The 144,179-nt window shown below is 46.6% G+C and overlaps 2 protein-coding genes across 2 annotated transcripts; both read right to left on the reverse strand.

Moving 5' to 3' along the window:
* Window positions 1–35,900: 35,900 nt before the first annotated feature.
* On the reverse strand, window positions 35,901–42,494 carry LOC144123907 (E3 ubiquitin-protein ligase SIAH1B-like). The gene is made up of 3 exons (XM_077656620.1): window positions 42,415–42,494; window positions 40,120–40,223; window positions 35,901–36,375 (listed from the first exon to the last, which is right to left on the reverse strand). The coding sequence occupies exons 1-3, from the start codon at window positions 42,492–42,494 to the stop codon at window positions 35,987–35,989; spliced, it is 573 nt and encodes a 190-aa protein (XP_077512746.1). The 3' UTR covers window positions 35,901–35,986.
* A 14,074-nt stretch (window positions 42,495–56,568) lies between these two features.
* LOC144123908 (uncharacterized) lies at window positions 56,569–109,645 on the reverse strand. Its single transcript, XM_077656621.1, has 5 exons — window positions 109,245–109,645; window positions 107,070–107,232; window positions 98,488–98,964; window positions 57,637–57,894; window positions 56,569–57,018 (listed from the first exon to the last, which is right to left on the reverse strand). Exons 1-5 carry the CDS (start codon window positions 109,529–109,531, stop codon window positions 56,569–56,571), a joined length of 1,635 nt encoding a protein of 544 aa, XP_077512747.1. The 5' UTR covers window positions 109,532–109,645.
* Between the last annotated feature and the right edge of the window lie 34,534 nt (window positions 109,646–144,179).

A 144,179-nucleotide genomic window follows, 5' to 3' on the forward strand; every position in this document is an offset into this window, starting at 1 on the left:
TTTGATTGCTTCCAGCTATGTTCAGAAACTTTTTAGGTGGTCATCAAAGTTTGAGTCGAAGACAACGACGTCATCTAAATATACAAGGCACACTCTCCCACTTCAGAGCTGCCAGTACTGTTTCCATTACCTGTCGGAACGTTGCTGGTACAGAACAGAGTCCAAATGGAATCGCCGTGAAATCGAAAAAGCCACCTGGTGCGATGAATGTGGTTTTCTCTTGGTCTCTTTCATTGACTTTGGTTTTTCAGTTCCCGCTCTTGAAGTCCCCCGAAGAGAAGTACTTCCTGTTGCACAGCCGCTCCAGTGTGTAGTCGATGTGGGGGATTGGTCAGACATCCTTCTTAGTTATGCTGTTGAAGGGGCAGTTATCGACGTAGGACCACAGTGTGCCGTCCCTGTTTCTCTCCTAAACAACAAGTGCCGCCCAGCGACTCTTCGACTGCTGGATGACGACGTACCAAATTATTTTTTCCACTTGGTCCGGGCCCGAATGGCTTAGCGCTGTCGCAGCGACACACGGTAGAGGCTTTGGCGGAATGGTCAGGTGTGCTCGTCCGTTACAATGCGATGTTTGGCAATCGGTGTTTGTCTGACCTTTAGAAGGCGACGAGAAGCTCTAACTTTGAAGAATGTTGCGTATTTCATCTTTGATCTTCTGTCTTCAGTGGCAGCAACGGGTTGATGTCGAATGCGGGCAAGTTGTCTTGATTACGCGAAATCCTTTGCTGATCGGATGGAGAGGGCGAAGGCCCCTTGTACGCCGGATAGTTCATCTAAAAAAAGCAATCGTCGAGAATTTGTTGGGGTGTGGGTATTCTTCACTAAAGTTTTCCACCAGTGCCTCAGCTACTCCATTTCGGAAGCCGGTGGTGCTTCTATAGCCATCCCCAGTCCTTGTTCTAAGGGAAGCTGCGTGTTTCCCTCGATGATACCCTTAATGTTCTTGATAATTCTGGCACCCATTGAGACGATGACGCTTGATCGAGGCAGAACACGCACTGCTGCTTCAAACACACTCAAGGTGACGGGATGCTCCGACTTAGTCTTGCTAGGTATACGGCTTCGCACTGAAAACGTGATGGCCTGTAGTTCTGTCTGCATCTTCTGGCCCCGCTCAATTTTTTGTCGTCAATGAACGTTCGAGATAAGGGACCAGAGCAGCTACAACAATCCGGAAACTTGCGGAAGTATTGCACTTAGCCATGATCACTCGAGTTAGGTCTGCTCGCCTTCTCGCTTCACAAAAAAAAGACAAAATCGCGTGCCGCATCTTCCAGTGTCAAAGAAGAAACCGTACCAATTTTCGCGACAGCACGTCCCATCATTCTCACATAGGCCAAGACAGCTTACTTGAGGCGCACGAGATTGCCTTCAGTGTACTTAATAGCACTTTTGCCGTCACGGACGTTAATAATGTCATGAACTATGACGCAAAAAAGATGTTTGACAGATCAAGTGCCACAGATGACCCTACGTAAATGCTTTACAGCTCCAATATGCTAGTGGGTTTGAGAGCGACACAAGCGTGGCACTGCGATAAAATTACAGCAGCGGCGAAAACTTTTCCACAGAAATTTCACAATTGTTTGGAAAGGCATTAACATCATTAGATTCTATGCTGGGCTGGACATTTATTGTCTCTATAAGGCAGCGAAGAGAGCAATAGCAAACATTGCCCTTCTGTCGGCGCTACAAATATAGAGACACAATTATGCGACGCCTTATGGGTGTAAAGCGAAAGCGTTAATGCTAATTTTCTAGTTTCTTGCTTAATTAGCCCCTCTTTTAATTCATGATCATCATCACTAGCCAGAGTACACCCTCTGCAGGGCAAAGATCTCTCCCAAGTCTCTCCAATTAACCCTGTGCTTTGCCGGCAGGCATAAGGGGCCACGACATACACCACAGTACAAAATTCTCTCTTTAACCAAGTCGAACGAACGTCAATAGCCTAGCGCAAACGTGTGGGACTATAGTCGCATTCAGCTCACGAACGAAGCGGCTTTTTCCCTTCAAAGGATCTTTTTCCAGACGGTAGCGTCGGTCACTTCTCATGAGCCAGCTAGCGTCAGAATGCAGGAAGTGGCATGATAATGCAGGGAGGGGACTATCCCCGGCCATGGAGGGAGGGGACTGTCGCCTATCATCTTCCACTTCCTCCATTGCCACGCTAGCAGGGTCATCAGAATCGGCCGATGCCATTGGCTGGACGGAGGTTCTTTGACGTGAAAAATGCGCTTTGTTCTTAAGTTGTATCCGACTACAGCAACCCAATGGCCATGGCTTCAATTTCCAAGTAAATACCGCAGTTATCTGTTCAGCGAAATTGATTTACCTAATCTAATTATGGGTCGTAATGATATTAAGTGAAACTACAACTCATAGTCCCAACTTTATTCGAGTTCTGGCTATTCCAATTCCACAGGGGAAAGTTTGCGTTTCAGCCCTCTGGGCTAATCCTATATTAGTGTGAGAAGATGTGCGGCTTTTCCAGTGAAAGTCCGCTTTAACACTGCCAGGTTTGAAGTCCTGCATTTATATGGCTGAATGTTGTTTCTCTACCGAGATTAGAAGATTAGAAAAAGCAGGACATCTGCATTTTATTTTTGTATCAATCGCCGAGTGCCTGCTGGAGGAAGGGAAAGGACAGAATAGCATACCAAGAGAAAAAAATGAAGTGAGACAGAGAGCTCCGCATTTCGACATCAAATGTCTCAGTCTGAAAAAGTGGCGAAGAAGTGCAATGCTCCCGTTTTGTCAGATTTCCGAAAACATGATCGATGGATCCCCACCATATGGATGCAAAAAAAGAAAGCTGGATGCGGGACCAATCATACCAGGCCCAAGTGCGCAAGTGGTTTTGTATGAATTACCCCTTCTACGTGGAAAGATATGCATTTAACAAGCTGTACGGGAGCGCGAACTTGAATTGTCACTCCAAAGCTCTGCAAATTTACACCTGGGGAAGACTGTAAGTACAGTAAAAATATAAATCAAAGCTTAAGGTTATAACGTAAAGATTTTAAGCCGAAGCCACGAGACTGTGGCACGTGAAGTCTTTGAAGCCGCTTTTATCCGAAAAACGTATCAACAATGCATCGGCGACGTCAGTGTACAGATAAGAAAAAGACGTTTTCTCCTAACAAAAGGTTCTTACGGCTTGTGCCGTCTTCCTTTATGTGGTGCGCCCTTTCCGTTGCCCTAGCCGTTGTCCGTCCTAAATCCTGAGCAAGCTAGCCCCATACAAAACGCTACTAAAATAGTAGCACACATTTCGGAATGCTAAAAGAGTTGTTTATGAACTGCATTGGCCTACCTGGCCATCTGTGCGCTGCAAATAAAAACAATCAAGCGCGTGTAGTGTTTCATCATAAAAGGAGAAATTGAGACTGATGATTACATAGTGTAAAGCTAATCTTATTAGCGACTTTTTTGTGTCCTTGGCTGTGACTCTTTTCAGAGAGCCCCACCTCACGGAAGTTGTTCTCTGCTTTCCATTCTTCGCAGTCACCTAGGCAGCTGTACAAGCGCCTCGTCAGTCCGCGTGCGCAGCATAAACCCTCGCCGTACCGCATTGCCATAGCCGCAGCCGTCGGCGCTGCACTCTTAACCGGCGCCTGCTTCCTGCTTCTGCTCGGTATTTTCCATGGATCGCTCCGTAACGAAACCACGCTCCGCACAAGTCCCGCCTGCGAACAGTTCGCCAAGCTCATGGCGGAGTCCGTCAACGGCTCCTTAAATCCGTGCGCCAACTTCGATGCGTACGTCTGCGCTGGGTGGCGCACCAAGCGCAAGTTCTCGGTGCACGCGGAGCTTGTCGCCAATGCAGTCGACAAAATGACCGAAGTCGTCAGCAGAGACACGAGCCCTCCGACCACCGGCCAGAACATTGTGCAGAAAGCCGGCCTCTTCTACCGCTCCTGTGATATGGTCTGGCGTGGGGAGCGCGATGAGCTCCCTGTGATCCGCGAGTGCTTCCGGCGAGCTGGCATCGTGTGGCCGCGCCTGTCCACGACACCCGATGTTCTGCGGACGCTGCTGAGCCATAACATCGAGTTAGACTGGGCCGTCGTGATTAAAGTTGTCCCACGCCGACACAACATCTGGGTCTTTGTCCCCCTATCTTTTGATCTCGCGGTGGAAGAGCAAGAAAGACTTCGCCGACTGGACAGCAGGCGTACCAGCTTCGAGTTCATAAGGAAAACGTTCTCCGGAGGCAATACAGATAGGGCTGTTACGTTCGAAGAAGTCAGCGAGCTGGAAGAGACTTTTCTCCCTCGGCTTCATGCCGCCCGAAAACGCTTAACAATGCAGGAATTCCCAGACCACAGCCTACAGGAAGAGAAATGGATGGAGTTACTCGCAGAATTCAACGTGACTACCGTGCCAAATTTTCGGACATTTAGATTATATTACGTAATGACATTTATCGAACTTTGGAAGAAATTAGGCGAGAATAAAACACACCTTTTCGTGTCTGGGATGGCAGCAAGGTACGCCAGTGTGTTTGCAAACTACCAGCTCATCTCGAACTACTATGGTACAAGCAATCATGAACTTATTCGATACCATCATGGACGCTTGTGCTACAGACTCGTCTACCAATTCGTCGGAGACTAGCTCTTCGTTCCGTACAATGCGCTGATATTTTACCCTCAAATACGCGAAGATGTGGAACGTGTCGTCCTGTCCATCAGAAAAGAATTCGCTTCTCGGCTGTCTTCGCAGCCACATTACTCTGACGACACTTCCATGAGTGTCCGGTGGAGCTCACTCGACGTTGTGATGGGTGCATTGAACCGATCGATGACTAGGGACGCGAACTTCAACGCTGCAACTAACAACCTCCCCGACATGACTCTCTCGCTTACTAAGAACTGGGAGAAAGCTTGGGGAATCTTTCGGCTCCAGGAGAACGACACCATACCGCGGACGCTGGGTTGGCAAACCCTCAACCAGTTCTCGCCGTATTCTAACTGGCTCCACGACTATGTACTTGCTCCATACGTAATTTCATTTCCGCTGTACGACTTTAGCATTGTTGACGCTGTAAAGTACGGCGCACTTGGAGCTCACGTAGCGAAAGCGTCCGCTGAAATATCTCTCATCCACTACTTCAACATTAACGCGACGACGAACTTGGTACAATCTGCTCACAATTGTGTCACGCCCCCGGAGGGGAGATCATGGCTAGCCAGTCTGTCAGATTTCGCGTCCTTGGACATGTTGGTGGACGCATTCAAGAGCCGCGGCTTTCAGAACAGATTGGCTGACTTCAGCAGCATGACAGAGCTGCAGCTTTTCTTCGTTTCCTGGTGCTACATCAAGTGTCGCGGATTCTCGGAGGTTCTGGGGGACGACTGCAACACTGCTGTGCGGCACGTGGCAGCCTTCAGCTTGGCTTTCTCGTGCACTGTGGGCGAACCGCTCAACCCACGAAATAAGTGCACCATATTTTAGTGCGAAAAGTTTGCGCTTGTTTATGAAATGGCAAAATGATCTGCCGCTAAGACTCAAAAGCACCGCCATTTTTCTTTTCAACGCACTTCTCCGCTTACTTCACTTTATTTTACCTTGAACACATTAAAATAGTTCAACGCAGCGGTCTTATCTAGGGATACACCAAAGGTCTGCAGAATGCCATTCGTCGAGACTTATTCCATGACCTCAGAAAATAAAATCTTTACTCAACCCCATCGTACTGGTGAATAAGCGTGTTCTTGAAATTACGGTGGTTTTATAAAATTTCACCGTATTTGTGATTTTAAATCTGAACTCAGCGCCGCACTGTTAATTTTTTATTTAGATTCCCGCGCAAACCGAACCGCCGCAAAGGCGCGGACGTGAAAAGGATGTTCATCATGTCTGTGCCTTTGCGCCGTTTAGATACTGCTAGACCAACTTGTCCAAGCCCCATTTTGTACACTAGGGGGAATATAAAGTCGATCGGCACCGACTTGAGTGTACAATTACACGGAAAATGTGAGCCCAGTTTGAAGTAGTAAAGTATTCCAGTTCACCTGGTTTCCCGTTTTGTAACGCATTGTTGGTCGTCTTGGACTCCACAGATGTGTCGGCCTACTTCACTTGGTTGTTCCCGATGCCGTTGTAGTTTGGCACAGCTCATTGTCGGTGGTCCTGCGTAATGCAATGAACGCCATCACAAACAGGAGGCAACTCCAGCCGATCCATCACGTAAAAGCGTCATGCTTAGCCTTTATGAAATCTGCTATACTTCTTTAGATTCTATTTTCTGAATAAGACGAGCATGTGCACTACTGGAACGCTCGATGGTAGACAGAAACGAGATTCTATTATATAGAGCATACACAGTAAAGTCTGAGTCACATTGTTCCCTCTAAAAGAGGAATTCTCTATGTTTTGGGGAGACAATGAATATCAGTTATGTTGAGCTGTTTGACCGGAGCAATTAGCTGTTGGCAACATCAGAGGAATCAGAAGAGCCAACTTTGAGCTACCTTTCCTGCTGTGTTTATCTGTCACGTTTGACTTGTCCTGAGAAATGCAGTGTTTTAAAGAAAGACTTGCTTTGCCTCGTTGCGTAATGATATATCCAGTTTCTTAAACTTTAAGTAACACTCTTACTATTTACCTAGCCGTGCCTGCCACTCCGGGTAATTTTCGTACCTTCACTGAGGCGTGTGGAGAGTGAGAACTGGCACAAGAATCTATGCACTGTACCATTCCCCTTGTAGTGTTTGTATCACGATAAGCAAATGGCGAACACGACGCAAGGAAGGCAGAACCGGAGCTACCGTCTGCCGACCACGGTTGCGGCGCCCATGGTGAGGACTCCTGGCAGCCGTGGCAACCATCTGGGTCACCAACGGGTACTGACGACAAGAGTGCCGTGCAACCGCAGAAACAAGCAGCGAGCACCACTGAGGAAGATCCAGGGGCGGTCACCGCAGGAGGCGGAGTATCGACGGCAGCCCTCGATTCCGAAGACACCGATCACGACTCGGGGTTTTCTCCTGGCGCCAGGGGCTACGAAGCCTCAACACGACATCGATACCCGACAAGGTAAAGACATCGCCGGATCGGTACAAACCGGGGCCGTGATTGTGCCAACCAACATTTGGAGCTACAGCTTGAACAGTTAACTTGTTTCTGCTATGTCTGTATAAAATCTAACCTTTCGTTATAAATGACAACCATTTGTGATGAGAGCATGCAAAGTTTAGGGAAGAGGGAATGTAGTGTTTCCATCACGATAAGCAAGCGGTAAACTCATGGCCACGTGCCGGTGTTTGGGCACCACCCACTTGCCTGTCTGTATCTCGTGCATGGCGTGCTGGTTTGCACGGGCAGTCGTAGACCAGCGGGACGCGCGATCTGACGGCCTGCTGACATTAAGCCTGAGTTATTTTTACACCTCGGCTACAATGTCGTTTCCCTCCCAAGACACAACACCCCTCACATCTCGATTTCAGATGTACGCTCCTTGAACAACAATCGCAACTGTTCACTTATGGCTGTCTCTGCTAACCCAATTTCTCCAGTAACCCCAGCCCACCGCACACACGCTTCTCGTCAATGTCGGGTACGTGATGTCCAAATGTGTTTATAGCACCACCTTATTTTGAGGTCTATAATAAAAGGTTGGTGAGAACTGCTGATGACCATGCGCGGTCTCTGCTGTTGCCCATGGCGCTATAATATTGCTGACTGAAATGGACTGGTTACTTGCACTGCAAGATCTCTCATTCCTCCCGGTGCTGGCTACTGCTGCTGTTTTGCCAATAAAGCCAGTGCTTCCGATGGTGGCTGCTGTGCTTGTGCTTTCTTTTTGAACCCTTGCTCAGGGAGCTAACCTGCGCTGTCTTTTTCTCTCAAGCGGGTACCGCATATTATTTACTTATGCCACCAAGTCTTCCGCTCTCTAAAACAGCGGCATATATTAAGCAGTATTTAACAATAGAAAGTAGGAATATGATTCATCCATTAGCATCTGCGGGTTCAAGGCCAAGCACAATTCAGTTATGCATTGCTTTGAAACCTTTTAGTGCCTTTATCTAAAGACGAACGACAAAAAGAAGAACTGAGCAGACGGGAGAGCACTTGTCCTGTCTGCTACCTCCTTCGCAATAGAAAAAATGTTATTTTCAGCCAGAAAGCGTAGCAGTAAATTAGCTGTCTCCCTTCACTGAAAATCGGTCCACGTCAGACACGTCCACACGTAGACTACCAAATGGACAAAAGGTGGCTTTGATCATGTCTAACTGCACACATAGATATTAAATAATGAAAACTCAAACAAGCGTGATGGCAGTCAGTTTCTCAAAATTTCTTGGTCCTTTCACTGACACAGACGATAAGGACTTCAATGCAGCCTCTTTTTGCATGTAGCGTGAAATTTTCTTTGTGTGCACAAGTGCCGGTGGCAGAAAGAATTCGTCCGAAGCGCTCTGTAGTAGCTAGCGTTTAATCATTTACGTTTACACTCAAAACGTTTACGTTTACGTCTACACGCTAGCTACGTTTGCGTTTATACGTTTAAAAAGAAAATTCAGTAAGGAATGTGGTTAGGTTTTACGCGTAGAAGAAAAGCTGAGGAGCCCTCTACGAACGCGAAGCAGAACGAATTTAAAATATGAGCGGAACTTTTTATTGATCATAAGTTAGAAAAAAGCTTCCAAGAAGAACAATCTGAGAAAAAATTATATGAAGTAATTAATAGGCTCAAGATGCTCCCTGATGCCGTTTTAAAGGAGCGCATGAAAACATTAGGAACCCAGTAAGAACATGAGATTATTTTTCTCTTGGAGTGCGAATAGTTTCAGCGGTTCTTGATTTAGGTTAGTTGTATTCCTGTACCCGTAATACAGTGCTTACTTTTTTAAGACTCTAATATAGGCAAGGAAAAAAATCTTGTGGATCCCAATGTTTCTACTTGAATCTTTTCTGGAGAGTGCATCGCCTGGTTATCCCAAGTTCCCATGCACCGGCAGTACATCAACAAGGCTGTTTCATAGGGCCCAGCTGCATTGGCAAGTGAGTGAAGGAGAGGAGAGGAGCATGAACACAAAATAAACCTGGCTGCACAAGCTTCTTTTTTGAAAGTTTTTGATGTCTCATTGCGACAGGTGTAACTTGGCCGAATTCCTAGCATGGACCCTGGCTCAACAGTTTCAACATCGCCCAACAGTCCCACCATTCTTACATTCGCAGCGCAAAGACAAACACGGACACGAGGGGAGACACCACGGCGGCGCTTTGTGGTGTCTCCCCTCGTGTCCGTGTTCGTCTTTGCGCTGTGAATATAAGCATGAAATACCAACTGGCCCATCAACTGATTTTAAACAAGTCCCACCATTGCCCAACAGTACCACCATTGCCAAAATGTCCCAACATTGCCCAACAGTTCCAACATTGCCCAACAATCCCATCATTGCCCTACTATCACAACATTGCTAAACAGTACCACTATCGCCCAACCGTCGCAACATTGCCCAACAGTACCACCATCGCCCAACAGTCGCAACATCGCCCAGCATCGCCAGCAGTCCACTGCGTTTTACATTACCGTATTCCACCAAGGTGTTTGATGTGGGTTTCCAATTTACCCATCGTTGCCTTTTTTCCAATAGGGGGAGACTCCTACCTTGTCGCTTATGACGCCTTCTAGAACTTTCCAGAGGTCCAACAACTCCAGGACCCTACCTCAAGGACCACGATAACTGCACTCAGCGCTATCTTCGTAACATATGGCGTCCCGGTAGACGTTTGCACGTACAATGGAACTTAGTTTTCAAGTTACGACTTCGCCATATGTTTGCACGAAACTATGATTTTTCACATGCAACCTGTAGTCCTCATTTGCCGCAGTCAAATGGGTTGGCGGAAAAAGGTGTACAGATCGTCAAACGCATCTTCAAAAAAAAAACCAGGAGTCCGGGGACGACTTCTGGCAAGGGCTACTGGCTTATCGCTCAGCTCAGAGGTTGGGCGATCCCCTGGGGAACTGTTGCAAAGGAAGCGCCTGGGAGCCAATCATCCCGACTTCCATGTAGTACACTGCACCGAGGTGAAGAAGCACTGCCAGCACGCACAAGGCAACCCTTTGCCGAGGCTTTCTCGAGGGGACGTAGTACGGCTGCGAGGAACGAGAACGTGGTCGCGGAAAGCGAGGGTAAGAGGCACGCAAGCTCCAAAGCTGTACCAGCTGGTAACTGAAGATGGGAAAGTGCTGCGGCGCAACCGCAAACACCTCATACAAACGGATGAGCCGTATTCTGAGACGAGCAGCGAAGACGGGGACGACACAACCGAAGCGAACACGCCTGTCGACAACCCTCAGGTACCTGCAATGCATTCTTGGGCTGGGTCAACATCGCAGGCCTCGGAATCGTCACGAATGATTGATGGGGCACAACAGTGGACAGCCAACGCTGAAGGAAGGTCAACACCTGATTCTGTGTAGACCCCAGCTCCTAGAAGATCGTCCAGGAACACTAGGCCCCCGCAACGCCTTCACTATGACGAGGCATTTAATCAAGTTGCTTAACTAATCTGTCGAGCGTCTGTTTTGTTTCTTGAAACGAAAGAATGGATCAGACGCGTGCATGACCGTGCGCCTGTTCCGAACATGCGCGCTGCGGTCGGCCCGTTTTCACTTGGTCGGCTATAAAAGCAACACTTCTCAATAAACCCGCGTTTTCTTGTTCTGGCCATCTGGCTTTTGTCACGTCCTGTGCGGCACGCATACAAGCAGGAGCCGTCACTAACCGAGCAAAAGCAGGCGGAGGCTAGACGTGGGATTGCAGTTCCCCAAAGGTCAGCCTATGCTGATATTGCTGAGCGCCAGCAAGGCGTCTTGGCAAACCACTCAACGACGCCTTTAATAGATGTTATGCTAGGCTGCCGATTTGCTTACGAGTGTGACCTCCTCGCGAAATAAATGTTTTCTACAAGCTCCTTCTTCTAGTAGCCGTCGTGTTGGTTTCCCTACGCAGTCCTAAAGCATGCGGTGGGTTTGACGCGTATTTATTCTTTCCATCGTCATTTTTCTTGATTCTGCTATCTCTCTCTCTCTTTTCCGCACGCTTCACTGTTAGTGGCCCAGTTGGTGCCGGTTGACAGGCTCATGCCCATTCTTCTTCATAAACCCACTTACTAGTACCACTAGTCTATTTGCGGTAACCCGTCTTGCCTTCCCCGATAATGCTGCCCGTTGTTCACACTACGACTACAAATGAAGAAAACCAACTAATTAAGAATCAGCGCCCTCGTTTGGCGTGTCTTGTAGCCCTCAATGTCGCTATGGCACGTACAGAAATTCATCAGTAAATCAGCAGCGTACGTAGACGGATATTTTAGTAAAGTATTGTGCGAAATTGTGTCATAGGCACAGTTCTTAAATTCCGCTTGTATTAATGATATTTTATAATTATAATTCATAATAATTAGTAATAAAGGTATTCTTGAGTACTACAAGCTGCGTGCGATATAAAGTACTTTATGAATTGCAGAAAATCGTGATGCATCCTTCGATTCCTGGGAAAAAGGTCATGGCTTCTATGACAACCATTATTCCAGCTCATTTTTTGCGATCCGTGCGTAAAGGGTGCACAACAATGGGATTTTAAAATATTTCGAAACATTTATCGTGTCACAGTAGTCGAAGTATTTTCTCAGGTTGTCCAAAAGGCAAAGAAGCCGACAAAATTGCTTCAAACATGAGGGAAGGTAAGCCCTCTCAGATAAGAAATTCGAAATGAGAACATCTGCTTATTGCGCTATAATCGGCCATAATTTTTGCAGTGAGCTGCTCGTCAAAATATGAAATTTAGTGCGTAGAACAGCACCATTCAATGCATTTATTTCCGGAACATTTTTTTAATGGAGGAAATAATGTTTAATGCTGCGTGCCCGCGTCCGATTCCGGCGTTGCCCTGTTCCTACTCTTCATTTCAGTAAGCTTCGCCGCCGGCTGCAAACATACACAGAACCCGCTGCTCGCATGCGATGGTGCTCTAGGTTTCGACGACGCCAGCTTGAGCAATAGAGAAATCTTCTCAAGGGCACAATTACAGAAAAAGGAAAATGAAGCGGCCACGTAGCAGGAGCATCAGGATAAACCGCGTAGTAACTGGAGATGCGGACAAAAGAGCGCTGCAGCCACGCTCCCCACCCCGCAGCTGCGAGAAGCGCTGTAAAATGCAGGAGCCGCTTTAGGTCCGAACACAAGCAGACTGGCTAGTGTTCCACCAGGCTAGCAGTACCGCTCTGCCCTCCTACCAGGAAGCACACTTTGCGTTTTTTTAACAAGGAGAGTGAAGGCGGCTCCAAGAGATCGTGCCGCATTCTTTGAGCAAATCGGAGTTGTTTTTCGTGAGTTTGGCCACGGGAGATCAAGCGCTGTGGTTTGGTTGTGCCCATGGGCGGAAAGAAAGTAAGACCGAACGGGATGGGCATTTTATATCTCCTTTTGCAGCAGACGAAGGTGCTGCGCAGCAAGAACCAGTCTTCAGAGGTTATATAAAGGACAGATACTGATCCCTTATGAGCTATTTACAGGACGGAGAAAACTACCAAACGTGCCGTAGCCCTCTCGATGCCAGAAGAGTTTATTCAAGAACAAAGTTGAACTGACTCGACGGTTTTAAAGCGCGCGGCCTTTGAACGGAACACGGGCATTTCATCACATATCAAGCCTTCACCTGTCTTAAAGGGACGATAACACTGTTTTTAGTCTCAAGCTATTTATAACATGTTCGCTAAGCATTTCGGAACAACAAGGCAAAATATGAGCTTATTTGGTGGCTGCTTAAATACTGCCGTCGCTGGCAGGGTGAGGAGATTAGAGCCGATATCGTCTAATTGCTATTTACAGCTCAAATTCGCGCGTAGAACCTTTGTTCTCTCTTAAGCACGCGCGATAACGTCGTGGCTATAGTGGGATACAACTCAAGAACGAAGCGGCAGATGCCCCTCATTGGAGGCCCACAACTTGAAGAATAACTATTTTTTCATTTAAAACAAAAATTTGCATGGGTAGCCTTAAAGAAACTCCCGCATGGCACATGATATATGCTCACTTTTGACATTCCGAACTTTTGCGTTAGAGCAGTATGAAGTACAAAAAAATTCTGAAATCGAAACAGAGACGCGCAAAACGGCTTCGCTTCCCGCTGCCTTGGAGCACTCGACCACTGCAGCAGCCTCTGCAGCGCTGCCCCGTACTGCAGTGCGCTGTTTTGTCGTCGTGCTATCTTTCCCCTGTGCTTTTCAGTCACCGTGCTGTTTTTTCGCTGCGCTGTTTTGTCGCTGTGATATTTTGTCCGGCGTGCTGTTTAGACGCTGGCTGATTTTTCTTTGTGCTATTTTGTCGCCATGCTGCTTTTTCCCTGTGCTGTTTTGTCGCTGTACCATTATTTCGTTGTGCTGTTTTGTAACCGTTCTGTTTTTTGTGCGCTGTTTTTGCGCATGCTCTTTTGTCGTTTGCTGTTCTTTCGTGTCCTTCCCTAAGGCGTAGGTGCGCGCCCTCTACAATATTCGAAGAGAAATGCTTCAGTACGCTAGGTAAAGCCGTCGCCACGTAGGCCGCAGAATGACTTTGAACGGCCTTCAGCCTCACCACGTTAGCCGAGTATGACCATAAGTGTTACAGTTATGGTATCGAACCCTTCACCAATGACCTTTAGTTGACCTTTTAACATTGGGTGACCTTTGGGTTGTCCTTTGACTTTGAGAACATCCGATGAGGTGACGTGAAGCTACGTAACATCCGATGGGGGTGTCGTAAGACCATGTGATACCCTGTCATAGCCCCGTGGTTGTGTGGGGATATATCTAGAACGGCTGTCGCGAGCATGTAGCAGAGCTCCCATAGACGAGCCTGAGATGCCTAGCAAGCGTCCTTGCTTTTCGCTGAATTCTAGGTTTAGCCAAATTAGGCCACTCCCAACTTTTTTCATTTCATTTTAAGAGCGTCAGCTCTTACTGATCACGTTTCGAGATTTCTTGTGGTCTGCTACCACACTGAGATCACAGCGCCATCTGTGGCAGCAAAAACTTATCACGTTTGAAGATTTCGTGGAATCACCTGCCACCCTGAGGACACAGCGCCATCCACAATAGCATTGTAAAACCAACCACCTGCCGCGCGCCAGTGATGACGTCCCTTTCCCCTGGCCCCGCTGGATGCTGAAAGACTCGTTTTACGCGCGGCCAATTAAGCTAACGATCGTTACTTCAACGTCTTGCAGACTGTGGCGGCCTTTTTCAAACACGACGTGGTTGAGGTGTCGACAGAGAAGCGTGATAGTTATTGTGCCTTTCCGTCACGCAAAAAATTGCTGGTGGTTTTTGCTCTGGTTAACCCTGGTCGAAGGCGAAAAGCCTCATATCCCTGGCAACGTTTGTGATCGAGCGGCTGGCGGTCTCCACGGCAGGCGTCTTATCGAACACACCTAGCTTTATGCTGAACGCATGAAAGTGCACCGGCGTTTTATGCAGAACCCACTTCTTTTGCAGCTCCTGCTCTATTTAAAAAGCGTGAGCTCTTACTCACCACGTTTCGGGATTACGTGGGCCTGCTACTACTCTGAGATCACAGCGCCATCTGTAGCCGCAACTAGAAAACAACACATCTCGCATTGAGACTTATAGCGCCATATACAATGTATACATTCGTTCCGTTATATATGCTCCGACAACTAGGAGCATCCATCCGGGTACAGTTGTGTACTGAATTTGGTATTCAAATAAAAACCCTCTGGGTTGTGGTATAAAAATAAACGCGCAAAGGAATAATAGGCAAACATTGTATACATGCAATTACTAATTGAATCGTTATCATATCGCACCGCAAGCCGAATTCTAGGCCCATTTTGATCCCCCAAACGAAGCAAATTCCGTTTATGACCAATCTTGAAGGGGTGTAACTCGACAGTGGGTAGACGTGCATCGTAATTTCTCTTATAGATGGCGCTAGGCGTCGATCGATCCTATAGGTGGAAAAGTGATGTTACCTTTCCGAACCGCTTAGGTTTTCTTCACTTGCCCCGCTGGATGCGGAAAAACTTCCGTTTTATGCATGGCCAATAAAGCTAACACTCGTTACTTCAAAGTTTTCCAGGCAGTGGCGGCCTTCTTTTTTTTATCATGCCTGCCAAGTACGGTCGATCCGACCGTCCAAGACCTTCTCCTATCCTCGTTTCCTACTCTCCCCCGTCGGCTAGCCTTCGCGCCTGCTCTACGCCTTTGGGGGAGAGAGCCGTCTGAGAGGCGCCAGACGACAGAAAGTGGACGAAGATTATTTTTGAAACGTTCCCTCTTTCTTAATTATAGGGACATTACGAACCATTACAAGAGGGAGAGGCAACATTGCCACAATCCTCACAAATCGCATAGCAGAGAACAGCAAGAGATCTACGGGCAGATACAGGCGGGATCCTTCCCGCACCCTTACCTGCAAAACAAGATGTACCCTGAAAGATACGAGAAGGAATGTAATTTTTGCAAGACTCAGATAGGCGTGCTCAAGCACGTCATTGGAGTATGCAATTTCGTCAAAGCAATCCCCAACCTCTCAACTGCCCCACTTTCCCCACCCCATCCCTCATCCTCGCTTACCGAGCGATGGGAGACCTTGCTAACCAGCCCCACCATGGAAGACCAGCTCGTCTTGATCTGCAGGGGCCAGGCGGCTGGGGAAGCATATGGGTCCCGTGAAGAGAGAACCACTTCCATCGATGGCGTCGTAATTAGCTCGGCTCAATAAATTTGTTTCTCTCTCTCTTCGTGACGCGATGCTCTGCATCTTTCATGATCGTCAGGCTGCCTGTCAGGTATGGACGCGTCATAGAGCGCGCCGTTCGTGGCGCTGCTCACCGTGGAGCTGCTCATCGTGGAGCCCCTGCAGGCGCTGGTTTTAAAAGGAGCCACAGAGAGTACGGTGCTGCGGCGTTGGCACTGCAACAAAAGGCTGTGGCGGTTTGTTCGAATCAAGATTGTGGTTTAGATGGAACACGGAAACATCCCGGGAGAGGCACTACAACTCCTTGGCAGAAATATGATATCAGAGGATAAAGACAGTAATACGCTTCGCTATATTGATTTGCGATTCAATGAAGTTCAGTAAGAAAAATGGTGCAATGAAATAAAGGACTGGTAAATCTTCCCGAGAAGGCATTCTTCGAAACTACCAAGTAGCAGTAACTTTCAAGTCGCAGCTCTACCGTTTGCAGGATAAGCTGTCATCGTTACGACAACTAGATAAAGATTTTCCCTGTCCGTAGCAGACTGCAGCTAAGAATGTTTTAAGAAGCGAGAAGTAAACTCTATTCGCTAATGTACGGCACAGCAGCTGATGCCAAAGCATTTCGGAATTTCTGCCTGGATGTGACTACAACCAGGCGCTAATACTACTATTCAAAGCTAAAAAAGCAATTGAAAGAAAAGGGGCAGAAAAAAAATGAATACAAGTTCGCTTCAGCACGTGCTCAGGCGCAGTCACCGTAAAGGCCAAACCACAAGCCAACATTTCTTCGGCGCCGCGTCAGCGTCTCTTCTACGGGCGTTGTCGTTCGGCGCCGCAGGAGGGGCGATCAAACACTTGAGGGCGTATGAAGTGGCGTCTCCAGACGGTCGTTAGAAGTGTTTTGTTTCGTTCAGTGTTGTTGCGTTCCGTTCGCGCAAGAGACGCTTTTTCGTCCTCGCGAGTACAAAGATGGTTGTGCTACAATGCATATTTCTTATCACTGTAAATAGACATAAATTCTATTAATTAAAATGACTACACATACAAAGAGTTGTAACGTATATAGCAGCAGATACGTGCAAAGTTCAGTGTATGGTATTGCTGTAAATAGTTGTAAATATATGTAAATAAATGCACGCAAACATCCCCTTCTTTTCTATAGTCTGTGCAGCGAAGTTCCTCTGGTCCACGTAAGCCAGCTTAAGAATGCCCACATCCCACAAAAAACTGTCAGCCGCAGCCGTACAGGATATATATAATTAATCGGCGCCATTGTAGTGCTCCTGCGAGGACAACTGTAAAGCGTCACAGACCCAGCGCTGGATTAATGGGGGGGGGGGGAGGCTAAGGGGGCTGCAGCCCAGGGCCTCACCGCAGACAGTAGGAGAAGGGGGCCCATTTATTCTAACCTGCTTAGTATATGGTACCATGGGCAACCGAACTTCGAGCGACATGTATGAAGCGAGAAAACCAGAACGATTAGACGGGGTCCCCGACTTATGTAACAGCATGCGTTTACCCTGATCATTTGGGGAGAGGTTGTAGAGCTGCAAAAACAGCAATCCCCCGCCACCCCGGCGGGGTCCTCTTTCTTACGAAGCGAGGTGCGTTTGCTTAGAAGAGTTTTCGTGGTTTCTTGTCAGCCCGTTTCTCCAGTGCTGTCTGGAGAGGAGGGGCAAGGCGGAAACACATAAAACATGTAATGTGGGATGAGGACCTAAATCTCCCTTGCCTCTTGTCACCACCACGCCACCCACACACTCGGAAAGAGCTCCGCCGCTGTCCTTCTCATAGAAAGGATGCGCTGCAGTACAAAACAGTGCTTCCCATTCGACATTTCTTCATCGTGATGGTAATTTGGGGGGGAGGGGGGGTAGGATAAGTCTGATAGCAGATGATGATGAGTCTGATGGCAGAGCCTAGGCAGGAAAGGAAAGAAGACATCACACATGCTTTTGTCCGCGTGCCATGGCGCATGGAACATTCACTGTTCTGGCTAGGATGGTGGAAGAGTGAAGGGGGAAGTAGGAGAGGTGGACACAAAGACCTGCCTCCAGGGCCCATTCCTGCAAAGTGGCTGCGCACTCTCGCCCGCGCTCGATGGAAAAGTAGGTCAAACTGGCCTCCGAGCTTTCCAGAAAGAAGTTCAAAAATATGGCTCAGAGGCGACAGAGGGCGAGTAACTTCGCCCGCGCTAGGAGTCACCTTCTCCCCTTCGTTCTCGCGCTCGGCGTTGACGGGCGGAAGAAAAATCGAGAACCTCCCAGAAAAGACGATTGCTCCTAGCCTATAGCAAGACGAGACCGAAACGGGAGAAGGAGTGAGTTTTTACGGAGAAGGAGGGAATTTGTACAAGGAACTCTATGCGTATGTGAACGCCTGCTTTGGCGCTAGTAACAAACAGACGCTGCGCGCGTCCGTGAAAGGAAGTTGATCGCGGGCTGCAACTCAGCCCCGAGCCGCCAGTTAAGCTTGCATAAGCCCGCTCGCTGAGGAGCTCCCGGGGGACGCACCACTCTCGGCCAGCCACGGACCATCCAGGCAGCGTGCGCCAGTCATCGGAACGGCCACCGTTAAACACCTGCGGTCGCATTTGACTGACGAAGTGCACGGTGCGGTTCACAATTAGCATCCATACATGGGAAAATGCTCGATCGGAAAATGGTGCGTCTAAACGAAAGGCGAAGTTAGAGAGAGAAGGGCGTGAAAATAAGCTACCGAAGATGACAAAGTACCTACTGAAAGCGCCTTTCGCGGAGCAGCAGTGTGATCGCTCTACCCAGAGTCCGTTTCAAACTCCCAATAGTACCGACTGTGCTTCTGTAGAGGACCTGCCAACTCCATCACCACGGTTTCCTGGCAAGAAGCAAGGTTTGACTCATCTTGGTTGTCTGGATCCTGTAAAAACGGTGCCAACTTCGGTCGTCCTTATTTCTGAGCAACCGATGCTGACCGAGCGCTGTCCTGTTCCTGAGTCAGCAACGTCTATGCTACTCGGCCGGGCCCCTGCCACAGAGCTCCAGGTGTCCGTTCCGCTGCGCCCGATTTCTACTACTGCTGATCAACACGTGCCAAACCTCCCCGATGAGCCTCCTTCTACTGACGGGCGCCAGGAAACAACACTTCAAGAACCGACTCACTTGTTTACTGTTAGTTTGGCTTCAAATAATCATGATGCCACCCACAAAGTGTGCCTCGAGGGGACGAATAAGACGGCTTCTCGTTGCAGCAAAAGAGAATTACAGACACCCCCGCAGCAAGAGGTACGTTGCGAGATTCTCTGAAGTGACCCTGCTAAATGGCCGGGCGGTATTACTGGCACCTTTCGGAGTGTATGCCTTGAGAAAGGGCCATTGTATTTTCAATATCGGGCAGAAATTTTTCCGTCTTCCGAAAGGCAATACAAAACTCAGAAACACTATATGTCACCTCAACTTTTCGTGCGAAAAGCTGTAAATGGAGATGCGTACGAGCGTACACTGGTTAATGTACTCGGAGTCCAAAGGTTCCGTTTACTCTTTCATGTGAAAACTATTTTCGATTTCAAGCAACCCCAGCGCTCTCACCACGCACGGCTTTTAAAGAGCAGAAAGAAAGGTTTGCGCGCATGAGCGCCGAGCACCGGAACTACGTGGCAGCTTGGCTCGACCGCTCTAACTCGAGCAGCACAATTGCCAAGGAACTGGTTAAGCATCTTGTCACAGAGACCGCTTACTGGACAGAGGCGTTGAAGCGCGTAGTCGTTGTAGTTAAGCTTCTAGCTGAGCGTAACATAGCGTTTAGGGGCAGTGAGGGGATTTTTGGTTCACCGAGAAATGGCAATTATATGGGAGTGTTTGAGGCTGTTGCCAAGTTTGATCCCTTTCTAGAAGAGCACCTCAAACGCTAGGGGAACAAACGAAAAGTTCACCCATGGTATCTGTCAAAAACCATTTGTGATGAATTTATAGAGCATATGGCAAAGGCTCTCAAGGAACGTCTCGTTGAAGCAGTGAAACGCACAAAATACTTCTCTTTAATTGTTGATTGGACTCCAGACCATACTCACGTTAATCAGCTGTCAGTTGTTTTACGATACTGTATAAATGAGAATGTGTACGAACGCTTCATTGGATTTCTTCCAATCGAACCGCATGCCGGCTTCTATCTTTTCGATACCGTGTTGTTCCTCTTGACGACCAATGGCATCTCAATTGATGATTGTTGGGGCCAAGCTTATGAAAATGCGAGTAATATCTCAGGAATATACAAAGCACTGCAAGCTCGAATCAAACACCTGAACGAATTATCAGTCTACGTCTCGTGTGCTGGTCGTTCACTGAACTTGGCGCGTGTAGCGTTGAGAGTTTCCTTGAGGCAGTAAAATTTTTCACTGTAATTCAGACAGTGTATCTGTTCTTTTCTGCCTCACCTAAGCGATGGAGGTATCTTTTGGACAGCATGTGAGTAACTGGCCAGCACCTTGTTTTTAAAAGTCTCTCTGAGACCAGGTGGTCAATACATGCTGAATCATGTAAGGCCATTCTGAAAAATTTCAATGATGTCTTCTGTTGCTTCGAAGCTATATTACAGAACGAGGAATAAAACGGTGGCACTAGAAACGAAGCGCACTCTCTCTTCAAGAAAATGACAAAACTAGAGACTGCATTCATGGCAATTTTCTGGAGTGAAACCTTGGAGCGCTTTGACGAAACGAGCATAGCAATAAAAAAACCAGGCCTAGACATTCCAACTGCTGTAGACATGCTGAGCTCTCTAGAAGGCTTTGTTAATACTTTGCTACCTGTATATGATACCTTCGGAGAGAGAGCACGCACACTAAGTACCAATCAATGTTATCAAGATGAGCGCAAACGCATCGTTTTGAGTAAGCACCAGGACGTAAAAAGCGATAGTGCACTACAAGGTAGAAAAAAGTTTATTGTAGAGACCTACCTTGTTGTACTTGACAGTCTAGGCTCTGTTTTGCGAGTGCGAAAGGCTGCCTACACTGAAAGGTTCGGATTCTTCAAATTGCCGACAGAAGTTGGAAGCGAGGCCTCTGTGGCACAGCAGGCTGAGAAGTTGGTGAAAACCTGCAAAATTGATTTGGAGCCAGCATTTTCCGCTGCAATTGTTCAGTTTGCGAACTTTGTGTACAACTCTGTGTGCCAGCTAGGACACGAGTCCACTCGAAATAATGAAGTTGCTGCACGAAAGAAAGCTTATTGATGTGTTTCCGAACCTTTCTATTGCTTTGCGAATGTACTTAAGCATACAGTTCGGTAAATATCGACGATAGAATTTCGGACCATAAAATGATAATCCTCTCGTGTCCATTCCATATTTCACACAGCCCTGTAAAACCATCCGTTACCTTTGTCAAAGATTACAAGCGGGCTGATGATATTTCTGTTCTAGCTCACCTGGAAGCTTGTTGCCCAGAATATGAAACGTTAAGTGACGTTTGCGCTTCATGGTCCTATTTCAAAGAAGTTGTTCACTTCTGCGAGCAGCATTATATTTCTTTGCGAAAAAAACGCGACAACCGAGAATATCCGTGGATAACGCGAGAAATTATTCGCCTGAAAAGAAAGATTAAGCGGCGGCGCAAGCATCGCTCGTCAGCCGACCGTGTACACCTTATCAGTACGCTGCACGATATAATTCGAAATGCTAAAACACGGTTCTTCTCGGAGACGCTGAAGTCCTTTATGAAGCATGACCCACACAAGTTTTGGCGCTATCTTGCCAGCGAGCAATCCACAGCTTCCGAAATAAAAACTCCACGCGGTATCATTAGTGACCCTGACACCATTGCTACGAATTTCAACTCCTTCTATCAGTCTGTCTTCTCACGTAAGGCTTCGGAAACTTGCCTACAAGCATACTCCATCTCTCATCCTATGCCTGAAATAAGCATAAGCGAGGATGGCATTCTCTGCTCACTGCGAAAACTAGACACAAAGAAATCTACGGGGCAGGATGATATCTCAAATAACTTTTCAAGTAGGTACACATCATGGGTTTCAATATATTTATTTAGAATATTCACTCTGTCAATGCAAATCATAACAATTCCGGATTACTGGCGCTGTGCTGAAATAGTTATAATTCATAAGCGTGGTCCCAACAACGAAATAAATAACTACAGGCCGGTCTCGATAACAAGCTGTAGTTGTAAACTGCTAGAACATATTATTTACAAAGCACTCATTAATCACCTAGAAATTAATCATCTACTCTACAGTCGGCAACATGGCTTTCTATCCCGATTATCAACAACCACACAGTTGGCAGAGATAACTTACGGTATCGCAAATGCTCTCAATGTAAGGAGTCAGTTAGATGCCATCTTCTTGGACTTTTCTAAGGCATTTGACTTATTTCCTCATCAAGACTTGCTTACAAAACTCCAGGCTCTAGGCATCGAAAATGACGTAATTTCATGGATTGACTGCTTTCTGAAAAACCGTAAACAGTGTGTCAAACTGAAAAATTCCGTATCTGGCAACTTGGATGCTTATTCAGGAGTAACTAAGGGTTCAGTGCTTGCACCCTTGTTATTCTTAAATATATATATCAATGATATCCATTCATGCGTTGAGCCGGGAGTAAAAACCCGACTCTTCGCGGATGACTGCGTAGTGTATAAGGTAATAGATTCTGTAGAAGATCACATTAAACTAAACGATTCTTTATCATCCATTCATACTTGGTGCATTAATTGGGAAATGAAACTTTATGCCGTCAAAACAAATAGCATAGTTTTTACCGACAAAAAAACGGCTCTAGATTTTGCATACACTTTAACTAATGTCCCAGTCGTAAAAAACAATTCTGTAAAATACCTAGAAGTGACGCTATCAAGAAATCTGAGCTGGTAACAACATGTAAGTAGCATATGCGAGAAGGCCAGGGAAATATGTATTTCCTCAGAAGAACATTACGCAAGGCTCCTCCAGCTGTAAAACGTAATGCATACAAAACCCTCGTGACACCATGCTTAGAGTACGCTGATATTATTTGGAGTCCCCATAAGAAATATTTAATGGGCAGATTAGAACGAATTCAGAACCTTGCAGTACCCTTTGTATACTCGAACTATTCCAGGCACTCCAGCATCTCTAACCTACTAAAGAATGCAGATCTACACAGCCTAGCTCAGCGTAGAGTAGTATCAAGACTGAAGTTCTTGTGCCTACTTTATCACAGACACTTTAACATAAAAAAGAAACATACCTTCAGGAACCATTCTACCACTCCTCACGGACTAACAATACGAAAGCACTTCGTCAACCCATAAGCCACAATAATGTTCACAAAAATTCCTTGTTCCCTACAGCTATCCATTACAAGAATAAACAACCATCCACTGTTGTGAAATGAAGCACAGTGGAATCTTTCTTACAGCATGTTTATCACCTTGATCCAACATTCTCACCGTGATGCTTCTGTAATGATGAAATTGTATTGTGTATTTAATTGTGCATATACCTGTCTCCCTTGTTCGATCCGTCATTGTAATTTTTTTGTGCCTTGTATCCACTCCTGCATGGGCCCGAGAAGGGCCTGCAGTATTCGCAAATAAATAAATAAAATAAAATACCCGTGGTAAACTGTGAGACCGAACGATCGTTTTCAAGGTTGTCGCTGATAAAAAAACGCCTTTGTTCGAGCATCCTTGACGACAAGGTGAAAACTCGCTTTCTATCATGTCCATTTAAAATGACCTCCGCGATCTATCCTTCGAACAGACTATATCCGATTTCGCCAACGCGAAGGCGCGAAAGCCATTTTATAAGAGGACTGTTTGCGCTATACATGAATAGTTTCATTAAGTTCGTTGCCTCGCCTCCCAGCCTCCACGTTGCCAATTAAACGATCAGCAGTGTAATTAAAGATATGCAAATCTTCGTTGTTCGTCTCTTGTTTGTTCTTCTTGTGATATTTAACGTGGAAGAACTGTATTTTATTGTTTTTGATAGTGTCACGTTTATTTAGTGTCGTCCTTGCTTGTCTTACCTTTAACGAAAACATTTCCAAATACCGTTTTGTAATTACAATTGGTAATTTTCATCTATATTCTAGAGCATTTGTATGGTGTTTGTATTGCCTAAAGTATTCTATATATCTATTGCATATTTATAGAGTAGCCTGTATAACTACTATTAATAAAGAAAGTTTTGGATACTACTATGCGTCTCCTCACGGGATTAAACTTAGTGATGCAAACAAAGCCTAGCTTCAGAAGGATCGACATTTGAGCTGCGTTGTCTTTTCTGCGTTATTCTTCGTCTTGAATGCACTAAACTTTTCCTTAAATCCTAGCTTTTGCTGAAAACAGAATGCATGTTAATCACGACGTGAACATATGTGTTGGTGTTTACAACACGCGTTTCAAGCAAGTTTTGTTGTTTTCCTTATAATAATGACTATAATAATAATCCCGTTGATCGCGCTTCGTTCTGTTTAATGTGGTGGAATTAAAATGAAACACGGCATATTTCCATTAGCTTAGCAGGCAACATGGGGGGGAGGGGTTGTCAGTATACGGAAAAGGGGCCTGCATGCGCATTAGACCAGAGCCCCCATTTTTCTTAATCCGGCCCTGCACGAAAAACATCATTTACCCGCGCAAAACCATTTTCGCTAACTTTGGTGGCACGAAACGAACGAATGTAACAACTTACAACACTCTATTTGCCTGGCAAGGAACAGCATTAAGCGGCGGAAAAATCTGAAGCAGCACCTCAATTATGCCAGCCGCCACCAAGTGATAGGCGGAGCGAACGCCTCTGCCCACCTCTGCAAACGGCTAGCAAAGCTGCTGCTCCACACGATTGTCGCAGGGAAAAGCCTCGCGCCAGGGATGAAGCGAGAGTTCAAGAAGGGGTAGGAAGCAAAACTCTGACAGACGCGTGGTGACGGAGTAGGAGAGAGCTATCATCATAACGCAAGCACCGCGCGATCATGCGCAATACTGAGGCAAACTGTCGTACCATCTGGGTAGCGCCGCAGCGCGGCAACTAACTGAAATGAGGTGTGCCTGCGGTTGCTAGTGTGAAGCAGGCGATGCGGCTGGCATTGTACCCTGCGCATGCGATACCAGCAGACGCTTTCCCGCTACGCTCGGTCGAGGTGTGTGACGTCACGGAGGGCGTAGGCAGCCCACCTGGGATGCCTCCTTTCCTCCTCTTCGCAACGCGGTGACGGAGCGCACATCAGCCGCTCTCCATGGCAGGCGTGGCATCGATCACACCTAGAGTTCCGCTGAACGCATCAAAGTGCAGCGGCGTTTTACGCAGAACCCACTTACATGACCTGCGAATGGGACGACGGCAGACGCTTTCCCTCTCGACCGAAGGTCAAGGTCAATGTCAAGAAAGTTGCTGTAACAGCCGCTGGTGTCCCTGCCGTCTTGTGTCGAACCTTACTACCACCAGTTATGCTCATGCTTCGACCTTTAGCTACATTCAACGTCAAACTTGCGGCCCCACTGACGGCTCGAAAAGCTGGCGTAGTGAAGCTATATAGGACAAGTTGTCGGGCTAGTTGGTGGTGATCCGTTCTTTTGTTGACAGCGCTTAAAAGACACGGACAGAAAACATGGAAGACGACGTCACAGGCGCTGACACGTGAAACATCTGGCACGTGAAATAGTGAAAGCCACCGAGATTTTGAGGCACGAGGGTGTATGTGTAAGCGCACCCTCGGTTTCACTGTCGGAAAAAGAGTTAGCCTTTCTTTCTGGATCTGTTTAACTTAATCTTGGTTTTACAAAGGAGTTACATTCTCTGCTTTCTTCGTCGATCACCCTTTTATCGATTTTATTACTATCTTTTTCTTGCTTCTAGACTTACTTGTTGATGAATTTCATTTCTTGGTATTTTATCTTTCGCTCTCGGTTTTACTGCATCTCATGTAATAATACCTTTAGCCGTGTTTTTTGTTGGCTTCACCTTTCCTGCTCATCTCTATTGTCATTTTATCCTTTTAGCTATCTAGCGCACTTCATCTTCTGTGTTTAGATGCGTTAATTGTTGGCTTCATCTTTGTTGTTAAATTTTCGTTTGCGTACCCGATCACTGTTGTGTTTTCATTGCGTGGTTTTTTTTTCTTGCCACTACCCCTTTCTCATTTTTCACCACGTTTGATCTTTGTTGGTGTGTACCTTTTGGTTGAATGTTATCGGACCACTTCTTGAAAATTCCTTTAGCCCCAACCGCACCATTTTTTTACGTGTCGGAGGATATTCTTTTTTAAATGACTTGGTAAAAGATATTTGTTTGTCTCACTTGTTCTGGTTTTATCCTGCCCTGTTCAATTCTTTCCGTTTTTAGCCCTTGTCATTTCACCATTACATGTCATATCATTTCTGTTGCCACGAGTGCACAAGATTTTCGCCGCTTGTCGGCGCCTGTGTTTTGGGTATATATGCCGTGTTTCGGTGTTCTTGAATAAAGTTGAAGTTAAGCTCCTGTGACGTCGTATTCTATGTCTTCTGTCGGTGTTTTTATGAGCTGTCAACAATATAAAAAAAGCAAGAGTAGTGAAGCTTTTCGCTTGAAATATATTTTAAAGTGAAAGCTTCCCTAATGCCTGCTCCGCGAGTTTCGCCGACCGCGTAGCGTGTGAAGCTGCGCCAAAACTGCTGAAGAGCAGGAGCTTCGAAAGCAGACGAAAGGTGCCTAACTCGCCCCCTAGGAAAGAGGAAACGTCTGTCGCGTTTTAAGATACGTGGCTGGGCGGTGGTGACAGATGGGCTCTGCATGCGTTGGCATTGACAATGTTGTGGCAGAAAAGCGGCACTGAAGCTACAGGCCGTCGGTGTTCATTGGCGTTGACAACGTTCTATAATGATTTTGAGGAAAGAACGCATAACTAGCTCCCTGGGTCAGTGGACGCCTCTATCGTGCTTTGCAGCCGTTATTCGCCGCAGTCGATGCCTATAACAGGACAGTACGTGGCCGTGGTGAAAGGAAGAGATGTGGGCTGCATGCATTAGCGCTGGGGACGTTGTCGCAGACGCGTGGTGGTGGTGGTGTAAAACATTTATACTATTTACTAAAGAGGCATTGCTTGGACCGGGCCTGGAGGGCCCGGCCCTCACCATCACTAGAAGGGATCCCTAGTCCGGAACCCCTGTGGCCTCAGCAACGGCCCAGTGCTTTGGGGGGAAGGGGGGGGAGTAGGATTCGCAGGGCGTGCCCGCACCATGTGATACGCGTCCGCAAACACTTCCCCAGAGTGTCCGAAAGGCCGAATTGTAATGTTTAAGCAGTGCCGGGCACAGTACCGTGTTGGTGTAGATGCGAAGAAGCCAACGCTCCTCTGCCTTCTTGAGGCCTTTACAGGGGGGGGGGGGGGGGGGGGGGGGGGGGGTATCGGCCGTGAGCGGTTTGATACAGGAGAGAGATCTCCCGAAAAGTAATAGCCGAATTGATATCAGGAGGCAGATCAGGCAGCTAGAGAGGCGATGCCCGGTGGTTAAGTGCGCGGGCGGTAGCGTCTGCTACCATATTTACCTCTATCCCCGCATGTGCTGGGGACAGATGATGGTGCGCCGGATTGGGAAACCCCGGTGCTCACATCTATGTAAAATGTGGAAGGCACAATCTGTAATTTGTCCCTGTTCGAAATTGAGGCCAGCTCCCCTTGATTCGGCGTAATTACTCGGGACGCCGGATTCCCGGCTCTAAGCGCGGAAGCAACTTCCTCCGGAAATGTAATGTTGGGGACACGGAAGCTGCGGCCCTGAACAGGGGTGTTTTGGTGAACAACGGCCGTCGGTTACCAACCCCTATAGTGTGGACCGGCCGCGTCAGTGTACTCGGTTGCCACCGTGCTGCTCGGAAATGGCCTCCGCTCGCGCGAGGCGGCGGCCATCATGGGCATCATTTGTCATGTTATTGCGGAGGGGGCGAAACTGCAGGGCGAAGGGCCAGGCCTCGGGCCGGGATATCCGCATCTCCTGTTGGGTTGTGTAACTGATGTGGAGGCGGCTCAGAAGGCGGCTACCCGCACGTGTTTTGCTTAACCGCAAGTATTGATTGTTGAGATGTGCCTCGCGCAGCTCCCGAAAAAGTGTTCGTCATCCCAAGGCCAAGAGACCCGCCGCGGTGGCTCAGTGGTTAGTGCGCTCGGCTACTGATCTGGAGTTCCCGAGCTCTAACCCGACCGTGGCGGCTGCGTTTTTATGGAGGAAAAACGCTAAGGCGCCCGTGTGCTGTGCGATATCAGGGCACGTTAAAGGTCCCCAGGTGGTCGAAATTGTGCCGGAGACCACCACTACGGCACCTGTTTCTTCCTTCACTCCCTCCTTTATCCTTTCCCTTACGGCGCTGTTCAGGTGACCGCCTGTATATGAGACAGATACTGCGCCATTTCCTTTCACCAAAAACCAATTATTATTCAATGCACGTTAAAGATCCGCAGATGGACGAAATTATTCCGGAGCCCTCCACTACGGCAGCTCTTTCTTCCTTTCTTCTTTCTCTCCCCAATTTATCCTTTCCCTTACGGCGCTGTTCAGGTTCCGAAGATATATGAGACGGCGCCATTTCCTTTCCCCAAAAAAACCAATTATTATTATTATCCCCAGGCCGAGGAGACGTTGGTTGGATGTTGCAATGGGGAGGTCAAGAGCTCTCTTATAGATTCTGCGAAGAATCACTTCGAGAGCGTTCTCATCGCATTTGCAGCCCAACACATTATTCGGCTGGTTACGAATGCATTGGCCAGCCGCCGGGCATCTTTGCATCGCAACCTCCCCCCGTTCCCCGTTTGTTTGATATCCGGCGGACCATACGGCCCACCTGATCCTCCACCTTCCGGAGATTTTTCAGCGTGGTGTCAATCTTGCGGTTCCTGTGTATGTAGAGTCCCAATACTCTGATTTCCTCGTGTTCAAGTATCGGGCCGCTAAGCAGAGAGAGGGCAATTTTGGTTATGCACTGTGGATTGGGGCGTATGTGCACGAATTCCGATTTTCTCGCCGAGCAATCAAGGCCGCACCGGCGTGCATAATCGTCCGCAATATCCCCCGCTTGCTGCAGGTTGGCCTCGATTTCTCCAACCGATCCGTGTGTTGTCAGGAGGGGGGGGGGGGATGTCGTCCGCGTACAGGGCATGCTGCACACCAGGGACCTTACCCACCAGGGTAGGGTGCATCATCATGGCCAGATTTAAGACAAGAGCGAGAGGATTGCCATCTGTGGAGCCCCTCGCGTACCAAGTTGTTGCGAGCCATTTTCACTGTCTTGGAGGCGGATATATTAATGCCGATCTGTGAGGAATTGCTTAATGTATTGGAATGTGTTGCACACACAGTCCACGTGGAACAGGTGGAAGAGGATGATATCATGCGTCACATTGTCGAAAGCACCCCGCAAGCCCAGTACGAGGACCACCTTGTCGTCGCTAGGGTGCTCGACAGGATCAGGAATCTGTCTATGAAGTTGCAGCAGCTCATCTTGTGCTGACCGGTGCAGGCGGTACCCGTACGTGGTGTCTGCAAAGGCGTTGGGCTTTTCTAGGTAGGTCGACAGTCTTTCGCGGATCATGGTCTCCACAACTTCCCCACACAAGTGAGAGAGATTAGCCGGAGGTTGTCGGTGTTGAGAGCTTTGCCTAGTTTAGGTATGAATGTGACGAGAGCAGTCTTCCAATCCACCGGGAAGGCGTACCTCCCGTCCAGATGGTAGCGAAACATACGAGCAGCCGCTCGTAGGCCGTCTCGTGGAGGTTAGCGAGAAGTTTCACCGTCACCTTGTCTCGGAGCTGTCCCTCGTTTCATTTTGGCCAGGGCCGCTTTGAGGTCGTGAAACTTGAACGTTTGATCCAGCTCTGCGTTCTAAGAACCTGCATACGAGTACGCCGGACCACGCGAGTCCTGGTCTGTGTACAGATATTTATCTCGGAGCGCGTCAGCCAGTTTGGCTGCGTCTTCGTTGAAGGTGTGAATTGTTCCTTGCAGATGTTTCTGGATTTCGGTGCGGGTTTGGGTCGGACCAATGCACGTTCTCCGGTTCGACATTTGTCGAGCAGCGGCCTACAAATTTCGAGTCGGCAGTTGGGCCGCGTATCTGCCGCTTGTTGGGTGAGTCCCGCGAAGCGGATTTCGAGTTGCCGATTATGCTTCGGCCGGCCTCATCAGCAGATGAGGCTGTACTGGGCCTCTCAGAGGTGAAGGAGGTGGTTCTCTACCGCCTGGTTCTCCTCAGAGAGCTGAACGTGCTGTTCGGGAATCTTTGAGTTGGCAGATGAGGTGTTGTGACCAGGTAGCGGAACTTTGATCCACTATAGGGGTAGGGTAAGTGTTATTTGATCTGAATTTGGTCCATTCAGGAAGGGTTGCTTTATTGCGAGGTCTTGTAAGGGGTTTGGTGCGGATTGTGGCCGCAAGAATGCAGTGGTCGCTGCCCAACGTTTCCTCGCTGTTGGGCCATTCTGCATATCTAATACTTTTGGCAAAGGTGAGATCTCGGCATGTGTCGCGTGCCACGGGGCTCCCAATGCGAGTGCGTTGTGCAGGGTCCATGTGAAGAGTAAGGCCCAACGTTGACGCAAGTTCCGACATCTTGCGTTTTCGTTTTTCTTCACGTATGTACCCCCCTAAGGGGCTGGATCATTAAAGTCCCCATTGATTATGAGCGGGTCCCTGTTCGCCACCTTTTACGCGCGACTGAATAAGTCTGCAGATGTGACGTTTCGAAGTTTGGGAAAGCTGTAAACGTTGAGTACGCGTGATGGGGGTCCTGTTTGGATAGCGGAAGGACCATCACCATCACAAACGAGAAAATCGCTTTGTAATCCAGGTCCACCGGGGAGGCCGTATAATTGTTATGTACGCAGAGGCCGCAGTGCGCATCCTGCTGATATACTGAGTAATTTTTGAGAGTGGCTGCGTCCCCTGCTCTTGGAAGGCCACTACAGCAGGAAGAGTTAGGAACGTTGTTAGGAAAAGCCGGAGGTCAGACCGCTTAGTGCGGGCCTTGAAACCTTTGCAGCTCCAATGTAAATGTAAAATTTGTACGAGGGCCGAATTGCTGCGTGAGTACCATCGCGGTTTAGGAGTAGTCGCCATGGTTATAACCAGATTTTATGCTTACTAGGAAGGGGCCCACCTCTGACTCGGGTGTCCCAATGACAGCAGGTTCCGTCACGCTGGGCAGGCTGAGGGCAGGTTCCTGCCCTTAATATTGTGGCTCCTTATACAATTGAGGGGGCCGGAGCACCTGGTTGTTAGAGTTTGCTTGGTCATGTGTGCGACTTTAAAGGTCGGAATTTTGTCTAGAGCCGCCATGATGGTGGCTGCTTTTTGCATTTCTAAGGCGGAGAATGCGGAGTTAATCTGGGGCTCCAATGCCGAGCCCTTGCCTCAAGCGCACACTGCACCATTGCAGCCTGCGCGTTCGCCGGTGTGTCGTGCATTTCCTCCACCGCGGGGGGAATGGGGCCTCTAGGCAGAAAAATTTTGGCGCGCCTCAGTCAGGGCAAGACGCTTCTGTAGGCTAGTGATTTCGTCTTTGAAGGCGGAAATTTCGGATAGCTCGGCCGCTTTCATCGACGGTTTGGAACGGGGGTGGATGAGGAGGATCTGCCCTGCTCTTGCCGCTCACCTGGGATCCCTGGATCATGGCTGCGCCCCCGTCCGCGAAGACCCTGGTGGGGGAGCACCCGTTTGTTTCTCCACGTCGCTCGGGGCGGTGGTGGTACTGTCTGAAGCAACTCCGTCTTGCCTGCAGATGGACCGCCTGGCTAGTTCGGGGGCTGGACGGCTCCCTTGTCCTTCGTTTGGCGGGACCGCCGTTTCCGACTTTTACGGCGGCCCTTCTTTGGCCTCGGTGCCTGCTCCGGAAGCAGGGGCTGGGGGGTTTGGTACTTTGCAACGCACGCGCTGGCCCTCGTCGTATGGGCTCCACCGCACAGAGAGCATTTCGGAACACACTCGTGAGGGACCCGTACCGCCTCAGCGAGCTGGGCTTGCTGGCCGCACACTCCATATGTGTCCGGTCTGGGGCCGGGGCAGTTGTCCATGCGGTGACCGACAACACCGCAATGACCGCAGGCCGGGATGGTGCGCTGATATTCATAGACTTGAACGAGCATCAACTCGTAGTGAACGTAGCCCGGCTTCTGCTTCCCGGAAAAGGTGATTTGCGCTTAATTCGACGTCCTGAACTTGCGTACCTAAAGAATTTCGCCATGGCGCCACTAGAGAGTTCAGCGGAGGCATTCCGCTGTGTCTGAGTTGCGTACAGTGACCACGCCGCAGCAGACGTAGCCTCCGTCTTGCCTCAGGTGGCCCGTAAGTGGGACTCTATTATTCTGCATACTGATGTCGAAGTCCACGATAATCTTGTCTGCAATTTCGTCTTTTGTGTTTGGATGAGAATCAAGTTCTGCTCCCGTACCGGGAGAACTGTGATGAATTGCGAGGAGTCCGGTCCGAGGTACGCTATGAACGCCGGCCCATATCCGTTCTCCTGAAATACCTCGCGCAAGGATACTCGAGTTCTCGGCTTGATGACAACCACTAAGTCTTCGGGTGCCGGTTTGGGTAATGGCCGAGGCATCCACGTCGTAACAAGCGGGTCTGTGCGGTCCGCTGTGCGTTGAGAGGGCGCCGGCGTGTTGTCGGATCGGGCGCCGGCGGAGAGGGCGGCAGGGGAGGCCGCGTCGACGGACGCCGTTGTTAGGGCATGGCCCTGCCGTCGGCGAGCTACCGCGGCAGCGAGCACGGTGCTCTTGAAGCTTGCTGCTATCGGCTCACTCACATTCTGGGGATGAACGGTGCCATCGCCTCCGGGTCATATCCCTGGCTGGCTGCAAGGCCATATCGTCGCAGAGCTGCAGGGGCCCCGCCGGCCAGCGTGGTCGAAACTTCATAAAAGGGTGATCCCACCTCTTAAAAAGTTATTCGCTGATCCCCTGTGACATCCGTCGAGCGGTGGTGCCGGTCTTGTTGGCCTCGGGTGGAAAAAATCCGCGGCTCCAGCACACAATCGGCAGAGCCGATGCGCACCTGCTGAACGCTCCCCAAGAACTTTTCCACTCGCGCGCGCTGCAGCAATAGGCCGCAGCGCTCATTGGGTAACCTACCACTCGCGATCAACCGTTAACCTCCAGGGAAAACGCGCTGCCTAGCCAGTGTACCGATTGCACTCAACTTTAGAGACGCCAATTCGCCTCTACATGCCCGATACACCACAGCTATCGCTCTCTATCTACGTTCAGCAGTAGTTAACTCGCAGTGTGTCACCTAATCTGTTTTTTTTTTGGTCAAAAGCGAAGCAGGTGTCCCGGCTGGCACTCGTTGCGGTGGGTAAGTGGTGAGAGCACTCAGCTACTTATCCGGAGGTCGCAGGTTTGAACACCGGTCGCGGCGCCTGCATTTCTGTGGAGGCCAAACGCAAAGGAGTCCGTTTGTTGTGCAATGTCAGTGCACGTTAAAGACCTTCAGGTGGGCGAACTTTTTCCGGAGCCCTCCACTACGGCACCTCTTTCTTCCTTTATCCCTTCCCTTAGGGCGCGGTTTAGATGTCCCTCGAGATGTGATGCAGATATTGCGCCATTTTATTTCCTCAAAAACTAATTTCCTTATTTTTCTGCCCGCCTCAAAACCTCTTGCGCGACCGCAGTAATGACGAACTGCTTGCTGACATGTCATCTTTCATCGTTCATAGGCTCGATACGGCTGGTCGTAGCGGCGGTGCGTTTCTCGTGCTTATAAAATCGGGTTCACCGTCCATCCCTCTGGATATTGGCGATCACCGTGAAATCCTCTGTTTAAATTTTTCGCCTCCCGCAAGCATAAATGTACTGACTGCCCGGTACCGCCCACCGGATTGTGATACCTCTTTTACCCACGGTCTGCACTAGGTCCCTCTTGAATTTAATTTTCGCCTTCCCCACACCAATTATATAATTTGTGGCGATTTTAGCTTTCCTGATGTTGATTGGACCAGCTTATCTGCATCCTCCTGCCCCTCCAAAGAATATATTGACCTGCCTCTGATGTTTAACATGCCAAAACAGTCAGCATGCCAACTCGCAATAATCACAAACTGAATTCATTTTTCTCCACCGATAGATATTTGATACAGTCAGTGCAAATGGTCAGTGGTGTGAGCGATCACAAAATGCTGTTATCCGACTTTTCCTTCCCCACCCCTGTCCGAACACCATCCATCAAATATATACGAGACTGCAAACCGGCAGGCATTTTGGTATCAACAAACAGAAATATTTTATTATTCCTTTCGCGAATCTCGCACTTTAAAATCTGTGAACAAAAACTGGTTTTATATGCACAAACTTTTATCTCTGAATAAGAAGTAGGTTCCTCTTGTTTCTTCCGTGGCAATGCAGGAAAACACTGGTATTCAAACGCTTTGAGAAAGCTATCCCGAAAGAAAAAAATGCCTTTTTCTTGCATCTAGGACATCACATTCTGAACTTAAATGGAAAAAATACTTTACTTGCCTGAGGCAGTACACAAAACTTTTGAGACGCTCAAAGAAAAAGTTTCCTCAGCAGGGCCTACTCTGCATCCTCCGCACCAACCCCCAAAAATTTTAGAATATATTTACTCCTCGCGAAGTAAAAGCCACAACATTTACTTATTTAATTTGGACAGGTCCCCTGTGCCGACTGATCAGCGTTCTGATGTCATGAATTCATATTTTTATTCTATTTTCACATGTGTACCAGCCTTGAGCACACATACCCTACCTCCTGTAAACATGTCCAGATGCCCCCCCATTCACATCAGTTCTGAAGCAGTCGTAAAACTCATTTAGAACCTTAAACTCTCAAGAAGCCCTGGCCCCGACAATATCCCTGCAAAGGTACTTCAGTCCACTAATATTATTTCAAGCCTTATCTTAAAGATCATATCCACCCTGTCCTTGGCTAGCAGTTCGTTTCCGGATTACTGGAAAATAGGCAGTGTAGGCTCAGTGTTCTAATCAGGAAACCGCTCCAATCCATCCAATCATCACTCTGATTCATTAACTTGTCTGTAAGATCATGGAACACGTCATTTACTCCGAAGTTGCAAGCCACCTTGATAGTTTTTTAACGAGTCAGCATGGTTTCAATCCTGGCCTTTTATGCGAGACCCAACTTATTAAATTCACTTCTGACCTTCGCTTTAACCTTGACTCGTCTTTCCAGCATGGCGTCATTTTTCTCGATTTCTCCAAAGCATTCGATCACGTCCTCCACCAAAGAATAATATTTAAATTGCCTGTGTATTATTTAAATGTCTGTGTATCGGTCCGCTGATTTTATCCTGGATTAACTGTTTCCTCACAAGCTACTTTCAATACACAGTCATCCAAGGGTATCATTCCGCCACTCACCAAGTAATCTCGGGCCGTTGCTTTTCCTAATCTTAGTAAATGACCTCCCTTCTGGCATAGGATCATCCAGTCGTCTGTTCGCCGAAAGCTGCATGCTATAGTGCCGCATTTCTTCTCACGTTCACCAGCTAACCCTTTAAAACGATTTACGCAGAATTGAAAATTGGTGCTCAGATTGGATGATGAAACAGAGCATAACTAAATGCAAATTCACGCACGTCTCACGTAAAGGTTCCAACATTTCCAATGCATATTCCCTCAACTCAACTATCATATCACAACTTGAGTCCAGGCGACGTGCTGATTAGTTAACATGGAATGTGCATGTTACACGCTAGCTGCTGACACTTCAAGAACGCTGGGCTTCATTAGAAGGTCACTTTCACTATCACCCCATCCATTGGTAAACTTGCGTACGAAACTGTCATTCTCCCGAAGCTCGAATACGCATCGGCAATTTCGTCCCCTCATCAGGCGCACCTAGTTAACGAATTTGAATCCATACAGATACCCGCTGTCTGTTTTATGTTTTCAAATTATGACTTTCGCTACAGCATCAGCAGTATTAAGACATCTCTCGGTATCAGCCCACTAGCCCTTAGATGCATAATTTCCTGCCTTTGTCTGTTCCATAAACATTACCAGACTGCGCAAATCTCCATGATTCTCTACTGTAGTGCCACCAGATCACACATCATCTTGTCTGTTCAACTTGAACACCATCCGGCGCTTACATGGATCTACTAATGCATTTAACGGATAGTTTTTTCACAGCCGCAATTGGCGACTGGAAAGAGATTTCTGAAAATGTAATCGAGCTTGACCCTGATAGATTTAAACAATGTCTGACATGTCGTCTGACTTCATAATTTGTTACTTCCTCTTTCTTTTCATCGTGGCGCCTGTATCATTCAGTGTGATTTTGTACAGACAAGGAGATGGTCACTTCGATGACCAGGTTTCCGCTGTAGGCGAAAAGCTGGGCCATGCTGCTGTCAAAGACGAGGCAGTCGCTGTTCACGATGACAGCCTGGACACCCGTTCGGATGATGCGTGGCGGGGCCTCCCAGGTGAGCCGCCGTTTGTGGCCGTTGAGCTCGAGCCGGTAGATGAATTTGTCTGCCTGTGCTTGGGACCCCATGAGCTGGACCATGGCGAAGAACTGCTGGTAGCCGTCGTACTTCTCCTGCTTCTTCAGCACCACCATGAAGTGGTGGCCAAAGCAAGACTGTACCATTACCCAGTTGAGGGCGTCCGGCACGTTGATGTCTGTCGCCTGGAACACAATGTGCTCACCTGGCAGAAAGATGGACAGGAGAACACATTATGGTGCATCATATTCTCTTAATTTCGGACTTGTTAGCACACGCTTCAAATCTTATGGGTGTTCACAGACTGAACCCCATCTTCTAGAGCAAGACATTTGTCAATGTCCACATTAGAGCACTGCACGGGCCGCATTGCGAGGCCCGAGGTCGCGACTCAAAGCTTGAGCCCTGCCCGAGCCCGTGGCATCAAGCCCGGGCCCAGGACGGGCCCGCTACATTAACACTTTACTGAGCCTAGGCCCGGGTCACCAGGCTCGATGCAAAGTCTGGGCCAGCCCGGGCCCGTTCCCTGAGCAATCGTAAATTGTTCACCTAGTGCGGATAGTAGACAGTGGTAGCGTAGTTAGACAGCCGTCCGGTGAATTCAGCAAAGCGTTGACGTTGCCCAGCCACAATTTGCGTACGGCAGCAGTTGCCGTGTTTACGGTACGGTGGTGTTAAACTTCGCCTATCTCAGGCTTCGCGAGTAAAAAAGCGGCGAGCAAGGGCGCTAAAACCGCTGTGACCATGAATAATAATGTCTAGGCAAATACAAAAAGAGAACATAAAGGCGGGCTCGCCCGCTTTGTCTTTTGAACAGTAGTTTTTTTTTCTGTGGATAGCGCCGAACTTAAGAGAGTCAAATGAAAAAGTTTGCATAAACGCGCAGTTAATTTTGCATTATGTCCAGATTTTTCATCAGTCATTTTTAATTGCCCGGGACGTCTAAATAATAAAACGATCTCAAAGCCGTAGCAATGACATTTCCTTTTTAATGAGCACGATTTCGTGTGCTGAATAAAGACCACGCTGGGCGCTTTTCTATCATGAAGAAAAGTAATAAAATCGCCTCTTTATTGGGTAGTAGGTTTGTATAGCCGATGTTCCCTAAACCAATATACTCTCCTCAATGGCGTTTCTCGTAGGGTAGAGATGTGGTTTTTGGGAGGCGACAATCGAAGATCATATTGGGACAGCCACCCGTCGACTGTCGAACGAAAGCCCTTTCCAGCGCTTCTTATGAGACTTGAATTGCTCAAACGTGAGCATTAACACAAAAATGAACCGACGGAGAGCACCTTCTGACAGATCTGATGGCGTCTGCTACTGGTAGCTGAAAGAGCCAAGTCAGCGGTATTCGGAACTTCAGTAGGCGAGCGAATTCGTGCGATGAGCTGTCAGTCACGCGTTAGAAAGCTTCGACAAGAACGCCGCTTAGTGCAGCCCACTGCTGGGATTTGTAATTTATATTCTTATCTTTTGTATCGTTCAATGTGGCAAGACATGCGCGTCCGAAATTCTTTAGGCATAGCACAGTGAGTGACGCTGATAAAAGTCTACATACGAGCTGAGCTTTCTCTCCTTCCGCGTGGGCAAAAAAAAAAAAAAGGAATAGCAATAGAACAGCACTCGGCAGCTTGATATATCCGTTTTACGGCAAAACCGCGTCCGATATATAGAGAAAGAATTGAATATGTTTGTTACATCGAGGTTTGACTATACCTGGCGGCAGCTTTTATTGGCAAAGAAGGAAAGGCTACAGGGGAGAAGCATCCGAACTGTGTCATTCCATCCAACAGTTCGGCCACAGAAAGGTGCGTGTAGCTGCCTGGCGCGTTGTTCTCTCCTCCACACAACTTTAGCATCATCGGTGGGGCAGCTGGCGCCATCAACGGAGGCTTTTTGTAACTATTGTGCGTAGCAAAATTCCTAAGATATCAAAAACATCTTTCTTCCTTGGCTTTCAGCATTGAAAGCTGGCAGTTGCATAAGAAATATTGTAGAAACGCATGTAAAGGCCGGAGCCTGTATTCCAGAAGGAAATATTTAAAAAAAAGATCCCTGTAAGCGCCACACCCAAACTTTTCACAACCCACACGGAAATAGCCTTTGAATTGCACAGGCAAAGGCATCCGCGATCAGCTCCGGCTGCGAGGAACGGTCCGCCCGCATTCTGGCCGCGAGCTCCCCCTATCTACAAAGGCATTGGTATCACAGATCCAGCTTTTCGTGGTTGCCAAAGGCGCGGGAGTTGTGGTAACATGTTAGTTCAACGTAGTTGTGGCTTTTGCATGCTGCCGCCGAGCGTCACAATTTTAGCATGAAAGGCAAGCCCATCAATAGCTACACGGCTGGAAGTTTGCTCTCAAACACGGCAAGCGTGAGGCGGGCAGGAAATTCGACGTTGCAGAAAAGTGCGTCCGACGATGGTGCAATCAAAAGGATGCATTGAGGAACACAAAATGCTAAGAATGCACGTTCCGAGGCAAGCCGTGCAAGTTTCCCTATATGGAAGAAACAGCTACGCGTTGACAACAGACATGCTGCGCGACTTCTCGTGGGATGAGCGTACACCAGAGTTCAGCGCCAGCTCAGGGTCTGAAGACTCCGCGAGCGACAACTGAACGTATAATAAATGCCGCTCATTCCCCGAGTGGTGTGTTTTTACTTTAAAAAAAGTTCTGAACATCGCGTGTATGGTTCGCACCTCGAAATTGGCCCTCGAATCTGGGGAAAAAAAGTGCGGCCCTTACACTCCTTTGTACGGCAAGCCTTAAATAATGAACATTCAAAATACAAAGCAATCCACTTATAACGATACCAGATATAACTATATATCACTTCAAGAGAAACGTAGTGCGAACACAAGACGATGGACGAAGACAGAACACACTGCACGAGCGCTCGCGGTGTATGTTCTGTGCTCATCCACCGTCTTGTGCTCGCGCTCTTTTTCTCATGAATCGATACCGCCTCGCCCAACTTTCCGCCCTTTTTCAGATATACCACCTATAGCGATCAAATTCTTTAGATTTATCAATTCTCCCATTGTGCTGGTGTAAAAATAAACCTATATAAAGATACTATTACTGGCGACATAATGGATACAAAGATAGGATTCTGGCCGCACGGATAGTGTTTAGCGGCAAAATTTGTCTGAATTAACGCTTGATAAAAATCGTCTACAGTGAAGCAAATGAGGTAAAAACTCCCCCTAGGAACCGGCGTGGCGAAATCCGTGCGGGAGGGTTAAAAACAGCCTTGGGTACCAAGCGCTGTCGTAGTCACAATTGCTTTAGGGAGCAGCTTGCTTGGCCACTGCTGAGCAGCCGTCTAACACAAACGTACTAGTTTATGACCGACATGGCTGAGAATTTACTTTCTTTTAAGTGTTCGCTTTTGCGCGTTCCCGCGTTTCGCTCAGTCCGCATCGAAGTCCTTGGCAGCGCGCCAAGATGCTCTAGGCGGATAACATCGCGGCCTATTTATCTGTTGATGGGAGCTTCGGGGGAGGTGGAGGTGGCTCGCTCACCGAACTTGGCAGAGCGCCAAGACGCTGTGCGCCCTTGACAGGAGCACAGGTGGTGGTGGCTACATGCATGGGCTAATGTCTACATGCATGGGCGAATACAAGGGTGTGTTCCTATTGCTTTTTTTCTGCTGGTCCAGATAAAACGATAATCGGTTACAACGATCGGATTTTCCGATTTTCTCAATATTGTTAAAAGTGTATTGCACTATATACCGTGTTTTAAGAGGAGAGCAATAAGCAAGGATTATATTTCGCTCCGTAGGAAGAGAAAATGAATTTTGTGCTCAGTGGTTCCCACTCCACAACCAGAAAAAGTTGTCGTGGAGCATAGCTGCCGATGATTTCCACTAAAGTGACAAACCTAGTCAACAGTTTCTAGCCATGCAGGCATGATGAATGTAGCTGCTTCTACTCACTCACCTTCACATATCGTGGACTCGTGCCAGTGGACGAGGTGTGACGTCACTTGGTCGAGCGAGCCTTGCCACTTACATGATCCACCGGGGAAGGGGCACACGTACGGCCTGCGTCCGCATAAGGACAGAAACAGTAGAAGAAAGAACATGATCGGAATAATGTCAAAGATTAGCCTTTGCAAGTTGTGACTGGTTTGTCATGTATTGCTTCGTGGTCAAATTCAGCTCAGCCATAGTGAAGCAGAGAAAGCAGACTATAAAACGAATTCCGCAGAGAAGGAAACAGAAGTGCCTTGCCTTTAGGCAAATTTTATTTTGTGTGTTCAACAGTGAAATAGTATGAGGCCACTAATGAATTCAAAAAGTCTGACATTTCAAATTACATACCAGTACCTACTTTGCAATAACAAAAAATGAAAAAAACTCAATCCTCAATGTTGACAAAGTCGAAAATGTAAACGTTCTCCTCTGTGAACATATAAAAAAACATATGTAGGTTTACAAACATCAAGCAAATTGCTGGCTTCGTGATGTCAGATTTTACTAGCATGTTAGCATCTGACCAGGCTGAAAAAGAGAAGGATAATCAAAATACATTTGAGTGATGTGATTGGATAAGGTCCCTTTGCAGCAGCTTTCGGAGCAAGCAAAAGTGCCTTTTGGAGCAGAAAATTGAGCATTTGGTGCAGATATATGCAGAATTGTCTGGTGTATAAGTTGCGTTATTTGTTAGCTATTGCATCGGTGCGACTCACGTACAGAGAAAAATGACACGCACAGTTTTTCGCCGTTCAGTATCTGTGTTTGAAAAGAAAATCGGTCTTTACAAGAGAAGAAGCTTGTTTAGGTTTAAGGGGGTTTAACGCCCCAAAGCGAATCAGGCTATGAGGGACGCCGTAGTGAAGGGCTCCGGAAATATCGACCGCCTGGGGTTCTTTAACGTGCACTGCCATCGCACGGTACACGGGCCTCTAGAATTTCGCCTCCATCGAAATTCGACCGCCGCGGCCGAGATCGAGCTCGCATCTTTCAGGTCAGCAGCCGAGCGCCATAACCACTGAGCCACCGCGGCGGCTAAAAAAGAGAAGCATCGAGTTGTTAGTTTTAGCACAGCGTAATCCGTTACCGTGATCCGAATCGACGGTGAGTTGAGGACCCAACTACGTTTGTGCAATGGTCGGTGTGTGTTCCTCAGCGCCATCTGCGCATGTGCATATAGCTAACCGTGGATGCTGTTAACAGTAGTGGAACGTATATTGCGCTATGCTAAAAGATTTTTAGGTATTATCCTTCTTCTAGAACCACATAATTTCGCAAACTCCGGACGGAATTTGGCAGCGTAACAAAGTGCAAGGCAGTAATTACTCATGGGTATCTACCGAAGTGCAGCCTTACGGCTGCAAAGGAAAGCTAGGCAGCTTTCTCAGGAACTTATAGTTAAAAAAATTTGTCCTGGTCCAGGGTTCGAACCTGGGGCCACCATTTCACCGGAGCATTCGCTCTACCAACTGAGCTAACCGGGACAGCAAGCCTATGGTAGGGCGAGAGAGAATTGATCAATAACTCGAATTCGGAACAGAGTTACAAATCTACTCCACCTAGGGGTATTTCCTTAAACAATTGACCAGAACAAAGTGTGTGCTGCTGCTGTATCTAGTCCAGTTAGAGTCTCAAAAGTTTCGAATTCAGCGTCGCATCCGTATGGCTTCGCGCACATTAGGAGTTGTTCTTACTAACACGATGCTGCCTGTGAGACAAGGAAGCTCCGATGTAAAACTGAAGTTCAGTGCCGTTGATTAAGAGAACAACGCAGCAGGGATACAGTTTGAGGTGAGTGAGAAAAAACTTACCCGGACTATCCACCTCTATTTTATAGAGCAACAAAGCGAACCCCAGAATCGGCGCCCACTGACAACTCCGCGGTAGCGTGCTGTTTCCCCACTTCAGCCAAGCGTGGAAGTCAAGACCGGCGCTGTTTGTACATGTCTCTGGAATGCGCATTTTGAGCACGGCCTCCACAACAGAGGATAACCATACTAAATTCTTGCGAGCAGCAAGCCTATTTCACTTCTCTGTTGGTCTGGCCAGCATGACATGCAGCATGAGTACGTACGTTCACGTAGGGTCACACGTGGCGCCCGATAAGTTTGTTCTTAAGGAAATACAGAACATTGGCAAAGGCTAGGCGCAGATTACTCGTAGTTTGTCATAATGTAGCAGCATGTAGCAGGCTTTGTCTTCCAGCACAATGGGCACAGCAATAACGCCACTGAAGGCATGCCTACCAGCTGTTGGCTACCTGAGCTCTTTAACAGATGCCGTGAAGCCTGGCAGCTGTTTCCGCCACTCAAACCCTGACCAGCCACCTGGTTGCACCATGTGTGCACAAGTCAAGGCAAACATCCACTCCTGGAGAACAATGGCGGCCACAAGAACAAAAAGTTGGAGGTGAAACAGACCTGAACTGGCAGGCCTGCTCGTGTTCGGGCTTGTCGATGTATGAGAGCAGGGCAGCGCAGCCCTTGAGGGAGAATTTGCAAGGAAAGACCTCTCTTGCCAATCTGTCCATGGCCAGGTTGGGAATGTTGCCTGCACAGAAAACAGTTATACAGAAAAAGGGGGACAATTTTATTTTATTTATTTATTTTCGGCCCTCGTCACGAGGGTATTACATAGGGGGCGGTAAAACTTTGAACATGAAGATACACGAAGGAACATCTAACATGAGGAACAGAACAAAAAAACGAAAAACGCAATAACTGATAGTCAGAAAGTATCAAAATTTGGCAGAACAACAAAACGAAAAATGGCCGACCCCAATGGCCGACAAATTATGCCTAGTGACAAGTCACGGCGAAGCACTTGCTTTTCTCCTGCAATAACAACGGTGCGCACACAGCAAAACATACACCATGTACAGTCTTTGTCAAAAAGTAAACGGGCAATGATGTAAAAAAGAAGCAACCGTTTCAGCATGTTACAATGGGTCTCCTACTGCATTTCAGTGGGTCTCCTGTTACAGTGGGTCTCGTACTTCTCCACGCACACAAATGGCGGCCACCAAAAGTAGACAGGGCACATGGTATACGAGCAAAATCAATGCTATCACTATGCCTAGCAGTGGGTGTGCGGCTGCGTTTCTGCACTGCACAGACAGCGAACAGTCCCTGTATATAGCGCTGCAGCATGCAAGCAGCAACACTTCCCAGCTGAACAATACTGCAATGCTTACTAAACATGCATGCTGTTTATGTGGCGGCCAGAGTGGCTGTAGTTCTCGTCACCATGCTTTCAGCCGAGAAGCAGCAGTAAGACCACACTGGTTTGTAATGCAGAGCATTACCTGACAACTTTCAAAGCACTGCTACAAGACTGAAATAGGCAGTCAATGTCTCGTGCACGATTCCGTACTTTAAAAGGCATCAGAAAAGGAGGCCATAATTGCGCATCTACTGCTTATGGTCATTAAACCCATCGTTACTTAGAAAAACACATTTCCACGCACAGTTTCCAGTTGACATCTATCAATAAATACAATTACTGGCGTTCTCTGTGGCAGGCTAGCGTAGGTAAAAATGCGATTGGATTGGTATATTAGCACCTTCAGTCGAACGGATGTTTAGCCTTTACTAAAGCACTACACATCATCACGTGCAGATGAAACTAGTCAGAAGAAGTAAATGCAGAACTATTTTTGACATACAAGCTCACAAAAAAAAAACCAGCTTCGCCAACATTTCAAGACATTAACATAAGTAACAAAGAAAAAGATTACTTGGCACCACGGCCTATATTTTTGAAGTTGTTTCTCAGCTGCTTGTGAGGATTTATACAAAAAAAATTAATACGAAACATAATCTAGTCACGTTACAAGAAATATTTTATAGTCGTAGCTGTATTCGGGACTGTCTTTGGGGTTGGAAACGATGTAACGAGTATTAACTGAAAACACAAGGTGCTGCGTTTCACCCAGGGGCATTATTGTGCAGGCTAGAGACAGATACAGATTACAAATAGATGTGCCTAGAGATAAATACAAGACTAGAGATAGAAGAAAGATCGACCCGACAGCGGCGGCCACCTGTGCGTCTGGACTTGTAAGAGGGGGAGAGTTGAAATATCTGCAACTTCATCATCAACTCCTTCGTGCCTTCATCGGCAATATCACTGTGCCACGTCAGTGGCCGGTTTGTATAAAATCCAGCCCGTAATAAGGCGTTCGTTCTGTAGACATGCTGATGATAATTTGCTGGTAATCTGCCCAAGCATTTCAATGTATTCGACAAATGCTCCCACTTTCGGGTCAGATGACGTCTTTTTATTGACTTCACGTGCAAGAGCAGCAAGCTCAATGTCAATACCTGCGAACATATTTGAGTCTATTGAATCATGTCAACTTGAATGCTAATAGCGTCTCAGGCCCTTTCGCAAAGGAATGAATCGTCATCTGCAGTTGTGTTCAGTAATGCGGCTTACCAAAGCTAATGTTCGGTTATGAGGCTTACCAAAGCGAATCTGGCTATGTGAGACGCGTATAGGCCTCTGATAATTACTATCCAAGTGGTTTTTGACGTGCACGCGCATCGCACAGCCCTTAGGCATAACGGCATTGCATCATCCATCGAAATGCAGTACCCTCTCGCCGATCAGCAACCTCAGTTTCGGGGACTGCTGGCTTCGCTCTTTTATATTATCCGGAATCAGAGCGGATCCAGCACCAGAAAAAGCGACCAGCCTGGCAGGCTATTACAACGCTCTATGAATAGGGTCCTGTGAGTGATCGCTTGAGCTTCCAAATGCATCGTCATACAGCCCGCTTAATGCTGGAGTCAATGACATCGATATAAAGCAAAATTTCGTGATGAGTTAAACATATTCTGATTTCTTTCTAACTTATGCCAAGTGTTGATGATGTTTATCAGTTCATTAATAAAAATGGATTTAGAGTGGTGCAGTCTGCAAACACTTTCGCGTGGGACTCATTATGAGAGAACTGTGGCCAAGAAGAATGACTGATTTTATCGGTCTCCACATAGATTAGCAGCTGCTGCAAAGTATCTCATCCGCCTCACACCGCACGCACATAAAATGAAGTCGTTCTCCGCTATCCACGTCAGTTGCATGGGGTCATTGCACGCCAAACATCCCTGACGTTGCGCTCGACCATCTCCAATTTGTTCTAAAAATCATGGAAACTTATCCTAATGTGCGTAATGAAACTCTGAAACACTTTTGCCGAAAAAAAAATTTCTTGAGGTGAGGGCGGTGTGAATATTTAGAAAAGGCGACAAAGCAGGCGCTGCTCAATAATTACTAAAAAATTGAAATTTTTGTAAAACACTTAACAATTGTTTTCATTGACATTTGCACAGATCCTGGCTTTCGATATAATTCAAAACATGCAGTAAGAAGTAAGAAAATGCACCATTTTCGTCGTTTTTTTTTATAAATATCAGCTTGCTCTCGAAAATTCAGAAACCGCCGTTTTAATTCTCTAGATGTCTGGTAGCTGTAATAAATGTTACAAGGATTAAACTGCGTACATCGAAGTAAAAATAATAATAAAGTTGCACAAAGTGCGTTTTCAGCCAAACATTCGTTACTTTCACCCTTAGGTGTTGTAAGTAAAAATACAAACGATAGCGGTTTACGTAGAACAGTTTATTGCCATTCATTTGTGAAATTTTTATCGAGTTATTTTATTTTAAGGCGAAAATTTTTTTTTGAATTTCAACTCTCTAGCCGTATTTTGCTTCGCCTTTCAACGCCTCTTCATAGCAGAACACGCCACGTGGTATGGCACGACACTTACCGCCAGAGAGCATCTTCAGTTTTCACTCGTTCGCTGTCGTGCATTTTTAGGTCTGGAGGTAAAGAAGATATCTCGTGACATTCGGCGGATGGTATGCAATAAACGAGATCGTTATTGCTTTCGAAGTTCGAACAGACCTGCTTTTGTACGGGGCTGTCAAGAAAAGAAAAAAATGCTGGTAGTTCAGGTCCGGTTAACCCTGGTCGAAAGCGCAAAGCTGTATCTCCCTGGCTACGTTTGTGGACAAGCGATTGGCGGTTTTCACATTTTTTTATTTGTTAAGCATCTTCTTTTCATCCAAACGACATTGAAGGCGCTCACACAAGACAGCATAAATATTTAATATAGCTTCGGTGATATTTACAACTGTATTAGTGCTCGTTGTATGCGGAGATATGGAACCAAATCCGATTGCAAACGACGCCCAAAGCCTGCCGAAAATTTCAGACAGCCAAATTGAAAAATTCGCTTTTTTTTGGTGGGGGGAGGGGGGTAGATGTGGCGCAATGTGAGGCAGGCGTCATTTTCTTTTCTTAAAACCAACCTTGATTTTACTTCGCTTGCGGCGCTGTTCGCGTGCCCACCAGGATACGTGAAACAGGCGTAAATTCCTTGTTTGACCTCTAGCTACAATCAAGGTCATGTTTGCGGCCCCGCTGGCGTCTCAAAAATCGGGATTAGTAAAGCTTTTCGCTTCAAAACAAGGATATTCCGCGTGCTGTCTCGCAAGGAAAACGTGGAGGGATGGCGAGCTGGCATTGCAGCCGTATCACAAGTCCTTTAGTTATACCCGAAAAATATCGCGAAGAGCGCGCTCCTCGGTCGGCACGTGAAGGAGCGAAGTGCAAAGCTGTGGCGAGTAAAGCCCCAACTCGATGGACACATCCTAAGGGTACGGCCTAGCGCACCTTCATGCACCCTCTGCTGGCGCGTTCACCCTCTCGAGCCGACCGAAGGAGTTTCAAGCGTGATGAAAGGGGATTTGGGGGGCGATGAAAGGACCACTTAAACCGCGAAGTTCCAGGAACCTCAGAGAGCTTCAAGCCATGATGAAAAGAGTCCCCGAGAGCCTCGCTATCCTCCTATTGTTGTAAAAATTGAAAATTGGTTTTTGTGGAATGAAATGGCGCAGTAACTGTCTCTGATAACTCGGTGGACACCGGAACCGCGCCGTAAGAGAAGGGATAAAGGAGGGAATGAAAGAAGAAAGGAAGAAAGAGGTACCGCAATAGAGGGCTCCTTAATAATTTCAACCTCCTGGGGATCCTCAACATGCACTGACATTGCACAGCACACGCGCTCCTTAGCGTTTGGCCTCCATCGAAATGCTGCCGTGTTCCACTACAACCTTTTCGCTTGCTCACCTCATGATCCGGCTCGCTTCTTTGTCTCCCCTTTGTAGACGGAGAGAGCGAATAACTTTTATCGAAGAAAAAAAAAGAAAGTGTGGTGGGGGCCTAAGCCCTCAAAGGGAGGGAGACAAAGCTCACTGGTCGAGTGGTAGAAGAAAGAACGCTTATTAGGCGAAGACACCCATATTTTTAGCATTAAGTTCATGAAACCTATATAGGCCAATTACAAAGTGCACACCTAAAAAGGCAAAACAATCCACTCAACTTAATCAAGAATGGAAACCATCTAAACCACACATACTAATTTGGTTGCAGTTGTTCTGTTGCCTTGACTATGTCTGCTGACTTGTCGCCAGACGCACTTCTGATGCGGACGGCGTTGCATATGTCCTCTCAACAAGATTGTACTACTGAGTCAAACACCGGAGCGTCCGCCACTGTTTATTATGCGTCGCAATGCGGACACCCGTCTATAACATCACTGATTATCCCGGTACCAATAGTGTTTCACGGACTCTCAAAGACGCCACTCCCATAATGAACTGGTCGCAAGGTCAGACGCGGCATAGTATCACGCGTTCACTAAGTCCCGCAGAGCTGTAACATACTCAGAAATTGCCCCCCCCCCCTGGCTCTTGCCATCTGCGTTAAAAACGGTGGCACTCATGATGAAATGTGACGATAGGGAACATATCTGCTTCAGTATGGTGATCGTAGCTCTTCGTCTGTGGCGTCCGGGCTTGTTGCGTTAGTCGTCGTTACAGGTGGCTGAGTAGCTTTTCGTGCATAATAATTGACACCACCCTAATCATCGAGGGGATAAATGAGGAGTGCACCTTAGTGCTCTGCTGGCAGTCGTGACCCTTCTTACAGCGACGTTTGGTACCAACTGATGAGAAGGCCGGCCCCGCTTCAGTATGAACGCAGGTGGCGGCTACTTGTTGAGTTTCGGTTTTACCGCGTGGTGAGACATTTCCAGAAAACTCTGGAGTATTCCTCGAAGAAAAAAAAAATGAAAAGTTACGGTTTTTATGAACGCTGACTTCCCAGTCTACTATGAAGCGTAAAACTCTTTTGGTTCCGTTAGGCCTCGCGTCTGACCGTTGCCGAAATGCGCTCTCTGCCCGTCGGGGAAGTGGACGCCGCTTTCGTGGACTTGCGATTCATGTCACTAAAGATATTTTTTGTTCTCCACAAAACTACTATGTTCTTGGCCCTATCCTTCTACATGTCCCTCCATTATGCCATGAATTAAGACCGCTTGGCTGTATTTTGTGTCGATGAGAATGGATTGTAGAACTGGGATATCGCAAGCCCGTTCTAAGGAGACACCATAATGTGCGCAGTGAAGAAAACGTGTCCACGGACGACAGCTATTGGAATGAAGCACTCAACATTAATTTCGAGGTTTCCATTCAAAATATTCGTAGCTAGACAGTATAGGCTTTCTATATATTCATTAGATTATTCAATTTATGCTGTAATTCGGATCTACTTCCCGATGTTCATCGATTTCGAAGTGATGCTTTCGCACCGTGGTTACCACCGAGTACGAACTGTGCTCGCCAAGGCAACCATGAAAATTTGAAGAAAAAAAACTCCATCAAAAGAACAATGCCGATGAGCATGCCACATGAAACGGAACATCGCTGTAATGAATCATTTTGATTCCTGCTGGAGGGCGACGCTCAGTCCAGTCGAACAAAGGAAATAGACGTTAAGGACTCACATTAGCTGGAGTTGTGTCGACGAAGCTTGAAGTGGCACCCCAAGACTACGGACCCAAGGAATACGTTGCCATTATTTTGCAGCGGCTTGTGCAGTACGACCAAATTATATAATTCGGGGCCAACGACGAGATTTTGAACGCAGGCCTTCGTGGTTAACGCGCTTTAGATGTGCGCTGCGTTGTTCGCCACTCACTGCCTGATTACTGCGTGCCCCGCCATCCGCAGACAAAATTTAATTTCAAAATTGGTTTTTGTGGAAAGGAAATGACGCAGTAACTGTCTCTCATAACTCAGTGGTCACCGGAACCGCGCCGTAATGGAAGGGATAAAGGAGGGACTAATAAAGAAAGAAAGGTTTCGTGGTGGAGGGCTCCGGGATAATTTCAACCACCTGGGGATCATTAAAGTGCATTGAAATCGCACAGCACGTGGCGCATTTGCGTTTCGCCTATATCGAAATGCGCCTGCCGCGGTCGGGTTTAAACCCGGGTACTCCGGCTCAGTATAGCCGCGCCTTAACCACTGAGCTACCGCGGCGGGTGGCAAAATTTAGAAACTAATAAAAAATAAATGCTAAGCGTTCTACAGCGGTCATCGAATATGATGAGCTGAGCCGCGTCCGCGTGTATTTTTCGAGCGGCGCGTTTCTCCAACGGCCGCTCCTCAAGAACACGTTAAGCATTCGCGGAAAGCGTTTGTAACTGAACAAATCTTGAGCGCTTCTGCTATAAACGCCGAACCAGCGCCTCCTTTATCCTTTCAGAGGAGGCGCTGGCCGAGCACGATCAGGTTAACAGACAAGAGAAACGGCGATAAAATCCACAGCACGCGTTGCTTTTGCTCAACACGCTCACCGGAAGCGTTCCCAAGAGCAACAACATCGTTGGAAAAGAAAAACACTGTGAATTCAATCATGGGGTTTTAAGGTTTTAACATCCCCAGCGACACATGGGCTATAAAGGATCCACGTGAAAGGCTCCGGAATAATTTAGACCATGCACCTAGGGTTACGTGCACCGACATACGTGCCTTGCGCGTTTCGGCCACCACGGCACGTAGTGACCCTGTTCCTCCAGCTAAAAAAAATAACAAAGTAAAAAATTCATGTAGATTAGCTCAGCTAATCCAGGATATACGAAGCGAAAGATGTCTGCGTTCACTGTGTTCATTGGCGTTGACAATGTTCTAGACGGCGATGTCTTTGAGGAAAGGAAGGGCGCATAACTGGCTCACTGGATATGCGGACTCCTCATTCGTGCTTTGATACAAGGTCGAGCTCACTCACCAGTAGTAGTCTATCAGCGGCAGACTAACATCCCTGCGGGAAGAATATGAACCTAGGAAGGGACGCATTGAAGGACCCGAGCCAATGGCACAATGACGGGACACGCGCGGGCTGCGGCTCCTATTTATGCGGGAAAAAATTACAAGAAGCCGATAAATAAACCTGGAACTGATTTCGCAGCAATCGCTATAGCGGAAAGTCGATCTGTTAATTTGCGGGTGAAATGTGCTAATAGTTATCGAGGCAAACAGGTCAAGCTCACTCACCAGTAGTTGCTGTCTGTCAGCGGGACACCAACATGGCTGCCGGGAGAACCCGAACGTAAGACAGATGGATGCATTCGAAGGACCCGAGACGGCGCGGTTCGGGTGTGCACCGAGGTATGTGAGACAGTTAATGTGCCATTTCCTTTCCTCAAAAACCAAACAAAACAAGTGAGCCGACGGCGTTCATTGGCGTTGACAACTATGCAAAGGCCGTTAATTTTCACGAAAGGATAGGCGCACAACCGGCACCGTGAGTACGTGAAAACCTCAATCACGCTTTTATGTACATGGCGTTGGTGTCCACCTGCAACAGCCTGCTTTGATTGCGTTCCGTACACATTGGATAGGCAGCGCGCCCTCCCTGCCACCCTGGGAGTAGGCTTGCAGTTAATGGCTGATCGCGAGAGATTGATCACTAAATGAACGCCGCGGCCTAGCTATTGCTGCAGTGCCGTATGTCACCCACAACGCAGTCAGTGCTAATGTATTCAGGCCACAGCTCGCTCTCACCACCGCCACATGTTTCAAAGCACGAATGTGGCGTCCGCATATCCAGGGTACAGCTATGTGCCTTTCCTTTCCTCAAAGACATCGCCGTCTAGAACATTGTCAACGCCAACGCCAATGAACACAGTGAACGCTGACATCTTTCGCTTTGTATATCCTGGATTGGGTGAGCTAATACACATTATTTTTTTTTTATTTTTGCCGATGTGACCAGGGACGCAAGCTGCATGGTAGCTCCCGAACGCAGCCATCGAAGGCAAGCCGCTAGCACTTTGACGTCGTTTTTTTTGCGAGGAGCAATATTGGCGCTTGGTAATATTGTTTAAAATAAGGTTATACAGCTAGTGGATTTTCGCCTCGCTATCGGTGAAGTACCTATCTGTCCATCACCAAAACAGTGCAGGTCTGGTAGTGGTGACGGAGATTGACTTGATGACGCGCACGCTGACAAAGCCATAGGTGTACGTAGCAGCAATTAATTCCTGGAGTTGACAAGCATACAGATGGTTTTGACCATTTTCTGGAAAAAATGGTTGACACCATCTAGAATGCTAGGTGTTGCAGGCTGCCAGGAAACTTGTGAGGAAGTCGCACGCGCTGTATCGCTGTCTGACAAGCGATAGCAATTGCTTTAAAGCATTCCATACCAGAGTTTAGGGGGTGCAAATTCGCATGCACTCATTTCTTTTACTGTACTGCAAGTCGTACTAATAAAAGCCCAGACCACATATATGTGTGGGTTCAGTTTGAACATAACGAAGTAAATATTTTCATTCTTTGATCATGGAGGTTAGTTCCGAGGCCCACACAAAAAAAATACTCCCAGGAAAAAAATGTCATTTCTCCGGCTGTTTTTGCACCAGCAGGAAAGGGTTATAAGTTTCCAGCAACACATATATTTCACCAGCATCGTGGCACTGAGAAAACAGGCCACTGAGTTGCAGGTCGAAGCGAAGACAACGCGCTGCAATGAGATAAGTGCGCTTTCCCTCAACGCCGTATCGGTGGGCTCGGACGCTGTCTCCACACAGTCTGGTGCGCTTCACTGCAATGCAAGCACAGTGCTCTTCTTCACCGTCGCAGACTACACGAAGCACTCCTCAGGGCCACTGAGCGCCTGCACCGCTTTGTTTAGATGCTCTGACGCTCCGCAGAGCGCGGCCACGCGGGGCCGCATTCGCAAATATGTTTGACGACCCTGTGCAACACATGCACACATTGTGCCGGCTTCTCTACTGCCGCACATTATTACAACCTCTTGACACAAAACCCTGAGGGCCTTTTTGCTACACAAGATGAACATTACGTTGATTATAGCTTACCTTCTAGAAGGAGGGAACTTGAGCTTGATGATGTGTATCCTCGGCCACGTTGTGACAGCTCGCACACAGATCGAGGGGTCGGACGGTACTAACACCAAACGCTACCTTCACGGCCTTTTTATAAGCACGGGCAAGGGGGGAGAAGGTTGCACCGAACGCCATCAGCAACGCGGTCTGAAACGCGAGCGCTGCAACCGGCGTCGCATAGAACGCTCAGTAGCGTTCCACCGAACGCGTGTAGACCGCAAAGCGCGGATGCAGCAAATGTACCTCAGCACAAACTCGTGGAGCAGCTCGTGGTTCTGCAATAGGCCACCACGGTGGAGAAGCGGAACATTAGAGCACACGCCATATCCCAGTAAACCTTGAATATTCAGAGGATATCAACAAATGGTCCTAACGTCCATTGTCCATGTATCGATATCCTCTGCATCTTAAGGCGACTATTGGACTCAAATATCCTCTGCATGCTAAGCGGAGAGGATATTCTAATATGCATGATGTTCTTACAGCCCATTGAAAGTTTTCGAAATGTGCTAACAAATTACCAGAAACAGATATGTTTGTTTTTGAGGGTATGAACAAACTGAAATTGTTACGTTTGGATTTTATTTATTCCTGCGTTCGCAGTCCTGCATTTTCAGGAAGGAATTATTTCAAGCAGTCAACTATTACACGCTTTCATCCCATTTTATATGTGTGCGAATGCATGTACGACACGATTATTTGAATAATTTTCTCAATTTAGACCCACAGCCACAAGCGCGGCGATTTCAAAGCCAGAACAATAAAACACTAGAACATCTGCTCCTTCGCTGTCCCGCGTTCGCCGATGCTCGTCGCGATATGCTCGTGGCCTATAGGGCGCAGGGCATACTACCAGACTCCATCAAGACGCTATTGTGGCCGCAGGGCAGTGCGCGCACTCGTGAGCGAACTTTGGTGAGCCTCTGTGCATTCCTCGAACACACGGGCTTGACGTCCCGTCTGTTCTCCGTCAGGTAGTTACACGCAGTGACCGAACGCTCCGCGAGTTCTACCTTGAACGATTAATAACTGGACGCCCCACTCTAGTTGTAACCAACACAGTGCTGTGCGCGTGTGGGGTTTAATTCCTCTAAAATGAACTAATCACGCGCACAACCTGGACACATTTCTTATTGTGTAAATAGTTTGTACATATTACTTCTCCCCTTATCCTCTATTCCTGTCCCCTCACCTCTTTCATTTCATTTCTCCATTCAGCCTGCTGTCCTTTATTTCCGCTGCCCCAGCTCAGGTGCTTCAGTATCGATGGCAGATGCAGGGGCTAGCAAAAATCTTTTCCTTCCTTTTTACTATTATATTTAATAAAGCCACTACCACCACCACCAGAACAATAATTAGAACTCTCTTGACTCTGGGCAGTCTAACGGCCATTGGCATCGCCATTACCCGCGTCATGAATCGTTAGTCCTAAATCCAAATCAATCCAAGCGCCTCTACCAGGGGCCCTATTCTCGATATACGCCGATCCGCTCTGAGCGAGGCGTACCCGTGACGCGTACATCGGGGAGGTGGCAAGGTTCGTAAACGCAGAATCGCATGACGAAAGTGGAAAAGAAAGAAAATGTGTATTAGCTCAGCTAATCGAGGATATACAAAGCGAAGGATGTCGGCGTTCACTGTGTTGTTTGGCGTTGGTGTTGACAATGTTTTAAACAGCGGTGATTTTGAGCAAAGTAAAGGCGCATAACTGGCTCTCTGGATATGCGGACGCCTCATTCTTTGATACATGTGGCGGTGCTGAGAGAGAGAGAGATGTGGCCTGAGTGCATTAGCGCTGACAGCATTCCGGCTGACATGCGGCACTGCAGCAATAGCTAGGCCGGAGCGTTCGTTTGGTGAATCTCTCGCGATCAACCATTAACTGCATGCCCCCTCGTAGGGTGGCAGGGAGGGCGCGCTGCCTATCCATTGTGCGGAACGCAATCAAAGCAGGCTTGTGCAGTTGGGCACCAACGCCACGTACATGAAAGCGAGATTGAGCTCTCCACTGACCCACGGAGCCGGTTGTGCGCTTTTCCTTTCGAGAAAATGAACGGCCCTTGCAAAGTTGTCAACGGCAATGAACTCTATAAACGTCGTCGGCTAACTTGTTTCGTTTGGGTTTTGGGGATATGAAATGGCACAGTAACCGTGGCACATATATCGATGGATACCCGAAACGCGCCGTAAAGGAAGAGATAAAGGAGGGAGGGAAAGAAGAAATAGAAAATTGAAAATTGAAAATTGAAAGCTGGATTTTGAGGAAAGTCGCGCAGCGGCGGAACACCTTTGGCTTGGTGCTACTAGTGGCGCCTGCGCAGTAAGGTCTAGGGAGCGAGAGAGAGAAACAGCAGCGAGAGGTCAGGCGACGGAGTCGGCGGGGGTCACCTGCACCGTGCGTAACGTCACTCGTGCTCCGACATACGCCGGCTCGCGCGAAGCGCGGTGTTGACTAGCGTAGTGAAGCTTTTCGCTTCAAAAGTATGACAACAATCGATACTGTCGTCTGCTACTTGGCGCCAAGTTCAAAAAACACCGATGTCTTAAAGCGTGCCTGAAGCCGAGCATCTGCGGCGCGTACGCGTGGTTTACAGCCGATGAACGAAACAGGGAAATGCGTTGCGGCCTCAGCTTATCAGCCCATACGTTTGCGTTGGCCAGCGAAGGAATATATGGATCTGGCGTTGGTTCTTAACGCGACGCAAATAGTCGCAAGAATAGTGAGGATAGTTGAGCGGCAACTGCGTGAAGCGATGTTCTTCGCGACGCTGCCGCTGCTATACCCGCAGGAAGTGACGAAACTTGGCGGCAGAGCACGAAAAACGCTATGACTGAGGATTATTTGGCGGTCCCTGACTGTCGCTTCTCCAGCACATGCGGCGACAAGGGGGAGAGTCTTCGTGCGCCCATAAAATGAAGGCAAAACAAGTATATATATTGAAAATTTACCCCTTTATAACTTAACTTCGTCGCATGAAAAAACTGTAATAAAGACAACTTAACTGAAAATTCTGTACCTCTGTCCATTCACAGAAGCACGAAATCGCGCCAGAATGAAAATGGACTCTCCAGACGGAAGCAGTGAAGGCGATAGCGGCACGGCGCTGCGGCGCTATTCAACTGGAAGCTCTGTTCAACTTTATGCTGAATCACCGAGCGTTGGCCCTCACGCCCGATGAGAGTATATCGGCCGAGAAAAAGCGGGCGCTGTGGGTGCAGCTGGCAAAGGAGAAGTTTAATGGATACACATGGTAGAGGCCCTTGCCCTGCATTGGGCGTATTCAGGCTGATGATGATGATGATTGGTCGTTTGATGGAAGTTAACACCACAATGCAGAATGAGAAACAAAACTTCTCACGCAGAGCCCAGTGATTCATTTATTATAAGGCTACCGTTATGCACCTGCTGCAGCAACAGCAAGCTCCTTTTAATGCAGCAACATTCCTAGTAAGAGAGAAAAGTTTAATATCTGGAAAGGTTAAGAGGTCACATGGAAAAAAAGTATTCACATATGCTACTCAACCGTAGAAAACGGGACGAATACAGAGGTGGAGAGTGAAGGTGGAGGGTTGTGCCATATTACAAACAGCTTCATGCAGTGTGCAAGACACTTGCTTTATTCGCTTCATACTAGTTGATATCTTAATGTGCACATACACACGCATTATCTAGTGCACGTGGCACATTAAGCATGAAAATGTGTCAGGGTGAGGCGAAGGAATCAAAGCAGAATAAAAAGAACTGTGAAGTTGCAAGCACCAGAATTAAGAAGGAAGAAGAGCAACACGACAATAAAAAAGCACAAGCATGACAGCCACAAGATAACACACAAAGAATGCAAGAAATGCAAGGCTAACGCGGCCTTTAGCACAATATTTCAGAGAGGCATCATCACACACAAGCAGTGGTATTCTTGCAAAAGGTTCATAAATGCTGCATGATAACACTGGATGTATATTGGTTTTGGCAAGCCCTGTGCACTCCACTGTGAACAGGGCGGCATTCAGTGAAGAACAGCGTTTTCTGCCGATAGAAAACCGGTTTGTGAAGAGACTGGAGGGTGCCGTAATAGGTGACAATGCTAGGTCGCTGTCAGCGTGACGTCAGAGTCACTCAGCTCTGCTACATCTTTGTTTTCCTAAACAAATAGTTTAACGTCTCTCCGGCAGTGGGTAACGGCATGGCTGTAGACGTTGTCGTGTACTTCGCCGTAGCTCTGAGGGGTCGAGTGCGACGTCTGGGTCGCCAGACGCTGGAGGATCGTCTGGCCGAGGGGTTACGTCGCGTATGTGCTTCCGGGTCCTCCTGATCTCCCGGCCGTCTTCCGTTTTCAGGATTGCGGAACGCGGTGTCTCCGCTGGCCTCAGGAAGATAGCAGGTGCCCAGGTCCGATGAAGCGTGTCGTACGCAGTTACCTGCTGTCCCTGCGATAGGGGAGGCAAGTGTCTGGAGCCACGGTTGCAGTAGCTTCTCTGGCATTGGCGAGTTTCCTGGAGTCTGCTGTGCACGGTTCTGCTGGGCACCATCTCTGGAACCATGTGTTGTGCCGGTACCGGGAGCAGAGTTATCGTTTGCCTTCCCATAAGCCTCTGCACAGGAGACTTCACCACAGTATCCCTGGCGGCATTGCCCCACTCGAATAAAGGCATTTGGAAGTCTGGCATCCCACACGAGCACTTATTCAGCACCATCTTAGCCTCTTGGACTGCCCTCTCAGCCATTCCGTTAGAGCGCGGATGATAAGAGCTCGAAGTGACGTGTGCAACACCTAGCGTGGCTAGAAATGCTTGGAATTCTGCGCTGTTGAACGGTGGGTCGTTATCACTGCAAATCTTTAAGGGCAGTTCATGAACAGCGAAAATTTCCGCACACCATGATTTGAGCAGTTTCGCTGTCACATGTTGGAATTCGCGTATTTCAAAGAAGAATGCATAGAAGTCAACGACTATGGCATAATGCCTGCCACCGTAAAAGAACAAGTCCATTCCCGCGGCTTCCCACGGCAAGATAAGTACTTCGTGGCTCAAAAGTGGCATCTGCGCAATGCGTGGTTGATGCGTTTGGCAGATTTTGGAAGCTTTGGAGTACTGGTCGATATCTGCATAGATGCTTGACCAAAACATGACACTTCTCGCCCGCTCTTTCATTTTATCCGCTCCCGAATGTGCGGCGTGAAGAGGACACAAAATTTCTGCTCTCTTCAAATGTGGTATGATTACCTTGTTACTGCGAAATAAGAGGCCGTCCTGGGTGTGTATCTCCTCCCGGTATGACCAGTATGGGCGGACGGCTTCGGGGACATCACGCTTGTCGTCCAGCCAGCTTGTTTCCGCATATACACGTAGCTGGAGCAGAGAAGGATCACCATCGGTTGCAGTAAGGAGGTCCCCGAGACGTTCATTTGAAGCAGAAACGAAATCTAGCACATTCACTTGAATTTGCTCTTTCTCTTCCGCCATGCACTCTTTGCTGGGAAACTGCGACAAACCTTCTGCGAGAAATAGTTATTTGCCCGGTTTGTAGATAACATTGATAGGATAGCGCTGCAGGGTTACTCTCGTGCGTTGCAATCGAAGAGGACACTGATGCCACTGCTTCTTGAATATCGGCATCAAAGGGCGGTGATTGGTCTCAACGGTTACTCCTGGCTGGCCGTTAATATAATCGTGGAATTTCGTGCAACCGTGCACAATATCAAGCGTCTCTTTTTCAATTTGCGCACAGCACTGTTGTGCGCCTGTGAGCGACCGAGGCGAAAAAGCGACAGGGCGGCCTTCTTGAATAAGAAGCGCGCCAACTCGCAGTTCGCTGGCATCGACTGAGAGGATGGTAGATTTACTCCGGTTGAAGTACGATAGCACAGGTGCTTCTACAAAAGACTGCCGCTACCTCTTAAAACTTCTTTCCTCCTCTTCGGTCCACACCCACGCAATGTTTTGCGGAATGTTCGGAACGGGGCAGTCACATCAGACATGCTAGGAATGAACCGCTGCACAAAAATAATCAAGGCAAGAAATACTTGTACCTCCTTACTGTTCTTGGGCGCTGGCATTAGTAGGACATCTTGAACTCGTTGTGGGTCTACTCGCAGGCCTTCTGCAGTGAAGATGTAGCCCAGGTAACGCACTTGGGGCTGCGAAAACGCGCATTTCTTCAGGCTCAGCCTAAGATTGTTCTCTTGACAGCGAGTCAACAGGACTGCCAAGTGGTAGTTGTTTTCCTCTTTAGTTCTTCCCCAGAGCAATATGTCGTCCATAATTACCACCACGCAAGGTAATCCTTCTAACAAGCGGTTTATTGCTGCTTTATTGAGGCGATTCCGAACGGCATGCGAAGAAACCGGTGGAAGCCGTACGGCATGCCCATCGTGCAGAGTTTTGAACTTGCCTCGCCCAATTTAATCTGTCGAAATCCTGATTCGGCATCTAAAGTAGAGAAAAACACAACCCCGGAAAGTCGCAGAAATACGTCCTCCATTGTCGGCATAGGGTATTTTTCTTGCAAAAGCAATTTGTTTAGCTCTCTTGGATCGAGGCAAATGCATACTTTGACCTTTTTTCACTACTGTGATCATGAAACTAGAGCAGTCAGTAGGCTCGTTTACTTTTGTTAAGACGCGCTGCTCTTCCATGCGCTGTAGTTCTGCTTTCACCTTGTCTTAACAGGCCACCAGAACTCTTGTAGCTGGCACGATGACACCCCGGCACCAGGCTTCAGCTTCATGTACTCGAAGTCATTTAGCTGCAGAACCAGAAGCCTTTGAAGACTTTTGCAAATGGCTCTGCTGGTGGGTAGAGTTGGTCGTGCTGAATGCTCTGCAAGCGGCTGGTAAACCTGAAACGTTGGGCTGCTGTACCACTCAGTGTTACCGGAACGTCTTGCTCCACAATGAAAAATGTTTCGTCGTGAGCTTTGTCGTTTGCAGAAAGCAACAACCGTACATTCCCGCGGGAAGTGGTTTTGTGTCCAAGAAATGCCGTAAGCGTGACCAGGCAAATCTGTTCTGTCTTATCTGCCAGTTCTTTAATGTCCTTTCTTGAAATAACGCAGCAGTTTGCTCCCGTGTATTATTTGCACTTCATTGGTGTCCCTTCAATGTCCACAATCGCACTCCAGTTGTCTGCCGTCAGTGCGTGCACTGTCAAAGCTTCTAAGAAGTAATCCCGTCTTCTACATGCAGCTCCTGCAATTATGATCTTCTCTGAATTGCACCTCGTGAATGCGGCTACGACTTGCATACTTCTGCGAAGTGGTTCCGCCTGCCGCATTTCTTGCAAGATTTACCGTTCGCGAGGCATATTCCGCTACAGTGCGTCTGATAACCGCATCTATTACAGTCGTCATTTTTAGCACCTACGACATGAACTCTCATTTCATGGGTGGTTCCTGCCGCTTCGCTTATCTCGCGGAACTATTCTTTCCCTTGTTCTAGGGTGCGGCAGATTTCGACAGTCTTCTGATAGGACGGGTTCCCAAAGACCAACTTTTGCTGCAATTTTCTGTCTCGAATGCCCAAAATAATGCGGCTACACAACATACGGTCTTCTAGCTCACCAAATTTGCAGTTCTTTGCTAGTATTCGTAGCTCTGTCAGCCATTCAATGAATCTTTCGCCGTCCTTTTGGTTTCTCGAGCCATAGCGGAATTTGTGAAATGTTTGGTTGGTTTTGGGCTTACAGAAATCCTCAAACTGTTTTAGCAGGACCCCGACGTCCTTTTTGTCTTCTCCTGCTTCAAACTTGAACGTGCTGTACGATTTTCTAGCTTCTTCACAACCCGTCACTAGCAGTGTGGCTGCCTGCACCTCTTTGCTCTGCTTGTTCAGCTGGGTAGCAGTAGAAAACAACGTGAGCTCACTCTTCCACGCTTGCCATCCTAGCCAAGCGTTGCATGATGTGTTCAAGGGCTTCGGTGGCGGATGAAGAGACGCTGGAAGGGACGCTGGCGTAGACATGCCGACTATGGACCGCTGCCATCATGTGAGCAGGGCGCCAGTCAGTGAAGAACAGCATTTATTGCCGATATGAAACGGGTTAATTGAGAGACAGGAGGGTGAAGTAATAGGGGATGATGCTAGGTCGCTGTCAGCGTGACGTCAGAGTGAACCAGCACTACTACAATAAGGAACCTACAACAGGCTTCAGCAATGTTTGTTGCCTGGTGTGCAAGTGTATAACCTTCACTGTGTACACTTCTTATCACACACATATTAGGGCTGTTTTTTTTTCAAGCGGTATATGACAATGTGGTTAGACAACTTTTACATAATACACTGATGCAATGAAGACCATGTGATGGCACTAATGTGCACTGCAGGAGAGTAATGCTTCATGAATTTCGTTCACTTTCGAAGTAGTTTACTTTACTGTGCATTAAAATAAACAACCTAAACTCTCTATGCACGCTAAAAACACGATGTCCACAGTTCAATGAAGGCCACCGTGCCATGTGTAGGCGTTGCAATGTCGGCAAAAGTCTGAAAGAATGCTGAGGACAAATCTAAGTTGTTCTGTAACAATACATTACCACATTACAATAAGAGAGCCCCTGCCTGTAACGAAAACCAAGCTCCTGTGCAGCTCATATATTATTTGATCAAAGAAGCACTGGAAGTGCAAAAGATTATCGTCGTGAACTGCATTGGCAAGAATGCTAGTACAGTCCTTGACTACGTGAAAAAAAAATGGAACACTTAAGATGCACAGCGCGGTGTGTACATGGAGGGTAAACATCGGCAGCGGCGGTGACATGGAGCGGATGTGCTAAAGACTGTTCTGTCATCTATTGCAGTTCCCATCGCTTCACCTTTGCCAAAAGCCGGAAAGGATCTTCGGCAGCTCTGTTTCTAACGGCACACCGAGCGCTGCAGCCTATCTTCGAGGTGCACGGGACGAGTAGCGATACAAGCAGGCCACGACCACTGGCGCCACTACGCTGCTGTTTTCTTCAACTTATCGCGCTTTGGCCGCCACGCCCACTTTACTCACATCGGCAGCGGCGGTGACATGGAGCGGATGTGCTAAAGACTGTTCTGTCGTCTATTGCAGGTTAGTCTTTTCTTTTACTTCACCTGTTGATTTTTATTCTGCTCCCGCCGCTGCCGAGCGTGCAACACTCAGCGTTCTTTGTGGTTATATGTTGTTTTTGAACTCCTCCTGTATTTCACCATTTCTGGCTCTGACAACGACTCTGCAGCATGCTCAAAAGTGCTCTCAGCTCAAGGTCGTTTTATGCAGTGCTCGGTATGTGCTGGTTCCTATCATCTAGGCAAGTGTTCTGGGGTGACAGATGCGGCGGCTAAAAACAAAGCGGAAACATTCTTTCAGACATGGTCGTGCACTAACTGCTATTCATCTCGACTTAGGGGAGCGGGTAGCGGGAAAGATAAGCAACCTATGGACACTCGCCAGATTTTGACGGCAATCCATGCTAAACTAGAAAAACTAGAAAATCTCCCTGAAAAGGTTGATGGCATCGAGAGAGCTGTCACACTAATGTCAGACAAATACGATGAAGTACTGCAGGCAGTAGCTCGGCATGATGCAGAGCTGAAGGAACTCCGGAAGCGAGTTGAAGCTGTGGAGGCCCGTGATTATAATGTCGAGGTTCAGCAGCTCAAATTGGAAGTAAATGATTTAGAATGGCGTAGCAGACGCCACAACTTGGTTGTTCATGGCGTACCGTTCTCTGATAATGAAGACTTGCTCTCGAAAATCAATGAAGTTGGTAGCACAGTAGACCTTCCAAATCTGAATCTGCATGAAGTTGAGGCCTTGCACAGACTGCCAACGAGGCCAGATGAGGTTCCTGGGATAATCATTCGTTTTTCTCAGCTACAACAGAAAGACAACTGGATTCAGAAATGCAAGAAACTGAGAGACTTGCAATCCAGGGTATCTGTCACTGAGAACCTTACTCAGCGAAATAGGTCGCTTCTCCTTGTTGCCAGGAAATGGGCTAACGAGAATGGCTTTGAATACGCTTGGCACACCAACGGTAAAGTTCTAGTCCGAAGAACTAATGGAGAATCCGCACATATTGTTCGTGTGGAGGATGACCTGGCAAAGCTCGTCTCGTGAGAGCACTTGCTTGTAGTGTGTTTCTTTTAAATACAAAAACTGCTAACCATCATGAACAGCTACTTCAAACCAAGTGACCTGAATGCGACTGTTGGAAAAGAATCAGCATTGTCACTTTTGCATATTAATTTGCAATCGGCAAGAGGTAAAGAAAACATTTTACATGAGTTTCTAAACGAATTTCAATTCAATTACACTGCAGTTATGATCACAGAGACGTGGCTTAACGATCATGGAGGTTTTTCTTTTAGCGGTTATCATACCTTTCACCTGAATCGAGTTGGTAGACGGGGCGGGGGCGTTTGCTTGCTAGTGTTAGATAGCATGCATTGTGAGAAGGAAGATGAAATAACTGCGTCAACAGCTCATTACGAAATCCTTTCTGTGCGCACTGGCAGAATTCTATTTGTTGTTGTTTATCGTCCTCCAGACGGCAATATCGATGAATTTTTTGAATATATGGAGAATGTCCTTGAATTTGCACATGCTTGTGGTTACACTATTTTTGTAGGCGCGGATTTCAACATTAATATAGACGAAAATTCTCCCCCGATGAACTCGTATGCTGCTTCTTCTGGAATCTTATTTCCTTCAAAATGTCATTAAACTGCCCACACGCGTAACTCCCTCGTCAGCAGCAATGCTCTACCTGTTAATTGTCAGCAAGTCGACTGCACTTATATCGGCAGGAGTCATTGACAGTTCCCTCAGTGACCATCTTCCAGTTTACGCAATTTGTACTTATGATGTCACACATACTAACCCTAGCATGAAAATACAAAAGAAAATGCACCATATTAATTGTGACACGTTAGATACTTTCAGAAGTGCTGTTATCAAGTTTGACTGGGGGTCTGTACTGAAATATAAAAATGCTGATGAAGCATTCCATTTTTTCTTAGAACAGTTCATTTTAATTTATAGAGAATGTTTTCCATACAAGACGGTTAAAGCAGCTAAAAAGGCTCGCAAGCCCTTGGTCACGGCCCATATTCTTAAAATGATTTCAAAGAAAAACAAACTGTATCAGAAATTCCTTAAAAGTCGCGACTCAGAAGACTTCTTAGTCTTCAAACGACATCGGAATAAACAAAATGCTGTCCCAAAAAAACGAAAAAATGACTATCACATCAACCTATTTTATGGCATCAAAGATCAAAAGATCGTTTGGAAAAGACTAAACACACTGTTGTGTAAGGAGCATTCTAATGTGCCTAGCAGTTTAATTATTGATAACGAAACATTTACCGGTAAAGACCTAGCTGACAAATTCAATGACTACTTCGTTTCTCTTGTAGATTCTGGACATGATCCTAGTGCTATTGATTACATAGACAATTATAAGTCCAATACTCTCTTCCTTACTTCGTGTGACGACACGGAGGTACTGTCAGCCTTCAGGCGTATGAAGGTTAGTAAATGTGAAGACCCATTTGAAATTAAAATGCAACCAGTTATGCATGTTATAGATGTTATTTGTCCAATTCTAGCTCACATTTATAACTTAGCTCTAGATACAGGTGTATTCTCTTTTGAAATGAAAAAGGCAAAAGTGATTGCCTTACACAAAGGCGGTTCTAAAGGTGCTCTCAATAATTACAGGCCTATATCTATTTTGCCAATATTTTCCAAGGACTTAGAGCGAATAATTTTTGTACGCCTGTCTGATTTCCTTCAAAAATATGTCATTACAATGAAACAGTTCGGATTTAAGCAGCACTCACCTAAAGAACTGGCACTGCTCCGACAAAAAGAATTCATTCTCACGAACATCGAGAACAAAATGATCACTTTAGGAATATTTGTAGACTTCTCAAAATCCTTTGACAGAATAAATCATACTACCCTTCTCTTAAAACTTTCTGCATACGGTATTAGGGATAAGATGCTTAATTTAATTTCCAATTACCTCAGTAACCGCGAACAGTTTGTCACTGTCGATAATTTTCACTCTGCTTACAGGCCTCTTAAGCATGGAGTTCCCCAGGGAAGCTTACTGGGTCCGCTGCTATTCAATATATATATTAACAATCTAATAAATATAGAGAAAGAAGCTGAATATGTATTGTATGCAGATGACACCATTTTATTTTTAACTTGCTCAGACGTAAATGGCTTAGTGGCAAAAGGAAATGAAGTCTTGGATAAACTGCATCTATGGTCTATCAAAAATTCTCTCTTAGTTAACTCAAGTAAAACAAAAGCTGTATTTTTCAGAGCCAAAAACACGAATTGTAACATTGAAAATCCTCTGAGATTGGGGGTGATTGACATAGAAATAGCTAAGGTAGTCAAATCCCTGGGTGTTTACTTTAATGAATACATGCTGTGGGATGCTCATATTGAGCATCTACAGACCAAGTTGTCTCGAACAGTTGGAATTCTTAGAAAAATGCAATATATGCTACCTGTTAGAACCAAGCTTCTTCTGTATATAGCACTGTTCGAATCCAATATAAGATATTGTAACTTAATCTGGGACAGCACTACTGCCACCAATAAAAACAAGCTGATCGGTACAAAAAACCGCGCTGAAAGCAATAGCAAATGTGCCTTCTTATTCGTCTTCTGAGCCTTTATACTCAAAATATAATATAATTAAAGTTTCCTCGTTTTATGATTTTCGCCTCCTCCAACTGTAGTCCTTGTCCGAACGTCGAATGCCGTTCTTAGAAGAAACTATCAGTTTACGCGAAAATACGCACTCCCATCTAACTCGCCATCATGAAGATTGGTATGTTCCACGTCCTCGCACTAATTACGGATTTCAGACACTAAACTACGCCTTACCTACTTTGCTTAATCAATTTCGCCTACCCAGCTCTTCCGTTAGTTTACCTTCGAGCCAACAGATGAAAACTTTATTTTTATAATTTTTGCTAGCCTCGCCTTTGCGATGCCTTGATTGCTCTTTGTGTTGGAATGTGTTTGCTTTGAAATACCTTTTCTTTTTGTATATGATGTAAGATATATTATGTTGATTGCTTTTCCGGTTGTGGATAAACCGTACGTTCTTATTTTTTCGATTTCTTTTTTGTTATGTTCAAATTGTGAACTAAGTGCTTTGTATGTTTGTATGTATGCTTTATATGCTTTCATTATCCCTGCCGCCGATGTAGTTTAGGGGAAGGGAACGTTGTCAAGCCGCAATATTGCGGCTTTTTTTTTCCTACTCATCAGCCGTGTGATTTTCTTTACATGTCTGGAATAAAGTTGACTTGTTTTGCAGCATTATTAAGGCAGTTTGAAACATGGTAAGCAAGTTTGACTCTTAGTTTTCAAGAGGCAAGAACAGAAAGTATTCATCTACGAATATAATGGTAGAACAGGCTGCAAAATGACGATATTAGAGTCATTTAAATTGCTTGTGCATTAAATTTATGCTTCCTGAAAAATTACCTTGTTGTACAGCTTTTCTGGCTTTTCCCTTCAAGTTCAAGCAGAAGTATGAAACCAAACCAAGTAAGGTGGAAATAGGCTGCTATTTTTGTTATGGACTGCCACAAAAAAAAATTATTTTCTTAGCGATTAGTACCAGGCAATACCTTTACTGGTGTGTGGCATGTGATGGCACCGCAATTAGTGTTAACATTTTATTGGGCGATATGTGCAACCAGAAAAGAAAGGTATCGAAAGCTTGCACATACCACTGTCAAGGAGAGCTTTATAACACGGCATCGTTAAGGCTGCCATTCAGCAAAATCCCAGCTTTAGCCAGCCGGCATTGTGTCAAAAAACCGCGCCACGGGGGTATATCTGCAATAAAAGTCACTGAAAACAGGATTTGTACTTTAAATCAAATGTCTGCATATGTCTCAAACTACTTCACCTCATAAAGCAATAGATTTCAGCTACAAGATTTATGATTAAATTTTAGTCTGGCTACAAAGACCCTTGGGTCACCAGCCAGGCACACACTACCAACCACACAGTGCTGGCACATTGACTGTACTGAGGTGCAAAAGAGGGGGGGGGGGTGAAGCGTGTGTGCTGTTGGCTTCATTTGAAGCTTAATAATGTAATTGCGGCAGTGAACTAGATAAGTGCTAATCAGTGAGAAACCAGTTACAATAATATTATGTAGGTGAAGTGCAGTGTGCAAGAGTTCAAGGACAAGAGTGTGAAACCTGTGTTGAGATAATTCTGATACATGTGCGAACATGAATGAACAACAGTGAGTGTGCGTTGAAGAGAAACCACTGCAGGGAGCCATTAACAAAGTCATTAAATGCCCTTAAATTCTGAGCTTACGTGTCCTCCTACTACATCGGGAAGCGAGACAAGTTCCTATGCCTTTTAGGTGTAGCAACTTGTCTGAGCAAGGTGTGTTTTATAAGTACAGCGAAAAGTTACTGGAAGCCTGTATTGCAAAAATAATTCATTTTCATCACTGTCCTTCATAAATCCTAGAATTCATTATGCAGCCATACTGCGAATTATTACCTAGTGCAACATTAAATATTGAACAATATGCCTCGTGTACAAAGATATTTTCTGACAGACCCTCCTTTCAAAAACGTTCAACAGTGGTGTATCCGCACATTATTGTTGCCTGACATGCAAAGAGGAGTACCCAGTAGTCACCTTTGCCAAAAAAAAGGTGGAAGCACGTAAACTGACGGTCCAGTCACACTGACGGTGTAGAGGGTAAACAGGTTGTCGGGGATTGTTCTTAAGGCCGCCGAAAAATATCCCCAATATAAATGAAGCAAAATGCAAATGGCTGAGTCAGTGAAAATGAGATTTTACACAGTTTCACTGGGAGTTTGATAGCCCAGCACAGAAATTTATCCTGGACCCCAGATCACGGAAAGAGAAAAAGATCCCGGTCCTGGCAACACCACAAGAGTAACCCAGAAAAATCAATAACAAAGTTCAGTACTATTAGTATTACAGTCAATTTCCAGCTGGATTACTAAACTTAATCATACCCTTCCATCTGCAAAATGCCATTTGGAGCATTATTATTGAAATTACGTCCACCTGTATAATTTATACTTCCAGTTACATTCAACTGAATTAATGTAGAATTTGTAGGTTTCCGTCACGGGTACAAATTTCAGTTCGAAGATGGGAATGGGCAGCCTGACAAAACTCTGCCCAAGCCTTGCATTGTTACCTCGAAGATAATGAACATGAAACAATCGCCTCACTTTTCCGTCAAGAAAAATACCATTTCTGTATAACCACATGAAGCATTTCAAAGAGACTGTCGAAAGCAAGCACACAGAGGCAACTAAATGCCATGAAGTAAAGCACGTTGCAATCTTACCACACAAACAGTGCCACGCAGGGTGGGTTGCACCCTGAAGAGATGCTGTAAATGACTGCAGACGCAGGGACCGTGCTGTAGGTTGAGCATGTTATGGACTGCTAGCTCTCCAAAAACACCAAAGCAAACAGAAAAGCACTGGTGAAAGCATGTCCAGTCAACACTGTGATACTAGAAGGAAAACATTTTGGTGTCTTCCTGTCTCTAACTGAAGCACCAAACAAAATGTGTGTTGTTCACAAACAGAGCATGTACGGAGGCACTACAAGGTACGGCATTTCTTCAAAATCACCAAAGCCTCTGTTGAATTGCACACTCAGGAAGTTAGCGGACGGTAGGCAGAAAGTACTTGGGACACTTCTTGACTCACGAAAAAACTGCAGCACCTAAGAAAAATTCAGGAGGTCACTTTGTCGACCTACAGTGGGGTGAAGCGAAAGCCTTTAGCGTAGTGCCGTGGCTTGCGTCGCTGATGTGTGGCGAAGGAATTGATTAACGACTACACAACTGTTCGCTTCACAACACTTTCGCATTAGCACGCGCACGCTTGATTTCTGGAGACACATGAGAGCGCTTAGGCTGCATCCTTCGAGATCAGCATTCAGGAAGCATCTGGAAAGATTGCCTGGGAAGCGCTCCTTTCGAACGATGGTGTCGCCACTCAGTGCCGTCACACGCATGCGCAGTAGGCTGAAGCGCAGGTATTAAGAAGTAGTATTGCTAATTAATTAATTAATATTTAACTGTGAGGACACTTGCCTGCTTACGTGGAGGAATGTGAAAGCATGTGTCTTGAAGAAAGAAAAGGTTTTGAGGGAAGGACCCAGAGATCATATCTCGAAATCTTGGTGGAGACCTCAACCACGTTTGATCGATAGGTATACTGTAACACTTTTCTGAGAATATCCCTGCTTGCAGGTAATGGGCCTATAAAAGGCTTTCGCCTTGAAAGTAATCTCTGTTGTCATGCATACCACTAATGAATTGAAAGCCAAAAATATGGTCGTGTTTATAGAAGAGAACCAAAATGAAGAAGGGTTGACGAGCTTCTTAGTAGTATGCTGTTAAACTTGAAAAAAATAAAAGGTGCACTGACTGCTTGTCGCAAAGCTAGATGTGAAAACCATTGCAGTGAGTGCGATTCCCACACGCAGCTGATCGTACACTTCCTGTCTGTCAGGTAGAACCTGAATGGTCTGTTTCCTCCTCCTTGTTGTAGATGTTGATGCTCCTGCTATTATCACCACTCGCCGGTGGTGTCACGATCCTGCAGCTGAGTGTACATGAATGCGTTCGGTTGCACAATGCAAGCTGTGCTGATCTTCGAATAGAACTCTTGACCATGCCGTGCAGCCCTTGACATCTTTGCAAAAAGCTCATGTAATCATTCAGGAGCCTGGCATGGCCACCGAGCTAGGTAACCAGTCCAGCTTAGACGTGAGCGAAGGTGGATTTGGCATCAGGGCTTTTGAGCACGAGATCTCATGGTGAGAGTGCTCCATCACATCTGCATTTGACGCACATCATCACCAGCAAGTTATGTTGTACACTGAAATCTTCGAACAAGCTAGACATTGCGTTCCAAAATATGTGAAACTGTTGAAGCTGCAAGTCCAACTGCAGTCTAGTTTCACGTATGACTAAAATATGCTCAGTGCAAAACCAATTATTAGTACCAAAATAACTGTTTCCATAATAGCTGCATGAACTTGATTGCAGATTTTCCAAACTGATGGCCACAAGCGATTTCATATTAGAGTCTATTTATATTCAGTAAAAGAAATCACTACAAAATATGTTGCAAGGAAGGGTACAAGTTCAATTTTTTGACTGCCTTCAGTTTTAGTATATGCATGATTTTGCATTTTGCACCTATCAAAATGAGGCTACATTGTGGTCAGTAAGAGAAATCCAAAATTACTGAGCAGCACTGCGTGTAACCCACACCTATTTCTGCTGTCATCTGAAAACTATAAGTCATGATTCATTTGCATTATTTTGATAAGCAGTTCTATTTACACTGTCCTTCCTTGCTCAATAAACTATGTATAAATGCAATCAGATATCACTAGCTGTATGCAATCTTACTCCTTGTAAACACGTTAAACCTTCACGCCTGCCACAATACACTAAGCACGTGCTCACCAGTTTGACGATTTCCATGCGAGCAGTAAAGCATAATGTAAATATTCGACACAAATGGATCATGGATGGATCCCACGCAGACATCCTGTGTGCTGGTGCCTTCACCGGCAGGAGGAGCACACCTGTATAGAAATTGTAAAAGACTCATATATTTTTGTTTTCCGCGTGGCTTTACAGAAATAATTACATTAAAGAAATTTCGCCCTCCTGCGGTCAATTACACGAGACTGCTATATATCTGGTGCTGTAACACTGCTATGAAAATTTCAGCTTGAGTAGCGAAATCACCTTTATCTACATCATTACTAATGCTTTGGCCGGGTTACAGTATTCTTTTAAGCTTTCACGCATTTTTTTTCACGCTTAAGAAAACGAGTGTGTGCTGCACATACTCATTTGCCTGCTTTGAAATCATTTTCAGCCGGCATGCAAAAGGAATGAGAATGATGCTGCACAAGCTTTCACCGTTATAGCTTTCGTTTAAATTACCTCAATCATGCTGGAGGCGTCTCGTTGTACCTTTCCCACAGACGCTTACGTTGTCTTGCTGTCTTGCTGACGCCGCCGTGATCATATTGTCACGTAGTAGTGACGGCAGTAGAAGCAGCGATGAAGACGGACAGAAGGGGTCTTCTAAAAGAAAACTGTTTATTGGGCTTACTTGCGCCCAAAATGGACTGAATAACTCGGTGGCGTCGAAGCGAAAAGTGTGCATGGCGGTCGTCGAACAGAATGCCCGCCGCTGTCGGTCGTGCTCAATTTAAAGATGATAGCGAACTTTCGAGATAAAGCGTGCAAAGTTACTAGAACATTCCGGAACAACGTGGAATCAACTCTGCCTGGCTGTGATCAGCCGAGATAATTCTAGTCGCGTCTTGCGTCGCAAACAAAGCGAAAAGTAGTGTGGCAGCAGATTTGAAGAATGAACAAACACTGCAAATTTTCGTGGCATTATTCCCCTCTCAAGAAAGCATCGACCCGGTGAATTAGACCAAATAATGCGGCATTCTCGCTCTGGTGAAAACAAGCCTTTCTTCTACCCCAGTTGATATCAATTGCCATAGCGAAATACTCTGCATCAAATTTAATTTTCCCTCTTGCACCAACATTCTAATTGCATGCTATCGAGCTCCCGACACGGATCCTTCCTTCATAAGCGACCTTCACTCTGTTCTTGAAGATTTGCAGTCTAGATTCTCTCATGCCAACTTCATACTCTGTGGCGACTTCAATTTTCCAGACATCGATTGGGATAACTTGACTGCGTCATCTCGTCCATCAAAATATTTCTTGGATCTGGTCCTTACGTTTAACCTTACCCAAACAGTGTGTGCACCAACTCGAGGCTCAAACATACTAGACCTCGTCCTTGTATCCAATCCAGAATAAGTTCAATCGCTTTCGTGTACTAGTGGTCTAAGTGATCACTGTATCATAACTTTCAACCTGTCCATTGAAATTCCTATACGCCAACCGTCTGTTAAATACATCCGTGATTATTCTAAGGCCGATTTCCCAAGCATTAACTCCCACCTTGAAGAATTTCTTCAGACTTTTCAAATTTCCATACATAGCAGATCCGTGAATAACAACTGGTGTCTATTTAAAGAGAAAATGTTATCGCTTATAGAAGCTTACGTCCCGCTCATCTGCATTCGTGGGGATGCCAATAAACCATGGTACTCAAATGCGCTGAGGAAGTTGTCGCGAAAGAAAAAACGCCTATTCCGTAACGCAAAGAAATCAGGATGCGCTAGGAAGTGGAACAAATACCTTGCAAGTCTGCACGAATACACGCAGTTATTACGATCTTCAAAACGAAAATTCTACTGTCACGATCTCATTGAGATAATGCGGGTAAACCCCAAGAAGTTTTGGAACTTGCTCACGCCCAATAAAAACAGTTCGCACAATATTTCCCTGAAGGCACGAGACGGCTCCGATGTCCCAATTTCTGAGCGCTCCGACGTCATGAATTCCTATTTCACGTCCGTATTCACCCAGGAGCCAACAGCAAGCATTGTTTCCGTGCCAAGTCTAAACTATGCACCTATGCCACCTGTTACCATCACAGCAGAGGGAATTTTAAAACTCATAGATAATCTAAAGATGTCCACTTCCCCTGGACCAGACAACCTCCCTGCTAAGATTTTTAAAGCAACTAAATATTTCACGACCCAAATCTTACAACTCATTTTTGCCCAGTCTCTTAACACTAGTCAGATTCCAGACGACTGGAAATTAAGCAAAGTTGTCCCAGTTTTCAAAGCTGCAGATCGCTCCGACCCCTCAAATTATCGACCAATTTCACTGACATGTATCTCTTGTAAACTTTTCGAACATATAATATACTCGCACATCGCATCTCACCCTGACCACAACCGTTTCTTCTTTCCCAATCAGCATGGTTTCAGGGCAGGTTTTTCGTGCGAAACTCAGCTGTTCGAACTTACAACTGATCTTCACTTAAATCTAGACTCCGCCTTCCAAACCGATATAATTTATTTAGATTTCGCCAAGGCATTCGATCGCGTCCCTCACCAGCGTCTCTTTTCCAAACTCTCAGCTCTGTCACTTGACCCGCTTGTCTTATCCTGGATCCACTGTTTCTTAACCAACCGCTTGCAATTCACCGTCATCGCCAGTCATGCATCTCAAACTACTAGAGTAATCTCCGGGGTTCCCCAAGGATCGGTTCTTGCTCCATTACTCTTTTTAATCTTCATCAACGATTTGCCATCTGGTATTTTATCATCTGTCCGTCTCTTTGTGGATGACTGCGTCATTTATCGCCGCATCAACAATAGCAGTGATCAGGAATTTTTACAGGATGACCTAAGCCGAATTCAGAAGTGGTGTTCCGACTGGCTAATGCAGCTCAACGTTTCTAAATGTAAGTTCATGCACATCTCACGTAAACGTTCGATTCTTCATTTTTCGTACTCCCTGAACTCCATAGCGCTGTCTCAAACTAATTCATACCGGTACCTCGGCATCGAGATAACAACCAACCTAACCTGGGCTAATCACATCACGAAACTATGTGCTAGTGCCTCCAGATCACTCCGATTCATCAGGCGATCACTTTCCATGTCCACAGCAGCCACCAGACAACTAGCATATGAAACGTACATTCGAACTAAACAAGAATACGCCTCAACAATATGGAATCCCCACCAAGCCTACTTGATAGATTCACTCGAAGCCATCCAGAATCGGGCAGCACGCTTCATCACCTCACAGTATAAATCTCAGCTCAGCATCACAGCGTTGAAATCATCCCTCGGCATCAAGTCATTAGCCTTTCGCAGGAAAACTTCAATTCTTTGTTTTTTTCACAAACTGTACTTTAACTTTCCAGCACTTCGAGAAAACCTTCTACGAGCTCCGGTACGATCATCTCGTCGTTTATTTAACTCCTTAAGCATACAGCGTTTGCACGGCTCCACCAATTATTTCAATAAATCTTTCCTTCCCAGTGCTATAGAAAGCTGGAATAACCTCCCCGAACACATTATCATTGAGACTAATCCTTCCAGATTCAGACAGCTCCTAATCGACCATCTCAACGACAAAAAATTTTTTCCTGCACCCTATGCCAGCTTCCAAGCCCTGCTAACTGACCATCCTGTGCTACTTCCAAAGTTGCAATTTGTTTTTGTTTATATTTCTGCTACACTCTGTCATGACGTGATTATTTGAATTTGTTACTTCTGTCTTTTTTCGTCTTGTTCTACTTTTTTTCTATTCTATATTTTCTATATTTTTCTGTATTTTTATATTCCTTCTATATTTATATTCATTCTATTTATATTCATGTATGACGGCTGAACACCCCTGTACCACCCCCCCCCCTTATGTAATGTCCCTGACGGGACCCTTAAGGGTTAATAAATGATGATGACTAGTAAGGAAAAAAACGGATCTTGCGAAAATAGACTATGGAAATGCAGCGTCGTTTAGCGCGCATAATGCGGTTTCAGGCGGACTACATGGACAACTTCTGGTCGTACGCGGCGTCGCTGGGATGCAGTCATTGCGTCAGAGAGGACTTCATAATCCAGCTCACCTAGCCGACGAAGAATATTGTACGGGCCGAAATTGCGGCGCAAAAGCCTTTCACTCAATCCACGGCGGCGAATGGGCGTCCAAACCCAGACGTGGTCTCCTGGCTTGTATTCGGCGTTGCGTCATCGTAGGTTGTAGCGTCTGGCATCGGACCGCTGCTGATCTTTGATCCGTAATCGGTCAAGCCTTCGAGCTTCTTTTGCGCGTTGAAGGTAGGTGGCAACGTCGACGTTCTCTTCTTCTGTAACGTTGGGCAGCATGGCGTCTAGCGTGGTCGAGGCATCCCTGCCATGGACGAGCCTAAAAAGCGTCATCTGAGTGGTCTCCTGCACTGCGGTGTTGTAGGCGAAGACGACGTAAGGCAGGATGACATCCCAGGTTTTGTGTTAGGCATCGACATACATGGCGAGGATATCGGCGATGGTTTTGTTCAGGCGCTCGGTCAGTCCGTTGGTCTGCGGATGGTATGCAGTTTTCCTTCGGTGTCTGGTTTGGTTGTAACGCAGGATGGCTTGAATTAGTTCCGCCGTGAATGCTGTTCCTCTGTCCGTGATGAGCACATCGGGGGCGCCGTGTCGAAGAAGAATGCACTCCACGCACAATTTGCGACTTCTGCTCTGTTCCGCTCGGTAGGGCTTTAGCCTTGGCGTAGCATGTCAGGTAGTCGGTCGCTATGATGATCCACTTATTTCCAGACGTTGACGTCGGAAAAAGGCCAAGCAAGTCCATGCCGATCTGCTTGCTGAAAGGGTCTTGAGGGAGGTTCAATGGGGTTCACAGAACCTTCTCGCCGTGTGGCAGGGGTCTTTCGTCGCTGACAATCTCGGCAGGTTTTCACATAATGTGCGACATCGGCATACAGTTGGGGCGAGTAATACTTGTCTTGAATGCGTCGGAGGGTGCGAGTAAACCCGAGATATCCAGCTGTCGGCTCGTCGTGTGAAGTGTGTAGAAATTCTTCGGGGAGACAAGCAGGTACACCAAGGAGATAGGCTGTTTTGTTCGCTGCAAAGTTCTTCCCAAGGACCTCATTCTGCACACAGAAGGAAGACAGTTCTCGCTTGAATGAAGCGGGGGGTGAAAAAACCTTGCCTTCCAGGTACTCGATGAGGCGTTCCAGGTCGGGGTCCGAGCGTTGCTGCTGTGCAAAAGAGCTGGGGCTGATGGGTTCCAGGAAGGCGTCCTCATCGTCGTCCGGCGGCGGTGTATCTACTGGGGCTCGTGAGAGGTAATCGGCGTCAGAGTGCTTGCGTCCGGGCTTGTAAACGACGGTGACGTCAAACTCCTAGAGAGGCAGACTCCATCGAGCGAGTCGGCCAGAGGGGTCCTTCAAATTGGCGAGCCTGCACAGCGCGTGGTGATCGCTGACCACCTTGAACGGTCGTCCGTACAGGTAGGGGCGGAATTTTGACGTAGCCCAGATGATGACAAGGCACTCCTTCTCAGTTGTCAAATAGATAGCCACGGCCTTGAAAAGGGAACGGCTAGAGTATGCGATGACCTTCTCCCGCCCGTCGCTTTTTTGAACGAGAACGGCACCTAGGCCCACGCTACTTGCGTCGGTATTAACTTCAGTATCAGCGTTCTCATCGAAATGCGCGAGGATCGGTTGGGACTGTAAACGGCGCTGAAGTTCCCTGAAGGCTTCTGCTTGCGGCGCTTTCCATTTAAACGGCACGTCCGCTTTCGTCAGTTGGGTCAAGAGCCCGGCTATGCGTGCAAAGTTTTTCACAAATCGTCGGTAATATGTGCATAGTCCGAGAAATCTGCTCGCTGCTTTCTTATCAGCCGGCGGTGGAAACTGTTCAATAGCAGCTCTTTTCTTCGGGTCCGGGCGTACTACCTCCTTGCTAACGATGTGGCCTAGGAACAGAAGCTCTTCGTAGGCAAAGTGGCACTTCTCTGCTTTCAAGGTTAGGCCAGACGACTTGATGGTGTCTAGTACTGTTCGAAGACTTTGAGGCGCTCTTCAATGTTCGCGGCGAAGACAACGACGTGATCTAATTATAGCAGAAAAATTTGCCACTTCAGGCCTGCCAGCACTGTATCCATTACTCGCTGAAACGTCGCTGGTGCGGAACAGAGAACAAATGGCATCAATTTGAACTCAAGCAGCCAATCCGGAGTGATGAATGCTGTCTTCTCGCGATCTTTTTTGTCGACCTCAATTTGCCAGTAGCCGCTCCTGAGGTCAATAGACGAGAAATATTTGGCGTGGCAGAGGCGGTCCAGTGTGTCGTCGATGCGGGGAGGGGGTAGACGTCCTTCTTTATTATGTTGTTCAAGCGGCGGTATCAACGCAGATTCGAAGTGCGTCGTCTTTCTTTCTCACTAGAAGAACCGGTGCCGCCCATGGGCTGTTTGAAGGCTGGATGACGTCGTCGCAAAGAATTTTTTCGACTCGGTCCGGGATGGCTTGCCGTTCTCGCGGTAACACACGGTAGGGGTTTGACGGAGAGGTCGGACGTTTTGGTCCGCTATAATGCGATGCTAGGCAATTGCCCTTTGTCGGACCTTCAGCGATGTCGAAAAACACTCACTGTAGCTTCGAAGCAAATTGCGGATCTAGCCTTGTCTGTTCCGGGGCAGGGCTGGGCTAATGCCGAATGTGGGCGAGTTCTCTTGGTCAAGCGCATCTTCTGCGGAGGGGTCGGAGAGGGCAAAGGAGTCTCGTACGTCAGATATTTCGTCGAAGAAAGCAATCGTCGTTCCTCTGTTAATGTGCCGGTATTCTTCGCTGCAGTTAGTCAGCAGTACTTCGGCCTGGCCATTGCGGAATTGTGCGATGCCTCTTGCGATGCTGATTCCTCGGTCTAGAAGCAACTGCATGTTCCTCTCGATGATGGCTTCAGCGTTAATGGCTTTCCTGGCGCCTACGGTCGCGATAAAGCTTTATCGGGGTGGGACGCTCACTTCTTCCTCTAGGATACTCAGGGCAAAGTGATTGTCCCGAGGTTTCATCGAAGCGATGGATTCGTCCGTCGAAAGCGTGATCAGCTTGGATTGCAGGTTGATGAACGCCTGAGGGTCATTAAGGAAATCCATACCCAAGATCACTTCGCGGGCGCATTGCGGTAGATCAACAAAGGTCGCAGGATAGGTATGTCCTTTGACAGACACTTGCGCTGTACATCGCCCTGATGGCGTAATGAGATGGCCCCTCGCGGTGCGAATTTTTGGGCCGTCCCAAGCCGTTGTGACTTTTCTCAAATGCGCAGCGAATGTTCCATTCATCACCGAGTAATCGGCTCCTGAGTCGACTAGAGCGGGAACTTTCCGGCCGGCGATAGACACGTCTAAGTCGGGGGTCCTGGCTCATGCATTGCAAGTCGCTCTTGGCGCCGGGTGATGGCTTCATCGCGTGTGCGAGCCGCAGGTGGGCGTCTGGTCGAAGCTTTTCTGGGTGGCGGCGTCGCTTTGAAGGCAACTTGCATCGTGGTCGCGGTTGTCATTTTGTGCGGCGTCGGTGCAGAGAGTGTAGGTTCTTCATGCAGCGTCGTGGGTGCAGCGTCTTCATGGGGCGTGGTCGGTGGAGGATGTTCGGCATTTCGCTCGTGAGCAACCTCACCTCCAGAGGTTGCTGCTTTTAGTTTCCCCTGCGGGGGCTGGGAGACCTTCCTCGCACCGCGGCAGCGTAGCTGCGGCGTCGCGACACAAAGCGCGAGGTTGACGGCTATAGTGAGCGCGAAAAGCGGTTCGGCGTGTACTCTTCTCGACGCTGGTACTCGTCGATTTCCTGCGGTCGTTGGCCGAAGCTTGGTCGTGGGGCGTTAACAGCATATCCTCGAAGACCGATACGTCGGTACGGGCAGTGACGAAGAAAATGGCTGGCCTCCCCGCAATGGAAGCACAACGGCCGGTTGTGGGAAGTCCTCCAGGCGTCGCATTTCCTGGGGCTTGAGCATCGAACGTAGGCTGGGTGGGTGGGGGCAGGGAGGTGGCGTTCGGGAACAAGTTGTTCATGTCGGACAGGATGCAGGGGTTACCGTTGGGCTGAGGAGTCATTACTGCAGCGGCGTAGGTCATGGCCTGGGGTTCTGTGGCCGTCGGGGCGCCAAGTGCCTGTTGCACTTCTTCCCTTGCCACATCCATCAGAGTCGCTGCTTTTGGCTGTGGGGAGGATGGCAGTAATCGGCGTAGCTCCTATCGGACGATTTCGCAGATAACTTCCGGCAAGCTGTCGCTGGTAGTGGCCATCGTGTCCGAACGAATTGCACAATCAGAGGAAGGGCGATTTCACTTCCGAGCTCGGACGACGAGGCTCTTTTCAATCGTGAAGGCTTCTTGTATAAATTCCTCGACTGTTTTTGGCGGCTGGCGGACGAGGCTACCAAAGAGTTGTTCTTTTACGCCGCGCAATAAAAACTGAACCTTCTCTTCCTGGGTTATCTCGGGGTCGGCGCGGCGAAATAAGCGCTTCATCTCCTCGACGTAACCGTGGACGGGCTCATTCGGAAGCTGGATCCTAGACTCCAGGAGTCGTTCGACTCTTTCTTTCCTCACGACACTGGTGAACATTTTCAATAGTTCTCTCTTGAATAGCTTCCATATCGTAAGAGACGACTCGTAGTTTTTGTACCGCGTGCGTGCGGAGCCATCCAATGACAAAAATACGCGTCCTGTTTTTTCCGCATCATCCCACTTGTTGAATGACGCCATGCGCTCAAATTGGTCCAACCATTATTCAGGGTCTTGCCTAGTGATCCATTGAAAGTTGGCGGCACCCGCAGCTGCTGCAGTATGATTGGTGTCGACATCTTCGGCGAGGTTGCTCTGCTCATAGCAGCGTCTTTTCGCTGTCTGGTGCGGTCGGGCAGGGTCCCGAACTCAGGCTCCTCTCCCTGGAGACGTCGACTGGATCGCTGAGCTGCTGGCTCGTCCTCAGTTGCGAAGCGCTGAGGGCTGGCTTCACGACTTGAACGGTGGCGTCCGGAACATGGAAGGCTACCGAGCACCTCCCCCAGATGTCACGTAGTGGTGACGGCAGTCGAAGCAGCGACGAAGACGGACAAAAGGTCTTCTAAAGAACTGTTTATTGGCTTGACTTGCACCCAAAATGGACTGAATCACTCGGCGCCGGCGAAGCGACAAACGTGCTCGGCGGTCGTTGAACAGAATGCCCGCCGCTGTCGGCCGTGCTGAATTTAAAGCGGATAGCAAACTTTCGAGATAAAACGTGCAAAGTTACTAGAACATTGCGGAACAACGTAGAATTAGCTCTTCCTGGCTGCGATCAATTGAGATAAATCTAGTCGCGTCTTGTGTCACAAACAAAGCGATAAAGTTGTGTGGCACCAGATTTGAAGAATGAAGAAGCACTGCAAATGTTAGCTGGAATGTGTTGTTGTGGTAGTCGTGTCATTCAGGGAAGCGCTAGTGTTTGAGAAATAAGACAGTGCTTGTGTATTGTTCTTATTGACATGGAGAAAAAGTGATGTTGCGGTCTGATTGTGGGGGAGGCTTCTACATTTGGGCACCTCCGCGGCTCACAAAACTGCACAACTAAAATCTCTCTTTCTCTTGAGAGGGGTGCCATACGGGAAACTGATGAGATACGTGTTCACAGACTTTACATCCATGAACACAGACGGCCAGACTCTAATTGGCCAAACTTCGTAAGGTGGGAGACAGGGTGGGCTGCATGATCCGCCGGACTTCCACCAAACGAAAGGGGAGGGGGTTACGAAGTAAGGATTACTTGTGGCTGGCAAATGCCTTCGTAACCAGTCGAATATTCTCTTCGACTACTTATCTCTACCTATGGAAGCAAGAGGAGGATGCCCTTGAGGTCATCATTCGCAGAATTACTAAACCTGCCCTGGATCTCTCCATCACTACTTCAAACAGCTGGTTTATGGCGTTTGGGGTGCTGAATACTTTCCGGGAGCTCCTGAAGGCGCACCTTAGAAATCAATACACGCGCCTGTCGCAAACGGAGTCAGGTTGCCGCCTTCTTGCTCAACTCTACCCATAGAACACTGAAATATACTGAGGACATTCTTTATCCTCAGGACGTCCTCAAATGGTCCTCAAAATGTACTAAAAAGGTCCTATATCCGGCCTTAGGACATCCTAATAATAGCCTCAAAATGACAATTTCTGATGTTTTGAGTACATTCTGAGGAGGTTATAACTAGTCAAACTGCATAAAAGAACGCGGAAAATTTGTGCAAATAATTTATTCGTTAAATTCCTCAGCTGCTTGCTGCAATTTGTTGTAATCCCGGTACGCTGCCCAGACTTCTTTAGTGCTCTCCTGAGCAGCAGCTGTCCTCGGTGGTGCCTAAAGAAATAAAAATGGAAAATCAGCAGTTGAACACATGCAATTCAGTTCAAGCACACAGTTTTTTATAATCCTAGTGCCAATTCGAGATGCAAATATGACATTCAGTATCTAAACTTACAACTTGCAGTGCAACACAGTGTTCTGCATAAGCAACTGCCATAAAAGTTAATCACTGCAACAGGTATTCATGGGCTCATATGAGAATAAACTGACCTCATGCACTGAAGCAAAGTTCATCCATAGCAAAATAGTTCTGCTGTATGACCCTACGACGCAAGAACGAGTTTTTTATTGGGGTTTAGCATCCCAAAGCGAATGAAGCTATGAGAGATGCCGTAATGAAGGGCTCCAGAAATTTTGAACACCTGCATTAGAAAGTAAAAAAACAAATAAAAACATTCCCCTATGCACTTTGGTTTCGGTGACTGTTGGCTTCCTTGATATGTTTGTCAAACGAGCCTTTTATTTCTTTCGCCTTGTCTGCTAATAGCATAACGGGGGTCTCGGTTCTGGCAGTTTTGATGCCATAGGTAGCATAAGAGGGCTCTCACAGTTTCCGCCCTCGCCGTTAGATGACGTTCTACGTCACACTTGCGGTATTACAGGACGTGCTACGTCTACCGCTATGGACGAGGGTGGCGCTGGTGAACACTCTCACGCGAAAAACACTTGTGTTGGTGGTATCGCCCGAGGACTGCCAAACCATTGCTAAACTTCCGGTCTGGCCATTCTAAGCTCATAAAGGAGGGCATTGCCGCATCTTGCCTGCAATCAGCTCTCAGGAAATCTTGCCATGAAAGGACGCGAGAGAACAATTTTGCGCAAACAGGCAGGTTACGTGTGAACGGGTACCCAGATCAACTCATTTCCAGGGCAGCGGAGAAACTTCTTAGGCAGCTCAAGAATGGGGCTCAGCCGAACGAAGCCAAAAAGAAAAAGCCGGCTGTGGTCCCGTATGCACACTGCTTGTCACATGGACTGAAAAAAGTTGCGGGCAGATACGACCTTGATGTCGTCTTTTATGCACCTAGAAAACTTAGCGCAATGTGCAAACAGGTGAATCAGAGGCACTACGGCAAGAGCAAGAGGGATGCTTGTCAAGTGCGTCATGTGTCGCCATCTATACCTTGCGAGGTAGAGGTGGTATACCAGGTCCCCTTCTCTTGCGGTGCCATGTACATTGGCCAGACTGGCAGGTGCGTTAATAAACGCTTAATGGAGCATGAAAACACCAGAAAAAATGACACCCTGTCTCACACAGGCTCCCACAGCAGGCAATGCCAATGCAGGCATGAAAAGGATCATGCAGAAAGGAGAGCTAAAGGGGACCCCCTTGCCCAGGCATCTTTCCGGTGCAAAAAAATGCCAATGTGTTCCCGATTACAAGAACACGCGCATCCTGTTCCGACATAACAATAAATTAAGACGCGAAGTTATGGAAGCTTTTTATATTTACCACAACGGCGCAAAATGTATCAGCAGCCCTTCCATAACGTTAACCGAGAGGGAATTGAGCTATCTAACCTCCCAAGTGCCTTCCAGATAACTTTTGTCGATTGATAAGTAGTTCAGTGTTTGTATTTATACGCTTTGCGCTCTTCAATAAAAAACCAGTTGATAGTCAGCGCCTGTTTGTGCTAGTCCTTCGTCGTGTGTCCCGTTCGTGTTGCGCTGAGAGCGAAAATGAACTACCTAGTTTCGTTTCTTAGAAGGGGAAGAAGAAAACTGACTTTTGTTCCCTCTGTTTTCCATGTTGACAGGGTGCAATCGAATTTAACGAGGGCGGCCTACGACCGAGTAGGGGTAAGCGCCTTGTCGCAAGTCATTAACCTTGATTGAAGCTTTTCAACTTGGTCGGTGCGATGCTACTAGTACCACATTTCAACATGACTCTCTTTAAATTATGCCGCACACGGTAATTCTAGGATGCCCGCACTGTTCATTAGCGCCTGTTCTGTTAACGCAATCAGAGGTCGCTGATCTCTGCAGGTCTATCTACAGTGATGTTATTGCTCCCGCAGAACAAAGTCTGGTGAATCCCGCCCGCCCGCCTGCAATAGATTTCATTCAAGCCTGCCCATAGAACAAGCGGTTATTAAATATGGAACTACGGGACACAAACAAAAGCACAAGAAAAAGAAAGACACAAGCGCGCTTTAATCGTATTTTCTTCCGCTGTCTTTTAGCTTCGCACCGGTTCTCTTGCATCATGAACCTCCTCGCCCAACTGTCTCTTATTCTGCAGTTAGTGAACCACGCACGCTGAGCAGTTTGGAAGCGCTAGAGTAACCTATAGCGTCAAAGTGATTTGGATCCACCCACTCACGATGCGCTTTCCAGAAACTAACTAGGTATGCCAGAGTCCATAAGCAACGGCTTCTGAAGCAACCCTTAATGGCTTCGAAAACAGCCCGCAGTGCCAAGGGCAGTTCCATTTTAAGAGCTTAGCTCTCACTCATTACGTTTCAAAATTTCGTGAGGCCAGCTACCACCCTTGGTCTCAGCGCCATCTGTGGCAGCAACTACTCATCACGTTGAGATGTTGTGATGTCTCCTACAACCCTGAGATCAAAGCTCCATCTTGGGCTGCAAATAGAAAACAGCCCAAGTCGCATTGAGACATGTAGCGCCATCTACAATAGCATTGTAGAAACAACAACCTACCGCGCGCCAATGATGACGTCACGGTCGAATATGGCGGTTAGAGGTGGAACTATGTGAATGCGACGTCAAGGAACGAAATGATGGCGTAGTTTTGGTTTCTCAAATCCAAGGTGGCGGCCATTAAAATTGCTTATGCCCTTTCATTCGTTTGCCCCCCCCCCCCTCTCACCAAAAATATCCTTAAACTGGTGGAAAACTGCCAACTTTCGGGACCGCTATACATGTATAAATTCGCTACTACTGCTACTGCTGTTGCTGACAGGAACAAAGAAAAGGAAAGTGCACGCGCCTGGCTACTGGCTCAAGCCGAGCCACGCTCACTGCCGATTGCTGAAAGTAGGAGGGTTAAAGGATAGGAGAGCAAAGATAGAAAAGGCGCGCGCTAATATGCCCCGGGCCGATCCCGTAGGCAGTGCAATACCGGGCCGTCCCGTGCTAAAGTGCTTCAAGCCAAGTACTCCGCCATATTCCAAAAAGAAGTTCTCGGGACCATGGGCCCGCAGGAGATATTAAATCAGGCATAACATACACATTCGTTCCGCTATATATACTCCATCGACAACAGGCACCCATCCGGGGACAGTTGTATACCGAATTTGGTAGGCAAATAAAACCCTATTGTTGGTGGTATAGAAATGAAACCACAATTAAATAATAGGTAAACATTACATACATGGAATTTCTAAATGAAACGTTACCATATCGCACCGTAAGCCGAATTCTAGGCCCACCTTGACCCACCAAACGAAGCAAATTCCGTTTGGAACGGATTTTGAGTGGGCGCAACTAGACAATGGGTAGACGCGCATCGTCATTTTTCTGATAAATGGCGCTAGACGGCGACCGTTGCGCTCTGGGTGGCGTGCGTACACTTAGCCGAGCATGGTGGCAATCCACCCCGTTTCAAAGGGTATTACATTCCGTTTCTCGAGACGAGCGGCGCCTTCTTCTTCGCCTTCTTCATCTAGTAAACTAAACAGCTAACGCTCCTTACTTCAACGTGTTCCAGCCTGTGGCGGCTTTTTCAAATTACAGTAATCGAGGTTCGCAGCTCTGATGCCCCGTATTCATTAATTGCAAAAGTGGGCGTCTGGCTGCTGAAACAAAAAATGTTTTTAGCGGGTTCTGGTGATTTAATTAATAATCAACATCACTCATAAATTTAATTACGACCGCCATCGTCGCTCTCAGGACCGCAAAAAAATCATCGTTCTACAACCTTTCGTCATAAATTTTCGAGACTGATTTATTTTCTTCTTTAGAAATGATTCTCCACAAGAAATGTTGGTGCGTATTCGTAGCGCCTACTTTTCAAGTTAACCTGAGCTCTTTATGTTAATTGTTGTGGGAGCCGCTAGAAGGCACTACATGTAGAAAAATACGTTGTCACTAGTCGTCTGCGCATTCTACTGTGTGTGAATGGGGAGAGATGGACGTCCACCCCGAACAGCGTGTAAATATAAATATCTGTGTGAAGCTTGGCAACACAGCCACACAGACGTATGAGCTCCTTCGTGACGCTAACGTCCACGAGACATTATCGCGGGTGCCAGTTTTCGAGTGGCAGAAGAGGTTCGTTTCAGGGAGAACGTCGGTGGAAGACTACAAGAGGCAGGGGCGCCCTTCAACCTCTCGGAATGCAAACAATGTGGCTCGGATCAGGAAAATCGTACAGCAAGCCCAGACCATTACATTCCGCATTCTTTCAGATGCTCTCGACATTAGTAAGATAACATGCCACCGAAGTTTGCGAGACAAATTGAGGAAACGAAAGCTGAATACCAGACTTGTGCACACTCCATCACACAGGACCAGAAGGACACGCGGGCATCAATGAGTGCTGATTTGCTCTCCGAGGCAGAGAAATATGCTGCATTCGTCGGCAGCATCATTGCTGAAGACGAAACATGGTGTTTTCAATACGATCCTCAAACAAAGAGGCAGAGCGCCGCATGGCGGTCCACAAGCTCTCTGGCGTCGAGAAAGGTTCAGCGATAGAATACCAAAACAAAGACGATATCTATAGTTTTTTTTTTTCAATGCCAGAGCTGTAATACAACAGTTGTTCGTCCCACAAGGGCAGACAGTCAATCAGGAGTTTTATATCTGCGTGCTCCAGCACAAGCGTGATGCACTGCGATGCAGTCGCTCTGACTTATTCGCATCTGGACAATGGAGCCTTCTCCCAGATATTGCACGGACACACACAGCTCTCAGATTGACAAAATTTCTCTCCAAGCACCGCTTTACTGTGCTTCCCCATCCGCCATGCTCGACTGACCTCTCCCCATGCGATTTTTTTGTTTCTTCGTGTGAAGAGAGTCCTAAAAGGTCGGTTGGATGGGGAGCTTGGAGGCCATTCAAGACTCCACTACAAAGGAGCTTACAACCCTGCCAAAAGAAGCGTTTTCTAACCGTTTCCAAGACCTCAAGAAGCGCTGCAAGCTGTGCATAGACTTCATGGGAGACTATTTCGAAGGGATGCTGCACAAATGACTTGAATGTTAAACGCATTTTTTTAACGGACTCAGTCTCTCAACTTTACGGGCAAAGGTTGTATTTCAAAAAATTACGCAGGCCAGTTTAGAATGCTTAATTTAGATTGCTTAGTCTGAAAGTCCTGGGTTAAAATCCCCGCCCCTCCAGAAGAGATATTACTTTTCTTTGATATCACGGTAGCGTCATCTTCGATTTTTCGGACTGCTGTTGCTGGTCAACGCTGACGTCGGTTTTGTTTTCGTAGTACAACAGCGCAAGGGCACGATGCAAAGGAAAAGAAGCGGGATTTGCACTACGTCATGTCAGACCAACGTTCCCTGCAGCTCGTGCTGTACACAGCTACATATAATGTGTTCGCTTTAAAATACGGTTTGGAAAACTACTCAGTCTTCTCGCGAACACTCTACATAACTACGCGCCTTGCTGGCTTACCAAAATGGCCACGAAGTGCACCGTGTGCCCGGTCTCTTGAGGTGTCCGCTTGTATGTCAGCTTGGCCGCTTCCACGGGAGGTGTCTAGGGTGCATGACCCCAATGGCGACCACCCCGACGACGGCATCGTTTAAAACGAAAACAGTGCTCAGTCTGCACGTGACACGCTTGTGTGGTCGCCGTTGGATGTGAGTGGGATGTGAGTGGGAGCAGGTCATCTCGAGAACTAACAGGAAGGCCTGGTCGGCCACTACGGCGACCTGTTCTTAGCTGGATTAGTTCTTGGCGAGAACGAGTTATATACAAGGCCCCCTTCTTGCCTTTGAGGTGGAGCGTTCAAGGCGCGAAGGACACGCGCGCAGTAGCAGAGCTGCAATATCATAAGCTTGCCTAGACAGCGCAGTGCACAGAACTTCGCAGAAAATGAAGAAAAATAGAACAGGACTAAGCAAACGAAGAGAAGTACGCGGACCTACATTGGGTGTGGAATGCCCGTCTGCGATCGCCCTGTCTTCCTAAAAAGCAGCAGCAGATGCTTTCGTGCCACGAAGACGGAATACCACTTCAATTTCCGATTGTTGTTGATGGAGAGTCCTCTACACTCCGAGTCTGAGTGATTTGGGGCGTCACAAAAGACCACATACTTAACCATAAAACATTATAATGCCCCTTACCGTTACAACTTTTTTATTTCCTGATACAAACGACTAAGTAAAAAAGAAACTCAATACAAGATAACTACGTTTGCTAGGACCGATTAAGCTTGCTTTGCTCCTCTTGCGATTTTGCCGTTAACGAGCATTTTTGGCACTGCTTTGCAATGCATTATTTCTGTATCAGTGAGTCTACCTGTTTGTGTGTCAAGGCAAACACCCAGTGTGTGCACTTTGCGACCATACGAGAGCCCGCCACGATGGCTCAGTGGTTAGAGCACTCAGCCACTGGGCCGGAGTACCCAGGTTCTAACCCGACCGCGGTGACCGCATTTCGATGGAGGCGAAACGCTAAGGCAGCCGTGTGCAGCGCGATGTCAGTGCGCGTTAAAGATCCGCAGGTATTCTAAATTATTCCGTAGCCCTACGCTACGGCATCTCTTTTTTCCTCTTTTCGTTCAGTCCCTCCTTTATTATTTCTCTTACGGCGCTGTTCGGGTGTCCGCCGTTATGTGAAACAAATACTGCGCTATATCCTTTCCCCAAAAACCAATTTTCAATTCAATTTCGAACGACAGTTTCAAGGCGTTTCACGTGTTATCCGCTACTTAATCTAAAACGATGCAACCATTCCGCGAAGATAGAAGACATGCACTTATTTCAGTCTATAAAAAAGCGTTTAAGATACGAGCCGTCTTTTCCCACGAACGTATTTTCGCTTAAACAAGACGAGCTTGGCAGCCTTGAGATTCACTCCCCAAATGGTCCCTATTTACTGGGATGTTAGCCATGCGCAGTGCGTTGTCAAAATCATGGAAGCCGCCGGAAGAGTGCGACGACGCGGTCCTTGAATGCATTCTTCTGCCAAGTTGGGAAGTGAGTGGGCTCCGGCATCAACGCGTGCCTTGTGAGGTAGTTCAAGAATATACAGAGTGTGTCACCTAAGACTGTGCAAAGTTTATAAAAGTAGGCACTTTAATTAGAATAGCATTTTTTTCAGCATAGCATTGTCTGCGGTGTTCTTTGTCAGAATATAGCCAAGACGTGCTAACTTGCAGGCTAGCTGGCTCGTTAACTAATTAGAAATAATTAACCTTCAAACTGTGACTGGTGGGTTCCCTAATTATTGAGAGGTGTGCAGGGCAGCGCAAGTAACATCCATATCAATTTTTAGAATTTCGAAAACGTGGTTACCCTCGGCGCAGTGGCCCAAGAAATTTTGCCTACATCTCGCTAAAATAATCAACTTTCGATTCGCTTGCAGGCAAAGCATCCTCTCCAGCGCGTGCAACTCGTCGAAATAGTCAAAATTTGTTGGGCCACAGCGCCGAGGGTAACCATCTTGCTCACTATCACGATTATTAACTCATACTGAATATTCTTGGCTGTATTCTGATGTAATACACCGCAGATAATGATATGCCGAAAAAGAACTATTACTCAAAATTCCAATGTTTAAATATTGTCTTAATTGAAGCCTAAGCCTTAGCCTTAGGTGAAACACCCTGCATAGTCGGTCAGTGATGCTCCACGAAGGAAGTTCAGTCGGTATCAAAGGAAGCGGTTTTTCTTCCTCTCCGTTACGCTCCATATACTTAACAGAGAAGCCAACGAAATCCTTTCCGTGGAATCCGTGTTGGCGGTGGTGCTATATACGTCAGCACGATGTAGCCATGGTGAAGATATTAACGAGGTTTTCAAGATACTCAGCCGTCCAGTTCCATCAAATGGCATACAAAATTAATCGGGCCCAGCAGAGATCTCAGGCAAAATGGGCATAAAATTCAACAGTGATGTAAAATGCACCCATGGGTCTTTATTTATACCATGTAGGCGATAAAAAATGATGTTCACCGCACAAGATTTTAAAAAAAAAGCAGTGAATTGCTCGTACAGTGATCCAGAAATGGTTGGGCAAACTACGTGAGACACAGTCCCATGCGGTGAACCCGTCTGTGAGGCCAGTCAAGCCGCGCAGTACACGGAGTAGTCTGACCAGGCACTCAGGCTACTCAAGTCACGTGAAAAATTTTCCTTCCGGGGCTGTCATTTCACAGAGCGGCAAGAGTTGCTTCGATTTCTCAATGGGACCGCTTTAAGCAAAGTGATGAATGAAAAAGATTAAGCGCAAATGTGCAATCACCAGAACGGCGCATTGCCAACGTGGGGTGCTGCTGTTCACGATTTGACGAGATGACTGGAAGTGTAGGCTGTTTCTATTTTCGCTTTAGGTGAAGATGCAGGGCATCAACTTTGAATATTTATTTCTCATAAAAAGAAACTTGTTCATGGTATTTGGTTACATACGGTTCATAAAGGGAGAAGGAACGTTTCATAATTTTGTCAGGATCTGTGCAGTTGGAATGTTGAAAAAAAAGTTTTTTCAACTACAGGTAGAACAGGAGGTGTCGCAGGCCCCGCAACGAAAGACGTTTGAAACGCACACCGCCGAACAAAACAGGCATGCCGGAATTTGTGTCGCCGTTTCCAGGGAATTTGGTCAAGAATGGAGACAGACACAATTAAAAACACAAGGAAAAATACAATCCTTGCCTTGCGAGTCGTAATCGCTAGGAAGAAAAAAAAGTCACTAATTAGCTCATATGCGTCAGGTCACCTCAGAAAACGAATTTATTGACCTTGTCCTTAAGGTCAGTGCCTCTTATGCTTAGTGTGGAGCAAAAGTCGATGCACAGTTCAAAACTACAACAATGAGTGAAAAAACCTTGAGGCGATTCCCATTGAACCTAATCGCTTCGAATAACGAGGCCCAACGTATGTAACAAAAGCTTTTATTTGAAAAAAGAACTTTCAAACAACAGTACGCGTACTAGACTCATTGACTTCATTTCCTCGGCGGCCGCCGCGGTGGCTCAGTGGTTTTGGCGCTCGGCAGCAGACCCCAAAGACGCGGGATCGATACCGGCCGCGGCGCTTGAATTTCGATGGAGGCGAAATTCTAGAGGCCCGTGTAATGTGTGATGTAAATGCCCGTTAAAGAAACCCAGGTGGTCGAAATTTCCGGAGCCCTTCACTACGGCGTGCCTCATAGCCTGAGTAGCTTTTCGACGGTAAACCCCATAAACCAAAGCATGATTTTATTTATTTTAAAGCTGCTTTCTGGACTACCACCACACGGGTAATTGGTTAAGCTAGTTACCATGGTCGGTTCTCAGGTGTTTGTGGCAAATAACTTCGCCATGTCCCTGGCGGAAAACAATCAGAAGTTTCTTTTGTTTGGTCCAATTTTATTGTTTGGTTCTGCTTATCGTATATGAGACACTCTCTGTGCTACTTTATGACCAAAAAGTCAACAAATTACAAGTATTCTGAATATATCTTTTCCTAAAATGTCTCTCCAGGTAGCCTATTTTTATGGCAACTACAATTTTGTCAAAGAGCAATATAAATATTTTGGTCAGATTTTAGCGACACAAGTGTGTACCATCCGGCAGATTTTCATAGAAATCAGTCAATGTTTAAAAGTGAACTCTTTGTGGCGGACCTCCTCTAAACGGAATTCTGAAGAAAGTCAACGCCCTAAAACAATTTCTTACCGCTTTTTTTATTAAAGGCTTACTTTCTAGGGTGGTCGGTCAAGATTGGAATTAACTTCCGTTTTAGACTGATGCATATTTCCGTAAAAAGGTCGGCTTCAGTTTCCCAACCGCATGACGTTTGACTAGGAGTAAAGAATACTGGCATTGAGCAGAGTTTTTTTATGCAGCCGAAGGTAATAGAGCTAGTGAACAAAAGCAGCAATTTGAGTCGCCGAGTCTGTGTTCGGCGATGACGTTTTGTAAATATGTTCCAATTATTATGACTGAAAATGTCGCTGGCTTTGACGACCAAGCTGGAAAGAAAATGTGGCACGCACGGCCGCTCAAAACCAGAGCTCCGACGTTTTCGAAGCTGAGCGCTTAATAAAGCATACATCCTGCCTGCCTCCACCACGCAGCAAATGCGGGAACAGCTCGACACTGGTGCTATCAGCGTTTGCACAAAGCGCAGCGCCACACGGTGCAAATATGCCGCTCCGTTCCTGGGTTACATGTGCTAATGTTTTTACTTGCCACAGTAAACTCGAAAAAAGCCCTATACGTAGAGAAAAGCGAAGTGAGGTTTCATGCAGTATATTCCGGCGTCGATCACGGCAGATGTTAAATGCCAGATTTAACCACCAGATAGCTCGACAATAACGGAACATGCTAGGGATAATCCTATTCCTGAAGTAAAGACCTTAAAGAAGGATCTGCGCATAAAATAAACGGAGCTGACGCTCGCATAATTTTTGCGTAAAGTGGACATGCAACTGTTTTCTAAAAGCCTCAGTTGGCTCAAGTTTCCAAGCAGTGGTTCTTTGTAGGCACAGCATGTAAAGGATAGAAAGAGTGATCAGGTTTGAGATAGGGTTTTAAAAGTGATAACAATTTTTTGGACTCCATTTCAGGTGTTCACATAAATTTCACGGCCTAAAAAATGCTTCCTTACCTACTCATCTATTGGAGCCAGCAACGCAGAACATAGAAGAATCTCTTGTTTGGAGCCTAAGTCGTTCCGACATAATAAATGCATCACCGTCAGCCTCACTACGCTCACTGCAGACAAATGCCTATCACATCTTTCATTACTTGAATAGATACCCTGTGGCCGGGAAGGATTTCACGAGATTTTTTTTCTACCGATACCGACATTACGGATGCTTTTCGAGCCTTCAGCGTGGCAGCGCTCTACTCTGTGGCTACGCTGCCCGGCTGTCACGTGTTTGGTCGCGTGGTGCGGAGCAGCTGCAGGCGGCGCGGCGCCATGGCTGATCACGTGGTTCGTCACGTGGATGGTCACGTGACCAAGTTCCACTCGGCCAGCTGTAGCTATCGCGTCACTCCATGTTTAACCAGAGCTAAACCACCGCATATTTTTTTTTTCATTTTAAGCAAGTACAGAGGTTTTCTCTCGCTCTTTGTGAATCATGAAATCAATGCAACACAAAGCCACGAATGTATATTGCAACAAGATTGTCAAACAAACTTCTCATTTGCCCCGGCAGACATTCAACACTTACCTAGCTATGAAGAGATGAGCGAAGAGCCTATGGCCGACGGCAGCATGCCCTATGGATCCCTCGAGGCACCCATTGGATGGCGAACCATACAGGGCGAGTGGTTCCAGGAGGTCAGACGGCGAAGTTCCAGCTATGTGATATTTAGTAGCTCTCAGACCTTGCACACAGGTTCACTGTTTTCAAGGCCTAATAGTCCTCCCGGGGAAATCTGGGTCCTAATAAATATTTGCTACAAGATTTTTTGCTTCTTGTGAGGAATTATTCGGGGCGCTATTAGGATGTTTGGTAGAATAAGGCACTGACGAGACTGGCCACCGGTTTTGAAATTCGTTTTTTGATGCGCGAACATGAATTTAGGCATTCTTTGCAATCCACCCAGAAACATCTAGAAATATACGTGAGGATGAATGGGTGCCTTTCAGTTTATCGTTCTTTTTTTCTTCCATCTGTACCAACCTTACATTCCGGAGACCCCATGCTAGTGTAGTCCTAAAAAGATCTCATGGGAGAAAAACTTCTAGAACAAATTCAAAGCACGTTCTGTCTACCCGTGTTTCACTAGTGTCGTCGTCAGTTCGCCCAGAATCTTCCTTTTAACGCTATTTCGCCGTTTCCAGGCGTCGTGCGGATTCTGTACGCAGCTCAAGAAGAAAACACGAAGAAGCAGAAACCTCTCTATAAAATGGTGGAGCGTATCTGAAAAATACTTCAGCAATACTTGTTTTTAGGCTGCTTGGTTAGGATCCATGCTAGCAGCGCACTAAGGACAAGTTATAACAAGAAGTACGACGGGACAAGGCACTGAACTATGAACTTTTATTTTTAAAGGCGAGGCGGACCGGAATTTAAGAATTTCCCCATCAGGCCACATGACCACGAAAAACCAAAACAAAACCAAACGAAACATGGTACAAAAAGTTCACGTATGAAGATGCGAGGACAAGACCTCACGTGATTAAGAAAGAAAATACTAAATCAGAACAATGCAAAATATAAGATATCTTCCTACAAGTGCTTGGTTGGCTTTGTATAAGTTTGAGCTGCGCAAATTTTTTACCTGAGTTTGTTTTCTTTGTAGGAAGATATCTTATATTTTGCCTTGTTCTTATTCTGTATTTTCCTTCTTAGTTACGTGAGGTCTTGCCCTTGCTTCTCGTATCTGAAGTTTTTGTGCCATGTTTCGTTTGGTTTTTTATTTGTTTTCTCGTGGTCATGTGGCCTGATAGGGCACTTCTTAAGTACTGGTCCGCCTCCCCTTTCAAAATAAATTTTGACAGTTCAGCGCCTCGTCCCGTCGTACATATTGTTCTTGTGCCTTTTCCTTAATGTGCTGCTGGCATGGTATCTGAAAAGCGGCAATTTTCGATCCACACAATTAGACCTGCGCGCTACGACGTAGCGTGTCAGATAACTACCTCAGAGCGTAACAATGTCTGAGGAACACGTGTAAAATAATTGAGTGACACAACATGTCGCACGCATTGCTTCTGGGAAGCACAGTATTTATGCATGCGTGCGTGCGTGCGTGTGTGTGTGCGCGCGCGCGCGTGTGTGTGTTTGTGTGGGTACGTGCACGTGCGAGCGTGCGTGCGTGCGCGTGAGTGCGTGCGTTCGTTTCGAACATGCATTCTTTTTTGGCACTTAAGCCCTGAAATGCCAGGAGACGCCGCCGTCATTCTGCCCGCAAGCATCTGCGTCCGCGACCGCTCCGGCACCCGAGGCTATGTGCTGCTCGTTTTTTGTAGCTACATTACGGCAGCATTTCGAGCCTTCAGCCTGACTGCGCCGCCACGCTGTCACGTGATTGGTCACGGGGTGCGGACAAGCTGCCGGCGTCGCGGCGCCGTGGCTGATCACGTGGTTCGTCACCGGCTTGGCCACGTGACCAGCCACGTGGTGCGGAGCAGCTGCTGCTGCCGGCGGCTGCCACGTTTGTGCGCATGCGCCGTATCAAGTGGGACGAAGATGAGGAAGGAACGCCCAGCGAAACGGGGCGGCGAAAGACTGACTTGGCAATTCAAGTGAGCAAGTTCAGCTTCACTCGGCCAGCTGTAGCAATCGCATCACTCCAGGTTTAGCAAGAACTAAACCACCGCCAATTTTTTTTCTTGTTAAGCAAATAGCTTGTGTATTAGCTAAACGAGCTAAACATTAGCTAAACATTGAGATAATAGTACACCATTTAGCATGCACAGTGCCAGCGTGGAATTCTCCCAGAGATAGGTTTGTATATAACTAGCTATATATCTCTCCTTTGCGTATCAAAACGCAAGCTGAGCTCTCATTATCTGAAGAAATGCTTTCTTGCGCACAATTTTAAACGTTACTTGCGTAAACACAGTAATAACGCTGCAAGAATCGCCCATGATGCGAACGCTTGCTTGGTAGCGCTCCACGTGGCATCAACACTTCCCGCTAATTGTATCTACATTCTCTGATATAAACAATATTACATTTTTAATTGCTTTAGTCAAAATCGGGTTTGGCAAGCCTAAAGTACAAAGCTAAAGTACAAACGTGCTCAAGTAGAAACTGAAGTACAAAATTGCGTGATGAGCACACCCTAACTATGACTGTAGATGCATCGCCTGCCCAGACAAAATTGCGCGGCGTGAAGTGTATTGAGCAATTTTGAAAGAAAAAATAGCGCACTATCGAAAGCCACCTGTGGATTCTTCGCTAAGTGGAAATTTTTACCTTCAAGCGCGTATTTTCCCCATAGTGCATCCTTGAAAATGCTCTTGAAAATGCTCTTCAAACTAGAACACAGTGTGTATCGGTGAAGCATCGCGCAGAAATGAATACCCTAAAATGCCTTTGGGGACCTGCCAGGATAACTATTGATAAACACTTAACTATATTCCCATCGGTTCTTTAATGCAACCCCTGCTGAGGTATGAAGATCATCCAGGAACAGAAATGCAAAACCTTACGAAGCCTAATCTATCTCGTTTTGCACAAACCTTCTTGCCGTCTTTCTTGTGTTCATGTCAAGCGCATAATGCGTGGAGATCGTAAACGCAGAAGTGAAATGCCTAAATTATTGGTGCAATCAGATTTGTTGCATGTGTGTAACTTATTTATAAGAATATCGTATTTCAAGTGATACTAAAAATACTGTAATATATGCCATAAAGAACATGCGTTATACGCGGATTGTACCTGCGTAAGGCAACTAATGTAGATTTGCAACTTAACAAGAAACCTTCAGTCGTCAAATAAATTGTAGCTTTCCTTATCTATATTGCAAACGGACATCAGAAATCTACCTCCACAGAAGATAAGCGCTAGATGACAACCACAATGCTAAGTAATTGTATTGAGCCACCGCAGAAATAAATTTAACGTACTAATAATGACAAATAAAAACGTAACGTTTTTATGCATCAGACCAATTTCCGATAGAGCAAACACGCTAAGCAGCGGCAATACTACTTGTTACTGTGTCCCGCAATATAATATTTTTGCAAATTCAGTGATCCTATTCAAAGGTTCAAAAACTGACTTGTGGTATGAACGAGAGCAGCAAACAGCTTGCGTGCAGTTCTTTCCTTATAGACCTTCCAAATTAGCCCAAATGCAAGCGCGCTAACCGATGCAAGCCGATGCGTATGGTCGGTGAGGGTGCTTGGCCTTCAAAACAAGCCTTGCACGGCACTTACACCACACTGTTTCGACGTTTCTGTTTCAACGCTATCTCTTTATTTTTTCGCTTTGTTATTAAAAAATGAAATCCCGCGTTTGCCATTCTACATTTATTTATCCCGACACACTTGACCAATTAATCTAGATGTTAGCCTCTTTAGAGCTTATTTTTTGTTAGGAACGAGACAATTCCGCAAAGCTCCGCCTCCTCGAACTGTGGCAATGTGGCGTTTATAAAAACGTGTGCGTCGGTGTGTTTTATAAAGGCTTGTGTGCTTAACGCTATGGCTTCAGAGTTACCACAGGCAATATCGTGTCAAAATTTTTTTAGAAGCATTAGAAATATCTTCCAAGAGAGCTTCACAAATCGGGAAAACACCATGCAATAATGGAAGAAATATAGCTTCCGTATTGTGATTTCGTGCTCCATTGGGCAGTAATGCGATGGCACTGAAACTATTTTTTTTACGCTGCCCGGGGTTCCCCGTATGCGCCATTTTGTTGGCTTCAGCGAATTAAAATAAAAGCGACCAGAATGGTAGAATGTAAAGTTTTTTGTTAATTTCTCCTTAGCATTATCTAGAATTCTCTTTAAAAAAACGTTTCCTTGCCGTTTTTTTGCCTGCAGAAGCTTAAAAACTGCGGGTCAGAAAATTCCCCGTCTCAAAACAATCTGAAACTCCATACAGTTTCCTTTCTCCAACTCTGAGTCATAAAATTCTTCAAAAAAGGAGAAAATTCCACAATTGGATCGTCGCTGCGGAACAGCTCATGATTCCCTAGTTTCAGTGCAGCGGTGGTAATCCGTCGCGCCTTCAGCAGCGAGAAGTATAACGCATTTTCGAGCACTTGCGATATGCTAACAATCTTCATAAGTGAGCCACAGTTAACTGACACCAGATGCACCTTCTTGAACATAGCCAGAGCTAAGCCAGTTCCTCTGCACATGTTCAATGTTTGCGCAGATACTTAAGAGTTACGTGCGCAAAGCAGGTGTACAGCTTGTTTTCGGTGCCCACTACTATTTGATGATATATGCTGCAATACTAACGCCATCCTTGAGGTAAGATATACGCCTGGCCTTACGTAGCATTGCGGGGGCCCTGCGTTTGGATCCCACCGGCGGCTCAACGTTCTTTTTCTTCAAATTTGTAATCAAGTGATTTTCAGCAATGATATAATTACAGGATTAATTTCACATTGATCAGCATCACAAACAAAAAAATTCATTCACCTGTGCTTTCCTTTCTTTCGGTGACCGGGCCGCCGAGTGGGCTCAGGGGCTATGGCGATCGGCTGCTGTCCCGACCGACGCGGGTTTGATCCCGGCCTCGGCGGTCGAATTTCGATAGAGGCGAAATTCTAGAGTCCCGTGAACTGTGCGATGTCAGCGCAAGAACTCCAGATGGTCGAAATTTCCAGATCCTTTTACTACGGTGTCTCTCATAGCCTGAGTCGCTTTGGGAAGTAAAACACCCATAAACCATAAACCATCTTTCGCAATCTAACAACTGGCACCCTCTTTAGAGGATGCCAGCCAGTGTACTCTCTAGGAGCTTCTACTCCTCCAAATTGCCTAAGGAGTGGAACGCCTCCTTCGGCAAAGAGTACAATGTAATGCAGTGGAGCTATATAGTCACCTACGACCCGTACCTCATGAAAACTAGGTCCGCCCTTGATCCCGCTTAACGAAAATAAATAGCTCTCCATTTGAGCTGCAGAAAAGAAGCGATATGCCTGAGCAAAGGTTCTGGATCAGTTCCATTCAGCGAAAGCATGCTTTTACGTACATGAATATGAGAAGTGAACGTCTTGTACCTTTCGCAATTTATCCGCAACATAGCGCAATCGCTAAGTATTTTACGCGCTCCGGAGCTGCCATTCTTATTTTGGTACATCTGATTCAAAACGGTGACCTTCCGAGAAAAAGCGCTTCGCTGAAAAGAGCGATGCTAGGGTTCAAGGAAAACAAACTGTCAGTTGCCGTAAACGTTCTCGATTCGCCGCGAAACATCACTCTAAATACTTGCTACTGCAGTGCTGGTACGGTGCGAATGTTCGACCAGCGCTTAAGTCAAGATTGACTTCGTTTTTAATACAAAGAAATATGCAACAGCACAGCAGTTATCTTCTTCACGAACGGTGAGGCTTAAACATACCGTGCACCATGAAATTGCTTCCGAGAAAATATTATCGGTGGCGCGCAGCTGCTGTCGGGACTGTTTCATCACTTACTGTGCTTTGACAACAAACGCGGCAGCTGCCTGGGAAGTTAAATGACAGAAGTTCACGAAACATAAGCAGGAAGCGCCACGGAATTAATAATGAAAACATTTATAAGTGTTCAAAACCTGAAACTCTCGTTTCAGTGATAGTGAAGAGGTAGCGCACCCGCCTCACAACCCCTAAAGTTCCTCGGTTCGTTTCCTAGCTTCACACAGTTTTTTTCCCCGGCAGCATCTTAATAAAGGAGTATATCTACTCCTGCAGAGGGCATACTCTTGGAAGGAGTGCGGCAAGTCTGGAAAAAAGGAGTGGAATATGGGACAAGCGGATACTCCATCGAAAGGAGTTCCCAGTACTCCTTATGTTCTTAGAGTGCGGAATCTGTTTGCTTCCTTCGTTTGTATGTAATAACGAGCCCCTCTTTTTCCTGCACTTGCCCACTCAATAGATTAACGAGGTCCTTGGCTGTGGCACTCTTAATGCGATAGATATCTTAAGAGTGTTCTCGTACGTGTTTCTTTGTTGGTGTTCGATCACCTTCGCGGCAATACTATGCCCGCACTTATACAGGAGGGTGGCGCTGGTGCACATTTTCAAGGAGAGGTTACACGCAACATACATACAATCGAAAGTAGAAGATAGAACATCCACCGCCGTAGCTCAGTTGTTAGAACACCGAACGCGAAATGCGGAGGTCATGGGTTCAGATCCCACCGCCGGATCACACACGAGAAATAAATACACCAGGTGAGCGAGATTAAGTTTTATTTGCAGGACAGCGTAAATCCGCACTAAGACGACAAAGAGCACGACAGGCGTAGTCCACCGCGCTTTGCACCTGCCGACAGAATGAACGTTTCTTCTATACCGTGATTTAATAAAGAATTTCAAACACTTATCTACGCTGCTTTTACTTTTCCTGCTGATGGTACTAATCAGCATCATTGAACGCGCCTCCTGATTTTTTCCCGTTTTTGCGGGCCGGGCTCAGCACATTCTTAATACTCGCAGTTCGACCTGAAAAATGTAGCACAACTACGTCAGCTGTGGCCGTTGCTTGGTCACGCTCATCAGAATCGTCCACAAACGACGTTTCATAGACGTCTTCTTTAGAGTATGTTCCCTCGGCCTCCATGAAACTTAATCCCGCAGTGGTGTCAGCAGTTAAGCCAGCTTTTCTACTTAAGCCGGGGCTTTTCTTCTCGAAAGGGGCACTTGTAGTCGTAAAAGCAGGCTTCTGCGCTGTAGGCTCCGGAGGTGACGTCAAGCTCAGCGTTGCAGGGCTTTGGATGTTGCTCAGCATAGAGCGGCTCATATGCGCAGCCATCGCAGCGCTGATCACGATGATGCCTATGCAGGCACACACGCCGCAGATGACTCGCAGCTGAGGACACTGGTCCATGCCTGAGGTCGTGCTGCTCTGTTCCTTGCTGGCTGGCGCGTGCTCCAGGTAGACGATACTGCCAGCCTCAGACATCAGCGGTGCGGGAGGATGTTTGAAGCGCACTCGCGGGTTCTGCATGAGAGGGGTGTTGGAAACGACATAAATAATACATCCCTGTCTTAATATTAAAGTCACATGGTTTTGAGCTTTCGAACTGATGCAGGTACTGGTCCTCTGCACCATTCCCTGCAACGTATGGCTGATGTGTGCTTGCTCTGTGCGCAATACGGCAGCCTGCTTTGGGAAGTGTTGAATTCTGTTTACTTCTCACCAGAAAAAATGGTTTGTAGGTTGGTTAAGCCCCTTACCTTGATTGCATGCTACTGTCGTGTAACTCACTGAAAGCTGCGATGAAAGACAACCTGTACTCAAATGTCAGAAGCGATCAGGGCTCGACCGTGAACTGAGTACATTTATTCAGGGTTCCAACCCAATATCAGTTGTTCGGTCACATAGAGAATGTCGGTCTGCCCAGCCTAATGTAGCCATGGATTCACAAATATGCTTCAACGCATGTGCGTGTGAGGGCTTCACGTTATTAGACGGCACCTGAGAGATCGGATGGATAGGTTTTACGTTTACAAAACGCACTGGTCACTTACTGCAACAGCATTAGCTACTGTGTCAGCGTCTTTAGTGATCGATAAGCACGGTGTCGGCCACTCCCAGGGTAACTTCACTTATACTGCAGATGTAAATGCTTTTATCAGTAAGGCCTTGGATTAGCGGCTCCAGCGTAAATGTTTAAGCATTTGTGCGCAAGGAAACGTGTTCTAACAAGCAGGGGCAGGATTTCAACAAGGCATTGAAGAAATTAAGGCTTTGAAGAAACAAACGTGCTCTAAACAGACGTAGACAGAATGCTAGACTACTGTGTTGGTCTGTTAAGTGCACCGTTGTTTATTAAAGATCATGAACAAACTAGCTCATCAAAAGGTGTAGCTAGAAATTAGGACATACACTTAGTTCTGGTCAGATACATTAAACCTACTCTAATATGACCATTCTTTTCTGTTTTGAGAAAACTGACAGCTTAGAGTGACGAATAAAACACAAACTCTAAGGGCAACAATGGGGCCACTTGTAAATCTGGTTAAAAAATTTTCGACTTGAAACGAAAAGATGTAGGACACACACAAAAAAAAATTGAGGGCCCAATCAAACCTGTCTTTGATGCATTGATGCGGGCCGGTTTGAAGAAGACAGTTTTTTTAACTCATCATCATCTCTAATGGTTAAATTTACAACGAGACGCAAGTAAAGAGGAGACATTATCCCCTTTTAGGAAGTCGGCGCGCGCCATCTCGCGTTACAATGCTATCGTCACATTATGCGAAAGCTGTATTTTTTAATCAGCTTGTGAGACCGTTGCGTTGATCGGCGTTAAGTTCGACATCAAATGCACAAATGTAAAAAAAAGATTGCAGATTCACTAAAGGTTTCATTGTTGTCAGAATATCCAGTAAAAAATCACATTAATACCTTTCATCAGCACAGCAGTTGCATATCAATGGTAATTCTGTCTTTATTGCACCCATGAGCCTCTCTCCACCTATTCTGAGCTCTTCTATTGTCAGCAGTGTAGCCATTTCGGGTGCACGACCGTCAGCCAATCCGATGCTTCAAGTAAATACGTGATCTAATAGCGGAAAGTGCGCTGAGGAGCGCCCCGCCCACCTTTTTTCCCCTCTTCTGCCCTCCTCCTCGTTTTTAACCGGAGCGCTTTCATTCCCTCCGCGCTGTCCACCTCCGAGCTTTCCTCCTCATTTTCTCATGGGAGACTCAAAGCGTTCCTCCTTTGACCTGTCTTTCTCATGCTCTGAAAAGCCGCACGCCATCATCTGCAGCATCAGCCTAGCTACGACCCCTACTGGTTGAAGGTGTTGCCCAAATTTCTTTAATCAACCCTGCCCGGTGCCTGCGGCGGCCACCTTAATCCCGCAAAATTTCTAATCCCATCTGCCCACCTGACCACTCGATCGCCCTCTGTCACTATTACTTCCTCGCTTACTCCAAACCCTTACCACAATGTTAGCTTGCCCTCGCATTACATGCACTGGTAATGCTCATTTGTCCTTCGTCATTTTAACTGCGATATGAATAACTTGAATTTATTTAATGACTGATGCTGCTCTCTTCCTATCTCTTAACATTACAAACACCATTTTCTTTTCTTCAGGTCATACCGCTATCAGAAACTCAATTTCAAGCTTTTGATTAGCCTTCAAAGTTCTGCCACCTACGTTAACTGGTACTGGCAAGCTACCATGGTCATAAGCTTGCTACTTCAGCATTAATGGTAACGTTTGATCCACGAACTGAGACGGCCAACAAAATGAACTCCTCCTTTCTTCTCGCTTAGTTATGCGACTCCCATTGTCCGGGTCTCCGGATCCTACGTGCCCTAAGTTGGTGTATTTCCTGAAAGCTTCTGATGCATCGCTGGTTGTCGTTAACTGTTCAGTGACACCCAGACTACTGAACACTAGTTTACATTTGTTCATATTATTTTCAGGTTCGCCGTTGAGCTTTACCATAGAAAGTCCTCGATCATGCATGATCAATGTTTCTTCACCTGAGTTTTTAGTAAACCACTGTCATAAGTTAACGGAAGGTTACGTAGGAATTCCGCATTAACATCTATTGCGAACTCCTCGCAATCCATGTTTTTCAATAACTGCTGGAAACACGCCGTTAACGGTGCTGCTAAAATCATGTCTCCTTGCCTGACACCTTCATTTTATCACTATCCCTACTTACGACTCTGGCGGCTGTTCAGCATCTACATGTATTTTCAACAACCTTCCACATACCTCTTCTACACGCAGGTACCGCCACGCTTACGAGTGCTGTGTTTTTCACTGAGTAAAATCTTTCTAATAATCTATGAAATCTTTTTACAGGATGATCAAAGTTAAGTCATAGAGATTTCTTCAGATCAGGCACTGAGATATACGTGAAATCCACTTGTGCACATAAGTTGTGCGGCCAGGGAGACAAAAGGTGAGATAATATTCGTCTCTGTCAGGCACCTAATTACCTAACACTATTTATTGAACTTTTTTTAGGGAATGCTGTGAGCCGGGCATGTTAATATCGGAAGTTTATAGACAAACATATTTTCAATGCAATTCTGTTTTGTACAAGTCTTCTAAATGCCCGTGTTCCGAAATGTCCGACTGCAAGTCTTCATATGTTCGTATAATTACACATGCAAGACTGATGACCAGCTCCTAGCTCCTCCCCGGGGTGAGGCGTCTGTTGCTTGCGGCGTTCAGTCTGGAAACGGGGTTAAAGCATAGATAAAGGTGATAAATACTCCCCTCCCTTTCGCTCTCGGTTGGGGAAATAAAAAATTAAGATCCCAAAACCGCTGCCGAAACACGCAACCGCTCAGTCTGCAACGACAGCGACGGTGCCTTGCCGAGGCATGGGAGGCAGCGGAAAAACCGGAGGAGAAAATGCGTGCGTAATGGGTGCCCAGATGGACGGGCGATGTCTTTGCCTATGTTATGCAAATAAAGTAACTGCTGATTCTAATTCGTATAATTTGTTTTCATTGAAATCAACAAAAAACGTGACTTGGCAGTGCGGAATACTCCATTTTGCTTTTTAATGTCCAATGAGCTCATGCACAAACCTGAATTTGTATGTAAACATGACACCCGTAAAGATATTATAACTTCTAGAAAAGTCCAAAATATTTCCTATCGCAGCAGCGACACACATAAACCACTATCGCGTTGCTCCATTAAATCAGTGCAGTGCTTCTGGGTTGATGGTCGCACAGGCCGCTTTTAACCCGCTCTTTATGGCATTAAAGTCAATTCTCCCTCAATTGCACAGATATGATCTTTAATGCAGCTCCCCCAAAGCAAGCAAGCGTAGAAAAATCAAGGAATCTGGGTCGCAAACACCACATCTGCATTGGACCTGATCCACAGTCGTTGAAAATGTTTGTTCAACAAGCTCTTTAATTGTAGAAGAGGAACGTGGTGGTACTCTATCATGCTGTACCAGAATTCACGCCCCTAATTACGGAGCAGATTAGCGAAGTAGTCGACAGCACCAGCAAGTATTTGTTGCGCGCACCTCATTCTGTCGAGATTGTCCTGAAAAATTTTAGGACCAATAATACTATCATCTTGTATTTCACAATATACATTCACAAGAGTAGATATTCACACTCAACCATACTGGGTGCTTGTTTTTGCCGCAGTCGATAGTAATTCTCTTGAAAGCAGTCGAAGAAGTTGTAAACATTCACAGTGACATTCGGACAAAACCGAGGTTCATCAGTCCAAACTAATTTTTTGTAGGAATTGCTTACCGTCATCAATTTTGATCAGGCCCAAATATATAAAGTGAAGCCGCTTTTCAAAATCTGCTTTATTAAACTCCTGGCGAAGGCAAACGTGGTACGGATGGAAGTTACAGTTCCTTAACAAATTGACGGCTGTTACGAAGGTGCGTCGTACTCTTAGTAATCTGTTTCAGGCTGACTAATGGCATGCAGTTAACGTACACGAAACTGTCAATTTACAAGCCTTCATCGACAATCACTTTTGTGGCCTGTCCCTGATGTTGGTTTTAGGCGTTTATGCGGAGGCGTTGAAAAACGTTTATGAAATTTTACTTAATCGGACGCTGACGCTTTGGCTGGCGAGCCGCTGAGACGCATCGCTCATGAGGCGTTGTCATTCATCTGAGCCAACGGAAGTACACGTCTGTTTTAAACGCGACAATGTTAAGGAGCTCGTGTCGCAGAAAAGCCGGTGTCGTCGGCGTCTTTGGCCGTGAGCAAAAAATGGCGCATCTCTGTGGACACCTGAACCGCGCCGTAAGAGAAAGGATTTTCCTTCCCTTACGGGAGAGCCAACGAATGAACGCCGTGAGCGGACGCACTTCACCTCGGCTCCGTGGATTCTTTTGTAGTTCTAAAAGGCTTTCGGGAGTAATTAGGCAAGCAACTATAAATAAATAAGCAAACAAATGCTTTACCTCGCGGGACTCACGTAAGCGTGCAGGTGATCTGATTTAGATCATGTTTACAGGAGTTACAAGAAGTTGGTCAAGAGAAATAAACCAGCGAAAAAAAGACGCAGGACAAGAAGACACACACAGACTGCAGCCGGGAAAAAGTTGGTGGCCAGGCTTTCATGCAGCAGTGGTACACAACTGCGTTTCGGCGCAATTTCCTTTTTTTTATTGCGACTTACACATGCACCTACAAAAAAGATATGTACGCGCAGTCACCTACGCAAAACATATGCATCAGTCGAAATTTGGTTTTCGTGTTACCCTGGTAGGACGTGAAAGCCCCCTACCGGGTTAACGAAATCTCCGGCTTGCAGGCGCCGCCATGCTTTCGCTTCTCTATTACTTAGCATCTTATCCGGCGGTGGCAGCAGTTTTCTGTTTAGTCTATAGTTCTCAACGATTTCAGAATAGGTTTGCGCGCGTTCGTCCAGGTTCCGACAATCCGGCGGTTCCATGGCTACCCGGAAGCAAAGAATATGGGAATGCGCTGACTACCCCGGAGTCGACGAAGATATTGATAGCAGAGAAAGCTGGGAAGCTATGTTGCGCAGCGAAGAAACCGCTCGGCAGAAACCAGCCAATCCGCCTGGCGGCTGATGCCGCTCTTTGCTAGCCTTTAGTCACGGAGGCTCCGACCCCCACCCACCAGGCCTGCGTGCCGGGGGCGGTAAGGGGTCTCCATTTGCGGTGGAAATAAAAGCTCTCATCCATCCATCCATCTGTCCAGTCGAGATTTCCACACGTGAAATTGTCGCGACTTGACTTCCGCTGCTGGCGCAGTCCGCGGCGTCACTGGTTCCGCCGTTTTCTGAAGCTGCTGATAGCTCGAACATGCATGGTGAAAGTCCATACTGTTCAACACTGCTTAAATTATCCAAAATTTTTAAAACGTAGCCCTTGAAAGCCAGCTGAAGCAAAGCGCTACGCAGCAAGGCCGTCAGTTCTGTACTGAGATCCCCGTGGATGACGTCACGACAGTCCCGGCCAATCGCGGGCAAGAGCAGCGTTTGCTCGGCGCCCTTAGCGAAGAGCCCGTTTTCTTCTAAAAAACAGCTTTTTGCGCTTATTTCCGCTATTTTTGAATGAGATATTCTTTTTCAGCGGAATAAAAGCTATAACATGATGAGATCTCAATTTTTTCCGAAAAGTGCTTCAGCTGCCTTTTAAGCGTCGTCCAAATTTTTTTCTTGGGTGGAGTACCTCGTCCCGGAGGAAGCAGCTATGTAAGTGACGTGGGTTTCAAAGTTATTCTTCGTGGTGGTTTTTCACAGGCGGCGCTGAAGCGGAGGCAATCTTGTAGCTCACAACGAATGCAACCCGTTGACGAGATGATATCGCAATGCGATTGCAAGCAGTGCAAAAACGTGCCGAAAAATTGTTTGCCATGATGGACCTTAAAACTGTAACGCCTAATGCTCTCCCCACACCGCGCAGTCACTACTGTATTTCCGCAAGCGAGATTGAAAGAGGAACATATATCAGCCGTACATATGCCATGACCCCGCCGACAAACAAAACGCAGCACGCAACATCCGCGTTACAGAGGGTAGAAGCGTTGCACAGATCCGCGCTGTCTTGCATGCGTAATTATAAGAAGAGATGTGAAAACTAGTTGGTTATATGACCTTATAAATTTATTTATTTTTTATTCAATATTTATTTATTATAACTTGATATGCCCCAATACAGGAGTATAAGATGACGGAGTGGAGTTCAGGGCAAACGGTTGTTTCTATGGATGGTCTGAATGATGATGGGTCGGAATAAAGTACGACGCCGTTGGGCAAGTGATTCGAGTCCTTTGTAGTGCGTACAAAAAATGATGACAGAGAAGCACTTGTCCGGACAGGGAGAGGGCAAACAGCCCTCTGGTGGTTTGTGCAGCTGGACATGGGGTGGGCAGGGCTGATATGAGAATTTATCATAGGATAATAGCAAAACTCATGAAAAGGCAGTCTTGCAACAGTACGGCGGTCTGCCAAGTTTGTAAGATGAGCATTACGTTTTAGTTTAGTTACATTTACGTGATAGGAAAAGGCCAAGCGAATGAATCTTGCTGCGCGGTTTTGTGTTGCTTTTAGCATGTTAGATAGGTTACTGTGATAGGGGTCCCAAACAGCGCATGCGTATCTAAATTGCGAGGACTGAATGCTAAATAAGCTAATAATTTTACTGATAGGAGGCCTAGGTGAAGAGTTCGCCGAAAATAACCGAAACGCGATTAGCATTTACTCAAACGTTCATCAAGAGAGTTTACCTAATTACGTGACTTATGGTGGCAGTTATCTCATTTTGTGTCCCCGTGCCTGCGTCACTTATGTGCTGAGGTGGATTTCACGTACCTCTCAGCGCCTAACTTTAAAGCGTAGCTTTGGTTACCCTGTATAAGGGTTCGTTATATTCCTCGCACTGCTTGATTACTGTAATGATTGTACGCATATCCCCGATTGTCGAGTTGCCTATGACCCATATCCTGGAATATGGCAGATGTGGTATCTGAAATTTATTACTTGCTTTATAATCATCACCACGTGTTCGAGGTGTTTGGAGGGTCACTCTGGCTTGCTTAAATAAGTGTCTGTTAACCCTGCCCCTTGTTACGCTAGTACATGTATTAAAGTGTTGGCACTCTTCCGCTCTCTTACAAAGGCTTTGACCTTCACCAGAAGACAACAGCTTCATAACTGAGCTGATGTCCTACTTGACTGTCATACCTGCCCTAAAACGTGCACCCTCATATTTGGACTAATACACGCATGGCGAAAAATTGCAGTACAGTGATTATCATTCCATCGAGCTTAAAAATGCAGAGAAGATTACGCCTAGACGGGAGTTTCGACACACGAAAGTTTCTTCTTCATTGTCTTGTTGTTCCTCTGTGAAAGCGTCTGTTTTAGACGCAGACAGCAGTACTTCAGTTAACCTCTGGTCCTATAGCCATGCTTATTTGGATTTCCTCGCACTTTGCATTCATTCATATAGTACTCGTAAGCTTAAGAAATAGAAAATATTGTTGGTTCGAGGCTGTCAGGCCGGCTTCCTGAGAGAAGAAGTGGAATAAAGAAATAATGCGTTAGTAAACAAAAGAACAAAAACTCAAAGGGACCTAAACTGAATCGATCCACTGAAGAAATTACCTTTGCCTGCGGCAGTGGTGGTAACAGTGGCGACAGTCCAAATGTGGGCTGTGGCCTTCTCCACGCAGCAATCCTCGGAGAGAGCAGCCAACTCAGATCGCTCAGTTCTTGCGCCGGCGCCTGGTCCGCAGACAGTCGAATCCGGTGACTGGTGAAGTGCAGTCTGCAGTTAAAATTATGCACTATATGCAGTGGTTTGGCTCAGTATATGACAGCAGTCAGCTTTCCACACCAGAATACCACTTCATAAGTTCCAACCATGCAATGTTGTGCCCCAAAGTATTGCGCCTATCAGTTACTGTGATGGCCGCCTTTTTGCCGCCCCTCTCCTTACCCATGTTACAAAAGCCAGAACGACAGAATACCCGGAATTGCGGACGGCAGATTGTGGAGCATGCGAAAAGCGCCAAAGTTACTTTTGCATGCTGTGGATGACAGTCACTCTGCCAAAACTCGCAGTCATGGTGAATCCATGGTTAGGAAAATAACATTTCTGATTATTTCAGTTTAGTGGCGGGCACTACCACGTTCTTGAAAACAAATATCCGAATATCCGAATGTCCTTTCTAGATATGATTCTTGAGCTTCGCTGCTCTTCCTATCTGCTGTGGCACTCCGCTTTTAAATTTTGCCTAATAATCGGGCGTTACGCGTCGCGCTGATTTTCGTCGGTGTTAGATTCTGATAAAAAATTCACGTATCACTTTCCCTGCTTCCTGGATGCTGCTTTACTCGTGCTTGTCATTGATGTACCCATGATTTTTTTTCCATTCTTCGATCTGCTATGATTATCCGAATTTCTTACTAGGCATTACACCTTTGCTTAAAAGCCGAAAAATAAACAGATGAAGGTGAGTCGAAATCAGTTTCCAAATTCCTTTTATTTCAATATTGCTAACAATTAAAATTGCTCTCCATTCATTAGGAGTCACACGCAGCGAGGTGTAATCAGTGATGTGATAAAGCGCTGAATGTACTCAATCCTGTATCGCACAAGGATGGGGACTCCCATTGATCTATGAACATAAAGTTCATAGTGATCAATTTAGCATATATGGGCATTAATCCATTAAACCTATGGCGTCATGCTCTTAAGGCGAAGTTTAGGTGATTATGCGTGGTGTGTAGCAAGTGCTTATGCGAGGGAAATGCGATTATACAGAAAATGGCACCCCATGCCGCCCGCCCCGCTTATCTCCCACACACTTGGCACTGTGTGGTGCGGGCAAGCTTTAAGGCAGCCGCGATTTTAATAGGCCTTCACGTCATAATTCTAAAGGCTAGCACAGAAGGGCTTCACATGGTTTACCTGCAACTTTGACACATTCGACGCTTTGAAGGCAGTCAAATTCTCGATCTGAGTTTCCCTTCAAAACTAACTCTTTAAGAAATACAGTTCTTTGCAGATAAATGATATTTACTGCAAGATCAAAAACTTGTACTTGTAGTGTTACGTCTCACTCTAATCAAGAAAACATCTCTGTGTCTTTGATCGTTTTCAAAGCAGCTTAACGCTCCTACATGTAAGCCAATTAGAGTAGAGTTTCTTGACATTCTTCTAGAGATATGCCCTGCGCCTAAATTATACTTAAAAGTGCCATACTAAGAATACTAGCTACAAGAAGTATGTCAGTGTCCATATAATGAAATGCTTTCTCCGCAATCCGGCATTCGTTGTGCAAAAAGTAACGCTAACTCTATGTGTGCTAAGTTAATTTAAATGAAAACTTTTTAATCGCTCCGACTGATTTCATTCGCTTTATGTGTGAAATCCATTCCCTCCATACACAACTAACCTTCATCTTTCTTGGACCCTCTGATACGCGCCCACGTTACTTCGCTATGGTGGCCGTCAAAAGCATTCTGCAATTAAAAATGTTTAACCTTTCGCGCCCCGCTAGCGTTCCAGCCATGAAATTGACTTTCAATCGAAGGAGCATGAAGCCTCGCTGCTGTTCATTTTTCGCAATGTATAACACTATTAGTAGTCCCTTCCTGCACGATGTTTTCAGCTACCCAAGAATATGTGGTTTTTAAACCGTCGTAATTTGAATGTTTGCATACGCGTTATCCCCAGCAGTTTCCACTCCGAATCCGCCTCACAAAAAAAAAAAAAACTACAGGAGATTGGAACAGCCGACGGTCCAAATCACAACGCGCATTATCAGCACTCACCCAGGTGGTGTAAGCGCTGCGTAGCCCCTGTCTGCAGGAGCTGGTGGCGGCCCTGTTGGCGGACTGTCAAGAGGGCACATCGAAAAGTGGAGCTTCTGTTCGTCCTCACGCACTGCCTCCCCAGGACTGGAGGGGCTTGGGGTTGGATTCGGTTGCGCTGGCGGGAGAATTTCCGAAATCTTGCGCCGGAGAGCCGCGCCTTCTGCCGCCACTCTTCCATGATTCGGTGCCTTGCGCTGAGGCGACGCGGGAACTCTGCGATTCGGACGCCTTCTTGAGTGCCTCATTCTGGTGACAGTCAGGTTCAGTTCTCCTGCTTCTTCTTCACCTCCTCGCGACAAGGCAGCCTGCTTTCATGTCGTCATTGTCCTCGGTGTCCATGCTCTACTGCAAACACTTTGAAAAACCCTAATTCCGTTCTGTCAAGGGCCTCCACACAAGAAGTTTGGGTTGCGCCTGAAGGCCTATTTGAAAGCTGTGTCAGCAACGATGAACAATGATGTATAACCAAATCAATGGGTTCTGAATACGGTACGTAGCAAGTAAACGCACCTAGGGTAGAGGGCGAACTGTATCTATACTAACCAGTTTGATCAAACATAAAAAAACAAACCAAACGAACAATGTAGTTTCATGACCGCAATTGATGCATCTATTTGGCGTGTCCACAACACAAAACCTTCGATTTTCCTCCTCAGTGCCGATTTAGAGCAACGCTTCTAATCTTGTAGATTATTGTTATGAAATTCCTCTTTTTCTTTATACTGTACTGATTTACTGGAATGTGTTCACTTACTTTCCTGGGGCTATTATTAAAGTCCTTTTTTAGTGTTTTCGCATTACTTTATTTTCAAACACCACAGCAAGGGTGCAAAGGTTGGGACTTTCTGCTCATCCTTGAGCCACACCACCATCATCATCAAAATTAGTGAGGCAGGGGATGAGAGGCAACGGAATTGCCCCTCGGAGTTCCCCACGAATAGCGCAAACAAGTTTCAGGAGCAGAGGAAAACAAAATCTAGTTCTTGCTTAGCGTCAATGTGGAGAGTGACTGCCCAGCCTTTCAGAGCTGCTGGACAGTCATAACTCGTCTCTACTCTGCTTCTTAAAGGTAAATTTTCTGGTGGATACAAATACGTGCAGTGTTTCTCAGCATGCTGACCTCTTCCGAGACCTTAGGCTGTCTTCTTCACAGGAATGAACAGAACCAATGTGGCACAGGTTAGTGATTGAACAGCATTTCATTTTTTGAATTAGCACAGAAATGTGCAGAATGGTCGCTGGCATGTCAGTAGAGGCTCAAGAAAGCGGACAGAAACTTTATTTGAATTTAAATAGGCTTCCGTCGGGTATTCCTGTCTTTATCGACTCATCCCATTATCGCATTTTTCGCCTGCCAAGCACCTCCAGCAGTATGACGACCCGAGGAGAGCCGTGCAGGTAGGCTTGGGGGGGGGGGGGGGGGGATAATTAGGGCGGCACTTTTAATCCCAGGGCTAGGTATATGTTGTAGTTGTTGTTAGCCTATCAGAAGATGGCACATACCCACACTAGCGGATCGGCCACAATCTGGTGGCTATTTACCTGTACTCAGGTAATTAAAATGAAAAGCACGCGGGAAAGCAACACCGGAGTATACTTCCTCATCAAATGAAAAGGTATAAAAGTTTTGATTTCAAAATTAGTAATAATAATAATAAAATAATATAGAGATGGGCTGAAAAAGTATTATTGAGTCAAAATATCCCAAGCGCGCCTCTCGAGCCAACCGCTGCTTTGTCGTCGTTTTGATTAAGCTCTTAGGCTGCACGGTGCTAGGCACGTGGCAATATTGTATGCACTGAGAAAGGCAATTCATATCTGCGAGTCATCGAACTCTAGATAATGCGGAATAACGGCCACATATGTTCAGGTTAGCTTCAGTAGGCTTAAATTTAGAGCAACTGTGATTCAGCGCACACGCACTTGGTGCTAATAACTGATGAGCGAAAACTGTCGATGCGATTTGACGAGCGCCAACAGAAGATCGTCACGCAGACGACATGGAATTGTGCTGGACCACTACCGCTCCATGCTATTGAAGATGTGACTACACCGCTCGTCGGCCTCTCGCAACAGCGGTCACCATGCGAGCAATCCTTTGGCGTCTGAAACTGCATCTGGGCGTGGCTTTTTTCGAAGCAGCTCATCGCCGCTTCAGGTTCTCGTGATAGTGAATTCCCCCTCGTCTGTAACCAGGCAGGATATAATGCGCCGCTGCATAAAGGTGGCTTGTATGGCTGTTTTGACTTGTCAACTAACTAATTCTCTAGCGTCCTAGTGACGGGATGACTTCAGCTTGTGTACCATTCGTAGCACTCAAGCTTACAAGAGGTCTGATTAAAATGGAAGGTGACTGAACGTAAACGAACTAGAAATGAAGGGCGAGGAAGTCCGGAGAAAGGAAGGCTGCACAGGAGCATCCACGGTGATAATAAACCCAAGCTTCACTGACGTTCAGGCTAAGATGAAAAGGTGCAGTTTCAGAGCCAATGAACTTGCAAGGCTGCCTAATAAGAAAACGAAGTTAAGTTGGCGGCTGTGGAGAATTCATTTGGATATTGACCTCCACCACAGCAGCTACTGCAGCTTCAAAGGTTCGCCAAAAACGTCTAATGATGAATTATTCCAGCAGGACCATATGCAAGGACTTAGAGAGCAAACTTAGAATAAATTGACTTTGAGGGATTACGCGGATGGATCGCAAAGGTCAGGGACACCATTAACGAAGATTGACCTCCAGGCTTGGCCGTTGAGCTGGCGCTGAAAGGGCTGCTCTGTGCGAGCCAGCTTTGCCTTCCACTGCTAATAGCTGAGTTCCTAAGAATTACTTGTGTACGCTCCAAGTTGCTCGAGAGAATTCAAAACCATGTAGAGGTTGCTGGAAACGTCTCTCCAGACCATCCATATAAGGAAAGATCTATTTTCACGACACCAGTGTAGCCTTTTGGTGCGTCTTGGCTTCGCGTCTTCTGAGATAGAGCTGTTGATGGTGGGTATCGGGGTCGCTTCTCGATACAACCTTGGTCAGGATGACGCCCGCTCCATCCCGGACAGGAGTGCCGCTCAGTGAAGGGTTCGTTAGTGGAGAAAGAAGTCTTGGTTTATTTTACATATTTACAAGCTTTCAAGTTCAGAAGGGAGCTCCTCCAACTGCATCCGCAGTCCAGATTTATACACTGCGTCTTCCCTAGATTCCCCAGGTAGGGGACGCCCTCGTCGTGGTACCAGGGTGTGGACAAACTCACTATCACACACAAACAGACACCTCCGCACAATGGACACGCCTCTGGCATAAGTTGAGCCCGAAGGAGAGGGGTATGCGGCCAGGACCCCGCCGGGCTTGCAGGAGACGTCAGGTGTTCGGCCCGCTCTCCGCCGGTCGGTGAACTTCGAAGAAGCCGAGGCGCAAAGCCGGAGCGTCCCGTCGGGAGAAATTCCCTAGTGGTTCTGCCATTAGCGATGGCCGGCGAAGCCCGCAGACGAGCCACTGTGGAGATCCGTTCCCACGCTGGTGCTGTACTCGTGAAGCCAGGAGTAGTCGGGTCGGTGGAGACGTCGGGGAAAATCGGAAGACATCCGGAACCACTTCGCGGCCGGCGACAGCGACTCCTTAAAGGAATTTTCGCAGAACCCTGATCCCCGCTTGTCTCACGCAGCAACGACCGGGCGAGCGCGGTAAATGCACCCCGCTGACACCTGGCGAGAGATTCTGTCTTGGTGGCAATCCTAGAGACATGCTGGCGCCAATCCTAATAGAGTATTATCTATGACATTCGGGATTACTCTGTTCCCCTCTTCAGGTGCTTACAAGATTTCATCTAAGCTACGGCGCCCAGGAGGCGCCTAAATCTGAGACGACTGCTTCATGATTTCTAATTTTTGTTCTTTTACTTATACCTAGAGCAAAGGTTTTCGAGATGACATTATTAAAATGTTACACTTAAAATATGTAGAGATGACAGAACGCTACTTTCAACACATTTTCGATCGTGTTACATATCTACCTGACAGCAGACCGAACAGGCGGAGTGCATATGATCGCGTTATTTCTTGACGAAGACAAAAAAGTTGAAAAGAATGTGAGAAGAAGTGACTGCCACCGCCTAACCTCTCGCATCGTGGCCTCTCTGCACTGCCAAGGACTTCTGCTACAGGGCCTAGACGCCTGCAGTCAAGGAGAGGGTAAGAGATTAAACTTGTCATCAGATAGCCCAGATGAGTACGTGCTTTCCTGATTACTACGCGAGTAATAATTTCTCACTCCTGATGAGTCTCACTATTATATGCTGCCCATTATTGGACCAATACGTGATTCAGGGTCTATAATAGGTACATAGAGCAGTTTCCAGAATTCTCGCTGTCACCCCGAGGAGCATGTGAAGAAACATAACAAGCAGCTAAAATGCACACAAGGGAACACTGTTTTTTTTTTTTTGCAGAGCCTGCGGTACAGTTTGCTCATAAAACGGCTGCCTGAACTACGTTCGAATATGCTGGAAAATGTTTTAGAGCTATGCCTTAAGGAACGTGGCGAATATCAATCCCGCCACGGCGACTAATTGGCTGTTTTGTTGTGCAGCCGAGCGCTAGCTGCGAATTTGGGTTCTCTATCCAGTAGTTACTTTTGGTGTATCGGAAGAAAATAACGTGCCTTTCAGTGAAGAACAGGTAGCAGAAATGCATGAGCGTAAGACCAGTTAACCATTCAGAGCCCAAAATAATCCAATGAATAAAATTCCGCACATCACATCACCCGGGTACATCTGCTAGCTGTAAGTTAACTTTTTCACGCGCTTGCTGTAGGATAATTAATAACTTCAATGCTATTTCATTATTCTGTATAACTTCCACAAACCCAATCTGTAAAGCGCAAATTCTGAAGTAATTACATAGGCTGTGTTAAGGCCACAACCGTAATGCGCAAGCGCCAATAACCAACACCTCTGAGGAATGTCGACTTGTACAGCTGCTTTAAATAGCCCTCTAATTATATTCTGGTGCTGTGAACTCGTCACATAAGCCAACCTTTTCCTCTTCCTTGTCGATGGGGACAAAATGCACGAAATATAATCGGCGTTGTAACTGCAGAATATGCATCACCAAGCTCGACTGTCTGTAGACAACAAAAAAAGACGACACGCGCTTCGTTTGGTGCAAGCCTAAAAAAAAATTGAACGAAAATATCTTACGGCCCCGTTAGTAATCTAAACATTAATTCGCAGGCTCAGACGAATGGCGCGACAGACGCCGCTCCAGTCGGCCCACGAGCGGGCATCTAGACATAGCCCCGTGCTCACGCCATCGAGTCCTACGAGCCCACGGGTGAGTACGGAGCTAGTTGTTTTGCAAACATTAATCCCACATGCCTATCAGTTCCTTAGGCTGTTCACGGTTTTCTTTCTGGGAGAAGTGTATGACGATCATCGAGCACGCTTGCTGTGACGCCGCCAAGTAATTCAGTTTTTTGTGGGCACAGGTCTGCCCTATAAACAGTTTCTTTAAGAATCCTTTTACGCTGTATTTCTTACTGCCGTCACTATTACGTGACGATAATTATATTCTCATAGAAAACTATTAAAACATTTTGAGCGAAACAAACTACGCGAAACCAGAGGCGCTTTCGGCGATTGGCGTGACCGTCAGTTGGCGCTCAAAGCAATATCGCCAAACTATCCGCTGGCTTTTTGATGGCTAAAGCACAGTAAGCGATAACCTCGTTCATGATGCTTCTTGAGTGAGCGAGCGTAATCATGAGATTTTCTTTGGCAATCATGAAGCGAATATCAACTGATGGGTAATTTACTGTGTCGAAGACGCAAGGTCTGCCTTAGTAAATTACCCAAACAAAGGCTACGAAATACAAGCCTTAAAATGCGATCACTTTCGGAGAGAACACTCACGGCTGTTTCTGTTTTGACGCAAGAGATCCGAACTTGAGCTGAGAGTATACAGTAAAATTGTCACTAAAATTCCTGAACCTTAGAGCGCTCGCCCATGCATTCAAAAAGGCCTTGAAATGACTACAATTTTCTGCGAACAAAATTCCAGAAATCCTCCAGGGTGGTTGAGGCTGATGCGCGGGCGCCAACAAAATCTGCTGGCGTCTCCAGCAGATTACGCGAATGGCTGCAAAATCCCAGCCAGATTTAGTATTTCCGAACTGCGTAAGGTCTCAGAAAATGCGTTCAATATATGTTTTGCGCTTCATTTGGACCTGTATGCGGTGAGGTACTTTAATACTCAAGCAATCTTTTTCAGGACTTCGAAGAGCCCATCAGATGTGCTTCAGGATTCAAGTCCTCCCTACTGGTTTGTGCACTTCGTCTTTTACGCGCTCTATTTTGTGATTCAAATAGCTAGGCACCTCTTTTGCTCAAAGCAGAGCGCACTCACATTCAGCAGTACCCATGTCTCAATATCTTTTTTTAAACGGGTTGCCCTGCATGTTTCTCGAAAAATGGTTTAGCCAAAGCACCGCTTTTTTAACCATGGCACAGGTGATCGCAGAAATATCTCATTGCAACACTGTTTGTCGCAAATACTATTTTGTAATTTATTAAATGCTGCCGTGGTTTTTAACCAAAAATATTACCTGACCACGTTGCAGAGTTCCAAAAACTCCACGTTACACGAACCTGGCAAGTGCTTCGATAGTAGTACGCTCGCTGGCGGCTATTCCTACCAATGAAGAGAAGCCCATATGGGAGGACCGTTTGTAACTGTGTCACTCCACAAAATGAAGCCGTAGAATAGTGCCGCAGGACAACTAGTGCGATGCTGGCTCCGCCGGTGATGCGCGCTTCGCCGCTCTTGTAGATCACGCCATCTTCCTAGGCTACTTTAAACGGGTTATGCCTACAATATTTGTTGTAATCATGAAAACTTTTCTTGCTACGAATCAACAGCATTTATAGATTTCAGTTACGTAAAAAGTGCGCCGTTTCAAAATGTTATTACGAATAAGTGGTCTTTTAAAACACACTATAAATGAATGCGGGCACGATATATCTCTGCGTTGGAAGACTGGGCATGTTCAGGCTATAGCTTTCGCTTTTTTGTCAAGCTCAGTTGTCGCGGAGTAAAAGACTGAAAATAATACCTTGCCTGAGTGCTGGCAGCCTATGAATGTGTGAATGTTAAGTAGAAAATGAACGATTTTGCATATATGGGCATCAATCAACCAAAGATACCCTTCAGACGGAGTTAAGTGCCCCCTCCAATTGAATAATTAACGCCTGCTTTCGCATGCCTACTCTGTTTAGCTATGTTAAGTCCTTGCCAATTTTTCCCAAGGAACGTAGAAATTTTTTTGAGCTGGTGAGGCTAGAGCGAGTCTGATTGCTCAATTTTTTCACGCCGCTTGTCCAACGGCTCTCCTGTGCAGCTGCGACTGCTGCTTGGTAACAATAGCAGCACATGAGGAATTCACAGCTGGCAACGGCTCTGTATTTACCAGAAAGGCTTTTAACGTGAAGGTCGGAAGAGCTATCTGCACTAATAGTAGGTGCTTGGTTGTTAATATTTCGATTAAAAAAAAATGTGGCTCCAATCCATCCTCTGAATGTGGTTTGACAGCGAAGATAAAATGACGCCCAATTACCTATTGTGACGTGAAACCAGAGACAAGTGAAATATACTTATTTTACCCTTTATTACTTCACAACGACATTCACTACTGCTTGATGATCACTATGATATACACTGAAATTTTCAGCTCTAAATGTAGATAGTCATTAGTAGGGTTAGATCAATGCATGAACAATGAATGGTTGTCAGTTGAGCTGCATTGGTGAAATGGTGTTCTTATTGTTCACACGCGCCTTGTCATTCATAATGTGGTTTTGATGCTTGTTTTTTTTTCTAATGAAAACGAGTACTGAGCTGTATGCGGTATGCCCGGTTATCATTTACCATTCATATATTTTTATTTTTCGTTCTTTTAATTTTGAATTTTAATGTGTTTGCTTATTTTTAAACTATAATGATTTGTTTGTTTTTTATTTCTGTGTTTTTTTTATTCTTCTCACATTACGACTCCTCTATGATCAGTATGACACACCAGCTATATTCTGTTGGGTACATTTCCACTTGGAATAGCACTGAATTTTTAGCCTGGCGTTTTTTGCTGACGACGCCGATGACACGGAAATTTAGTTGGACGGTAGAGGTAATATATGGTTCACAATAACTGGACCATTTTCACGGGCCGCAATCTTCATGTAGAAGCGTATCATGCTGCAATCGCTCGCTTTGCTTTTGTTTGAAAGGAGATAAGGAAAATTAAGCATTATTACGCAAGCGGGCTTTCACACATATCTCAACCTAAAGAAAAATTTGACGTCTCTCTCGCTAGAAGTGTTGTATGAGAATAAAAAGACGCCCCTTTGGCGAATACGTCATGAGTGACAGGTGTATTGAAAAGATAAAGGCAATATTTTATGCTATAAAAGCGCATAAGAACGTTGGAATCGTCTGAGACAGGTAGGTGGCCATCACGTTTGGGCAAACAGAGACTAGTTGAAATGCCTGCTTCAAAACCACAATGGCTGTGAAAACAATATGTGTAAGACATGCAGTTTTTTCTAGCGCATGATCTTTCTTGGTTTTATTCGGCTAAAGTCGGGCCACAAAATTCTTTTTTCGGCAGACAGGTGGTGATGCTTACCCGTGTTTCGCCATAATAATTATTCTGTGGAAGAGTTAAAAGTTGAAAAGCGTGTGCATAGTTGCCATCCGTTAAGGGGCACTTCCGTTTTTTTTTAAATTTCAGGCATTGCTTTTGAAGATGACGCTATGAAAAATTGTTGTGACGGTAATTAACATTGGTGGCAAAAAGAGCTTGTCACATAAATTACAACATATGCACGAAACGCATATAGCAAATTCTGGGTTGTGACACGACTACGAGGTGGTAGCAGGAGCTACCTTCAGGTGTAGTTAACATATTTATAAAGTTGTAATGTTAACTAGACTCTTTTGCAACATTTACCACCTTTAGAAAGACTTGACAGGATATACCGCTAGTAACGTTTAATACACTATCTAATATTATAGATATTTAGGACGATCGTCTTTTGCCACGACCGCGCGCCATATTGCGGGACTTAATTCTGACAGTTTTAACTATTCTTACCGCAGCCAATAGAAACACCACAGCGTCTACAATCCCAGTCTGAGTGGTTAAGAAAAAACTTCCTTCAGCCTGATTTCAAGGCTAATTTCAAGCGGTATAGCTTTTGATACCACTAATTGCTAATAATTACAAGAAAAGTATGCGGAATGTTCTATACTGAAAGTACCAGTCTTCCAACTCCTGAAATTTGAATCTGCAACCGAACTCAAGTCTCACCATGCTACCGAAGCAATTCGCCCAGTCTTTTTTAAATGAATGGCCTTATATATATTGAACACAGATTGTCCTAGGATATACCGGTCGCCATTTTGTTACAAGTAATGATTTTAGACCTATAAATGCCATTTACCTGCCCTTTCCTTTTGCAATAAGCTGTGGTAAGCCTTCATGCACATGCATGACAGTTCAAAATCCAGTATTTAGTCACATGAACACTGACGGAAGGTATAGTTTACGCGCAGCACTTCTCAAGTACAAATTATTTAAAATGATCTTGCGCAATGCTCTGATACAGGAAGACACCTCAGCATCCTCCTGCAAACCGCCGACTAACTGTTCTCCTATTTCACGTCCTCGCATTCACTCGCTGGCGCCGCGTTTCGTTCTCGTGCCTTTTCTGCGGCGCGGCCTCTTCGTCCTTTTGTGCCCTTACTGCCACTTCGAAGGAGGCTTAAGAAGCCACCATTGCCTTAGCAATCACGCGCATGGAGGCAAGTTATATACTTTCAGACTCTCAAGCTGCCATATTAAGTTCTGCTCGCAGGAGAGTTCATGTCCCTGCATACTGAACTCCCTCGCCGCATACCCGCCCCGCCACATGATCATATGGGTGCCTGCTCAGTCCGGGAATCCCAGAAAAGAGGCTGCCAGCGCTTTAGCCCGAGGTTCTCTCAACCAGCACCCGCGGCCTCCAATCTAGGGTTCTCACGAGAGCTCATGCATTCGTTCAGTGAACTGGCGCAAACCTGCAAAGCCGAACGTCGGCTCAACCCCCCCGCCCCATCGCTCCCTCGACAATTATTACCAGACACTTTGGAGGTGGCTCCAAACACGCACCTTACACTCCACTTATATACGTTTGCGCAATCACGAAGTCCGCACAAACCCCTCCTGTACCCTCTGCCACCACCCCAAAGCCTCTCTCGATCATATCCTTTTCCTCTGCACGGCTGATTGTCCCCCGCGGGGCCTGGAGCACCTTACCATTTGGGACGCTTGGGAGACCCTACTGCGCTCCGAGGACCCGACCAAGCAAGCCAGCGCCTTAGGCCGGTCTGCCAGCGTCATGAGCCTCCGGGACATGAACATTTGATTTCAGTGGGTCCGTGCGGGGGCCCAAGGACCTGCGCGTCCTAAACTTCCCTGTTTCAAATAGTTTTCATCACCACCTTTCCACCGGGGGGAGTGTGGGGGGTAGCGAAGAGGGTAGAATGAGAGGGACAGGGAACGCACCAAATGTTCCCAAACACACACATACCCGAAAACAGAGTCAAATCCCAGTCCAAGTTCAAATACGGGAAGGCCGTCCGATGTCCATGAGGTCCTCAAGTAATACCGTGCTACAGAAGGGTGACCTCAGTCCGTTGGGACCGGGGGACTTGCTACTGTGGGCGCTCTTCAAATCATTGGCCAAGACCGACGAGAAGTGGTGGCTGTGTATATTTCTCTGCAGTCGCAAGTGCTCCTAGCGCCCGATGTCGCCGCATGTGATGGGTTTGCCCCAAAATCAGCTAGGTTGTGTCTGTCCGATAAACACACTCATATTTATGGGATGGTTTTAAATAAGAACGAAAATGTTTTTCTCTTTTTACCCTTTGGATAAAGCTCATTCACAGTGGTTCAGATATGCGGCGAGTGAAAGGAATTTCTCTGTTTATGGCGCCGATCTGGGTGAAAAGCAGCGCGGCTCGGCGAGGACGGTTGGTCCGTGACCTACTTGTTCCACCTTCAACGAGATAGGACGTTGGCATTTTAGACGAGACGTCCCGTTTAATGCAAACATGGCAGCGAGCAAATCGATGCAACGCCGTAGCCTCTCCTTCGTGGAGATGCGATAAAAGAATGCACGTTTTTATAGGACAAAGATGCACCTAAGGTTAACGATATTGTGTGCAAAGACGAGTTTTACAAGGAGATTGGAAAATAAATAACACTCAGGGGGCGCGTAAAGCTGGTTTTCGTCAATTATTGAATTAGGTTGTTTCAGTATTGCGTACGCAAAAACTGTCGCTCTTCGAAGAGTACATTCACAAACGCTATCTCTGGTTGAACCTTATTATGCGGTTTTTATAGGTGTTTAAATCGCGTAACTCCAGCGAAGGATAGGAGAGGAGGTAGCGTTTCCAACATAATGGCACGCTCTAAAGCGCGAAGCTTTGCATCGTAGTGAGATTATGGTTGTTACCGTGTTTTTCAATACCTGTGCTGGGCATAAATGGTGCACGAGGATTTCGCTTCTTGTCATCAAGACAACAAAAAATATGAGCAATAAATATGTTGTTTTTATGTCGCTAGACGATTCTACCGATCATACAGCTAATTCGAAACATTAGTTTATGAACAAACATGGTTGCCGTTGAACGAAATGCAAGCCGCCGCTATTGATCATGTTAACCGTCATCGCAAAGTATAGATATCCATGTATTCTCAGAAAAGCGAGAATTAGCTGTAGTTTCCCTTTTGCCAGTGTCAACCGACGAGAAGACGTTTTTTTTGCGAGAGAGTCCACTTCGCTCGCATCAGCTTTATAGGAATATTAAGGGGCCTCTAACCCGATTTGCTTGAAGCAAGTGCCGTTCATTACTGTCTCGGCAAAACCACACACGGCATTAGGCAGCAATGTGTTGCAGTTATCATATATCTAATATTCCGGTCAGATATGCTATAGCATATTTTCTGGTTCATTATGGTAAAGGCAGTAACGAGTTCTACCCTAAAGCGTGTTGCCTATATCATGTACTGCGTCCACTGCCTTTGATTCCTCTGATGTAACAGTCATGTGTGGGTGGTAACAGCTGCAGTTCTCTCTCTTTTATTGCATACGCTGGCTTTCAGGTTGAAAATAGAGAGAAAGAAGGCAGTAGCGGTGAAGAAAATGGATCAACAGCAGCAGTTTCTTCCCTTATATGAGACAGCAAGCTTCACAAACATAAATAAATGACATGCAAAAGAGGCACAGAATTTTGTTTTATCTTACATAGAGCGCAAAGACATACTCATACGTCATCGCTTACTATCATGTATTTTATTTTAGGGTGAAAGCACTAATCCGGTTTTTGTGAGCCATGAAAAATCGCCTATATACGATGTATGTCCGCATCACCTCTATATCACCTCAATATCCATGACTAGTATTCATACCTGCGGCGGCGTGAACAGATATGCTTCAAAGACCTCTGCGCGAGACCACTAGCGCATCGCCAATTCTTTTTCCCCTTTATTGACCACTAGGCTATCGCCACAGCCGATCACTCTCTGTGTTTAACACCACCACACACTAGCGCAGTGCACTGCAGAGCTTCTTCTTCACAGAATTCCATCTGGTCCGTCCGGGGGCACTGTCCGCTTATCGTCGTCTTCTACGCAGCACAAAATTGTGTTTTCGCACTGATTCGAATGTAGTAAGCATGCTCTAGAGTTTTTACTGATACTGTTTTAAAAGGCCTTTACAACGCACCGATACTTACAGAGGACTGGGCGTGAAACTGATCTGAAATTTCTTCGAACTCAACAGTCAGCGCCCTTTTTTCTTAGAATAATTGTCATCAGCCTGATAATATCCACTTGGCTGACAGCGCGAATGCCGCAACTTTAGTATGGTAGCCCGGGAACTCCTAAATTGGCGGGTGGCATTTTATCTGAATCTAAAATATCTTATGCATTTTTGCTCGAATATGTGCTTTTCTTCTGTTGTTTATTTTAACAGCCGGATGAAATTTTCGCTCGCGACAAAGGACGACAGAAAAGTGAACCACAAACTATAGGTTGTTCAGTCAGTTAGGTAGACTGTGCTGTATCATTTTTTTGTCGCTTAATGCATGTGTACGGTTGCTTCGGGACTGACCGACTGTCAGCATGTTTTAAGGTGTGCAATACCTGCAAGATTTTATATGCAGCAATGCAATGCAATACACTCTCTACTTGAAGTCGCAGTAACATAAGGCGAGCTAAGAATATAAAGCCCTAACTCCTTTCTAATTCCCACGGTGTTCACGCCTGCAGTTATAAATAATAAAAAAAAAGTGAGCAGAGACAAGACTGCTTACGTGTGACCAGGCGTAAGCTCGCCCGCCCCCTCAATGAACGCAGTAGCCGCGCGCTGCGGCGTGATGTAAACCGATGCCTCGATGCTGGGAATTCTGCATGGGTGAATTCTGCGCGCTAACTCCGGCAAAGCAGTCGCCGGCTGTACTGCGGCCCGCGCTCCGCCTAAAGGGTCTGACGCGATAGCTAATGGATTAATGGCCTTATATGCAGAATCGGTCTGTCCATACTTAACATTCAACGATCACTAGCAGTCTTCTCTCTGTCTCTCTCTCTCTCTCTCTCTCACACACACACACACACGCACAAACACACACACACACACACACACGTGCACGCACACACACCCACGCACGCACGCGCGCGCGCACTCACGGCCGGTTTTTCGCTCAATGGGGCAAGTTATACTAACGTCTAAAAAATGCCACAGAGTTATAGCACCGCGCGATCTGCTACTATGAACCGCTGCCGCGTGGCGCCACTCCGTGTACGCATAATGCCATGGGGGCGCCAGATGGCGCCACGTTGCCGTCAGCTGCGTGCACGCCTGGACCAACCAGCGCGTATGTAGTGGTGCTCCGCAGAAGCTGTACACGGTAGCCAATCACGAATCGCGCAACGCTTTAACTCTAATATCTGGCAATCGGTGGACCAATCCGATGGAAATGCGAAGTATCAGTCAATCGGCATTACAGAACACGACACACGGCACACATTTCTTTGCATTCACCTCTATTGCGCACTTTGTCGCCTTTGTACTTCTTCTTTACACTTGACTCCCTACCTATGCGGTCTGTCCCATGTTTCATCTCAACTACTCATCGGCACTCGGATCTGGAGGTGACTAGCATGCATCGACTTCAACGAAAGAGTGACGTCCTGAGCGTGTGCGCCACACTACTATCTCTTCTTCCTCTTCTCCTTAGTAATCTCGACTCCTCTTACCAGCTCGCTTTTCTCCTCACCCTTTGCCTTCCTGTATAGCCACCCGGCGGGTTGTTTGCTTCGCGACCACCCTCATGTTGCGCATTCCTTCGCTCTTGTCAGAACCACCTCAGTCTAGGTTAATTAATTAATTTATTTATTTATTTGAAATACCCTCAGGGCCATAAGGCATTATAGAGTGGAGTGGTTATACAATGTAGTAAAACATAGAAATATGAGCACAATTTTACGTAAGGTTGCTAGTTATGCAATGTTAGTTAATGCATCTTGAAATAAACGGTGATCATTAATTAGAGCCAGTGGTGCGGGATGGTGATTCCACTCGTCGAATGTCCGGGATAAAAAGGAATGAAAGTAGGTTTTCGTTCTGCAGAATGGTATTCCAACCTTGTGGGCGTGATCCATGCGGGATGACACGTACTGTGGGGGTGAAATAAGTTCTTCGCGTAGATAAGAATGGTGAAAAAGTTTAAGAAAAAGGCGAAGACGATTGCCATCGCCAGAGCCCACCTTCTGGGCTCTGCCGATGGCAACCGCTTTCTGGGCTCTCCTCCTCTTCCCTATATGTTGAGGGGATTTTGCTCTCATCAGTTTCTCACCTGCCAGCAGTGGCATGTGCCATCAGAGAGAGCACCGCCAGTTGACATTTTTAAAGCGTTAGCACTTATAGCGAGCATAAGTGGGCAATTGCCGCATTTAGCCTCATGGCAGCATCAGACATGGCAGGACAGTGGCACTTTGTTTTTGAATGGTACGACTGAACAGCACTGACGAATGGAACGGTGGAATAGACAGGCAGAGAGCGCATGTGTCTGTCTCTTTTTACATCCCGTCCATCAGCGCTGTTTCGTCGTACCATACAACATGAACAAATCAGCCCGACTCAGCCCTCTCCTTGTCTTCCGTGAACACTGGTTCAGAACAGCAGAAAAAGTTCTAACGCGCCTAATTGTTTGTTTGGTCTAAGTACGCAAAATTTTCCATCAGTTTTTTTTTTCTGACACGTAGGTTCTAATGCTCTCGCATTATTAGAATATTCCACAGCAATGCTATGACGAAAGCAACAGTGAAGAAACGTCAAAAATAATGCGCTTACGAGTTAGACACATAACTTTTTAAGGTCAGTGCAAAAAATCTGGCTTCGTTTTTAATTCTCATTAATCTATTTTTTTAATATTGGATCTTTTTTCTCAGAATGGCTAAAAAAAGGTTCAAATATGCCGTCAAGAATGGAACAATTAGGTAACACTCATTGATCTAAAATTATATATTTCCAGCAAAACTTGAATTTCTGAATTTTTTCATAGCTCGCATTGAGTTATTTGCCCCATTGAAAAATAATAGCCCATTCCAGGGAACGTAAGTTTTGCTGTTTGTTCATACTTCGAGTTCCACTTCTTCCACCCAAGTTTGCCTCTCTTCAGGACTAACTTCACAGCTCTAATACAAGCTACACGGGACAAAAAAGCACAAAGTACAAAGGAAACAAATTTATTCCTGAAAAGTTTTGAATTCTTTTTTTGTAGCCATGCTTGCGTCCATTGTATATACGAAGTTTAATTAGCGTTCCTTTTATTGGTGATTGCTATAGAATATTTTATTATTACTCCTTCTGTAGTCTCGCTACAACTTAGGCACCAGTATATTGTGGCACACGAGTTAGGACATAGTACTGCATAGACCAGCATAAAGCACACATAACAATAAAGTAGAGCCGCCGTGGCGGATCATTGATTACAGTGGTCGGTTGCTGGCCAGCATGAAGCGGGTTCGACCCCAACGGCGGCGGTCCCGTGTCTATAGAGGCGAAATTCTAGAGGCGCGTTTACTGTGCGACGTGAATGGACGTTAAGGAACCTCACGGGCCCAAGTTATCCGGAGCCAAACACTACGGCGTCCATATCAGCCTGAGTCACTTTGGGACGGTAAAGCCGTATAAACCTAAACATAAACATGTATAAGTACGTATTCTCATCTAATCATACATCGACAAGTTCTTGTTGTTTCAGGCACACTCATACGTCGATGCCACGCAGTTAATCTTTTTTCGGCTAAAAAGATCTTCAAGGAGGTGACGTGACGCAGATCCATACATGGCGTCTGCATAATGTTTTTATACGTGTCAACGTTTGCTCGCTTTTTTATGTTTTGCTGTGCTTCGGCAGAAGTAAGTTACCACCAGTTTACACTGGCAGCTTATGTCCATGCGCTTCTTGCATACATACACCAGTTTGTCCAATTTATGCCTTTCGACACAAAAGGGATAATTTGTACACCACGCCGCTTGCGCAATTTCCAATCTGCCAGGAATATCGCTTCCCACATAAAAATTTCTTCTTTTTGCATGCATAATGCGGGAGCACAGCTGAGCAAATTGCAAGAGGCCTGAGAAAACAACGCGCGTATTCTGCTTATTCGCATTTTTTTTCTTATTGTGCGCCAATCTATATATATATAAAACTCACTGCTATCGGTTTCCCGTCATTTTCCTTCCTAGTTCTATTTTCAACCCCCCCCCCCCCCCCCCCTTACTTTATGCATCAATGTCTCGGCGATTAATACAACTTGCTGCAGATAAAGATGTTTGCTTTTGATTCCTTTGCAGTTTTTGAATGAGCTGAATCCTAATGCGTAATTCTTTATTGGACCGTGTATTGTACATCCAGCAGGCATGTTTCTTTTCAAAGGAAAGTTTAACATCTAAATCTTAAGGATGTATTCAGTAGGAAGCTAATTGGTACAAGTCAACTTTTGGCTATGTTGCCTAAGGGTATTTAAAAATTATTGCTACTAAGCGTTGATGGCAGTCCAGTAATCAGAATCACGGAGAAAAGGGTTAAAAAATTAATTTGTGCTTACTTCCGCCCAGCAATAATTGAATAACTCGGCGGCGATAGTCACAAGCGTCTCGGCAGAAAGCCTGTATATGCTGTCAGCGCTCAGTTTAAAGCCGGGCGTAATTCAACCTTGCTTACGATAGTTACCAGAAACAAAAGCTCCTAATAGGCGAAAGGGCACTGCTGTGCTTTCACACAGTCCGCGGGCGATTTGATTGCTTCCAGCTATGTTCAGAAACTTTTTAGGTGGTCATCAAAGTTTGAGTCGAAGACAACGACGTCATCTAAATATACAAGGCACACTCTCCCACTACAGAGCTGCCAGTACTGTTTCCATTACCAGTCGGAACGTTGCTGGTACAGAACAGAGTCCAAATGGAATCGCCGTGAAATCGAAAAACCCACCTGGTGCGATGAATGTGGTTTTCTCTTGGACTCTTTCATTGACTTTAGTTTTCCAGTTCCCGCTCTTGAAGTCCCCCGAAGAGAAGTACTTCCTGTTGCACAGCCGCTCCAGTGTGTCGTCGATGTGGGGGATTGGTTAGACATCCTTCTTAGTTATGCTGTGGAAGGGGCAGTTATCGACGTAGAACCACAGTGTGCCGTCCCTGTTTCTCTCCTAAACAACAAGTGCCGCCCAGCGACTCTTCGACTGCTGGATGACGACGTACCAAATTATTTTTTCCACTTGGTCCGGGCCCGAATGGCTTAGCGCTGTCGCAGCGACACACGATAGAGGCTTTGGCGGAATGGTCAGGTGTGCTCGTCCGTTACAATGCGATGTTTGGCAATCGGTGTTTGTCTGACCTTTAGAAGGCGACGAGAAGCTCTAACTTTGAAGAATGTTGCGTATTTCATCTTTGATCTTCTGTCTTCCGTGGCAGCAAAGGGTTGATGTCGAATGCGGGCAAGTTGTCTTGATTACGCGAAATCCTTTGCTGATCGGACGGAGAGGGCGAAGGCCCCTCGTACGCCGGATAGTTCATCTAAAAAAAGCAATCGTCGTGAATTTGTTGGGGTGTCGGTATTCTTCACTAACGTGTGCCACCAGTGCCTCAGCTACTCCATTTCGGAAGCCGGAGGTGCTTCTATGGCCATCCCAAGTCCTTGGTCTAAGGGAAGCTGCGTGTTTCCCTCGATGATACCCTTGATGTTCTTGATAATTCTGGCACCCATTGAGATGATGACGCTTGATCGAGGCAGAACACGCACTGCTGCTTCAAACACACTCAAGGTGACGGGATGCTCCGACTTAGTCTTGCTAGGCATACGGCTTCCCACTGAAAACGTGATGGCCTGTAGTTCTGTCTGCATCTTCTAGCCGCGCTCAATTTTTTGTTGTCAATGAACGTTCGAGATAAGGGACCAGAGCAGCTACAACAATCCGGAAACTTGCGGAAGTATTGCACTTAGCCATGATCACTCGAGTTAGGTCTGCTCGCCTTCTCGCTCCACAAAAAAAAAAATACAAAATCGCGTGCCGCATCTTCCAGTGTCAACGAAGAAACAGTACCAATTTTCGCGACAGCACGTCCCATCATTCTCACATAGGCCAAGACAGGTTACTTGAGGCGCACTAGACTGCCTTGAGCGTACTTAATAGCACTATTACCGTACCGGACGTTAATAATGTCATGAACTATGAGGCAAGAAAGATGTTTGACAGATCAAGTGCTACAGATGACCCTACGTAAATGCTTTACAGCTCCAATATGCTAGTGGGTTTGAGATCGACACAAGCGTGGCACTGCGATAAAATTACAGCAGCGGCGAAAACATTTCCACAGAAATTTCAGAATTGTTTCTAAAGGCATTAGCATCATTAGATTCTATGCTGGGCTTGACATTTATTGTCTCTATAAGGCAGCGAAGAGAGCAATCGCAAACATTGCCCTTCTGTCGGCGCTACAAATTTAGAGACAAAATTATGCGCCGCCTTACGGGTGTAAAGCGAAAGCGTTAATGCTAATTTGCTAGTTTCTTGCTTAATTAGCACCTCTTTTAATTCATGATCATCATCACTAGCCAGAGTACACCCTCTGCAGGGCAAAGATCTCTCCCAAGTCTCTCCAATTAACCCTGTGCTTCGCCAGCAGGCATAAGGGGCCACGACATACACCACAGTACAAAATTCTCTATTTAACCAAGTCGAACGAACGTTAATAGCCTAGCGCAAACGTGTGGGACTATAGTCGCATTCAGCTCACGAACGACGCGGCTTTTCCCCTTCAAAGGATCTTTTTCCAGGCGGTAGCGTCGGTCACTTCTCATGAGCCAGCTAGCGTCAGAATGCAGGAAGTGGCATGATAATGCAGGTAGGGGACTATCCCCGGCCATGGAGGGAGGGGACTGTCGCCTATCATCTTCCACTTCCCATTACCTCGTTAGCAGGGTCATGAGAATCGGCCGATGCCATTGGCTGGACGGAGGTCCTTTGACGTGAAAAATGCGCTTTGTTCTTGAGTTGTATCCGGCTACAGCAACCCAATGGCCATGGTTTCAATTTACAAGTAAATACCGCAGTTATCTGTTCAGCGAAATTGATTTACTTAACCTAATTATGGGTCGTAATGATATTAAGTGAAACTACAACTCATAATCCCAACTTTATTCGAGTTCTGGCTATTCTCATTCCACAGGTGAAAGTTTGCGTTTGAGCCCTCTGGGCTAATCCTATATTAGTGTGAGAAGATGTGCGGCTTTTCCAGTGAAAGTCCGCTTTAACGCTGCCAGGTTTGAAGTCCTGCATTCATAAGGCTGAATGTTGTTTCTCTATAGAGATTAGAAGATTAGAAAAAGCAGGACATCTACATTTTATTTTTCTATCAATCGCCGAGTGCCTGCTGGAGGAAGCGAAAGGACAGAAAAGCATACCAAGAGAAAAAAATGAAGTGAGACAGAGAGCTCCGCATTTCTACGTCAAATGTCTCAGTCTGAAAAAGTGGCGAAGAAGTGCAATGCTCCCGTTTTGTCAGATTTCCGAAAACATGATCGATGGATCCCCATCTTATGGATGCAAAAAAAGAAAGCTGGATGCGGGACCCATCATACCAGGCCCAAGTGCGCAAGTGGTTTTGTATGAATTACCCCTTCTGCGTGGAAAGATATGCATTTAACAAGCTGTAAGGGAGCGCGAACTTGAATTGTCACTCCAAAACTCTGCAAATTTACACCTGGGGTAGACTGTAAGTAGAGTAAAAATATAAATCAAAGCTTAAGATTATAATGTAAATATTTTAAGCCGAAGCCACGAGACTGGGGCACGTGAAGTCTTTGATGCCGCTTTTATCCGAAAAACGTATCAACAATGCATCGGCGACGTCAGTGTACAGATAAGAAAAAGACGTTTTCTCCTAACAAAAAGTTCTTACGGCTTGTGCCGTCTTCCTTTATGTGGTGCGCCCTTTCCGTTGCCCTAGCCGTTGTCCGTCCTAAATCCTGAGCCTAGCTAGCCCCATACAAAACGCTACTAAAATAGTAGCACACATTTCGGAATGCTAAAAGAGTTGTTTATGAACTGCACTGGCCTACCTGGCCAGCAGTGCGCTGGAAATAAAAACAATCAAGCGCGTGTAGTGTTTCATCATAAAAGGAGAAATTGGGACTGACGATTACATAGTGTAAAGCTAATCTTATCAGCGACTTTTTTGTGCCCTCTGCTGTGACTCTTTTCAGAGAGCCCCACCTCACGGAAGTTGTTCTCTGCTTTCCATTCTTCGCAGTCACCTAGGCAGCTGTACAAGCGCCTCGTCAGTCCGCGTGTGCAGCATAAACCCTCGCCGTACCGCATCGCCATAGCCGCAGCCGTCGGCGCTGCACTCTTAACCGGCGCCTGCTTCCTGCTTCTGCTCGGTATTTTCCATGGATCGCTCCGTAACGAAACCACGCTCTGCACAAGTCCCGCCTGCGAGCAGTTCGCCAAGCTCATGGCGGAGTCCGTCAACGGCTCCTTAAATCCGTGCGCCAACTTCGATGCGTACGTCTGCGCTGGGTGGCACACCAAGCGCAAGTTCTCGGTGCACGCGGAGCTTGTCGCCAATGCAGTCGACAAAATGACCGAAGTCGTCAGCAGAGACACGAGCCCTCCGACCACAGGCCAGAACATTGTGCAGAAAGCCGGCCTCTTCTACCGCTCCTGTGATATGGTCTGGCGTGGGGAGCGCGATGAGCTCCCTGTGATCCGAGAGTGCTTCCGGCGAGCTGGCATCGTGTGGCCGCGCCTGTCCACGACACCCGATGTTCTGCGGACGCTGCTGAGCCTTAACATCGAGTTCGACTGGGCCGTCGTGATTAAAGTTGTCCCACGCCGACACAACATCTGGGTCTTTGTCCCCCTATCTTTTGATCTCGCGGTGGAAGAGCAAGAAAGACTTCGCCGACTGGACAGCAGGCGTGCCAGCTTCGAGTTCATAAGGAAAACGTTCTCCGGAGGCGATACAGATAGGGCTGTTACGTTCGAAGAAGTCAGCGAGCTGGAAGAGACGTTTCTCCCTCGGCTTCATACCGCTCGTAAACGCTTAACAATGCAGGCATTCCCAGACCATAGCCTACAGGAAGAGAAATGGATGGAGTTACTCGCAGAATTCAACGTGACTACCGTGCCAAATTTTCGGACATTTAGATTATATTACGTAATGACATTTATCGAACTTTGGAAGAAATTAGGCGAGAATAAAACTCACCTTTTCGTGTCTGGGATGGCAGCAAGGTACGCCAGTGTGTTTGCAAACTACCAGCTCATCTCGAACTACTATGGTACAAGCAATCATGAACTTATTCGATACCATCATGGCCGCTTGTGCTACAGACTCGTCTACCAATTCGTCGGAGACTACCTCTTCGTTCCGTACAATGCGCTGACATTTTATTCTCAAATACGCGAAGATGTGGAACGTGTCGTCCTGTCCATAAGAAAAGAATTCGCTTCTCGGCTGTCTTCGCAGCCGCATTACTCTGACGACACTTCCATGAGTGTCCGGTGGAGCTCACTCGACGTTGTGATGGGTGCATTGAACCGATCGATGTCTAGGGACGCGAACTTCAAAGCTGCAACTAACTCCCTCCCTGAGATGACTCTCTCGCTTACTAAGAACTGGGAGAAAGCTTGGGGAATGTTTCGACTCCAGGAGAACGACACCATACCGCGGACGCTGGGTTGGCAAACCCTCAACCAGTTCTCGCCGTATTCCAACTGGCTCCACGACTATGTCCTTGCTCCATACGTAATTTCATTTCCGCTGTACGACTTTAGCGTTGTTGACGCTGTAAAGTACGGCGCACTTGGAGCTCACGTAGCGAAAGCGTCCGCTGAAATATCTCTCATCCACTACTTCAACATTAACGCGACGACGAACTTGATACAATCTGCTCGCAATTGTGTCACGCCCCCGGAGGGGAGATCATGGCTAGCCAGTCTGTCAGATTTCGCGTCCTTGGACATGTTGGTGGACGCATTCAAGAGCCGCGGCTTTCAGAACAGATTGGCTGACTTCAGCAGCATGACAGAGCTGCAGCTTTTCTTCGTTTCCTGGTGCTACATCAAGTGTCGCGGATTCTCGGAGGTTCTGGGGGACGACTGCAACACTGCTGTGCGGCACGTGGCAGCCTTCAGCTCGGCTTTCTCGTGCACTGTGGGCGAACCGCTCAACCCACGAAATAAGTGCACCATATTTTAGTGCGAAAAGTTTGCGCTTGTTTATGAAATGGCAAAATGATCTGCCGCTAAGACTCAAAACCACCGCCATTTTTCTTTTCAGTGCACTTCTCCGCTTACTTCACTTTATTTTACCTTGAACACATTAAAATAGTTCAACGCAGCGGTCTCATCTAGGGATACACCAAAGGTCGTTAGAATGCCATTCGTCGAGACTTATTTCATGACCTCAGAAAATAAAATCTTTACACAACCCCACTCGGGCTGATGAATAAGCGTGTTCTTGAAATTACGGTGGTTTTATAAAATTTCACCGTATTTGTGATTTTAAATCTGAACTCAGCGCCGCACTGTTAATTTTTTATTTAGATTCCCGCGCAAACCGAACCGCCGCAAAGGCGCGGACGTGAAAAGGATGTTCATCATGTCTGTGCCTTTGCGCCGTTTAGATACTGCTAGACCAACTTGTCCAAGCCCCATTTTGTACACTAGGGGGAATATAAAGTCGATCGGCACCGACTTGAGTGTACAATTACACGGAAAATGTGAGCCCAGTTTGAAGTAGTAAAGTATTCCAGTTCACCTGGTTTCCCGTTTTGTAACGCATTGTTGGTCGTCTTGGACTCCACAGATGTGTCGGCCTACTTCACTTGGTTGTTCCCGATGCCGTTGTAGTTTGGCACAGCTCATTGTCGGTGGTCCTGCGTAATGCAATGAACGCCATCACAAACAGGAGGCAACTCCAGCCGATCCATCACGTAAAAGCGTCATGCTTAGCCTTTATGAAATCTGCTATACTTCTTTAGATTCTATTTTCTGAATAAGACGAGCATGTGCACTACTGGAACGCTCGATGGTAGACAGAAACGAGATTCTATTATATAGAGCATACACAGTAAAGTCTGAGTCACATTGTTTCCTCTAAAAGAGGAATTCTCTATGTTTTGGGGAGACAATGAATATCAGTTATGTTGAGCTGTTTGACCGGAGGAATTAGCTGTTGGCAACATAAGAGGAATCAGAACAGCTAATTTTGAGCTACCTTTTCTGCTGTGTTTACCTGTCACGTTTGACTTGTCCTGAGAAATGCAGTGTTTTAAAGAAAGACTTGCTTTGCCTCGTTGCGTAATGATATCTCCAGTTTCTTAAACTTTAAGTAACGCTCTTACTATTTACCTAGCCGTGCCTACCACTCCGGGTAGTTTTCGTACCTTCACTGAGGCGTGTGGCGAGTGAGAACTGGCACAAGAATCTATGCACTGCACCATTTTTCTTTGTAGTGTTTGTATCACGATAAGCAAACGGCGAAAACGACGCAAGGAAGGCAGAACCGGAGCCACAGTCTGCCGACCACGGTTGCGGCGCCCATGGTGAGGACTCCTGGCAGCCGTGGCAACCATCTGGGTCACCAACCGGTACTGACGACAAGAGTGCCGTGCAACCGCAGAAACAAGCAGCGAGCACCACTGAGGAAGATCCGGGGGCGGTCACCGCAGGAGGCGGAGTATCGACGGCAGCCCTCGATTCCGAAGACACTGATCACGACTCGGGGTTTTCTCCTGGCGCCAGGGGCTACGAAGCCTCAACACGACATCGGTACCCGACCAGGGAAAGATGTCCCCGGATCGGTACAAACCGGGGCCGTGATTGTGCCAACCAACATTTGGAGCTACAGTTTAAACAGTTAACTTGTTTCTGCTATTTCTGTATAAAATCTAACCTTTCGTTATAAATGGCAACCATTTGTGATGAGAGCATGCAAAGTTTAGGGACGAGGGAATGTAGTGTTTGTATCAAGATAAGCAAGCGGCAAACTCATGGCCACGTGCCGGTGTTTGGGCAACGCCCCCTTGCCTGTCTGTATCTCATGCATGGCGTGCTGGTTTGCATGGGCAGTCGTAGACCAGCGGGACGCGCGGTCTGACGGCCTGCTGACATTAAACCTGAGTTATTTTTACACCTCGGCTACAATGCCGTTTCCCTCCCAAGACACAACACCCCTCACATCTCGATTTCAGATCTACGCTCCTTGAACAACAATCGCTACGGTTCACTTATGGCTGTCTCTGCTAACCCCATTTCTCCAGTAACCCCAGCCCACCGCACACACGCTTCTCGTCAATGTCGGATACGTGATGTCCAAATATGTTGATAGCACCACCTTATTTTGAGGTCAATAAAAGGTTGGTGAGAACTGCTGATGACCATGCGCGGTCTCTGCTGTTGCTCATGGCGCTATAATATTGCTGACTGAAATGGACTGGTTACTTGCACTGCAAGATCTCTCATTCCTCCCGGTGCTGGCTACTGCTGCTGTTTTGCCAATAATAAAGCCAGTGTTTCCGATGGTGGCTGATGTGCTTGTGCATTCTTTTTGAACCCTTGCTCAGGGAGCTAACCTGTGCTGTCTTTTTCTCTCAAGCGGGTACCGCTTAATATTTACTTATGCCACCAAGTCTTCCGCTCTCTAAAACTGCGGCATATATTAAGCAGTATTTAAGAGTAGAAAGTAGGAATATGATTCATCCTTTAGCATTTGCGGGTTAAAGGCCAAGCACAATTCAGTTATGCATTGCTTCGAAACCTTTTAGTGCCTTTATCTAAAGACGAAGGACAAAAAGAAGAACTGAACAGACGGGAGAGCACTTGTCCTGTCTGCTACTTCCTTCGCAATGAAAAAAATGTTATTTTCAGCCAGAAAGCGTAGCAGTAAATTAGCTGTCTCCCTTCACTGAAAATCGGTCCACGTCAGACACGTCCACACGTAGACTACCAAATGGACAAAAGGTGGCTTTGATCATGTCTAACTGCACACATAGATATTAAATAATGAAAACTCAAACAAGCGTGATGGCAGTCAGTTTCTCAAATTTTCTTGGTCCTTTCACTGACAGCAGACGATACGGACTTCAATGCAGCCTCTTTTTGCATGTAGCGTGAAATTTTCTTTGTGTGCGCAAGTGCCGGTGGAACAAAGAATTCGTCCGAAGCGGTCTGTAGTAGCTAGCGTTTAATCATTTACATTTACACTTAAAACGTTTACGTTTACGTCTACACGCTAGCTACGTTTGCGTTCAAACGTTTGCGTTTATACGTTTAAAAAGAAAGTTCAGTAAGGAATGTGGTTAGGTTTTACGTATAGAAGAAAAGCTGAGGAGCCCTCTACGAACGCAAAGCAGAACGATTTTAAAATATGAGTGGAACTTTTTATTGATCATAAGTTAGAAAAAAGCTTCCAAGAAGAACAATCCGAGAAAAAATTATATGAAGTTGTTAATAGGCTCAAGATGCTCCCTGATGCCGATTTAAAGGAGCACATGAAAACATTAAGAACCCAGTAAGAACATGAGATTATTTTTCTCTTGGAGTGCGAATAGTTTCAGCGGTTCTTGATTTAGGTTAGTTGTATTCCTGTACCCGTAATACAGTGCTTACTTTTTTAAGGCTCTAATATAGGCAAGGAAAAAAATCTTGGGGATCCCAATGTTTCTACTTGAATCTTTTCTGGAGAGTGCTTCGCCTGGTTATCCCAAGTTCCCATGCACCGGCAGTACATCAACAAGGCTGTTTCATAGAGCCCAGCGGCATTGGCAAGTGAGCGAAGGAGAGGAGAGGACCATGAACACAAAATAAAGCTGGCTGCACAAGCTTCTTTTTTGATGTCTCATTGCGACAGGTGTAGCTTGGCCGAATTCCTAGCATGGACCCTGGCTCCACAGTTTCAACATTGCCCAACAGTCCCACCATTCTTACATTCGCAGCGCAAAGACAAACATGGACACGAGGGGAGACACCACGGCGGCGCTTTGTGGTGTCTCCCCTCGTGTCCGTGTTTGTCTTTGCGCTGTGAATGTAAGCATGAAATACAAACTCGCCCAGGAACTGATTTTAAACAAGTCCCACCATTGCCCAACAGTACCACCATTGCCCAAATGTCCCAACATTGCCCAACAGTTCCAACATTGCCCAACAATCCCAACATTGCCCTACTATCACAACATTGCGAAACAGTACCACTATCGCCCAACCGTCGCAACATTGCCCAACATTACCACAATCGCCCAACAGTCGCAACATCGCCCAGCATCGCCAGCAGTCCACTGCGTTTTCCATTACCATATTCCACCAAGGTGTTTGATGTTGGTTTCCAATTTACCCATCGTTGCCTTTTTTCCAATAGGGGGAGACTCCTACCTTGTCGCTTATGACGCCTTCTGGAACTTTCCAGAGGTCTAACAACTCCAGGACACTACCTCAAGGACCACGATAACTGCACTCAGCGCTATCTTCGTAACATATGGCGTCCCGGCAGAAGTTTTCACGGACAATGGAACTTAGTTTTCGAGTTACGACTTCGCCATATGTTTGCACGAAACTGATTTTTCAGATGCAACCTGTAGTCCTCATTTCCCGCTTCAAATGGGGGCGGAAAAAGGTGTACAGATCGTCAAACGCATCTTCAAAAAAAAACCCCAGGAGTCCGGGGACGACTTCTGGCAAGGGCTACTGGCTTATCGCTCAGCTCAGAGGTTGGGCGATCCCCTGGTGAACTGTTGCAAGGGAAGCGCCTGGGAGCCAATCATCCCGACTTCCATGTAGTACACTGCACCGAGGTGAAGAAGCACTGCCTGCACGCACAAGGCAACCCTTTGCCGAGGCTTTCTCGAGGGGACGTAGTACGGCTGCGAGGAACGAGAACGTGGTTGCGGAAAGCGAGGGTAAGAGGCACGCAAGCTCCAAAGCTGTACCAGCTGGTAACTGAAGATGGGAAAGTGATGCGGCGCAACCGCAAACACCTCATACAAACGGATGAGCCGTATTCTGAGACAAGCAGCGAAGACGGGGACGACACAACCGAAGCGAACACGCCTGTCGACAACCCTCAGGTACCTGCGATGCGTTCTTGGGCTGGGTCAACATCGCAGGCCTCGGAATCGTCACGAATGATTGATGGGGCACAACAGTGGACAGCCAACGCTGAAGGAAGGTCAACACCTGATTCTGTGCAGACCCCAGCTCCTAGAAGATCCTCCCGGAACACTAGGCCCCCGCAACGCCTTCACTATGACGAGGCATTTAATCAAGTTGCTTAACTAATCTGTCGAGCGTCTGTTTTGTCTCTTGAAACGAAAGGATGTATCAGACGCGTGCATGACCGTGCGCCTGTTCCGGACATGCGCGCTGCGGTCGGCCCGTTTTCACTTGGTTGGCTATAAAAGCAACAATTCTCAATAAACCCGCGTTTTTCTTGTTCTGGCCATCTGGCTTTTGTCACGTCCTGTGCGGCACGGATACAAGCAGGAGCCGTCACTAACCGAGCAAAAGCAGGCGGAGGCTAGACGTGGGATTGCAGTTCCCCAATGGTCAGCCTATGCTGATATTGCTGAGCGCCAGCAAGGCGTCTTGGCAAACCACTCAACGACGCCTTTAATAGATGTTATGCTAGGCTGCCGATTTGCTTACGAGTGTGAGCTCCTCGCGAAATAAATGTTTTCTACAAGCTCCTTCTTCTAGTAGCCGTCGTGTTGGTTTCCCTACGCAGTCCTAAAGCATGCGGTGGGTTTGACGCGTATTTATTCTTTCCATCGTCATTTTTCTTGATTCTGCTATCTCTCTCTCTCTTTTCCGCACGCTTCACTGTTAGTGGCCCAGTTGGTGCCGGTTGACAGGCTCATGCCCATTCTTCTTCATAAACCCACTTACTAGTACCACTAGTCTATTTGCGGTAACCCGTCTTGCCTTCCCCGATACAGCTGCCCGCTGTTCACACTACGACTACAAATAAAGAAAACCAACTAATTAAGAATCAGCGCCCTCGTTTGGCGTGTCTTGTAGCCCTCAATGTCGCTATGACACGTACAGAAATTCATCAGTAAATCAGCAGCGTACGTAGACGGATATTTTAGTAAAGTATTGTGCGAAATTGTGTTATATGGACCGTTCTTAAATTCCACTTGTATAAATGGTATTTTATAATTATAATTCATAATAATTAGTAATAAAGGTATTCTTGAGTACTACAAGCTGCGTGCGATATAAAGTACTTTATGAATTGCAGAACATCGTGATGCATCCTTCGATTCCTGCGAAAAATATCATGGCTTCTATGACAACCATTATTCCAGCTTATTTTTTGCGATCCGTGCGTAAAGGGTGCACAACAATGGGATTTTGAAATATTTTGAAAAATTTATCGTGTCACAGTAGTCGAAGTATTTTCTCAGGTTGTCCAAAAGGCAAAGAAGCCGACAAAATTGCTTCAAACATGAGGAAAGGTAAGCCCTGTCAGATAAGAAATTGGAAATGTGAGGAAATTTGCTTATTGCGCTATAATCGGCCCTAATTTTTGCAGTGAGCTGCTCGTCAAAATATGAAATTTAGTGCGTAGAACAGCACCGTTCAATGCACTTATTTCCGGAACATTTTTTTAATGGAGGAAATAATTTTTTATGCTGCGTCCCCGCGTCCGATTCCGGCGTTGCCCTGTTCCTACTCTTCATTTCAGTAATCTTCGCCGCCGGCTGCAAACATACACAGAACCCGCTGCTCGCATGCGATGGTGCTCTAGGTTTCGACGATGCCAGCTTGAGCAATAGAGAAATCTTCTCAAGGGCACAATTACAGAAAAAAAAATGAAGCGGCCACGTAGCAGGAGCATCAGGATAAACCGCGTAGTAACTGGAGATGCGGACAAAAGAGCGCTGCAGCCACGCTCCCCACCCCGCAGCTGCGAGAAGCGCTGTAAAATGCAGGAGCCGCTTTAGGTCCGAACACAAGCAGACTGGCTAGTGTTCCACCAGGCTAGCAGTACCGCTCTGCCCTCCTACCAGGAAGCACACTTTGCGTTTTGATAACAAGGAGAGTGAAGGCAGCTCCAAGAGATCGTGCCGCATTCTTTGAGCAAATCGGAGTTGTTTTTCGTGAGTTTGGCCACGGGAGATCAAGCGCTGTGGTTTGGTTGTGCCCATGGGCGGAAAGAAAGTAAGACCGAACGGGATGGCATTTTATATCTCCTTTTGCAGCAGACGAAGGTGCTGCGCAGCAAGAACCAGTCTTCAGAGGTTATATAAAGGACAGATACTGATCCCTTATGAGCTATTTACAGGACGGAGAAAACTACCAAACGTGCCGTAGCCCTCTCGATGCCAGAAGAGTTTATTCAAGAACAGAGTTGAACTAACTCGACGGTTTTAAAGCGCGCGGCCTTTGAACGGAACACGGGCATTTCATCACATATCAAGCCTTCACCTGTCTTAAAGGGACGATAACACTGTTTTTTGTCTCAAGCTGTTTATAACATGTTCGCTAAGCATTTCGGAACAACAAGGCAAAATATGAGCTTATTTGGTGGCTGCTTAAATACGGCCGTCGCTGGCAGGGTGAGGAGATTAGAGCCGATATCGTCTAATTGCTATTTACAGCTCAAATTCGCGCGTAGAACCTTTGTTCTCTCTGAAGCACGCGCGATAACGTCGTGGCTATAGTGGGATACAACTCAAGAACGAAGCGGCAGATGCCCCTCATAGGAGGCCCACAACTTGAAGAATAACTATTTTTTCATTTAAAACAAAAATTTGCATGGGTAGCCTTAAAGAAACTCCCGCATGGCACATGATATATGCTCACTTTTGACATTCCGAGCTTTTGCGTTAGAGCAGTATGAAGTACAAAAAAATTCTGAAATCGAAACAGAGACGCGCAAAACGGCTTCGCTTCCCGCTGCCTTGGAGCACTCGACCACTGCAGCAGCCTCTGCAGCGCTGCCCCGTACTGCAGTGCGCTGTTTTGTCGTCGTGCTATCTTTCCCCTGTGCTTTTCAGTCACCGTGCTGTTTTTTCGCTGCGCTGTTTTGTCGCTGTGATATTTTGTCCGGCGTGCTGTTTAGACGCTGGCTGATTTTTCTTTGTGCTATTTTGTCGCCATGCTGCTTTTTCCCTGTGCTGTTTTGTCGCTGTACCATTATTTCGTTGTGCTGTTTTGTAACCGTCCTGTTTTTTGTGCGCTGTTTTTGCGCATGCTTTTTTGTCGTGTGCTGTTCTTTGGTGTCCTTCCCTAAGGCGTAGGTGCGCGCCCTCTACAATATTCGAAGAGAAATGCTTCAGTACGCTAGGTAAAGCCGTCGTCACGTAGGCCGCAGAATGACTTTGAACGGCCTTCAGCCTCACCACGTTAGCCGAGTATGACCATAAGTGTTACAGTTATGGTATCGAACCCTTCACCAATGACCTTTAGTTGACCTTTTAACATTGGGTGACCTTTGGGTTGTCCTTTGACTTTGAGAACATCCGATGAGGTGACGTGAAGCCACGTAACATCCGATGGAGGTGTCGTAAGACCATGTGATACCCCGTCATAGCCCCGTGGTTGTGTGGGGATATACCATAACGGCTGTCGCGAGCATGTAGCAGAGAACCCATAGACGAGCCTGAGATGCCTAGCAAGCGTCCTTGCTTTTCGCTGAATTCTAGGTTTAGCCAAATTAAGCCACTCCCAACTTTTTTCATTTCATTTTAAGAGCGTCAGCTCTTACTCATCACGTTTCGAGATTTCTTGTGGTCTGCTACCACACTGAGATCACAGCGCCATCTGTGGCAGCAAAAAACTTATCACGTTTGAAGATTTCGTGGAGTAAGCTGCCACCCTGAGGACACAGCGCCATCCACAATAGCATTGTAAAACCAACCACCTGCCGCGCGCCAGTGATGACGTCCCTTTCCCCTGGCCCCGCTGGATGCTGAAAGACTCGTTTTACGCACGGCGAATTAAGCTAACGATCGTTACTTCAACGTCTTGCAGACTGTGGCGGCCTTTTTCAAACACGACGTGGTTGAGGTGTCGACAGAGAAGCGTGATAGTTATTGTGCCTTTCCGTCACGCAAAAAATTGCTGGTGGTTTTTGCTCTGGTTAACCCTGGTCGAAGGCGAAAAGCCTCATATCCCTGGCAACGTTTGTGGTCGAGCGACTGGCGGTCTCCATGGCAGGCGTCTTATCGAACACACCTAGCTTTATGCTGAACGCATGAAAGTGCACCGGCGTTTTATGCAGAACCCACTTCTTTTGCAGCTCCTGCTCTATTTAAAAAGCGTGAGCTCTTACTCACCACGTTTCGGGATTACGGGGGCCTTCTACTACTCTCAGGTCACAGCGCCATCTGTAGCCGCAACTAGAAAACAACACATCTCGCATTGAGACATATAGCGCCATATACAATGTATACATTCGTTCCGTTATATATGCTCCGACAACTAGGGGCATCCATCCGGGTGCAGTTGTGTACTGAATTTGGTATTCAAATAAAAACCCTCTGGGTTGTGGTATAAAAATAAACGCGCAAAGGAATAATAGGCAAACATTGTATACATGCAATTACTAATTGAATCGTTATCATATCGCACCGCAAGCCGAATTCTAGGCCCATTTTGATCCCCCAAACGAAGCAAATTCCGTTTATGACCAATCTTGAAGGGGTGTAACTCGACAGTGGGTAGACGTGCATCGTAATTTCTCTTATAGATGGCGCTAGGCGTCGATCGATCCTATAGGTGGAAAAGTGATGTTAACTTTCCGAACCGCTTAGGTTTTCTTCACTTGCCCCGCTGGATGCGGAAAAACTTCCGTTTTATGCATGGCCAATAAAGCTAACACTCGTTACTTCAAAGTTTTCCAGGCAGTGGCGGCCTTCTTTTTTTTATCATGCCTGCCAAGTACGGTCGATCCGACCGTCCAAGACCTTCTCCTATCCTCGTTTCCTACTCTCCCGCGTCGGCTAGCCTTCGCGCCTGCTCTACGCCTTTGGGGGAGAGAGCCGTCTGAGAGGCGCCAGACGGCAGAAAGTGGACGAAGATTATTTTTGAAACGTTCCCTCTTTCTTAATTATAGGGACATTACGAACCATTACAAGAGGGAGAGGCGACATTGCCACAATCCTCACAAATCGCATAGCAGAGAACAGCAAGCGATCTACAGGCAGATACAGGCGGGATCCTTCCCGCACCCTTACCTGCAAAACAAGATGTACCCTGAAAGATACGAGAAGGAATGCAATTTTTGCAAGACTCAGATAGGCGTGCTCAAGCACGTCATTGGAGTATGCAATTTCGTCAAAGCAATCCCCAACCTCTCAAATGCCCCACTTCCCCACCCCATCCCTCATCCTCGCTTACCGAGCGATGGGAGACCTTGCTAACCAGCCCCACCCAGGAAGTCCAGCTCGTCCTGATCTGCAGGGGCCAGGCGGCTAGGGAATCATATGGGTCCCGTGAAGAGAGAACCACTTCCATCGATGGCGTCGTAATTAGCTCGGCTCAATAAAGTTGTTTCTCTCTCTCTTCGTGACGCGATGCTCTGCATCTTTCATGATCGTCAGGCTGCCTGTCAGGTATGGACGCGTCATAGAGCGCGCCGTTCGTGGCGCTGCTCACCGTGGAGCTGCTCATCGTGGAGCCCCTGCAGGCGCTGGTTTTAAAAGGAGCCACAGAGAGTGCGGTGCTGCGGCGTTGGCACTGCAACAAAAGGCTGTGGCGGTTTGTTCGAATCAAGATTGTGGTTTAGATGGAACACGGAAACATCCCGGGAGAGGCACTACAACTCCTTGGCAGAAATATGATATCAGAGGATAAAGACAGTAATAAGCTTCGCTATATTGATTTGCGATTCAATGAAGTTCAGTAAGAAAAATGGTGCAATGAAATAAAGGAATGGTAAATCTTCCCGAGAAGGCATTCTTCGAAACTACCAAGTAGCAGTAACTTTCAAGTCGCAGCTCTACCGTTTGCAGGATAAGCTGTCATCGTTACGACAACTAGATAAAGATTTTCCCTGTCCGTAGCAGACTGCAGCTAAGAATGTTTTAAGAAGCGAGAAGTGAACTCTATTCGCTAATGTACGGCACAGCAGCTGATGCCGAAGCATTTCGGAATTTCTGCCTGGATGTGACTACAACCAGGCGCTAATACTACTATTCAAAGCTAAAAAAGCAATTGAAAGAAAAGGGGCAGAAAAAAAATGAATACAAGTTCGCTTCAGCACGTGCTCAGGCGCAGTCACCGTAAAGGCCAAACCACAAGCCAACATTTCTTCGGCGCCGCGTCAGCGTCTCTTCTACGGGCGTTGTCGTTCGGCGCCGCAGGAGGGGCGATCAAACACTTGAGGGCGTATGAAGTGGCGTCTCCAGACGGTCGTTAGAAGTGTTTTGTTTCGTTCAGTGTTGTTGCGTTCCGTTCGCGCAAGAGACGCTTTTTCGTCCTCGCGAGTACAAAGATGGTTGCGCTACAATGCATATTTCTTATCACTGTAAATAGACATAAATTCTATAAATTAAAATGACTACACATACAAAGAGTTGTAACGTATATAGCAGCAGATACGTGCAAAGTTCAGTGTATGGTATTGCTGTAAATAGTTGTAAATATATGTAAATAAATGCACGCAAACGTCCGCTTCTTTTCTATAGTCTGTGCAGCGAAGTTCCTCTGGTCCACATAAGCCAGCTTAAGAATGCCCACATCCCACAAAAAACTGTCAGCCGCAGCCGTACAGGATATATATAATTAATCGGCGCCATTGTAGTGCTCCTGCGAGGACACCTGTAAAGCGTCACAGACCCAGCGCTGGATTAATGGGGGGGGGGGGGGGGGGGAGGCTAAGGGGGCTGCAGCCCAGGGCCTCACCGCAGACAGTACGAGAATGGGGCCCATTTATTCTAACCTGCTTAGTATATGGTACCATGGGCAACCGAACTTCGAGCGACATGTATGAAGCGAGAAAACCAGAACGATTAGACGGGGTCCCCGACTTATGTAACAGCATGCGTTTACCCTGATCATTTGGGGAGAGGTTGTAGAGCTGCAAAAACAGCAATCCCCCGCCACCCCGGCGGGGTCCTCTTTCTTACGAAGCGAGGTGCGTTTGCTTAGAAGAGTTTTCGTGGTTTCTTGTCAGTCCGTTTCTCCAGTGCTGTCTGGAGAGGAGGGGCAAGGCGGAAACACACAAAACATGTAATGTGGGATGAGGACCTAAATCTCCCTTGCCTCTTGTCACCACCACGCCACCCACACACTCG

Source organism: Amblyomma americanum, chromosome 3 (assembly GCF_052857255.1).
Source record: "Amblyomma americanum isolate KBUSLIRL-KWMA chromosome 3, ASM5285725v1, whole genome shotgun sequence".
NCBI lineage: Eukaryota > Metazoa > Arthropoda > Arachnida > Ixodida > Ixodidae > Amblyomma > Amblyomma americanum.

What these genes read in the sequence shown, in the direction of transcription:
- LOC144123908 (XM_077656621.1), bottom strand. Translation starts at nt 109,531, where the DNA reads ATGAGGCACTCAAGAAGGCGTCCGAATCGCAGAGTTCCCGCGTCGCCT. An exon ending in CACCACTGCCGCAGGCAAAG is followed by an intron (nt 98,965 to 107,069) that starts GTAATTTCTTCA and finishes CCTCTCATGCAG; the next exon opens with AACCCGCGAGTGCGCTTCAA. An exon ending in AAGCAACGGCCACAGCTGAC is followed by an intron (nt 57,895 to 98,487) that starts GTAGTTGTGCTA and finishes GGTTTGTCGCAG; the next exon opens with TTTCCCAGCAAAGAGTGCAT.
- LOC144123907 (XM_077656620.1), bottom strand. Translation starts at nt 42,494, where the DNA reads ATGGTGCAACCAGGTGGCTGGTCAGGGTTTGAGTGGCGGAAACAGCTG. An exon ending in GCATCTGTTAAAGAGCTCAG is followed by an intron (nt 40,224 to 42,414) that starts GTAGCCAACAGC and finishes ATGCGGACGCAG; the next exon opens with GCCGTACGTGTGCCCCTTCC. An exon ending in CGAGTCCACGATATGTGAAG is followed by an intron (nt 36,376 to 40,119) that starts GTGAGTGAGTAG and finishes TCTTTCTGCCAG; the next exon opens with GTGAGCACATTGTGTTCCAG.